General features: G+C 44.3%; 3 protein-coding genes across 3 annotated transcripts; all 3 read right to left on the bottom strand.

The window, feature by feature from the left end:
- Positions 1 to 15,918: 15,918 nt before the first annotated feature.
- On the bottom strand, positions 15,919 to 31,857 carry LOC146199158 (endochitinase-like). Its single transcript, XM_084592728.1, has 8 exons — positions 31,567 to 31,857; positions 28,322 to 28,543; positions 22,369 to 22,631; positions 21,277 to 21,380; positions 20,475 to 20,598; positions 19,294 to 19,485; positions 18,654 to 18,776; positions 15,919 to 16,206 (listed from the first exon to the last, which is right to left on the bottom strand). Exons 1-8 carry the CDS (start codon positions 31,700 to 31,702, stop codon positions 16,018 to 16,020), a joined length of 1,353 nt encoding a protein of 450 aa, XP_084448854.1. The 5' UTR covers positions 31,703 to 31,857; the 3' UTR covers positions 15,919 to 16,017.
- A 4,506-nt stretch (positions 31,858 to 36,363) lies between these two features.
- On the bottom strand, positions 36,364 to 58,675 carry LOC146199157 (endochitinase-like). The gene is made up of 8 exons (XM_084592725.1): positions 58,539 to 58,675; positions 57,555 to 57,776; positions 52,868 to 53,130; positions 51,611 to 51,714; positions 44,870 to 44,993; positions 38,536 to 38,727; positions 37,300 to 37,422; positions 36,364 to 36,570 (listed from the first exon to the last, which is right to left on the bottom strand). Exons 1-8 carry the CDS (start codon positions 58,609 to 58,611, stop codon positions 36,394 to 36,396), a joined length of 1,278 nt encoding a protein of 425 aa, XP_084448851.1. The 5' UTR covers positions 58,612 to 58,675; the 3' UTR covers positions 36,364 to 36,393.
- A 4,663-nt stretch (positions 58,676 to 63,338) lies between these two features.
- On the bottom strand, positions 63,339 to 77,414 carry LOC146199156 (endochitinase-like). The gene is made up of 9 exons (XM_084592724.1): positions 77,118 to 77,414; positions 75,972 to 76,069; positions 75,001 to 75,243; positions 73,878 to 74,140; positions 73,050 to 73,153; positions 72,735 to 72,858; positions 70,895 to 71,089; positions 70,563 to 70,685; positions 63,339 to 64,077 (listed from the first exon to the last, which is right to left on the bottom strand). Exons 2-9 carry the CDS (start codon positions 76,039 to 76,041, stop codon positions 63,583 to 63,585), a joined length of 1,617 nt encoding a protein of 538 aa, XP_084448850.1. The 5' UTR covers positions 76,042 to 76,069; positions 77,118 to 77,414; the 3' UTR covers positions 63,339 to 63,582.
- Positions 77,415 to 129,009: the final 51,595 nt, after the last annotated feature.

Raw genomic sequence — 129,009 nt, 5'->3', positions numbered from 1 at the left:
TGCACTACCAGCGCAACCACGAGAGCAGGCATCACTGGCTCTTTGTTTCACAGATTGGCTGGCGGAATATTATAATTGCATATTTATTAATTTCTGAAATAATAAAAAAAAATCGCGCAAAGAATTGCAGGCTCATTCAAAGAAATGTGGTACTCAACTGCACACTAGTATACTTCAATACAAATATCTTGCCAGGAAGCAGAAATCTGTACAACGACAGGCACAAACGACAGTCTTGTGCAGAGTGGAGGTGCGGGCTAGTGCTGTGCGTTGTGAGGCTAGTTGGTTCATACACAGAGTTCTTAACGCAAAAGAAGAACGACATAGAAAGAGACAAGACAGACAAAGAGGTCGTCCTTTTTTTTTTTTGTAACCAGTTGGTGTACAACTACGCTGAGAGTTAACGCTAATGTACACTATAGGGGGGCGCAGGGCAGGCCATGACACTCAGCTTTCGAATGAAGTGCTTCGTTTCGGATACAACGTAGCCTCTCTTCCGGATGTGCCATGCAAAACGAGCAATAACGCCATCAATTCTGTTGCAGACGGAACAGTGAGGGCGACTACGTGTACTTTGACACCTTGTCCGAATGAGTTCAAGGTACGAGTGGGAGACGTGGCCTTCCAAATGCGGTTATCATGCGCTTGATAGCGAACGGAACATGCACCGAAGTGTTCACCTCACGAGCTTGCTTTGGATAGGGCGTAAAGAAACAATATATGCGAATCGTTATGCTCAGACCTCCCCTGATGGGGCTGGTACAGGTGGGTCACCGCCGCTTGCGGCGGGGGCTAGCCTGGCGCCGAATTTTTATCTGTTCTAGGCCGTCATTGCAGACGCCACCGCTGGTGGTGGACGACGGCTGTTGTTGCGGCGCGCGTCTTTCTTTCCCTCTTCTTTTTTTCTTCTGTATATTTTCTCTTCTGTCTGCACGAGGCAGCAGAGGTGGCTCAGCTACAGAGCCAGTAGCAGGCCCGTGCATTTTCTTTTCCTTCTTCCTACAGCCACAACAACAACAACAACTACCAACAATATCCGACGCTGGCCAAAGATGTTCACTTCCGCCTAGAAGTATTCTTGAATTCCACTGCTTGAAAACTCTCACATTGACGTCTGTTGAGCCTTCATGCATATACCTATATATGCCCTCCTTCTTGTAAGTTTAACGGTGTTCGCTTTTTAAGGAAAGCCGCATATGCTTGAGCCTACGTCTCATTGTAAGTCAGAGTGCACCCACAGTGCTTCCCCGTAACCAAACTTCAGGGGCATTGTGAGCAATCTTTAGTATTTTTCTCTTTCTATATTAAGTTCCTGGTCCCTTTGGCCGCATAACGCCTACAGATTTCGGCTTCTCCACATGATTTACCATTCTTATTTTTTATTATGCATTGTGTCACGTACGTGCTTCATTAAATATGCTTCATTTATTTGCTTATATATTTTTTCGCGGGCTGCCCTCTAAGAGCAATAACACGGTACGTGTTGCAGTCATATAGATCGAATGCAGCATTTAAGGGCCCCTGAAACCGTATTTGACGGAATATTCTTACACAAGAAATCCAATAGAGGTAGCCTTTATGAGAATTCGAGCCAAATTCGAACGCTTTGTGTGGCGCCAATAATTTACAAGTAATTGCTAGAAAAATGGTCCTGGCGACCGCTTGCAACCGACTAGAGCGACACATCGCCGAGCGCAAACCTGCTGATGACGTCAGCGGGACTTTGCTGGGTGCTCCCATTCATTGTAAACTCCCCAAGTGACACCGTAGGGAAGGGGCGTGGTGGGCGGGCGCCGTCACGACTTGTTCTCTTTATTTTTTCTTGCGCGCCGGCCTTCGCTGAGTTGAAGGGGAGAGGAGGAGCATCATTTCAGATTGTCGATATGATCAGTGCTAGTGAAGCTAGCTCAATTTGTTTTTTTGTTGCGGAGGGAACTGATGTTGAATACCTGTTACTCGTGCGCATTTTCTAGTTTTAGTAAACAGCTTAATTTTCATGGGTCTCTTAAGGAAAAAATAACCTAGGAGCGATTAACGCGGTGTAGGCGATGGCAGTGACAGTGAACGGTGAAAACAGCAGTCAAAGGATGTTAGCCTCACCTTGAGTTTGGCATCTTTCGCCTGAAAGAGTTAAAATCCTGATGGAATATGTGAGAACCGCAAGGTGCGGTGATGGCCTTGTCGCACGCACCGTCCGGGCACCCGCAACTTGGTAAAAATGATAGGCGCATCCAGGCAATGTAACCACTTCAAGAGCCAGGCAAGGGCACGTGACCCCGTCTAGCCTTTAGGTCGGTTAGTCCCAGAGTGCGCAGGGTTGCCCTGTAATCTCCTCGGCAAGCAGGCAAGGAGAACGTATTGTCGCGATGCAGTAGAGGGAAGCCGACGTTCAGCCCAGCTGCAGGTTATTGTTGTGCCCTCAGGGGTCCGATAGAGAGTGTGTCCTCTTCTTTTTAAAACATCGTCGTCTTCGGGCGCCACTTAATTACACCTGGTGGCATTAGCTCTCTCCCCCCTCCCCTTTCAGAAAAGAAAGAGAATTAAGCACTGCATGGTTGAGAGTCAAGCCTGCTGGTGCGGGTAAGAGATGGAACAAATCTCGGAAAATAAATGGCAGACACCCGCTCCAAAGAAAAAAAGCAACTAAAAATGCAAGCACCGGCCGTCACTGCGTGAAGTAGGCCTTCATGTGGAGCAAGTGCACTACCTCAGGGTGAGACCGACAGCAAGGACTGTGTACAGTGCCGTCGGGGAGAATTTCATAAGTCACATCAGAGACGGCGAAGCACATTGTAGGGCCCAAAGTAGCCACTTAGCAACTTCTCCCACAACCTTGGGCGACGGGCAGGGGTCCACACCCACACTTAGCCATCAGCTTGGTACTCGACATATCGGTGGCGTTGGTTATAGCGACGTGCATCGGTCGCCTGTTGTCGCTTGATGTAGTACATACGGGCAAGTTAGCGGGTATCCTCTGCATACTGATATGATCGGAGGACCGGGAGCTATAGGACTTCACCGAAAAGCTATAGGACTTCACCGCAAGGCATTGAGGAAGGCAGAAGACGACAGGAGTTGTTAGGAGAAGAGCAAACTGAAGATTTATTTTACATATTTACAAATCAAAACGTGCAAGCACGTGAAAGGAGCGAAGTAGCTCTTAATCAACTGAGAGCACAGGCGAGATACACTAAAGCAGCCCTCGTAGGCTGCTTAAATCACTTCCCAATCCAACTGTTGAACCCGCAGCTTTCGAAACGTCCAATGGGCGCTGAGCCGTTTCTTTTGGCGCTACCCATGGCTTCTTTGCCTCCGCCCAATTGTTCCATCAGCACCTCACGCACAAACGCGCACACATACACACACACACCTCCTCTCACTTGTACAGGAGAAGCTGTATACCACTGCACAACAGCCAGGCTGTCCCCGTTGTTCTCTCTGTAGGCAGTAGTTTTTCGATGGCACTTGTGACTCATCTGGAACACCTCGTTCAGGAGCTGCGCTGTGAAGGCCGGGCCTCAATCTGTGATGACGTAGCGCAGTGCCGTAAAATAATCTGGTGCATAAGAAACTGTGCGATTTCAGACGACGTTCCTCGCGGTACAGCCTTTGTTTCCGCAAAGCGCGTTAAATAGTCTGTCGTTACTACAATCTACCTATTACCAGGCGACGATAGTGGGAACGGGCTGAGAAGATCCATACCGACTTGGTCAAATGGGTTCTGCGGCGGCACAAGTGGCTGGAGCAGACCTGCGGACTTTACTATAGGAGACTTGCGGCGCTGGCACTCGCGGTAACCTCTGACATAGCGGTGTACAGTGGCTGAATGTTTGGGCCAATAATAGGATTGACTCATCCTTGCTAGAGTGCGAGCAAACCCCTAGTGGAAAGATGTGGCCTCATCGTGACAGGCAACAAGGATATCGTCTCGAAGGTCTGACGGCCCATGACCCATGACATTCTTTGCAAGCCGTTTCTGTAGACTTTCTATCTGCTGAAAAGATCTACACCAGGCCGAATTCCACCCAACGGAAGCACACTGAAGCTCCAGATGGACGTCTTTGATAGCAGACAACATTGCATCAGATAAGACATTGAATCTCGCTTACACGAGTTACAAGCCAAGCACGCGCAGACTTATGCTTCGGACTTGCAGAATGTGAAGCGAAAAGTAACTTAGCATACAAGTGGGCGCTTAATTTAAAAATAACAGACATTTTCGTCATGGTTCGACTGTTGAGACCGTCAGACCTTCGAGACGATATCCTTGTTGCCTGTCACGATGAGGCCACATCTTTCCACTTGGGGTTTGCGCGCACTCTAGCAAGGATGAGTCAATTATTGGCCCAAACATTCAGCCACTGTACACCGCTATGTCAGAGGTTGCCGCGAGTGCCAGCGCCGCAAGTCTCCTATAGTAAAGTCTGCAGGTCTGCTCCAACCACTTGTGCCGCCGCGGAACCCATTTGACCAAGTCGGTATGGATCTTCTCAGCCCGTTCCCACTATCGTCGCCTGGATGTTGAAACGAAAAGCGCTCTCATCAATGGCTTCCAAACAGCTGTGCCTTTTTCAAGAGCGGATACGACGTGTCTTCTAAAGAGTTATATGAATTTGCTACAGCAGCTTACTGGGCTCAACCAGACGCCCGACACATCCGTCTAAGAAGGCTCGATCGAACATTTAAATTTAATGTTCCGCGTGATATTCCGCGTCATCAGACATGGTTGATACATCGACTTCGTTTAAACGTGGCTTTCACGCGCAAGTACTTACATTTAATTGGACAGATGGACTCACCGGAATGTTCAACTTGTGGCATCCCAGAGACTGTGCACCGTGTATTATTGGTGTGCCCAGAGTATGCGAACGAAAGAAATGTGCTAGCTGCTTCCTTGAAGCGTTTAGACAAGAGGCCTCTGTCGGAGGAACTGCTGCTGGGCGCTTGGCAGGACAAGGGGAAGGGCGTCCAGGCAGTGCGCGCTCTTTGCCGTTATTTGAGCGCCAGCGGACTTGATTCACATTTGTAAAGCAAGCTGCTGCATCTGTATATATATTTCATATGCCTTCTCCCGCATCGTCACCCATCATGACCTTCTTTCTTCTCTCCTTCCCCTTCCCCAGTGCAGAGTAGCAGGCCAGATTTGAATTATTCGGGCCAACCTCTCTGCCTTTTCCTTTCAATAAATCCATCTATCTGTCTCAGTTTAGTAGATTTTGCACGTAATTCAAGTTCATTTTTTTCAGAACACACTTCCTTCGCACAGAGTTCGTATCCGCTTGGATTTGACTACCGACATGAGGGGAGAGGTTATGTACTAGGCCGTCAGCATATTAAAAAAGCTGAGAGCGAGAAAAGACTGTGTATGGTCATTGATAAAGATAATGAATAGCAGAGGCCCAGGGCCGGATCCTCAAGGAATCACATATGTCATTCTAAAGGAACGCCAGCTTTGTCCCGTAGTTTACGCCGGACTGTCAACCTTCTAGGTGAGGTGAAACCAGCGGCAGGAGGGCTTACAAAGGCCGTATTTTGAGAGCTTTCAAAGAAGGAGGCTGTGGTGTATTACACCGAATAACCTGTTCGAAAAGAATGCTGATAATAATATCGGCGGTTTTTGAAAACAAATGGTAGCCATGACTTGTGAGCAGATGGCTATCGCGGGCACTTTAGCAAATGAAGGCAGAAGGGAGGTAGGCCTGCAGTCTTAAGGAACAAGCACGTCAGCCTTAAAAACCGTCAACGAGAGCTTCTTTCCAAGCGGGAGAGTAAGTTGATGTGTTAGGAGAAGCCCTTAGTATATTTGCAGTAAAATGTGTCGCACGTTTCTGAAGGCCTAGACGAACCACAGACCAGAGCCTATAGAAAAGCCGTAGAAAAAAACCAAAACTGCTCAGCCTATGTTTGCCGATTCTTTTGTGTGTGTGTAGTTTATACGAAAGCGCAGGCTTGTGAAACATATTTTGTTTAAAGCTCAGAAACCAAGCTTTTGCGGAATTATATAGATGATATACGATAGCATTCTTCGGGGCATGATAAAAGCTTTACCAGTGGTCCCAGCCGTCGCTGGCCGCGCGTATGTCATCTGAAAAAAAGAAAAAAAAAACAAACAAACAAAAGAACTTGTCCTCATACAAAACAATTGTTCGCGAAGTAGGACCGTTGACAGAAGAGAAAATCCACCAGAGAATCTTTGAATGCAGCTCCATACCAGGAAGGGCTGGGCTGCCGCCGTGAACTATGGTATAAGTTTGCTTGAGTGGAGCAGATTGAGACGGAGGAGGAGGAAAGTTGCACAGAGCTGTGAGAGCAGAGAGCATTCTTAAAAAAAAAAAAAAAAAAAGAGGTCAAGGTCCTGTCTAGAAAACCCTCGTACCGGAAAATAGCAAACATCCCGCGAAGTTTTCGCTTTGCTAAACTTTTTTTCTCAGGTGTTAATAGCGACGTCATACTCGGTGCACTACGATAGTTGCTGACACGTGCCCGAAGAGCAAGCGGCAGAGGTCACCGCCTTTTATATTGAGCAAGAAACTGCTCGGAAACACTACTGGATCCACACCCTCAAAGGGCGCATGCTCCGGCAGGCGAGACGACACGGCGGCGATTGCAGACTGTTTGTTGAGTGCATCGCTCTGCTTCTCTGGATCTACTTCGAGCTCGTTTTCATTACTATCACATCTTGCGACGGGTCACGGTTTCAAAAGCTCTTTTCAGTCGAGTTTGAAACAAGTCAGTGCTTTAGCGTTCGCTGCTGGCACTGCGGCTTGTTGACATACTGGACCGGAGCGACAGAAACTTATAAACTGTGTAACGCAATGCAATTCTTTCAAATAAGACAATTACGGCCAAATACTCTGACAATAACACGTCAAAAGTATCACTGAGGAACGTTGATCCAGTTACAAAACTCTGCGAGGCTGTTCAATGCGCGTATGCTTTACACGGCCGACATGGCACGGAGCCCCTGTTCGCTCGCTGCCTTTTGTTTTCGTCGAAGATAAAGCTCGCAGCAAAGGGTAATTAGTGTCCTTGAAATGCTAGACGAAACATGTACGCATATATATATATATATATATATATATATATATATATATATATATATATATATATATATATATATATCTGTTTCCACGTCAGCGCGTTTCAATGTGGTTCCTTGCAACCTTCATGAAGTCAACTGAAGCGCTTACTTTTGCTCAGCTATAGCTTAAGGCGCTTAGTGTCTGAGCCAAAATCTGCCAGCAGCTGAAGGTGAACGGCTCCGTTATACGTTCGCGGGCGGCCATGTAGCGTGTTTTTCACTGCGAACGGAGTAGCATGTAGTTAGCGACAATGTATTTCTTGCGTCGCTGCATTGGTCGTTACTTTCTGAGGCATCGGGCAATATGCAAATTCACTGGGCGTCCAGGCGGTGCTGAAGTGAGTTTGAATTACAGTATTCTTTGTAGGATGTCTATTATTTACTATTTTTTTTTTTTAAGTTCCACGCACCCTAGTAGCCCTCGCGGCCTTTATGCATCTTTCGCACCAGTCTGATCGTGCTAGTCCCCATCAGACATGATGCTAGTAGGCGCTGCTGTTTTAGCCCTCGTCAACTACCTGAAAGCACGTTAGTATTTCCATAGAATCAAAGGTGTGTCTCTTAACGAGTACTTATAACTGGTCCCGTTGGTGCATGTTTAAGAAGGCATAGGAGTGCAAAATAAAGGGTACGGAAATGTAAAAAGGGAGCGGGACGAACACTACCCTGTTTCGTTTTCTTTGCGAGGCGTCTCCCGTGAAACCTGTGGTCGGGTGTGGTGTAGTGACGTTGATATTCTCATCATTTTCACCCAACCACAGAGAATTGCATTGACTTACAATGACTTCCAGTGTAGAAGTAGCTCCTAATTGCGAGTTATGCTTATTCACTGTCTTGTCGTTTTCCCTTTCTGCTTTCATACTCACAATATTTTATGCTTCCTTGTTTCTCCATTTAGTGCAATCGCCTCGTTTATGTTAAATGTTAAGTGAAGTTATTTTCAGCAGAGTTACATAAAGAGAAATACCTGCTCTGATGCGCACCTCCCCCAGGTCGACTGCCGGATGTGGATGCCTGCCCTCATCGCCGGCCCTTACTTGCTTTTCTGAGTTCTGATGTTTGTGAGCTTTTGAGCCTGGCCTGTGCCAGTATTAAGCGATAGGCTATACAGCTTGTTAGCTGAAGCGCCGTCGGCGTCGTAGTAGTAGTTGTCGGCACGTTGTTTTGGAAAAAATCGGGGCTGCGTAATAAACATAGTGTCATAATAATATGCGTTTCTAGTGATTGATGACTGATTGGTGTGTGATATGCAATATCTAGTTAATGAGATCATTGTAACTAATCGATTAATTAAACGAATAAAATAATTGGGAAAGGGTGTTCAAAGATGTGAAAACGCTATGAACGAAAAGGCAATGCTTGATAATGCCAAATAAAAAATGTACAGCGTGTAATTTATGAGTTGATTAATTGAAATAGCAAAAAAATGAAAATTTCTAAAAAGAGGGCTTCAAAGGTGTCAAATTGTTGACAATGGAAAGCCAATGCATGCTGACGCTGATTAAGAAAATGTAGTGTGTGTAGTTATTTTTTTTTATTAGAGAAGTTTGCCATCAGGTATAATCAATAGGGAGCGGGGAGTAAGAGGAAGCTAGAAGAAGGAGTGTAAACAAGTCTCCCTTAAATAATCACATTGGTTGCCCATAAACTAATTGTTTAGCGTCCACTTCCTGTAATCACAGTCAAGGTCCCATCGCAGGCATACTTTCAGTAGGTAGCACTGTCTCACGGATGCCGTAGCTGGGCAGGTCCACAATAGATGCTTCACATCGCACAGTTCCGGTGAAGCACCACAATGCGGGCACTTTTCGGTCACTTGAAAGCCTTCGTCACGCCACCGATGACGCACAGAAGGGGTCAGAGCCGCTCCTGCCGGAATCCGGCCCACAGATACCTCCTCCTCCCAAGTGAGATTACGAGGGAGAGGGTACGGACACGAAGGAATTAGAGCGCGTGTACGCTGGCGCAAAGATTTTTTCTCGGAAACATGGGACATGAGCGGATTTGGGGAAAGAGGGGAAGGTGGCGGGATGTCTTTTATGTCAAGGTGTGCCATTTTATCCACAGGGATATTATGTAGATCATGAGCATGGCCGCGAATCTTGTGCATACGCACAAGACAAGGGGTACTTTTTTGCATAGCTGGTGAATGGATTGTGTAATTTTAAACGTGCGCCGAACAGTCTTAAGCTGCTTAAGAGCGGCTGGGGAGTCAATGTAAATATGAAAAGTATGAAATGTGGGTTCGAGAGGGAGGGAACTAATTGCGTTGTGTATCGTCTGAAGCTCCAATGCAAGGGGGGTGCATGTATCCATGCCATACGTTGCGCGAGAGTTAAGAGGAGGATGGGAGAGACTGTACACAGCGGTAACTCCCTGCAGAGCTGTGAGTGATGCATCGGTGTATATTATGCATCCTGGCAGGAAATGTGCGGTTGATATTGGCTGCGAAGCAGTGGAGCGACTGTCTGTGAGTTGACAGTGCGATCAAGGAGGACGAGTGTGTAAGCGGTGCAGCTGAAGTAACATTTTTAGTGCTCTGCTTATCTCGCTCTGGTCGATGAGTTCAGCTAATGTATTAAGTTGAGCATACTCCTACAGAACGGGTATGGGTGTAAGACGACGGAGATAGGCTATGGCGAGCATAGCCGTGCGATTGATAGCTTCAAGGGAGTCCCATTGATGAAGAGTGAGGCGCTGAAATTGTGCCTGGTACATTATCCGCCGCTAAAGGATGGAGCGCACGAGCCGACGAACAGTATCAGAACGCGCTTCGCCTGAGCACGTAGCTATGCGATGTATCAGACCAAGTGTAGCGTGAGCCGATTTACGGGTAGCGTTTAGCCAAGGTGTTTGGTTTGGTTTGGTTTCTGGGGTTTAATGTCTCAAAGCGACTCAAGCTATGACAGACGCCGTAGTGGAGGACTCCGGAAATTTCGACCACCTGGGGTTCTTTAGCGTGCACTGACATCGCACAGCACACGGGCACTTTGCCTTTCACCTTCACCGAAAAGCGGCCGCCGAGGCCGGGATTCGATCCCGCAACCTTGGGAACAGTAGTCGAGCGCCGTAACCACTGCGCCACCCCGGCGGGGCCCTAAGGTGTTCCAGTTCCAGATGTCTTGGCCCAGATGTATGAAGAAGAAGACCTAGAACACGAACACTTTCCACTTAATGAATTTGAGAATTATCTACCGTAAAAGTAAAAGGGGCTGCTTTCCGTAAGCCAGAATTGTTTCCGATGAGAGTGAAACATAATTATTACAGCAGAGTGACAGACCCAAAGCGGAGAGTCGAGATGTTAAAACATCCAGCGCGTGGAGCGCCGACTGTTGTACAGACGCATCTGGATGACCGGACCACAAAGTTACGTCATCGGCCTACGCAAGAACACATACAGAAGTGATGTTTTTTTAGGGCTCGGAAAAGAGGAATACAAACCAGGTTAAATAATGTGGGGGCGAGGACGGAGCCCTAGGGTACTCCACGGTTGGAGGTAAAGTGACCAAAAGGCTTCCCATGCACACGAATACTAAAAGTTCTGTTTGTTAAAAAGCACTAAATTGAGAGAAGAAAGGGATTAGGGAGACTGAGATTCAGAAGAGTGCCAAGAATTGCAGAGTGAAGGACGTTGTCATATGTCTTTGCAATGTTTGTAGCTATCACAGTACGAACCAAATGACTCCGTCTTCTGTTCCAATCTGAGGACGGAACCCGATTTGAGATTCTGGATAACAAGCATTTGAACCACCATAACAAGCGAGCTGCTAGAATGTGTTCGTAAAGCTTGCAGATAGTAGGTGTAAGAGAAATAGGGCGGAGGGCCGTTAGGGAAACTGGCGTTTGACCTCATTTTGGTATTAGCACAACAACAGAATGTTTCTACTTTCCCGGACTTACTCCAGAATTCCACACTTAATTGAATGTATCAAGCAGAGACTGTAAAGCCGACCCTCCCAAATATCGAAACAAGGAATTAGGTATGCCACCGTGTCCGGGGGCAGTGTTTGTCTTGAGGCGGTCTATAGAGGCCAGCAATTCTGCCATAGTGAAGTCTGTAGTAATGTCATCAGGGGGCTCAGCCATTGATAACACCGGAGGAGGAGTAGGAATACCATCATGGCTTGAGGAAAAAGTGGTGGGCTGCTTGTTGTGCAAATGAAGCTTCATCCCACATTCAAGACCAGGCGAATGGTTTCGGTCTAGTCAGCTACTTGAGAAGGGAGTTCCATGGCGTGAAATACCCGCCAAGATGCTGATTGCCCTGTGTAGAGGAGAGGCGTTCACACCATGCAGCCTAGCATTCTCTGCTATTGAGTAGCGCCGCTCGCGTGCAGTAGCCAGATGAAGAGCGGGAATAGCTGAAGGGTCATCGACGTTACGAGAAGCGCAACGATCTCCCTGGCGGCGAAGAGCCCAAATATTTAAAAGTTGCATATCCGGATTCGGATCATCCTCATTTACAGTAGAGGAGAATGTGCGAGCTATCAAAACAGCCGAAAGTGTAGTTGATGAAAGTGTGTGTAGTTGATCAGAAAAAAAGAATTGAAAACTGAAAAATGGAAAAACAGGGAAACAAAGGTGTGGAAATGGTCAAAATGAAACACAGTGCTTGACAATGCCGATTAAGGAAACTTAAAATGTGTAATTGATCAATCAATTCCAATAATTAGAAAATGAAATATTTAAACAATTCGGCAGAAAGGCGTCAAAATTCTCAGAATGATAATGATTTTTGATAATTGGTAAACAGGAAGGGAAAGGCGGGCTATCTGTCGCACTTAATTCTGTGTACACATTGCACGTCCTAAGGAAAGGAAGGAAGGTGCAAGTGAAAGCGGAAAGAGAGAAAGGAGAGCCGTAGCGTACGGCTACGGAGTAATTTCGACCACCTGGGGATCTTTAGCGTACGCAGACATTGCACAGCAAACTGACGCCTTTTCGGTTCGCTTCCATAGAAACGCAGCCGCCGACGTTCGGGGTGAATGCCGATGTTTGCCGACGCTAAGTATTGATGTATAAAAAATTAAATCACAAGAAAGTAGAAAAAAAAAAGACAGTGTCCCTGTGTGTGAAACCCTATTGCTTCGTACCCTTTACAGTGCAGTTCCCCGGTATGTGGGTTCAATCGAACCAACGCAGTAGTCACACTTTTACCTTGCTCAAAACAACAACGCTACAAGTGACACGCATGATCACCCGCATCACCAACAGGCATCATGGCATGCGCGAAGAGGACACACTAAAACTAGTTAGAAACCTGATAGTGAGCCGAATTATGTACAGCCTGCCCTACCAGTGCCTCAACAAGAGTGAAATACAACAAGCGGATGCCCTGCTACGCAAAGCGTATAAGACGGCGCTCCGATTACCGCGCAACACGTCTACAGAAAAGCTCATGGCGCATAGATTGCAAAACACATTCGAAGAACTACGCGAGGCGCAGTTTGAGTCGCAAAAACTCAGGCTGCTGCAGACAACGACTGGAAGAGCGCCCTTACAGAGACTCGGATAATATGAGCAGATGCGAGAAATAGCGAGGACGGTAACGATCCCCGACGAACTTCGCAAGTCCCTCAAGGTAGCTTCAATCCCGAGAAACATGGACCCTAACCTCCACCAAGGTAGAAGAGAAGCAAGGGCCGATTTTATTAAAAAAACATACGCTCCTCAAGACACGACCGTGTATGCAGACGCGTCCTCGAGAGGAGGACACAACAAAATTGCAGTGGCCACGGTGGTCGATTCGTCTCTACGCGAAGTGACCAGCGCCTCTATCCGACACTGCACAGTAGCAGAGGCCGAGGAAGTAGCCGTTGCTCTAGCGGTGGCGGAGGGCCATAGAGCTGGGCGGTCGCTAACAATACTCACGGACTCTCAAACAGCCTGTCGAAATTTCATGAATGGTAGGATTGGTCGTCACGCGCTCCGTATACTCCTCGAAACGAGCGACAGAATTAAAAACCACGAAGAAAACAAGACCAGACACAAAATTATGTGGGTACCGGGGCACATAGGGGTGGCAGGGAACCAAGAGGCTGACAGGATAGCTCGAGCATACACTACTTTCCGAGCATCCGACGGGTCCGCGGAACTTTTGCCAGCACCCAAGGCATACTCGGCCATACTAGAAAACTATAGAGGAAGGAGAATGCGATATCCCCCACCGCACAGTTCTCTCACCAGAGAGGAAGCTGTCATGTGGAAACAATTACAGACGGGTTCATACCCAAACCTACACATACTAAACAAAATGCACCCTACCATATACGCTGACAGATGTCCGTGGTGCGATGAAAAACCAACACTATATCACATCACATGGGCCTGTCAAAACTTAGATGCGGTCCCCAAAATTCGAAACACGAGTACGGAGCAATGGGAGACTGCTGTCCAGCGACCGCTGCGAAAACCAGCAAGGTCTGGTACAGCGAGCCCAACGGGCTGCAGTAGCCAGCGGAGCCCTGGACTGAGGGCAACCGACCATTGTGCAAAAGTGGACGAAGTCGACGGAGAAGACTCTTGTGGATTCAACAAGAAGACATCTCTGAAGACGTCCCAAAAACCGCCAAGTAATATAGGGCTAAATAAAGTTTTTCCTCCTCCTCCTCCTCCTCCTCCTCCTCCTCCTCCTCCTCCTCCTCCTCCTCCTCCTCCTCGGTGTTGTATGGAACGCAAACAACGCGTTCCGCTAACGAAGAAGCGGTGCGTCCGAGCTTGCCGGGGACGTCATCACCCAGTCGGTATACAAGCGAAAAAATATAAAATAAAAAAAAAATAGAAAAGTAAAAGAACTGAAAAAGCATTGTCCGTAAGCGCTAATTGCTATCTCGTCGTATCCTTAACGGCAAAGTCTATGCGCCCCTTATTTTTATTTTGCAGATAACATAGATAAATGCTTTATGATATCGCAAGAAGTAATAAAGCTCCAAAACGGTGGGCGGCAATTTATCTGGCTTGGTGCTGCCTTTCCCCTCCTTCCCATGAGTTTAATGGTGTTGTTAGGAGGGAGTTTGCTTTAATCTCTGACTTCCGCTTTGTAATTGGTATGGCTTTCCTTGGTCACAAGTTAGCTGCGTCTTCAGACCATGATGAGAACCATTTTAGCGTTCTCTCTTGCTCTTGAGATGAAGATCGTGTGCTGCGAGACCTTGAGGCAAGACCTTGTAAGATAGCCTCGTGTGCCTGCGTTCGTGTCTTTCCAGTGTGAGCGATTAGTGTGGGCGGTGCTCTGTACACGTTTTGCGGGTTTGTTCTAAGCTCGCGGCTAGCCAAATATTTCTGATTTGCACCATGGGGCGGGGGGGGGGGGGGGGGGGGGAGGGTTCTTTCGTTTTTGAAGTGCATGTGTGTGGCGTCTTACCTATTGGCGAAGAGGCGGCACATCTGGCCCTGAGATGGCTGAGTAAATATTTTTAGGGCTTATAGCCTGGTAACAGCCCTAATCGGCTGTCGCTTAGCTGATGCCGTCTTAACGGAGATAAGAAAATGGAATGCTCATATTAAAGGTATTAGATGCAGGTACATTTATTATTTTTTTTCAATTACATGTTTTTATGACGTAATACATCAATACAACGAGCATGGCGAATTTTGAAGGTTGAACGATTGGACATGGCAAAGTGCGCTTGCACTTTCTCCTGAAGCATTGCCTACACAGTGTGGCCAGGCTTTATAGCATAGTCTTTCCCCTCTAATTTAATAGCCTCTGCAGTCACATTATCCTCGCCAGCTCGTCACAGCGATGTGTTCTGTGTCTCCCCCATCCTAAAGTCTGAGCTGGCACCCAGGACAGGAATCATACGAACTAGAAGAACGCCATTTTGTTTTCCCCCTTTTCATTAGGCTTTCTTTTTTTTTTTCTGCTTTTTCTTGGCGGGACCTCAAATTGTTCCATATAGTTCTTCCTCTGACAATTACGTTCTGACTACATGAGCCTACTGTATAGGCCTTTGTAGAACTCCGCAGCTACTTTGACATTGCAAACTTTGTCTCTCGGCGCATAGACCGGATTCCATTTCGATAGCAGAATGTCAAAACGGAAATACGTCATTAGCTTTCTCGGTCGCTCAACACCATTGGAACACAAAGCACCGCGTCACAGAAGCAGGAATTGTGTGCCAATTGTCGCCGCCTTACCTGACTTTATTACGCTGATCAAGCTGACAATTGGGAGTTAATATCTATAGGAACATGCGTGTATTAAGAAAAGCTAACCAAAATAAATCGTGTAGGAATACGGCTGACTCTAACTGTCCATTATTAACATATGCCCTCTTACTGCAGTTTCTAAGAGTTCATTATTCGAAGGTAGTTAGGTTCCTGAAGGGGACAATTCGCACCTCTCTATGTACACCTGGCGCATAAATTATGTGCAGAAGTGGATTTCACGAGCTAAAAAGCCCCTAATTTTAGCAATTCTGTGAAACATTATTTTGACTATCTATTAATACCAGCGCAACGCAGAAAAAGACCCGACTAGCACACGAGGACACACAAGCACTGGTATTAATTGATAATGAAATACCAACTGGGACGAACTCCTACTTAATTTTGATTGCCCTGCATATGCGTTTTCTACTGTGCGTTGTTTCTCAGAAAAATTCTAGTTGTTGACCCCAGTGCTTTTCTGGCCCCCCCACAACTAATTCTTACTTATATTTGTTGTCTGATATTTGCTTATTTTTGCTGCCTGACATGAACAATGTGTTGCAAATGGTCTCGCCATGTGGATTGTTTCTTTTTGCCATGACTTGCACGCCGAGTAGTGATGTTGCGTTAGCTTCACTCCCGGCATCGATTGTGGTACACTTTCATAAGGTGATTAAGAAAGTCACTTTGTTTTAGTTGGTAATTTATTCATAATAATCGTGAATTTGACACCAGTTGCACTGGCAGGAGTTCTACACATGTCTCGAAATATAAATATTGCTTTCTCAACGACGGATTAAGGCAGGCGATGATTGCGATTGATTTGCCGTAAGCTCTCTCAGTGCTTTCTCGCCGACCTTGTTGAATATGACGGTCATCAGAGGGTTCTTTGGTCCGCAAAAGCCTCGGAAGTCGTCCAGGTCATTGTTGAACACCATGACGCCGCGGTAGCCTTCACGCATGACGAAATCCATCTGGAGTGATGCAATAAAGGGAGAAATCAGAAAACATAATTTATACCTTCAGTTTTTATTATTGTCAAACCTACTAATTAATGAGGTGTTTCGTTTTGTTAGATAAAGCTCCCTAATAGGTTTCAACTTGTACTTTTTCCCATGTTTACACAGAAGAAAACATTAAGCTTGGTTGGTTAAACCGACATTATTCAGCTCATTTAGACATCTGGACAGGCAGAATATGACCAGGCTGAGGACCCCGCGTTCGCCTTTTGTTGACGGCATGAGGAGAAACAAATGTGAGGTGCAGTTTCGTTTCAACCAAAAATGAATTCAGGAAATGCAAAAAACCCCTGACCTTCATGGGGGGCTACTTAGTGGAAATTAGTTGAATATACGCGGAGTACTATTGCAATACTCGGTATTATGCTATTGCTGCGATTGCGTTTTTAGATAAGAACTGTATATATTTTTGACGTCTCGCAGCGCGCAGGCATCCACTCTCCGCACGACAGCTGATCATTATGCTCGCACTGATTACTGGATAACTACTGAAAATTCTGGCACGGACACGCAGATGGCGTTCGAGAGGCATTTCGATGTGTTTCATTTCGGCATTTCGAAGACCGCCCACCCTTCTGCAGCGCCTTCTGCGAGGCGCTGCAGAAGGGTGAGCGGTCTCGTGATCCGTCATGGCCACGTCGGCGCTCTGGTAGCTTATCCCGTCAGCTCTTTTTTTTTTTTTTTTGTCTAAAATATTTCTACGAGTTTGAGGCTGCATTACAACTCTCTATGTTCATGCGCTAGTGGGACAAAGGTTTCCAGGACGCATCATAAGGAATCAAAGTCAATAGCTTTCTTTTGCCGGTGTTCAGAGACGACTTGACGGTCTGAAAGTCGGCCCCTGATGTTGGGACATGAGCTAGTGAAATCAAGAGATTGCAAAAGACTGTGCCGTTTGTGCGCCATATTTGCTTTTCTCGTGTTCTGAAAACTTTAGCCCCAGTGGTACGATGAATGCCCATTCTCGAGGCTTAACTTTTTTGCGCACACACTGAGCACTTTTCGTTAGGAAATCAGGCATGAGATGGCAATAATTTAAGATCTATATTCGCCGCGTAAACGTGGCGTGCAGAATTTTTATAGCGGCTTGAAAAAAAATTGTGATATTAATCATACGCATTCAGCAATACAGCTTTGCAGCTTGAGAGGCCTATTTTAACTGTGTATGTAATGAGTAAATAGAACAGGTTAGAAATCGGTTGACGCAGATTGTAATAATATGCATGGAGCATATTTTACGCGATAGCATAAGGGCCCCATGCCGCAGAAAAGCGGCGTTGTTTTTGTCGTTTTACCGTTGTAACGCAAAAGTCCGCAATGAATGAAATAAATAAAATTACATAAAAGTACTCCGAACATGCCGATATTCGATCTCCTGGCCTTCTGATTGCAAGACGAGCGCGCAACCAATACACAAAAGTTCCACACTGTTTCGTTAGAGTAAAGCGGTGTTTTGTGTAAGCTTTGCCGTAAGCTGTGTCATTAGAAAGGAGCTATTACGGAATTAAAAGAAATTGAGAGACTAACAGTACATTTCCGTAAATTTCGCGATTTGCTAACATGCAATTTGGTGGCGATATCATGCCATCGGCAACCAGAACTCGACCTAGCACGACTTAGGGTAGATGACGCCACCAGGTTACTCGTGAACCGCGCTTCACGATCTTCTTGCACTGCGGCGTCACCAGCTATCTCACACTGTCAGCCGTCGACCGCAACTGCGCGCGCTGTCAGCTGGCTGTGCAAATTTTAATGAACGCGGAGTAATGACTGCTGAGGGAGTAATTACAAGGGAGTAATAACTGTTAATTTGCGTCGCTACATGAACGCACTACTGTAACCTGACCTTATAGACCTTTAGGCTTAGCTACGCCTGTTAGGCTTAACTAAACCTGATACGCTTAATTAGGCTTAGGAACGTCCAATGACTCCAATTTGTATTCATACAGCTTCAACTTCATATGCTTCCTTGTGCTTCACACAGGTTTAATTAGTGTTAACTAGGCGCAATTAGATATGACCATGACTTTGGTCATAGTTATGTTACTCATGGGAGTCAGGGTCACGCATAGCAGGACGTAGTATAGCCGTGTATAGCAAGCTAGGCTTGGTTGTTGTATCAATACCCGGTTAAGCAGGCGGAAACCGGGATCCGTAAATCGGCGAAATCCATCGTGCAAGGTTAAAGTGCGTTCGAACTAAAATAGGGAGTACTGTCACTATATAGATCCGGAAGCTGTTGCCGGTGATACAACTGAAAGAAGAAAATATTATTAGTAGGCGTTAGAAGAAGTCCTAAAGTCGAAGAATTTTGTGTTGCTTTTTTAGTCGTAATGCTCATTTTATGTTTATAGCCCAAATGATGTGGTCTACGTGTCTTTTATTTATTTTGTTTACTTCACCTTGTGAGCGACGCTTTCTTCATCTTCATATCCCACCCATTGGTTCTTTCGATAGGCATATGGACACTTTGCTTCCGTATCAAACACCCGTGTCCAGTTGCCTGACTTCAAGTCCACGCATATCTGCCAGCAGGACAACAAAAGAAGAAAGTTATGCCTGTCAGAGAAAGTTCATCAAAAATGGCACATTTCCTGCAGCTCTTCATTCTAGCTCAGTTTAATGTTGCACGTGATCTTCATGTAAGCTTCAGCAATGGTTGATTAAATCAGCTAGGTTTGTCACAATGTTTAAGACTGAGAATAAGAAGTAAGCAACTTTCACGAGAGCTTTCCTTTTGTTTTACTTTTTTGCGACTTCTTTGTTGAGTTAAATACAACTTCTATGCAGTGTATGCAAGTCCTTGGAAAAGTGCATCAAACTCATATCAGGCGTGTAATGACCCCTCCAAATTAGAGTAAAGGGTCGGGTGCCACTAGTCTTCTTTGATTGGCAATTTAGTGGTGTAACAAAGGAAATAATTGAAAACCTTAAGAAATAAAGATAATCTAGCTTGAATAAATGTACCTTTTTTGTTAAAGTATACACTACGTTGTTGTTCTGAGTGCCGAAAATGCAGAGAAACAAATCGCCGAAATCTACCTCATAGTAACTTTTTAGTTCGGTCGACCTCACGAAAGGCCCTGCTTCGGCTTCCTCTTCAGCATCTATGCGGGCCTTGACTCCGTGGTCTCTGGCGTCTCTGAGCACGTACGAGCGGCCGTAGAAGGCGATGCCCAGCATCAGCTTTTGCTTTGGGGCGCCCATACGGACCAGCCTCTTCATTCCTTCGGCCTGGAAGGTTGTACAATGTGCGGATAGAGCGCGTATGCAAAGCGGGAGATATACCAGTAATTCGGACCGCATAGCTTGGTATAACATCTACATAAAACAGAAAAGCGCTCACTATATGCACTTACTATATTATTGTAGTGTTAGGTGTATACAATGAAAGTTATCGATCTTGATCAATCGGCTATTTATCATTGCTAGCACAGGCATGCAGTTTAGAAAATGTGGGATTCTGTGAAAACAATCTGTAGAGGTTGCCGCAGCATCCCTGAAGAGATGTTCACATTGCAAAGTATTTGTGTCTAGTTCCTGCGTGATGGCGATATGTTCTTATGATTCTTTAATGAACGCAACGAAATTGTAAAGTACATAGAACTTACAATTATTATTTGCACTATTTTACCCGAAGAAATGTGGCAGCTGGCTCAGCAGAACGTTTTTCAGTTATTTTTGGTGCTTTCTGTAAATGTGCCCTTGCGTCTTTGACATACAGTTATAGTGAGACTCCTGCACTTCATAAAATTAGTCGACCTTTTCCCGTCTATTTAATACTTTCATCATTTTTCATCTTACACCCCACTGATGCCCTGAGGCAATAAATGTCGTTACAAAATAACAACAACGAACAAATCGACCTTCTTAACCATCATTTTATTTCTTAATTATGTAAACATTGTTGGAAATGCCCTAATATTATTATGTCTAGTAAACTCTTGTTTTTAAAGCTTGTTCTGCTCTTTAACCGAGCAGCTGAAACTGCCATATAGTATGAACGTAATCCTCTTTACACAAGAGCATAAAAGTTCGAGTATCTCGAGAGAATCTGCGGATATATTGATTGTTATAATATAATCTTATTAGATGCGGAGAATTTGTATATAAATAATTTCTCTTTAAAAAATGCGCTTGCTCAAAATTTATTGGTGTGCATATTGTTACGTGGAAACAATATCTAGAGCTGTTAGATTACAATGATCACAATGGTTACTCACAATGGTCAGACTTTGGAAGTAAGGAGGATCCGACGATCTCTTGTAAAGAATGCTGTGCATGTCAGTGAAGCGATTCCAAGGCCCCCGAAGGTCATACGCAAGCACGTTGAACCAATCCACATAGCTGCAACAGCCGACATGATGCTTATCAATGATGTTGCCTTTTATTCGCGATTCTATGCGAGATTTTAGCAATACTCGAATCGTGGGCTTGCGATGAGTATCTATGAAGAAAACTAGTAAGCCTCCTTATTGTATAAACTCAGAATGGAAGGTTTCCCATCGGGCGACATTTCACATATGTGTTTATTTTGCTGGCAGGGCGAGAAACAAAAACAAAATACTTTCATTAGTAAATGTGTCCAAACTAATCCTATGACAAAAACATTTTAAACCGAGATCAGAGAAAATTTAAACCCGCGAGTGCACAGGGTAAATAAATATCGGGAGCTCCAACTTAGTGATGCTACAGCATCCACATAAGAAATTGACGGCTGGACAAAACATTGCATAAAGCGAATATTAAAGTATGCCTGGGGTATGCGTCTGGTTGAGTTACTCTTTTCTCGGAATAGTGCGAGCTGTTTAATGGCTACTTATTTACGAAGGAAAAAACAAACAGTTTAATTGGTTTACCGTGCTTAACAGGCCCTCCGGCAACTTTGCGAGTGCCATTGGGCAAGAAGAGAGAGAGAAACTGAAGAAGAAACTATATTGCGATAGAGCGTAAAATAGTTCGAATATCCGTGCCAGCTTCTTTCGCTAGTGTCACTACCATGAGAACGAATCAAATCCAGCTCACTTTTGCATGGCACGAATGTCATATCCACCGCTGAGGTAGTTCTGGTCCAAAGGAACCGCAGCCGTCAGGTACAGCGGCCGTCGGGCGAAGGCTGCTTTCAGTTCCTAGATAGACAATAGCAGCACGAAAGAACACAACAACAGGATGCCAATAAAGAAAGCACAGACAGAGAGATCGGTTAACCTTACTGCTCGAGGTAAGTCATTCGGAATTCTCCTGGTCATTCTGACTTACCTCTAGGGGTAATGACTTTGCAATGAAATGAGAGTGACCAAAAGGGAGAGCTTTAGCTCTCTATGATCTTGTAAATAGCCTTGTAAATATGATCTTGTAAGCATTTTGTGAATCCAAATGCAGATAATTACTCGCAGATTAAAGCGCAGTGACAATATTTTCTTAACTATTAAAAGCCAACGTGTCAAAAAAAAAAACGTCCGATAATGAATGGTTTGATGCGTTTAAATAGAGTGATGCATACCTTCTGCGCCGACTTAATGAGCGCGATAAGGCGCGTTCTCAATTACGTACGGTCACAGATTTTACTAGTCAATATTTATTGCAGCACATGGGAATTTAGTACAATGCGGTAGGCGGCACTTGCAATTTAGCTTACGATGTATGTTAACTCGAACAGTGTGAACTGTTTTTTGCTTTGCATAGTTTATATTTACTGTCCCACTTTTGCCTTTCCAATCCTTTCATTAAATATAATGTTTATAGTTATTAATGTTATTCAAATTACATGCTGATATTTTTATTGCAGCATTGCTATTCAGACTTCGTATGTCTCCACAAAAGTTTTGAAGCTCTGCTTTCCAGAGAAAAAAAAAAATATTTGGGCATGTTATGAACTGCATACAAACGGATGGGCTGCCAGGGTTGTCGAAGCATAAGGAACACACTGCAATCGAATTGTTTAGTTAAAGTGTGCAGTGCGTTTTTTTTTGTTTTTTGGGGGGGATTGGCGCGGCTGGCTTGTAAACCAAACATCTCTTTTTATTTTTGCGATGTTTTAAACAAGACTTGTAAGTTATTCGCTGACTGGAACCATGCATTTCTCTTGTGTGACACCATGTCCCAGCACAGATTCACCTTGAGCAGAAGCACGAAGTTTCGCTTGTCCTGAGGCGTGCCACCACGTTTTTGGTATCCCGGATACTTCCACATGATCTCCAGGCCGTCGAAGTCGTGGTCATGCATCCACCGAAGGACGCTATCGATGAATTCAGCCCTGTTCTCAGGAGTGCTTGTCATGTTGGAGAACACTTCACCTCCATGGTCCCAGCCCCCGACAGCCAGCATTGTTTTCAGGTAAAGATGCTTGTTCTTGAGATCGGTGAAATCGAGGTATTTTCCTGAAGTGTGCACAGTATGACATGTGTCCACAACGCTTGGAATGGGGTCACGAAGCTATCCCCATAAAACCAGAAATTATATACTGTCTAAAATTATGATGCCACTATTATCTGTGACAGAGTCGAAAGAGGATTCAAGCTCAGTGCGGTTAAAGTGAAAATAAACAAATGTAAATCAAAGGTCAATGCAGAAACATGTTTAAATTTTACAGCAGTTCACAGAAAATTGTTCGCAAAACTGTGGTGATATTGGATTCGCGGCTAAATCTATCAAGTCTGATTATTTCCCAAGCGCACAGAAATTATAATTTTATAAAATTACAAACTTTCGAGGCCGCTTAGGCGTTATTAAAATGTTGTACATAATACACAAAACATTTATGCTTTCAGAACCTCCAGGCAGAAATAGAAAAAGCTGATAATGTTACTTTAAATAAACGTGAATTGGTGTTTTCGTTTTTTTTAAATGCTTATATGCTAAACGGACAATCGCAAGAGCCTTGACCAACCAGTTCTAAACTAGGATAACATCAATAAAGAAGAAATCCTTTCTCTTGTTTCACATTTTCTTGGTTTGTCCCGCAAAAGCGAACATGACATAAGTTTCGTATTTAAAAAAAAATAATAAAAATAATATATATATATATATATATATATATATATATATATATATATATATATATATATATATATATATATATATATATATATATATATATATATATATATATATGTTTCATAAAAGTCTTCCAGGATCCAGAAATATGTATAAGATGAGGTAGGGGCGCACAAACGAAAACAAAGGTTTATTTCCGACGTCTCGGCCGGGGCCCGGCCTTCCTTGACGAAGGCCGGGCCCCGGCCGAAACGTCGGAAATAAACCTTTGTTTTCGTTTGTGCGCCCCTACCTCATCTTATATATATATATATATATATATATATATATATATATATATATATATATATATATATATATATATATATATATATATATATATAATTGTCCATCTTTAGTATTATGAAATTTGTGGTAATACTGTCTTGTAAACATTCCTGAGTAATAAATAAAAACACACTTGTCAAAGTACGCTGCACTGTTATCTTGCGCGGCCGCAAAGTAACTCGCTGAATTCAGTGTCAACTGCAGCGTTTTTTCTCGTTTTTGTGTTCTCTGTTTTAATGACTCTGTCCAAAGACACTGTTTTGCTTTGGAAGTGTTTCGCTCTATGAAGGTGCGTCCTTGGTTACCGATATTCAGGTCTGTTTTTGAGCCGTGTTGTTGTGCATTTACAGCACACTCGAAGTTTCATATCTGCGGTTCGGAACTCGGAACTCAGAGCTCAGAACTCTTTATGCTTCAGTGGTTCCGCAAGTACCAGATTGCAACAGGCAAAAACAAACCTTATTGAATAGATAATTGTGACTAATGCTAAGTGAAAGCTAAGTAAGCAACGGTGGCATGGATGGCAGAACATCCTTTTCTCGTGCAAGAGGACCGTGGTTCAAATGTCAGTGCCGCGCGATTCTGCATCGGATTAAAAACATCCTCAAATCGATTGTATTGCAAACCAGGTTTTGAGTGTGACAACAGCATTTGACCATTGGTTTGTAGTACCTGGCCACGACTTCGTAAATGAATACTCCAATAAACCCAGGGCCCTAAGTCCCCAGCGGCTGCTGAGTAACTGACTACGGTGGCGGTCAGACCTGTGAAGCAGCGGAGTGTGCTAAGAACCTCTGACTCCGAACAAGCCGCCATTGGATACTGCCACTGGTAATATTTAATACTAGAGCCCTATATACTGAGACTAGTCTAGCGGGGTTCTTCGTGGAGTCAGAAGGCATTCAATGGGATATTATGGGGCTTAGTGAGGGTAGGAGGACAGATGAAGCATATACTGTACTAAAGGGTGGGCACATATTTTGCTACGAAGGCTCAGCGGAGAGAAGAGAACTAGGAGTTTGGTTTCTTCTCAATAAGTATATAAATGGTAACATAGAGGAGTTCTGTGGCAATAATGAGAGGGTTTCAGACGTTATAATCAAGCTCAATAGTCGGTATAAATAGAAACTTCTGCAAACCTACGCGCTTACATCCGGTCGTGAGGACCAGGTTGTCGAAAGCTATATATGAGGACATGGAATCGGCTATCAAGAAAGTAGAAACGCAGTATACTGTACTGGCGGGCGACGTCACGTCCAAGGTAGGCGAGAAGCCGGCTGGAGGCAAGGCAATGGGTTAATATTGCGTTGGCTCTAGATATAGCAAGCGAGGATTTATCGGTTGAGCTCGCAGATCAAAGTAATTACCAGTTACGAATGCCTTCTCCAACAGATGGAAGAATCGGCAATGATCATGAAGAAGCAAGAATAGGGAGTAAGTTAGTAATAACTTTATTTGCTGTGCTGCACGGTTTAATGCGAAAGGGGTCTATGTCTCTGAATAAAAAAACAAAACAAAAACAAATTGACCTAACCCTGCATTGTGCAAGACGTAGGCGTATTCGGAAAGGTGCGATGCGATTATATGGTAAGGTCTCGAATTATTGTAGATTAGCAGATGGAAAGAAATAAACTAGTACGGAAGGAGCGGACCAATGAATAACTAGTGAGAGGGAAGTAGAGGAACTGAGGATCTCGCTACAGAACAGATGTTCAGCTTTAACCGAGGACGACGACCGTAGTGTAGAAACGACGAATGATAATTTTTGAGATATCATAACTCAGTGCGCATTAGAAGCAGGTGGTAATATAGTTAGACATGATACTGGCAAATTATCTAAGGAGAGTAAGGATCTAATTAAGAAACAACCATGAACGCCTCTGACCCAACAGACAGGATAGAACTGGCAGAGCTATCAATGCTAATCAACCAGCGTAAATTTCTCAACGTAAGAAAATATAACATGGAAAAAATCGAGCGCGCAATAATGAACGGAGGTAGCCTCAAAATAGTCAAGAGGAAACTAGGTATCGGCGAAAATCGAATATATGCGCTGAGAGAAAAGGCGGCCAATATCATTTCTAATATGAATGAGACAGTAAAAGTAGCCGAGGAGTTCCATACGGACCTATACAGTATCCGAAGTAGTCAGGAGAATAATTAGATTGGCGGTAGTGATGAGCAGTCAGACGTTCCGCCAGTGACGAAGGACGAGGCTAAGAAAAGTTTAGAAGATATAAGAAAGGCTATTGCCCAGCAGTGGGTTAGTCAGGCCGGTGATGATTATGTTGAAGAAGCGAAATCTCAATTTGAGGCCACTCAAAGAAGGAGCACGAAGTGCTTTTGCTCCACCTTTTGACTAATATGCAAGTGAAAATGACCCCTCACATAATATTTTTATAGTAGTGCGTTCAAAATTGTTGTAACTCCACTGGAGTTATTTTACAAAATAACTCCAGTGATTCTAAGCCGCATACAACAATAACTGAAATTACTTCGATACACCGGTTACACTGCGAACTTTTATGTCCACTGTAAAATAAAGGACGGTGATTAGTCGAATACAGAATATTATTTTTTTTTATTAGTTAGACCTAAATAAGAAAAGTGCTAATGTCAATATTTCTTTTAAGTACGCACCCGCAGTGGAAGCTCTCTCAACAGCACTGTCGTCGCAGTATAAATTTCAATGATAATCGTGCGTACATCGTGATCGGTTTGTGTAGGCTTGAGCGGCTGTTTAGCTATTTTTTGTGTCATATTGTACCATTTTTTGCATCTGTAACCATGCTGCAAAGGTAATGTATGACTACTTCGACTGAGCTAGTTTACTGACTGCGTTCTGGAAAGCTGGAGCTTCTTTTCGAAAGTCGGAGGCGCTGCCATCGCACTTTTCCTTTCTTTGTTCTTAATCAGCGAAGGAACGGCTTCAAAACGCACATTAGTGAGCCATTACGGTGAAACAACGAGACCGTTCTGCTTGACGAGTGAAGAAATTAAGCTTGCCATTTTTTTCATTCAAAGTGAATTGGCAAACTTTCCTCCTATATCCGACATCAAAACATACGTGAGAGCAGCAGAGAAATCAGACAAGTTTCACAAGTGTACTACTTTGTCTCCAGGAGCCACTGACACATGCCAGGGAGGCGCCCCTTCGTGCTCGTACCTAGCATTCCTCCCAGAATAAGATGCCGGATGTAGTAAAGCCTGCGCTTCCACTGTGAACGGTCTAGCTGAGAGCACCTTACTTGCTGACTGTCCATGCCTGATGCATCTTGGAACTCCATTGCTCATTCATCATTCTAATCTACAGCAGATTACACTGTATTGCTGAAATATCCTTCTAGTGAAGCTTGCACTGCGGTACCACTTTTCGGCTCGCTTAATAGTCAGCAGGGGACATTTTTTCTACTCAATGTTCTTTCCTAAGCTTTCAAACAAAACCTAAAGCGGTCGAAGGGCACAAAAGATTAAAAATATATGTACATATTCAGTTCTATATAGCTAAGGATGCTGCTCTCAAGACGTCAATTATAGTGAGAGGGTTCTGATTGGTACCTATATGGTGTAGCTAACTACAAGTTTGTACTGTAGCCTTGCCTTGGAATGATGTCAAAATATTTTAGTATAGATTAACTTTTTTTTAGTTACGTTCTTTTCACGTTATTAACAAAAAATCAACCATTTATTCACTTTGAAAGCCTTAACAACCTGCAATATAAGTTGTGCCATTTTTAGGCAACCCAGAAAAATACAAAACAAAGATGAGTGCGAAAATTACTTATTGAAAGGAAAGCAACCTTTCACACATATTATGCAGTAGCCGAAGCAGTTGAATTTGTACCGAGTTGTGATGTGGGGGGCGGGGGGGGGGAGAGGAAACGTCGTGGCTAACCGGTGCTTAATCATACCGTATCTCAATATTGCACGCTTTCAGCAACCACCGCACGCATTGTACGCCCGCACCACCGTGGAGCAGTGAAATAATGATGCAGCGGTGCTCGACTTCTGTGCCCAAGGATGCGGGACCGTATCCAGCGGCGGCCGCTTTTCGATGGGGGCGAAAAGAAAGACGGGCGTGTGCTGTTTGATGTCAGTCAGCGCACGTTAAAGAACCCCAGATGGTCGAAATTTCCGGAGTCCCCCCCAACGGCGTCTCATAGCCTGAGTCGCTTTGGGACGTTAAACCCTATAAACTAAACTAAACCTTACAAAACAAATCTAAACATTGCATGCCCGGAGTCAAAGGCTTGTATATATTAATACGGTACCAATTCTAATTTCATATGGTCAATGAACTCAGCCTGTAATCATTATATGCTGCGGATTCCGGGATGTCTCAACTGCTCAATGCCGATTTAAGGTGAAAGCAGTGTGGATTGAATGAAAAGGAATTACATTATTTCACCTGAATATACTTTCTCTAAACGTTAAGCAACGGGTCTATATAGTTTGGTTGGTAATGTTCAAAAGTGATTAAGGCAAGCGGGGAGACTGTGAAAAAGTTTGACCACCTGGCGTTGTTTAACATAAATGAAATGAACATTCACTGGCATAACTGAGTACACGGGTGCCTTGTTAGCGGCCTCCATCCTAAAAAAGCCGAGAACGAACCCGCGTCCTTGGGGCCAGCAGTTGAGCGCCCTGACCGCTGAGCCACCGCGGCAGAACAAAGCGGATGTACTCTTGATGAAATACCTATGTTGTCTCAAGTACAAGAAACAGGAAGAGAAGTGAAAACTCATACGTTCGTCCTCCACGTACTCCGGGATCACACTCTTGAGCTCGAAAGTCTGCTCGTCGATTCCAACGAAGGCCAGCACGACGTAGGTGCACATGTCGAGAGGCACGTCTTCTACAAGGTAGTTAGCCGGGCTCGGACGTTGACTGGCCCAACCATAGTAGTAACACACCACGGGTACTTCGAATTTGTTGCGAGGTATTGTAATGCCCTGGACGGCATCGCGTCCTGCCACGGGAGTAAAGAGAGTTGGAGGGAGCAATGGAATTGAGGGCACTGTAAAAATATGTAGATGTAATTCTATGCATCTAAAAAGATTTTGTTCCGGCTTTTTTCTATGTACTTCAAAGATAAGAAGTGGTCATTTCTTGGCACGCAAAGAAAGTAGCAGGACGTGTTAGTCACAACTATCTTGTAGACTAACAGATTGCTCTTCAAAACCAGCTAAATGTGGCCGTAGCTGAGGCTTACTGCAGTTTCGCTTCACGCCTTATTTTTTTTTTTTTCAGGTGAGAAAAAGAAGCGCTATTTGATTGATATTTTACTCTGGTGGGGCAGCTTTTAAAATGATGATACCATTCATTTATGCTAACTGAAGTCAGAAGGTGCCTCATTCTGCGGTATTGAGGCACTGTTGACTAAAGACATCAATGTAAGTATCACTCGATGTAAAAAAAAATGAAAAAGAAACATCGTACTGGCAAAAAAACAACAAAGAGCGCGTTAATGATACCCCCTATCTAGATCGTTGATGTTTGTGGGCTAAGCAAATTTCTTAATATTTTTGGAATGCATTTAGCTCTCGCTGTGCAGACTTGATCTCTAACTTTGCTCCTACAATGTGTATCTACTGCTTTCACCAAAAATAGTTAGCGTTTTCATTACCTGCCATTTGTAAATGCTGCCCTTTATGTGCTTCAGTGACTTCCGAAATTTATGAAGGTGTTCAGTATGCGGTGAAATGGTGGATATGTGAAATATAAAACTTCTTGTGTCAGTGAAATGCTAATTGAACCTGTTTAATATTTAAACTACAGGACTTGATACGGTTGCCGTCATTGTTAGATCCAGCAAGGGGTCTTTATCATTCAGTGTTTATTTCGCGTCTTGTATTGAAAAAGTCTTCGTGACATTTTTACCTGCGTTGATGCATTTTTCGGACACTGGTTCAAACAGTGGTAAGAGTTGCTTATTATTTGTATTCAGCTAGATGTTGTAGCATGCGTTATTAGGAAGTATCCTAAATAAAAAAAAAGGCTGCAGGGACATGTTTAAAATTTTTTAGCTACGAATCACTTTCGGAAGAAAAGGAGGTATTGGAAAATGGCTAGCATTGTCCATTCTTTTCAGGCTGGGAATTTTTCATTTTGTGCATACTTGCATTTTGTTTGATCCACAATCGCCTTGAATTGTATTATGTGAGAATCCTTGCTTTAAAGAACAGCAGTATTTTAGAGCGCGGAATGAGTGTGGTTGTGTCCGCTTCGAGTATGGCGTACACATCGCTGCCACATATGAGAATGCATATGAGAATGCCAGTTACGAATGTAGCTAAGTTCCGGCGGTGTTCTGTGTGCTATAAGCAACCTATTATCTATGCCAAATTGCTTTGCAGAAGCAAGGAGGTATATATTAGTTCTGAACTGCTATCAATTTATTTAGTTGGAGCTAGAATTCCGAAACTGGCCTTGAGCTTTTACATGCGATAGCCCACGACTCGGGACAGAAATATTGTCCTTTGTCGTCTGTGGTATAAATGGTTATACGGATGGAGCAAGAAGCGTAGAGCTGCCAGTTTGTTTCCATCTCCTGCATTGTATTAGGCTATGTGTTGGCCAGATGCAGCTGCATCAGGCAGATGAGGCATCAGTCTCTTACTTAACTAGTGGCATCATGCAGCACGTGTCCCTGTGATGCCAAGACGATGTATCATTTCGCTTTTTGTTATGCTTCTCGAGCCTACAATTCTACAAAACCTTGCCTTTATAGTTACGTACTGCTATAACAAAGTGCGCTTTAAATTGGCTGCACTGTTTATTGGGGCCAAGTGAACGCACATGTTTGTCTCTCTCTTCATTTACTGTCAGCCATGATTACTTTTCTAGAGCGAAAACGCCACTTGACGCGATATGACTCAACCAAGAATCTTGTGGCTTGCACAATTTTAAGGTTGGCATGAGGCAAGCGTGCATAACCTCTGCCGGGCTCGGGGGAAAAAATCTTCGAATCGGAACGGATTCGAATCAACTAATTTCTCGTGAAAAGCAAGTACAGAACCTGGTAGCTATCGCCGCAGCAGATCACCCCATGTGTTTTACTGTCCCTCTCTCGTGCTGTGCATTGCATGCCATTCTCATCATCAACTTCCCTCCGTACACATTGGATCCAAGCACATCGCTGCCGCCTTGCCCTCTTAAGCATCGTTATGAGGTCCCAATTTCTCATGGAAAGCAAGTACACAACCTGGTAGCTATCGCCGCAGAAGATCACCCCACGCGTTTTTCTTCCCCTCACTCGCGCTGTGCATTGCATGTCGTTGTCATCAACTTCCATACATATACATTGGATCCAAGCACACCGCTATCGCTTTGCCCTCTTAAGGTGCGTTAAGCGGTCCCAAGATTTTATAGCGCGGTACCCCTATAGAGTCCTCAGGGACTGATTTCAATGGCCTTTGTCTTATGCCTTACCTTGGAACTCTAGCCTCGAGCTAAAAGCAGAAATGAAGCGTTTCGCTCATACTTCGCACTGGCCAACGTAGTTAACTTGGCTGAAATTTCTGAATTTCAAATGTTTAAAAGAGCGTGACTGACAGCTGTGCACCAAGTGGAGCCTTGGACGAAGGCGTATACACATGTCGAATGGAACAGACATTGACACTGCCCTCAGCAAGACGACTTTGACGTTTGGTTAACGTGATGACAAGAACGGGCTGAAAATAAAATGTGAATTACAACGCAGGGATGGATTGTCATAACGACAAGGAAATATATTTCACATTTGTTTTATGATGAATGCACAGTAAGGTATGGTTCATAGCTGAAAAAAAAATCTGGTTAATCTCAAAGATAGTGACGCGCTAGGACAGACAATCAGCATTATAACATTAGCTTTTCAGGCAATTAAAAAAAAAATTCACAAATAGCATACTTCGAATGTATTTTCAGAGAGAGTAGCATGGTAATTAATACATGTTTCTAGGAGGTACAACATTTCGAAAAATCTTGCGTGGCGTATACAAGTAGCTTTACCTGCTGTTACCGCCGACGCTGGCCGAAGATCTGTCAGCAGAAGGAACAACACTTGCACCAAGAGCCAACCACATTTTTCGAAGCTCCAACGCTGGCAGGAGCAAGAATACCGGAAACTTTGTGATGCCTGTTTCATAGCAGGAAGTGGTGACTGGACCCCGAACACTACGCGCAGAATTTTTCACTGACCAAGTGCAGAGTTACCCTCAACTTAATTCAGGACTGTATATTGAAACCTAGTCCTTGAAAAAGGCCAGTCGTTGCAAAAAAATACCCTTGTAAGAGTCGTAAACAGCCCGCGCCGTTCCGCGCCGTTTGTGAGACTTTTCCCCTAGACGCCCGTGACATCATACTTTCCCCGCACGCAGGCGGTTGCTGTCGCTTGAAACAGAAGGAGCAGCGAAGATTACCGCGTGTTATGTTTCACAACCGGCTCTGGAACATGGCTCGCTCAGCGGTCCCCAAGGGCGCATGCGTCGGCGGCACCGTACTATGACGGCAAGCGAAACGACGCAGAGATGACTGCGGGCTACTCTCCGCTCTAAGCGTCGTTTTTCTCTCTTAGAAGACGTCGTTCTCGTTCTCGTGTTGCTATTGCAAGTGGGTATAACGTCGGCTCGCCGCTTGTGGGATGTTGTAGGAAGTAGTGTTACACAATTACGGATTGAAAAAAAAAAGCAAATTTCGAGCAGTAATAATTGGATCTACGCCGTTAAGAAATGCATTTAGATGCCCAAATGCCATGCTCTGTTTTTCACGACCACCAGTGAGAAACCTGTATGTTCACTGGACCATTTTGGAGCCTTTAAGGAAGTTTTCATAATGTGTGTCCACTAGCCACACCATAAGCTTACCTTTAAAGGCTGTCGGGCAGTGATCTTCGTCAAATCGGTAGCTCGCGCTTGTACACTTCTGGACCTTACAGTATTCACTTGTCGATATACGCAAGAAGCGTTTTTTTTTTTTTTTTTTTTTTTTGGGGGGGGGGGGGGGGGGGGGGGAGGCTCGTCCACGTCACCCGTATGGCTTCTATTACCCCGCTGCGCAATCTTGGAGCAACATAGCTTCAGGATATTCGCTTTCACCAAGATATGATTGGAAGCGTCCAGAGCTTACGGAAAAAAATAGTATCAGCAGGTTTGAAGGTGAATGACTTTGCGGTGTGCGTAGTAAATACGTATATAGTGTAGCGACTAGTCGACAACATCAATCGCCTGCGTACAGGGAGCTTGTGGATGGCACGCGCCGTTGAGAGTTGAGCTTTAGTAATCACGATGTGTAGACCTTATACAAAATTGCTGCCATCTAGCGACAAGCGCGCGCCTTTCCGTCATGTTTGAGGTAGTTAAACCAAGGAGAGGGAAATGCAAGTATAGAGCAGACATTGCAGTAATAGATTTAGAGTAATAATATTATGGTAATTTATTTATTTTTCAGTAATTTGCAATGTAATGAATTACTTTTAGGTCTGTAATTAGGTAATGTAACGAATTACTATTTGGCAGCAATTTTGCAGCAAAAGTAATTGATTCCATTAGCAAATAATTACTTTTCAATTACTTACTCAATCAATTACTTTTGCACCACTGCTCTTTCAATAGACAATACTGAGAGAGTGCTGCAAAGCAAGAACGATGTGCGGCTAGCCTGGGCCAGCGTAACGGATCAGCCAAAGGAGTCAAAATTGAGAAATCTATGTCTGAGACCTCCTGCGTCCTGTTTAGCCGGACTTATAATAATAATAATAATAATAATAATAATAATAATAATAATAATAATAATAATAATAATAATAATAATAATAATAATAATAATAATAATAATAATAATAATAATAATAATAATAATAATAATTTATTTTCCTTTAGTACAAGGAAAGGAAAGGAGCAGCCGCTAAAAAGCTGCTTCGAAGAGCAGCTTGACGGGGCGGCTGCCCCTGCATATGGCGGCATTTCACAGCAGAGAAAGTCACGCCCACACAGTGAGTAAACAACCAATGAAGAAATAATTAGACTACAAAAAAACACTAGGTAGGCTTATAGTGCGGCTATCCTATGGGTAGTTGCAACCATTCCCCAAACAGCAGGATGTCAGCCTTCAGGGGTTGCGTGGCCGCTGGGTTAATGGTCGTTGTCGCCGATAATACGATAATACCGACATATATCGCCCCGCCGTGGTGGCGCAGTGGTTACAGTGCGGGATCGGAGGGTGCGGGATCGAATCCCTTCGAAGAACTTCACAATGCATGACTTAATGTTTTGAAAATAACCGCAGATCACTGCGAGGAGACGTTGTCATCACTGAGTCGGGAAGAGGGGCGGGTTCGTCACAACATGACACTATCAACAACCGAGGCCAACGAGCTTGAGGTCTTCCAGTGCAGGAGAACTACAGAACTTTGGACTAAGAAGTGTAAACAATTTCTAAGAGATTCTCTTTTCGTATAAACCTCGAGCATGGCGCCACACAACAACCGAGTCATTGTATAAATCCATCTAATCATAAAGCAAAGGATTCAAGAACCTACCTAAACCTTTCTAACCAAACACCGGAGAGACCACACTTTCAGCAGAACGTTATTATCTTCTCAAACGCAAGACTTACCCCGGAAGAAAAAGCACTCCTATCCCGTGGATTGAAAGTCTGTCCAAATATGGGACGATATGACGAATAGAAATTACTTAAGGATCTAGACAATTTTTCGCGAACCGTAAGACTACAGGAATATTTTTTCAAAAAACCTAGCAGGAATTCTGTCTCACTTCCCCGGTCTCAGGAAAAGGGGACTCCTAGATCTGGTAGGGAAAAGCATCTGGACCTGTACATAAAAGCTGTACAGCGGGACATCCTTCGCGCTTTCGAGACCTACTAAACCGGACCCTCTAAAATTTCGAAGAAAGAACGTAACGTCTTAGTATCACTTAGCCAGCGAACGGACATCATCATCAAACCTGCCGATAAAGGAGGTAGTATAGTAATTTTAAACAAAGACGAGTACATTAACGATTGATATTGTCAACTCAACAACTCAAATTTCTATAAAATACTCCCATCAGATCCCACGCCCGAACACCAGGAAATTAAAACACAGACTCTAAAGCAGCTCACCGAAATAGGGGAAATACCACCGCGAGTAAGTCAGGCACTAAAGGCAATAGATCCGTCCCCAGGGCGTTTCTACATGCTTCCGAAAGTGCACAAAGAAAATCATCCCGGTCGACCAATCGTGTCCAGCATTGGCACGCTCACAGGACCAATATCTAACTACATCGATTCCCTCATCAAACATATCCCTCCCAAACATACATCGTACATCCGCGACACTAATCACTTTCTGAAAGAGTTATCTAAATTTACTGTCCTCAAAGGTGCCCTTTTAGTGAACCTTGACGTGGTGTCCTTTTACACGAACATTCCTCACGAGAAGGGGATCCAAGCTCTGATCACATCGTATGAAAAACACAAAGCCCCAAACTCTCCTAGCCAAACCGCCATCGTGTCACTCGCTAATCTTGTTGGACCTAGATGAACCTTATGTATGCTTTGTCTTATGACTGCCAGCTAGGGCTTAGGTGCTTCATTAGAAAGAAACTAATTAAGGAAGTAAAAGTTAAGCAAGTAGCAAGGAACGCTTCCATTTCGCTTACCTACGATGCGGAGCTCACTGGAAATTTCCTTCAGTCGCACGGTGCTGCCGCAACAGATGGCGCGAGCCGCCGCCCGATTCAAAGCCATATACCTCCTTCCATTGTCTCCAAAGCATTTGGGTTTAAACGCTATCGCGTTGAACTGTTAAACGCGAAGCTTAAGCGTCCTTCAATGTTTTTTCTCTGGTGTAAACTCATCAAGCTGCTCGAATCAATGAGTTATTAAAAACGTCACTCATCTGGACGTCAACGAAGCATGGCTAGTTTCTTCTTAGGCATCGCTAATCATTGAAAAAAGGCTACACTGGTCGTAATGGGGCGACTTGGTTCACGTTTTTATTAACGATTGAATACAAAGAAAGCAAGTGCTGAGCGCAGAGTGTAGAGCATACCTTGAGGATTGAAGTGGTGTGTCGGGGAACGAATAAATTAAAATCCAAGAGCAGATGCTCTACTTGGAACGACATCAGTAGCAATGGCTTGATGCCAATTGTGTATCTATGCGCCTACTACAGAGTGCAAAAATCGACAGTGGTGCCAAGTAGTGTGCTGTAACAAGCCTTGTGGTGTTCATGCATTCCTTATACATTTTTTCATACATTTCTTATGGAACATAGCTGTCTTTCTCCTTTGGAAGCCTTATTGCCTTCTTAAGGGAATTAGAACCGTCCAAAAAAGATGCAGGTTTTCACTATATGTTCTGATATATCGTTTATGAGCTGTAACTATAAGTTTGTCACGATTAGGAAGTATTGAATGAAAAAGAAAAAAATACCAAGACGGACAGAAACGACGTACCAAGTTGACTCATTGCGAGTTATACTCTTTTCCACCCCGGTCCTGTCCGTCTTCGTCGCCCCTTCACGCTAGTTTCTATCATGAACGGGAACGATTTCACCCAACTATTGTCATTGCTTGACAAATGTTTGTCCAGAAGCTTTGAATCTATTTGTAAAACTGGCACCATGCGTCGCTGCCACAAACCACTGTGTTGCTCCTGGAGTTCTGCCGTTGGTTTTTGAGAACTCCGAAAACTAGCCGTGATACCGAGTCTTGTGACGAGGAAACAAAAAGGCATGCTTTTTAACGGTCATTTATTTCAACTCATGAAGGTGGTGCAAATTGCACTGGCAGGTGTGGCGCGTGAGTTAAGCATAAATATTACTCGTTGACAACTAGGTCAGCCGGTTGAGGTCTGCGACTGGTTTGCTCTGATCTCTCGCAGTGCCTTCTCGCCGACCTTGTTGAATATGACGGTCATGAGCGGGTTCTTTGGTCCGCAGACTCCGCGGAAATCGTCCAGATCATTGTTGAATACCATGACTCCACGGTAGCCTTCACGAAGGATGAAGTCCATCTGAGGCGATACAGAGAATGCAAAAATGAGAAAAGCATTGCCTATACTGTCTTGGCAGCATGAAAAAAACCTGTCTAAACAAGGCACCTTCCTGACAGCCGCATTTAGGAGGTAAAACGAACAAGTTAATAAGTAAAACTGGTTCTTACTTCTTCGAGAAAGTACAACCATGAATCTAGTTTGCAAAACGTGTAAACTTCGGCATAGAGCCGTCCATCTAATTAACTGAAAATGCGGATGCAGGTGTTGTGACGTCATTGCGTTGTGAACAGTTTCCGAATACACCACCACTGCCCATATTCACGTAACAAACTAGGACCGTTCTATCACATTATTGACACCAGCGCAAATGTTGGAAAAAAGTAGTCTGGTTTGTTTTAAATTTAACCAGGAGCGAGATATAAAGCAGGTTCGATGATATCCCGAGAGCACATATCCCACGTGCGTCCAACAGGGTTGGACGCACGAGGAATGAAAGCGTACGCAGGAATATGATGTGCTCTGCAGTGTGGCAAAGTGATTTACGCTTAAATGTAGTTAATACTAAAAGAGGACTAAGAGTACATAGCTGGTTTTGATAGTGCTAACCATGACAGCAGATTAAATTATTCATTCGGATATAACAAGGTGCCGACGTAATAGAAGGAATACTCTTACAAATAGTATACGTACTGCTGATGAAGCAATCTACAACGTTTTCTAGGTTTGGATTCAGTTTTTTTCTCTCACCTTGTGACCAACGCTTTCTGCATCTTCGTAACCAACCCATTGGTCTCCGCGGTAGGCGTAAGGGCACTTCGCTTCGTCGTCAAACACTCGAGTCCAGCCATTTGATTGGATGTCCTTACATATCTACAAAAGAGATGCAAAGTAAAAAATGGCGTTTGAAATGCTGTGTAAGGATTGCACAGTTTGAGCAACACAGTTGAAAGAACGTTGCATTGGAAAGCCTACTTGGTACAGTGTTAGGAATATTGTTGAGGAAGTTTGCTTGAGTTTGATTCAACACCTTGATAATAATTTTTAGGGGTGGTTATTTTCGTTTGAGAGCTTCTGAAGCTCGTCAGATTTGTTTCACTCAAAAGTAAAGAAAAGCAAAACCGCGAGAGATTTATGTTAGCCGTTAATTTTCGAACAAGCATGGGTGTCTAGAATCAAAACGCAGTAAAAATAGAGCAGAGTTCGCGAAGTACTAGCTTGACGCCAGCAAAATTACTCGCTTAAAAACACGAGGGAGAAGTTTGCAGAGAAGGAAGCACCGGAATACGAGCCTTGTTTCGTTGCTTAACGTTATAAGACACCTCGTATTAAACTGCGGTGGTGACCCACCACCTGTGCGCTTCGTGCTGTCAATGATTATCAATTCATCGTGTCATAAGGTAATTGAGTGCGGAAATACATAACCGAATATATTTTAAAGCCGCTAAGAAGATCAAACAGCTCAGGCCCTCTGCTGTGCTTGCTTCAGTGAACTAGCCCCACATCGCACTCTATTAGGTTTCAGTGAACCGCTTCTAGAACACAGATTAACCCCAGCACGTTTCATGCAAAACGCGCGTCCGCACACACACACACACACACACACACACACACACACACACACACACACACACACACACACACACACACACACACACACACACACACACACACACATACACACACACACACACACACACACACACACACACACACACACACACACACACACACACACACACACACACACACACACACACACACACACACACACGCACACGCACACGTGCACACACACACACACACGCACGCACGCACGCGCACACACACACACACACACACACACACACACACACACACACACACACACACACACACACACACACACACACACACACACACACACACACACGCACGCACACAAGCAGAAAATAGTGGAACGAACCGGGTATGGTAGATTTTATATAAGTGAAATGATACGCATACCTCGTAGTAGCCTTTCAACTCATCTGATCCAACAAAGGGACCGGCCTCCGCTCGTCCACCGAATATTATGCGCGCCTTGACTCCATTCTTCGCCGGGTTCCGCAGCACGTAGCTACGGCCGTAGTATGCGATGCCCAACATCAACTTCTTCTTCGGGGCGCCCATGCGGACAAGCCTCTTCATTCCTTCGGCCTGAAAAAACAAAGTGATAAAAAAAACGCCGGCAAAAATTTGGGTCACGTTCTGAAGCTGTGAAGTTTTATTTGGCCAGCATTGCACGAGAGTAGTGTGCGATTGTCGCTTTTTTTTTTATTGTCTGCCTTCATACCATAGTATTTAATCAAAACGATATCAACAAACAGCAGACAAAATGCTAATTAAATACAATACCGTCGGGGTCAGCTAGCATGGTTCTGGAGTCATCGCATTAAAATTCACATATACACAACAAAGGCTCTCTTCTTGAGAGCCACTCGGGAGGTTCCGCAGTATCTTTCTGTATTGCCAAAAAAACCAGTTACGCTTTCCCGAAAATAACTTCGGGCAGGCCGTGCCTCTTTATCACAATGGTAACCAGCCATTCATCCATGCAGTGGCGAACGGCGGCAGCGACGGCTACGCGTTTCGGCGTAGGCGTGCGGAGAAATGGCGCCAAGAGCGCCGCGCAGCTAGAGCAGCGCGCTGCCCCAGCTGCGTATTGCCAAACCATATCCCGTAGGAGCACTCGAGCAGACGACGCTCTGGCGCGTGATTCCTCTGAGCAGCTAGCAGCTTCACCTTGCGACAAATAGTGCTAATATTGTCAAAACGAATAAGAGCGCATTTAAAGGCCGTTGGTCTCGTCGTTTATGTGACTCAATGGATTCGCACTATTCGTCTTAACACTGATGCGATTGAAATATTTGTTCGATTCTTGTATAGCGATTTTTTTTTTTCAAATTTTTTTAATTCACAACGTTAAAATAAGTTAACAAAAACTTTCCTGGAGTGTGCTCTGCTTTAGGTTGCATTAAGGGATGCTTTTGACTCTAAATAGCAGAAAAACCAGCCGTGAACAGAGCCACAAGGTGACGGTACGACAACGGTTATACAAAGAAATTACCTTCACCGTAATCATTTCCTGCCTTCAGCGAGTGCATGTTACCTTCAGTTTGCGTTCAGAGACACCTTTTAGCAACAATCGGTATTACAACGGTTACACTTTACCTACACAGTAAGCATTTCCCATCTTCAATGTGTGTATGTTACCTTTAGGTTGCGTTCACATACACCTTTCAACAAGAATCGCCGTTTTCAGCGAGTGTACTGTTAGGTTGCGTTCAAACACACCTTTCAGCAACTATCGCAGTTTAACTCGCTGAGAACGTCGTCTGTTCGAGTGCTCCTACGGGATATGGTTTGACAATGCGCGCTCCGAGCGGGCTGCAGAGCTGGTTACAAGAGACAACGGCGACACCGACGGCGACGACGCGAAATGCTGAAACGGGCGCCAAAGATCTGTGCTCTATAACGAGTCCTCAACGGTTTGAGTCAGAGGTGGTGCAGTGCAGCCTCTGAGATCCGTGACAAGCAGTGTCAAAACAAGTATTTCATTTGCGAAATGGATCGGCCTTGCAAACATCCATATACAGTTTTTTTTTCGACGTATGTAGCTAGTAGAAGCTCCGTTGACAATGAGAGTGGTCTCTTATTAGAACACGTTACCATATCGACACAAGCCAACTTCTTTTTATTCTCAGTGCTCAGTTTATAATTCACAAACAAACCAGCACCCAAAACACCTTTCTGGTATGTCTGAAGAAGCGCTTTTTTTTTTTTTTTTTCATGTTGACTGCCTGCTGAAAACGACCGCAGTGCCCTATAAATGAACACTGATATGAAATTAACAACAAATACGCAACACTGATAACCGAACCGAATTTCGGAAGCGTGAACAATGGTGTTTGAAATGGACACTTTTACTGGATTTGGATTTAGATAAAGAAATAAGAAAACATGCGCCCATAAACTTGCATTATCATGGTTCGCACTCAGTTTATCACCCTTTTCCTGCTACGTGCTGCCGATGCAAAAGGAAACTTGCTTAGGCACGTAGCGGTTCATCTATGTTTTTACCTCAAAGTTTTCTAGTTTTGCATCGCGGCATCTGAGCCGATAACTGCAGTGAAAACGCAGGCACGTAGCACCCAGGTTTGGTTAAAGTCATAAAAGAACTCCATGGGTTATACCGCCGACGTTTTACGGTTTAGAAGCACGTATATTTTTGCAGATAACCAAGAAACAAGATGGAGCCCAGGCACTGTTGGACCACGAGGTACGTTATCGGAATATAAAGATTTGTCAGCATAATAATTCGTAGAACGGAGTAATTTACGGACCAAGAATGCCCCCTTCCGCAAACGAGAGAATTGGAAACTGACTCGGAGGAGCATGAATGGCTGGGCTAAAAACTTTCGCGCATTTCAGAGTAATGCAGCAGATGGAGGTTCTCGGAGGTTTGAGATGTAGCGACAGCTGGACGGCGAATTACAAATTAGCCTGATTTGCACGAGGGAACGCAAGGAAAGAGTACGAAAGCAGTACAGCCTTTGTCAAAAGTGTAGAGCCCAGAGGGTCTGCTTCTGAGCCGTGTAGTGGAGCTGATGTAGCATTAATGGAAGTCCTTTCCAATGGAGAGGGTAGGCCAAAAACCTCCTTAACATTAAGAAATTTGGAACACTGGAAATGCATTACAAGCTGCACGAAGTGGCTCAGAAGCAGAACCCCTGGGCTCTGCACTTTTGACAAAGACTGTACATCTACGAGTTAGCGTTAAGAAGGAAAATAAGATAATTCTGGATTTCGCTGCGGAGCAGATATACAGAAGAGGACGACTATTTTTGTGTTTAAGCGATGAATGAGAGTCTGGCAAATATCGTTACGGAGCACGTACTAGAAGCGGAGGCTAGATTAGTTAGAATGCGAGATAGCTCTGATAGAAACCGAAATACCTGATTAAAGAACGCCAAAGCATCAAAGCTCGCAATGCCATTGAAAAAACGGGCATAACTCTCAGAATTGATCAATAACTAAAGGTAACCGACGTAAGGAAGTGTAATATGGACATAACCGAGTATGCGCATGTCCTAAGGAATGGCGGTATATTAGAAAGAGGAAGCTAGGTGTACGAAAAAGTCAGATTACGCTATAAGAGATAAAAACGAAGATCAAAGCCATTAGAAGTATGGATGAGATAGCTAAAGCATAAAAAAATTGAACACAGATATGAAAGAAGGGGACATCCCACCAGTAACGGAAGAAGAAATAAAGAAACTATTGCAAGCAATGCAGAGGGCGAAATCGGCTGATAAGGAGGGTTGAAATCTGGGTCAGTTGGTACATAGACAGAGAATAAAAACCAGCCAAGGGACGAGGACGAAGAAAGACGATGTACACACGGAAGCTGTACATCGTCTTTCTTCGTCCTCGTCCCTTGGCTGGTTTTTATTCTCCGGCTGGTAAGGTCGATTGAAATGCAAATCTCTTAAAATGGGGTGAATATTCTGCCCGAAAAGCATGTCACTGTCTACATGCAATGCGCGGATTATCCTCAGCGTATTGGAAGACCGCTAGTTAATACAGGTGAAAGAGGGCTTCAACGACTTGAACATTTTCTGATCGATCAGTTTACTGTACGCTGCCTTCAAAGTATTTAGTAAGGATATCGCTAATAGAATGACAGAAAACAAGGAACCATTTTCAGGCCATCTATCAAGAGGCCTATGGCTGTCCTGGTTTACGGGAAACATATAACTGAAACCCCTCCGGGGTGGCGCAGTGGTTACGGCGCTCGACTAACGCTCCCTAGGATGCGGAATCGAATCCCGTCCTCGGCGGCCGCTCTTCGATGGAGGCGAAAAGCAAGGCGGCCGTGTGCTGTGCAATATCAGTGCACTGTAAAGAAACACAGGTGGTCGAAACATCCGGAGTCCTCCACTACGGCGTCTCTCATAGCCTGAGTTGCTTTGGGTCGTTAAACTCCAGAAACCACAAACAAATCTTATAACGAGGTCGAAACCTCAGCAGTGAGGTGAGCATTATGTAAACAGGGTGCAGAAGAATGACCTCTCGATGGTATCTATAGCTACTTTACGGCGACCATAGCATTTCGGAGGAAAAGGGATGAAGCAGTGCCAGGAAGGGTGTCAGGGCTCGAACTGCAAATCATGATCGAAGGCGTATAGGCGGAGTAGAACGGTGGGGCTAAAATGTAGGGGCGTGTAAATATTTGCGTTTGCAATATCCTTGTATTTGATTATCAGAACGAAACAATCAGGGTACCTCGAAAATTATTTTAACAAAATCAAATATATTATGAACTTTTCAAATACGTTTGAAATGTTTGGCACGATGTAGAAATCTGGCCGACCGTAGTAGTATTTTCTTCGACGGGTCATCGAAATGGAGGGCCCTCACCGACGCTGCGTACCATCCTGGAGGGTTCAGTGTCATTACACATGCTCACTTGCATGGAAGCGTTCATAATGTTCGTGCATACCCTCTTACACGGCAAGGTTTAGGAAAATTTTGCAACCTTGTCTTGATGCCTGATCTCGGGAGCCGGGGCTCATAAGTTTTATCTCTCGTCTCATGTCTTGGGGTATGGCTCTAAGTTATTCTCTATCGTCATCAGTGAGAAAAGATAACTTTTTCTAAACATAACTTGACGTTCATATAGTTACCGTATTGTATTCGTTTTGGGACGCCTTAGTGGAGATTAGTGTTTAGTCTTCTAACAGCTTTATCTTTAACTCAGCAAGTTAACACCATACCGCAGCGCCCAATCCGTCGTTCCAATATTTCGAACTATTGTTCGTCCCACACGATTGCCAAAAACGTAGCTAGTATAAATACAAATATTTTATTCGTATTCAATTCGGAGCTACCACTATTCGATTCTTATTCGATTCGGCAGTGAACGCGCAATATGCTTATTAGATTCTCTCCGAAAAAATTACTACCCCCCCCCCCCCTCTGCTGAAACGCAATATACAGAAAACAAATTAAGTTGAGTGATCTCAGAAGAGAATAACAGTTTACGATAGGCAGTAAGAAGTTGGAATCGATAAAACGCTATATATTTGCGCAGGCTGTAACCTTAGATCCGAGACTACGCTTGTGACATCTATAGGTGAATAAGAATAGGATGGATGGAGTGCATTTGGCCGGGACACTTAGGTGATGCGCAGCAGCTTAGCAATACCTTCAAAGAGGAAATATGCTACAGCTGTATATCACCACTACTCACTTGTGGGGAAGATATGTGGAGGTGAACAGAAGGGTTTGAACATGGATTTAGGGCAACTCAGTGAGGTTTGTAAATTTAACTGGAATATGTCCCGTTAAAAGCAAGGAAAACAGCAGTTATAGATGATGGAAGAAACGTAAGTTGCTGACATCTTGGTTGAAATCAAAAAGAAGAAAATTAGCAGGGCTCTGTATGAGAAGGAGAAATAACTTAAGGTCTTCGTTGTAACATCCTGGTTTCTAACTGAAGGCAAGTATAGCAGGGAGAAGCAGAAAGAGGGCGTTAGCGGGGATTATATATGGATGCAGCTGGCACAGGACCGGGTTAACTGAAGGAATATAGGAGAGGACTTTGTCCTGCAGTGGGTGCAGTCCGATTGATGATGATGATAGTGAATTGTCCGGATTAGGTGATTTTTTGAAATATACAGCTTATTGGAGGAGCCACGCAAGTCACTTTTTCTTAAAAACGATCGCTTCTCAGTCATGCCACAGCATCAAGACACAATCTTCGTCTTACACGACTGTGCATTCTGCAGCTTTCTAGTCCAGAGAAAAAAAAAAACATGAATAGCTTTAATCATAGCAGCTACAGCGCTTACTTGCTATTCAGTTGTACGAGCGCGCATATGCACTGCAAGAGCTCAGCGTGCAGCGTGGCGATGACCCTCGGGTTACTTTCGAAGATGAGCAAAATAGGCACGTTTGATGAGAACTAGAGCTCATAGCCTGATAGTGTTCAGTGCAGGCTAGCCCAAAGGAGGGTGATAAGAAGGAACTGGTACACACCCACAGATAGGTCTTGCGCACATGATATGCGCACATAACATTTTAACACGATGCGTATATCTGCAGTGAGCCCATTTTTGAAGTAAAAGAAGCTGGGGTGGCCGTGCGCTTTGTGTTATCTAGTCTGTGATGAAAATAGTTAAACGAAAAATGTTTCTTCGCATCACTTTCTTCAGAAATTCAATGCCACAGAACACATTGCAGCAAAGCGCACAAAACGTTTCTTTAGAGTTATGCAGTCCTTGCTGTTTCCACTCACAATGGTCAGGTCCTGGAAGTAAGGAGAGTCTCCAGCTCTCTTGTAGAGGATGCTGTGCATGTCCGTGAACCGGTTCCAGGTGCCTCGGAGGTCATACGCAAGGACGTTGAACCAGTCGACATGTCTGCATAGAGGGGCAACAAGATATGCGTCGTTTTTATTTCCCATTTTAATTCGTCGTGTCCTTTCCTTTTTCTTCATCTCCTTTCGGCATTGCAGTCACTTCCCCTTCGCGATACCATCGCGATTTGCCCTCGTAGTGGCAGGAACCCTTCTATACAAACGGCCGCTTTGAGAACAAGCCGGTAAGATTATTTCTCCTCCGTGCCCTACGGTTAAAGACGTTCTCTGGCGTGGAAGTCGCATATGAAGGCATGCGACGAACTTAAACAGGAGTTTTGGCATGTGTAAACGAAAGTTTATAGGCCTCATCTGAAAGGTTGCAGGAAGCTGAGGAGGCAGATGAATAAACCAATCCTAAATTTTATCTCTGGTTTGCTTCATAATAATAATAATAATAATCATCATCATTATCATCATCATCATCATCATTAGCATGACTATACCAAATGCAGGGCGAAGGCCTCTGCCATATTTCTCCAATTAACCCGGTTCTGTGCTAGCTGCATCCACTTGACCCCTGCGAACTTCTTAATCTCATCCGCCCACCTAACTTTCTGCCGCCCCCTGCTACGCTTTCCTTCCCTCGGAATCCAATTTGTTACCCTAAGCGACCATAGGTTATCCTCTCTTCGCACTACATGTCCTGCCCATGCCCATTTCTTCTTCTTGATTTCCACTAGAATGTCAGTAAGTTGAGTTATTTCTCTGGTTTGCTTTCTGTTATTTCTGGTTTGCATAGCTCTGCTATATTCTCCCCCGCCGTCCTCCTTATCCTTTGACCTGCATTAACTGTTATGACATCGCATTCAATATTCGGCTATCAATATTTTCGTGATAAGAAAGAATTTGTCTTACCTAGCCGCTTGAGTGCGGAGCTTACACCCAAACACAATCAGTTTGTCCTCGTGGTTGTTTTTGCTCTAGCTTACCGAGGCTATATGTGTACCATAGGTGGAATCAAAGACTGTTTCGTCTTTCATACATTTAAAGTTCTTGTATTCCTTTCGGAAAAATTTCATGGCAGCATAATTAGGAACAGCTTAATACACGGGGGTTCCGGTGCTCTATCGCCATCTGTAAAGTCCCCAAGAACTGCTTTGTCAGAGGCTACTTCGAGTTTAAACTTGGAAACACGGCACTCTTGAAATAAGGAAAACTCGGTGTAGGCTCCATTTATCGGTTCTGAGTAGCGTACAAATAAACGCAAAATTTTTCTTGTGCGCTTTCTTGCGCACTGTATGAAAACCAGGACTCCGCCCATCGGATTTTTTTAAAGCCGTACTGCGTCAGACAATTTGAACAAGCAACTTGGTGACGATGAAATATTTAAAACAAAAGTGAGCAAAACTATTCGTAATAGCGACGGAAAGCAGTGGTGGTGAATATGAACCCCCCCCCCCCCCCCCCCCCCCCTCCCGACTAACTCAATCACCCACCCTACTTGACTCGTTAACAGGACTCTCTTTTGTCCGTCGTTATGGCAAAAGGCGGCGTGGTAGAGCCCCGCACAGGACATAAGGAGGCCTCGGGCTCGGATGACACCGGTGGCGCGTTTGTTTTTTATCTATTTCCTATTACAGGTCCAGAATTTGGCTTAATTTGGCTTTGACTTAACTGTGGGATATTATCAGAAACTCTTATGCACGTTTTCATGGCAATAGTCAGAGCTTCGCGTGCATGGTGTATATTTCCTTTTAAAGGTTAGCCTACGCATACACCGAATAGTTAAATCCACCATAAAAAGCTTATGGGCTGCGTTTCTGAGGATAATTATTTAGTGAATACGGAATATTGTAATGTACCTCTTATGCACATTCTGACATAAATTGTCTAAGCTTCTGACACGTAGCGAAAGTAGCTTGGTTTTTGCATTTGTCTTGCGCTTTGTCCATAAGTATCCTGCTCCGTTTTTAACTAATCGTGAGGTAACTATAGAAAATTGTAAAATACCTTTATGAACACACCGATAGAAATGGTCTAAGCTTCCAACGCGTACTAAAACTTCGAGGTTTGTCCTGCGGTCACAAAGAAGAATTCAGTTTGGCACTGAAAATCAATGGGGCTCGACTTTGAAAACATTAGCGAAGAACGAAAGCATGTCGGGGGGAAAATCTACGGTTTGGTTGACAGTTATCGTGATGCTGAAAAAATTGTGGAAACATTACGTTTAAAAATTTTTGCCAGGAAATGTCCAACACTTTTGGGTATGAATAAATTATGTGGCATGGAAATACTAGTTTCACTACGAGCTCCTCATAGATCAGCACTACACGCACGCAAAATATAATAATTTCCGAAGGTTTTCCCAAAGAAATTACGTAAAGTTGTCGCCCGCCAACCGCTAACTGCAGATCAAGCTGCTTATCTGTCTTACGGATGAAGAAATCGGTGACGCTGATGGGGACTTGCAACCTTCAAAGCGTTGTGTGGTACCCTGAAGTGACGAACTGTACGCGTAGCTTCCAGCAATCTTAAAAAAATGCTAGCAAGTGTCGTGCTCTAACTAACTTCATTCAGCACCACATCTGAGTGGAAAACTGCACACGCATTGCTTTTCAGGCGGCGTCCTATAGTGTTTATCACCACGTGTGTGTTGGAAAAATACGCCGTAAGTTCGCAGATTGCCCTTATGATTGACTCTGCTGCAGTAGTTGTGATTTCTATTTTAGTGTCTTGTTTCCCAACTGGTTTTATAAGCTCAAACTAATCATGGCATATATATGCATTCCAGAAATGGACGCATAATCTTGGCGGGCACGCATCAAATGACTACACTTTATTTTCGCAGCAGCCCACGTGTCGTTATTACCGGTTTAGATGCATATCTCATCTGTGTGCTGCAGCTTCGCAGGAGAGAACCATCATTCGAATTAAAGGCGTTAAAAAAATACGATCTTGCGAGCCGGTGCCTTTTGTAGTGCGTGCAAGACGACTAGTGCCGCAACATTTTCCCTTTAGTAGTAAGCCAAATTAGAAGTAATTTCTTATACACGCCGCATTTCTTATATAATGTTTCCTCATACCAGAAAACATAACCCTTTTTCCCTTCCGCATAAAACGGGAAGGCCATGCGCTCACATCGCTCTTCATACGTCGACCATGTGCGTGCGTGCGCGTATCGGCACGAGAGTGCACTAAAAAGCAAGAGGCGCATTTGAATTCTAAAACACCCTCTACTTGCACAAAGCAGCCGATTCAAGAACAACGTCGCTGCTGTCCTTTCAGCTGCCGCCTAGCAAGCACAAAAGAGTGTGAATGCTGTTGAGACCAATGTTCCCCCCAGAAATCACAGTTTGAGCATCTCCGCCCCTCTCGGAGATGCAGTACACAAATCTCGCTGTCGCTTGCGAGCGGTCCAATTCATGAATCAAAAGAGATCAGAGTACTCGGTCTCTTCATCCATCACCAAAGACGCCCTGACACAACACTAGCCAAGCTCTGCCAGGTGGGGGACCAGGTGGGCCGTATGGTCCGCCGGGTGTCTAACAAACGCGGGGGGTTGCGAAGTAAGGATGCCTTGCGGCTGGCAAACGCCTTCGTAACCAGTCGAATCCTGTATTCGACTCCTTACCTACACTTGCGGAAGCACGAGGAGGATACCCTTGAGGTGATCCTCCGAAAAATCATGAAACGTGCCCTCGACCTCCAAATCTCCACCTCCAACAGTCGGCTCATGGCCCTAGGGGTGGTGAACAGTTTCAGGGAGCTTCGGGAAGCACATTTGATGAACCAATATACCCGCCTCACACAGACAGTGTCGGGTCGCCGCCTTCTTGCCCGGCTGAACATTCAACATAAACAGTTCACAGAGGAGAGGCTCCGCATCCCAGAACTCTGGAGACGCGCCCTCAGAGTGCGGCCTCTCCCTGCCAACATGTCACGACAAGACCATAATGGGCGGCGCCAGGAGCGGGCGGAAGCCTTGGCCCGCCATTATGGCAACAAATCAGGTGTGTTCTACGTGGATGCCTCGGGCCCCCATCCGGGGGGCTGGTATACGGCCGCAGTCGTTCACAACGGGAACGCAGTCGATGGCCTTACATTCAAGGCCAAATCTATAACACGCTGAAGAGGTAGCCATTGCACTTGCCGCCTCAGACCACTCATCTAAATATATCATCACCGACTCACGAGGGGCTTGCCGGAACGTCGCCCAAGGGTGGACCACCCCCTTAGCCTATAGAATATTTCAAAATTGCTGTCGGGACACGGACCCCACGTGCCAATATCTCGTCTGGGCTCCTGGCCACCAAGGTCCTGCAGGGAACGAGGCAGCTGACGCAGCCGCCCGCGCGCTTTCTCTCCGGGCAGTTTCCTAGGGACTCGAATCGGCTGCGGACATTGATTCCAATCTGGTCTACACATTCACAGATATTGTAATTTTTTTATAAAAACTCGCATCGCAAATACCCTAACCCCTGCAAAGGGTTAGGAAAAGCGAACGAGAGGCTGCTCCTGCGCCTCTTCACTAACACAATGCTGTGCCCGGCAGTACTTAAACATTTTGACTCCCAATTCACTGGACAGTGCAGGTACTGTGGGGAGGTGGCTGACACTTACCACATGGTACGGGGCTGCCAACAAAACCCATCCCTTCCCCTCATCCCTAACCCTTCCCGGGAGGACTGGGAGGCGACCCGGCTCGGCTGCTGCGACCTACAGGCCCAAAGGGCCTTAACGCGGCGTGCGCGGGCGGCGGCAACCGCCAATGGGGTCCCTGACTAGGGTCTCCACCCAGTATTATAAGGCCGAAGTCCTTAAGGCTCCGCGTCAAACCTCCCAATATGAAATAAACGTTTTCACCACCACCATGCACCATAACGAACTTGCCGCGTGCAACAATGACATGTAGCCTTAATGCGTGGAGTGCGAGGTGAAGTATTGAACGCTCGTGTTTGCGTCTGGTTTCTCTCTTTTATAATTCGTTCGTTTTACGCTTTTGTAAGAGATGGTTGGTATTCTTGGCTACTCTGCGTTACGAATCACTGTCGCGCGCATCTGATAGTTCGGGAGTCTCTAACGCTTCGCTTGTACGCAATTTTCTGGCCCACACAAGGGTTGTTTCAAGTGAATAATTACCTATTTGCTACCGCGTAAGGCTGTATGTACAGAAAGCCTCGCTTTCTATGCATTCAGTCTCCCTGCAGCCTTTGGCTGCGTATTCTTGCTGCAGTCTTTCCTGACTCAGCATTCGTCTGTAATGCCCTTTGTTTCGTGGTACCAAAGTTTGCGACGCTATACCGTGCTCTGCTTTGTCATCATCATTGCAAAATATGTGTGTTCATTGCACAGAAAGCTTCGTGTATTCCCCTGCTGCCCAGCGGTTGAATTTTTGTAGTTATTTCAGTCGTCATATTTTGCGGGTTTTTAGTGGCATATATTTAGCGGTTTAACAAGGCATCTCTGATAGATATTTTCAGCCATAATGGCACCACAATTTTGAGCTTATTCAGGTGAATTTTTAACCATGAAATATTACTTGTATTTCTATTTTCTCACACCTGTAGTTCTGAGCATGTTTATAAGTGCAAATGACTGAAATATTGAATTTTCTCTTCTTTTCTCGCTGACCAAGAATTCTTACGTTTCGCATAGACACTGCTGGTGAACAAGCGACGTTTACAACTATCTCGCATACTAGAATACCCCCTCCTACGCCCTTCTGGTTCGAGGGATCGGAGACAGCAGATGAAAAAGGTCTTTAATCTGCCAAACTATGACAAGGCTGACATGCGTCACGCAGTAGCGAAGGGCGTATTAAGGCGACTGCGTTTAAGACCCATTTCTCCAGAAAATCCGGCTGGTCGTTGGAGAGAGAAAAATCACGGGCATGCCTTTCGCAGGTGGTAGTTGGCAGGTAAAATGGCCGCGAACTGATTGGCAGAAGAATTGCATGGCGTCACTTGATGATACGACTTAGTCGAATCGGCTGGATCTACCAACTTCTGGGATGGGAATTGAACACTTCGGTATCTACTCCATGCTACTAACACTCTACTCCCATGCCAAACAGGTGCGTTCGTATGACCTGTTTGCAGCGGGACTTTATATCGGCATCAAATGGCCTTTCACATAGTGTGCCTATTTACAAATGTATACTGCGAGAGAATATATGCGATAGAATAGAGGCATTAATAAGGGATTAGCGATTCAAGGAGTAACAATGTGCATGAACGCGATCGTAGATCCACGATGGGAGCCCCGCTGTCCGAAGCCATTAACCCGTTGCTCCACACCCTTGAAGGCACATCTGAGGAGCCCCACAATTTTGTTTTGAGAGCCCTATATCGTAAGTCACCTTGATGATGTTTTTGTTGTTACCTAGTTTTGGTTATGACGTAAGTACAAAAAGCACACGTTTACGGTCTAAGTGCAACAGCTTTTGCCATAATTGAAATAAGAAACACTGTATCCTTCCTACTACCATCACGGGAGATAATTAGCCGTGCTTGCATGCTATACCTCCAAATTTTGTTTAGGCAGCGTGTCCATGTCGTCACATGCCCGCAACGTGCTCCATTTACTTCATCCCACATTTTTGCATGTTAGGTGTGCATTTCGATTCGTTATAAATACACTTTCAGCACTCGGATATTTGAATCATAAATATGTTCTTACCGTTGCATAGTGGCAATATCATAGCCGTCATCCAGGTAATTCTCCTCTAACGGGACAGCGGCAGTCAAGTACAGTGGGTGTGCAGCGAAGGCTTCCTTCAGCTCCTAGTAAGCAGAAGCAGACGCGCGTTGCAGGTGCAGGTAAATTGCAGGCTCACGGACGTCCAGGTGCTCGATGCTTGCGAAAGAAGATGCTCTTGTGAGAACAATATTGCACCATCATGTACCAATTATACCTATGCAGTTGACTGTGCGAACAAATTAAAGGACTCAAGGCATCGGTGATGTGAGAATATCAAGATCAAGGACTATAAGGTACAATAAATTAAAGCTGTTTGATGTAAGGTCTATACTAATCTTTGAGAGAAATTTTGAGGAATGTCAGGTTATTTAATTATGTTAGGTCTTTAGCGAAAGCAAACCCATTAAACAGCATAGGTCCACAAATCTTAGGAAGGCGGTAATGTTAGAGCACATGCACAAATAATGAAACGACATCATCAAGCTGCTACGCAGAGTGAAAATAATAGCGCGCAATGAAAATACAATTTTGCGTTTTTAAATGAGGTTACATGCCACGGTCGCGGGCTCCTGTTTTCATACGTTGCGGATAAGTAGCTAACAACATTTAGTGAGGCAAACGTACTAAGTTCATGTTGCACTAAGCTGCTGGGATGAAAATCCTCAGTAATTTTTGGTGTATTCCGTTTGTATGGAGCAGCAGAGTACGAAAATGGATAAACACACAGTCTCACCATCCTGTCTTACTGACAGAAGAAAAAACCTAGTCTCAAGTTGCTTCATTTTTGCTTGGGGGTTGCATTCATTCCTCGTCACTATGACCGATAGCCTTGTCTGGGGCATCTTTGGCTATATTGAGACGACGAAGCACACCCCGTGTCAATGTCTTGTACTGCAGAAAACCACGCCCCGTATTGTAAGCTAACCACCTTCATACTCGCCCATAGTCTGTTATCCGAATCATGCTGGCAATAGTTGTAAGCACTATAGGCTTGACATGCACTATTGAGGACTACATGCTTGGGCGTCAGGTTGCGACAGCGAACACTTCTCACATCTCTCTTTGAGTATTTCATGGTTATTTATCCTTCTCCCCTTTTCGATTTATGTAACCTCTTCCTCTTTGCAATAGAGCGGTGAATCCGGGAATACTTTTCTTGTTAACCTTCCCGCCAATAGTTTAACCTTTCTTTATTTCTTTCTCTTCGCGTGGTTATGGCACTATTTCAGTAATTACCTTGAGAAGGAGTACGAAGTTCTCCTTGTCTTGTGGCTTGCCGCCTCGCTTCTCGTAGCCGGGATATTTCCAAATTATTTCGAGGCCGTCGAAGTTGTAGTCGAGCATCCATCGCAGCGCACTCCACACGAACGCGGCCCGGTTCTCCGGCTTACTGACCATCTTGGAGAAGACTTCTCCTCCTAGGTGCCACCCACCGACCGCCAGCATGGTCTTGAGGTACAGGTGCTGGGTCTTGAGATTGGTGAAATTACGGTACCTCTCTGAAACAAGTGTGGTTCGAAGAGAGCAATTTGAATGAGCTCAGTGACCTAGTTTGCGAAAAGCAATAATGTGCGGTCTTGGAATTTGATGCTCTCCATTCAACTAAATGTCCAGAGTATGAGTCGACCCTATAAAATTTCCATGCGATGCATTTACAATAAACCCCTCGGTAATTATACCCCAAATGAGGAAAGAGAAGAGCGAGAAGAAAATGTTGCCTGATGATGTTTTATTTATATTGGAAGAAAGCTACACCCTCTCTCAAAAATTAGAGAGCAGAGGCCGTTACTGCAGGACCAAGCTGTGTTGCACGCTTTTCATTCCAAGCATTCCTAATCTCTTGAAGGTGAGAGGAAATGTGGTCCTCTACCCTCTGCAACTTCGGTCTTCCAAGAACGCTACAAGAAGGAGACTAGATTGCTTCCAAAGAACTCCTCTGTTCTAATCTCGGCGGCAGAACAAACGACACCTAGGTTTTAAAAATACGGATTCCCAGGGCTTTATTGGGTCAGGATTCGTATAGTTTCACTTCATACCCTGTCATTGGTGACTGCACTTAGCAACGTAGTCTGCAGGGGGATAACGACATTATCGTAGCGACACCATGAAGCGGCACTACAAAGTCCATAATGCCACTTCCATAAATGGTTCGTAACCACAAGCTGTCCTCTCAGACAGACGGCAACTGTGATTGGCCATTTGTTTCCCCTACCTTCTTGATTAGTTTTCTCCGATTAACGTCCCGGCCAGGCGAAATCAAAAAGAAATGAGCATACATACGTAAAGTAATCGCTGTGTTCTGACTGTTATATCAGCCTGGGACGTTAACGGGCCTTTTTCAGGTACTGCATGCGCACGTACCAAGCTTCCTCGGCCGTCTTTTTGCCAGGCATTTCCAGTGAAAATGGCGGACAATATTCCTGCACGTGTACGTTTGCGAACAGTGCGTGTGCGACCAGCGAGGCGACGAACTACGACATACTAATTAAGTGCAGTGCTATCAATTTCTTGCCCGCACCCACACGAACCAACCTCCTGCGAGGAGACGCGGTCAGGTTTACCTACATCGTTCAGTCTGCAATTAAATGATTTAAGTATAGGCTGACAATTCAGAGCCTTGATATATATAAAAGGGAACATTTCGTCGCATGTTCCACGAAGACCACGCAGACTAGCGTGCTTTGTGATTGACTCCCCACTTGGAGTTTGCGGCTGTGGCCATTTAGAGCGCATGGCCACACTCATCTGCCTCGTTAATTGTTTATTGCTTATTTTGCTGAGCAACTTGACAGTCGCAGTCGCACAAATTCTGAGCGTGAAGTCACTCTCAGTGAGCGCTATGTTGCGCTGTCTGTAGAGAGCAAGAAGCTGTTCTGTTTTCACATTCATAAATCTCACGACTGTGGAAAGAGACAGGTGCGTCCACACTTCACTCTGCCTATCGACTCGGGGTGAAAGAAGCCGGCACCACATTTAACTACTGCCAAAGAAAGCCTACCCTACCATTTTAAAGAAGTTTCGCAAAGAATATAGTAGTTAGCGAAGCAGGCCTGGTCCGCATGCTCAGTTCTAATGCTTACCACCAGAGTGATGGGAAAATAAAGGAAACAGTAACAAGTGCGATGAAAACGTTATTTTTAATTTCTTTTTGTGGTAATCTCGCTTCAGAACGCCTAAAGTAGCCTCTTAAAGCATAAGCTGCACAGATTTTCTGACGCACATTTTTTCTAAGGCGGCAGCATTTAATGCCCTGTTCTCCATACAATCTGACGGCAGCATTGTGAGCGAAAAATTTCCTGCCAACTATCAAGTGCCAGAGGCACGTCCTCTGTGAAGTGATAGTTAAGAGGTGGCATAATTGGCCACGCAGTTATGGGGTTGTGTGATGTCATGAGACCACATGACACGGCCGGATGGGCGGGGTTGGCCGGCTTGGGTAGCTTCTTTGGTATAAGAATCTCGGAACCCTTGGATCCCGGCAGACACTATCCGCCCCAGTGAAAGAAATAGTCAGATTGTTGCTATTTCAGAACTTTTCCCTTTTCATGCTGCTAATTATTTTGGTGCTACGAAATACAAAGCCCTTTTCTGACCCTACGCTATCGTAGGAAATTTTCATATGTACATTGTCGCCCCCATTTAGTAAGAACACGTAAGCAGGTGGTAGCTGTCTTTAAAATGCCGCTGCGTTTGACTCGACCGCGCATTGTAGCGAAGTGACAGGCCATGTAAAACACCACCTCCAGGTCCCTCTGGGCCTTTGCATCGACATGCGGTCGCGTCGGAGGCAATGACGCTTTAAGAGACCTATCCCCGGCTCCCGTTTGGACGACCCTCCCCATGACGGCCTTTGAAAGTCTCAACATAGGGATTTGACACTATTAACAGTGCTTAAATTTTATAATTTAGGTGGTTATCAAAATTTTTACATACATTTTATGTTGCAACGAAAGATCAGTTTGGTTCGAGATGAAAATATTCCACAGAAATGGCTTTACCGAAGCGAAAATAAATAATTACTGCCAACATTGAACACAGGAAGCTTACCCTGCGAGTTTTGTCGACGTTTCTAAGGCTTTCGACAGAATTAACCCTGTTAACCTTACTAACCAGCTATCAGTATAAGAAATTCCATGAAAGTCACTTGATGTTGTAAAAAGCTACTTACAAAACCGTATTCAGTGTGTTCTAATTGTTAAACATAAACCGAAATGTAAATCCGTCCGTCACGGAGTACCCTTGGATACAGCATACTGGGACCTCCTGTATTCAAAATGTCTATTATTTATCTACTCGAAATTGATAGGGATGCCGTGTATATAGTATATGCTGACGGCAAAAGTAAATGTGTATCAAGAATTGATGATAATGAACTTATACGAAAGGGTAACGAGATTTTAGCCAAACTACATAAATGCTGAATGAGGAACGTGTTACTAATAAGCCCCAATAAAACAAAGGCGGCACGCTTAACATTTTAGAGCAAATAATTTTAAATATTCCGGGTGCATTCCTCAAACCCTTGACAATAACATAACAGAGGTTACCAGACAGTAAAGACACTAGGCACGTACTTTATAGAACATATGCTCTGGGGCTCTCACATAGTACACCTACAGATCAAATTTGCCCGTGTGGTAGGTATTGTTCGAAGATTTCAACTAACATTGTCGACAAAAACTAAAGTTGCAATATATTTTGCCTTGTGCAACCCAAAATTCTCTGTACCGCAACCTAGTATTGAGAGATGCTACTCTGACCAATATTAACAGCTTATAGCTCCAGAAAAATGCATTAGGAGCCATAGCAAAAATTATATATTGACCGTCCTCAGCACCGCTACTTTCTCGATACTGTGTTCAAAAATTTAGTAGGCTGTAATAAAACAAGTTAGTTAATGCTCATAAGACTCAAATTTGTCCTAACGTTAGTTTACTTACCAGAATATATAACTTCACAGGAGACCCAGCACCTTCCTTGGTATACTACTATCACGAAAGAACCTTCAAGCTCTGTGATATGCACCGCCCTCTTCTTTGAACGAGTTTAGTACCACCAAGAAAATATCATCAATATCCCTCAAGAGAATACCTGAAATGCTTCTGCAGTGTCTTAGTCATATTTGTGTTTGTTAACCTTTGTTTTAGTCTCTTTTTATGTATGTCAGTGTTTTGTCAGCCTTTCAGTAATACACAAAACAATCCAAATCGCAGCTGTTTTTCCATTCTTGAAACTGTTAAATTGCCCTCGCGTTTTTTAAATCCATGTTATTATTTTTATCGCTAATATTGGGTTTCCTAAGATTTAATTTCTTTGCTGAGCCCCGCAATCACGAACACACCCCAAGTGATGACAAGCATCAAGTCGCTATTACGCGGCTTTTCCTCCCTTCGCCTCAAAAATGTACTTGGTACGTTGTTTGGAATAAACCTCTATTGTACTGCAGTGCGTTAGAGACACGCATTGTGATTAATATAATTGTTGTTGAAAGTTCAAAAAACAAATTGTACTTTTAAGCAGCTCTGTGGCATAGCTTGTAGCTGCGTTCTAGTTCATAACCTTTACCGCCAACCACTATTCAACATCTCAAAGCAGCTCACGATACTTTCACGATATTTATCCTTTTATATAAAATCTGAAAGATCAAGCATTGAGGCATGAGGTCCCATATGCGCGTCATGGCCGGTTTGTTGAAATGTTATTGCTGCTCGGCATTAAAGAAAATAAAATGAGAGAATTAAATAAATATTAATTTTCTTACTACATTTTCATCCCAGTAAACGATGATACATTTCAAGTTATACTTTTGCCTTATCATTTGCTTTAGTGTTTGAAATGCCGGAGCCCTGTCGTCGATCTTTGCCTGGCTTACCACTAAACATGATAGCACCTCTGAATTAGTTGGTGGCAGCGAGGAACTCACGTTCATCTGCCTGGTATTCTGGAATCATGCTCTTCAATTCGAAGGTCTGGTCGTCGATACCGGCGAAGGCGAGCACTACGAAGGTGCACATGTCTAATGGCACGTCTTCTACCTGGTAGTTCATTGGAGCGGAACGCGCGCTTGCCCATCCATAGTAGTAGCACACCACCGGAACCTCGAACTTGTTGCGAGGTATTGTGATACCGTGGATGGCGTCACTTCCTGTAACGAAGAGAGGGTATTTGTGTCTGTATATTTCTAATGCATGCATGGGGCATATCTAATTTTATCTCGAGACGCATTTATTGAAAGTAAATAATGATCTGGTAAGCCACCACAATATTTAGTACGAATGTTGCAACAGGTAAATGAGAAAACGTCAGCGTGAACAAATCGTGACGAAAACCGAAAAGCAGTGAATCAATAACATCACATGTTGAGTACTTTACCTTTAAATCGTCAATTTTGTTAAGGATATTCGATGAAATCGGCAACTACTTTCAAAATAGTCAGGAAACACTTGGTATCGGAGGACGCCGTAAGGTTAAATGTGAACACAAAACACTTTTGCTGCCAGTTATTTTAGCCAACGATTCGGTATGAACTTATTTTGCACTTATTGCAACATTAAAACTTGTAGCCTTGTAACGACAAATAATTGCTGAGTATGTTAATAAAATGAGGTAAAAAAGAAGCTCAGTTACATTTTCACTCACCGTATTATTATTTTACAATGGAATACTGAACGCTCTCTCTGTTGACCCTAATTGAACAAAGGAACAAAGAACTGCACCCCCCCCCCCCCTTTCTTTTTGGGACCACTTTTCTTACATATTTACTTCATACCTCAATGACAGATAATACATGACATTACATGTACGCGATAGCAGGCGTTATTACAGAAACCAAATAGTAAACACACGAAGCCATTTGCTAAAATGAAGCACTCTACTAAATATACATATCAAGAACTCGTGAGGGTACCTTTGGTCACCGCTGAGGTTGGTTGCAGGAAAAGTGTTGTCAGGTACACTAACACTGGAACCAAGAACGACATCGTGCCTGTCTTGCTGCCGGACTAAGAGGGACTGCAGGATCACGCGTCTCACGCCTTCCGTTGCACGCGCACCAGTGAATCTTGGGTTGCTTAGAATGACGACCTTTTTTCTCCGGGATTGCACAACGCGGCTACAGCGTTGCATCCAGTTGCACCCAGGCACACGAGGAAGTATTTCTTATCTAATGCAGAACTGTCCAATGGATTCGCAAGCAACCTAGCTCAGTAGTGCAGCTGGTGTGACCAGTGCGAGTGAAGCCCTCGGTGGGAGGCGTGCGAAGACGACACAACTCATGCCGCCCTAGTGGACGACGTTCTATCGCTTCGCATCCCTGTTGGACGTCCCAGCTTCCTTATCTTAACTCTCACTGCTGGAAGCCGGCTGACCAGCGTAAGCAGCGGATGTGACAGCGGCAGTAGGCATGGGTGGCAGAGACAACCGGCTTTTCGCTGCGTTTGCTCCGACCGAAGACTCTCCGCCTGTATGTTTTCAGGCTCCCATATACTGCCTCCTCCTCCCGGAGCCCTTCTCTCCCCTTGTTCGCGAGTGCCCTTCACGTGCAGCACATCTCGTGACGTGTTTCCCGCCCCAACTTCTCTCGTTCTGTTTTGCTGTTTTCAGTTTCTCTTAATGTTGGTGCTCGCTACCTGAAGGTCATACGTACCCACGGACAGCGCAATTTTGTTGTTGGCCAGATCTCTTCTGCACGTGTGCCTCTTGGAATCTCGCTTCTTCTCCGTCGGGAGTTTTTTGACGTGCCTCCGGAGTGCGAGCGCAAAACACTAAGCGTCGTCCGCGCATTTTGGTGAGCACTCTCAAAGAGAAGGCGCATAAGCTCAAGCTATAGCTTCGCTTACACAAGGCTGCACGCCAAGTATTTTCTCCTTCCCGACTTGCAGATAGCGCCATGCAATTTTGTTTTTGCCCTTTCTGCTTTCGTGGTAACAGTGCTCACCGATAACGCCTGAGACGGGCTTATCAACATCGCTCTCATTCCTATATTTAGTCTCACTGCCCCTAAGTTTTATTTACATACTTACACTCTTTCTGTTAATTTTTTCAGTTCTGCTCAAGCGAAATATTTGAGTACTTGTTGTCCATGGGTGCTATCTGCATTAAAAACACAAGTAGCTCTAATATACTAATGTGACCCTTATTATTCTGGGAGTGTTGCTATTCGGTCCTGGCTATATTGTTTCGCAATATCATTCAGTGCACAGATATATTGACAATGGTGCCTTTCGTAAAGGTACGCTGCTTGTATAGCATCGCGATTATGCCTTGACCAAGAAAATAGTTGTTGCTGCTTTTCTCGTGAAGTAACCACTTGGCCCCATGAGATAGCCAGTCCTCGACTGCGCTATAAACTAAGGAATCAGAGTAATTTCTTGCAACCTGCAATCTTCTGTACTTGTAATAATTACGCCTAATTCAGCAGCGCACATTTCTTGGATGTCTAATTTGCTCGCTCACTATTTAATATTGTCTTGTTTAGCTTTGTTTTATAGGGCGTTACGTTCTGAAGCGGAGGACTCCAGAAATTTCGACCACGCGGGTTCTTTTGACGTGCACTAACATCGCACAGTACATCTGTTAAGTGCGCGTTTGAAGCGCCCTGGTCGCGGGCAGATAACTCTTGAAAAGACTGCCATATGTGTGTATTTTCGCCGGCGTTTGCGTGTGTTTGTAAGCCAACGGAGCGGCCGTGGCAGACGCCTCCTCCCTCTGTACGGTCCCAACTTGTGAGGCGGCCTGCGAGCTGGCGCCGCACGGACGACCAGCAGAAGAGCATCGCTCGCGAAGACATCCGATCTGCCTGCAACCATCCCCGCCGAGCCAGCGAGTCGGCTTCTGAGAATTCGACGGGCGCTGGCGGTCAACATTTGTAACGGGGGTGGAAGGCGTCTTCACCAGCATACATGGCAAAATTACTTTTGAAAAGGAATTAAATTACATTACTAATTACTTAGCTGAAAATCGCAGAAGGTAATTAAATTACATTACTTATTACTGCTCCCCAAAAGTAACGAAATTACATTGCAATTACTTCTACTGAGTAATTCAATTACTTTGAAATTACTTTCTAGTTTCCATAAATGCAAAAACTAAGTAAAGCTATTAAAACAAAACAACAACTTGTTCTCCAGAGTATTCTAGTTGACTGTCTCCTGTCTGTCTCCTTTTGCCAATCCTTTACACTGGCTTCGGATTGCAGCACGTCGTTCCTGCTTTCGCGCACTCTACTTTGTTGTCTATTGAAGGAGTAGTGGCGCACTTTAGTAAAAGTAATTTCTAGAGGAATTAATTAGTTTGCTTCGAAATTACTACTAAAAAGTAATTCACTACATTACTAAATTACCACACTGAAAAAGTAATTCATTACATAACAAATTACCAAAAAACGTATTTAAATTACAGTAATTTCATTACAGTAATTACAGTAATTTCGGGTGCCGTGACGAGAGGCCGCACCCTGGCTGAAGTGAAGTTGTGCCGCAATGGTGTATATAGTGTAAATAAATTCTGTATTCTGCAATTAGAGTGATTGGTCCATGTAATCGGGAGAGGAGTGAAATTTCAAGAATATAACAAGAAGAAAAGAACCTGATATTTAACTACATCCCTCCGAGATCAATATTTAATCTCGTGCCCTCAGGGTCAGCAGTCTAACTTCCCTTAACCTTAACCCTTACCACTCAACCACAGCGCCTGGGTATTGTCATGTATTCTTTACAACAGTCTAAGGTCTTATGCAAACCGGTGACAGAAGAAGAAAAAAGACCTAAATGACATTCTTGTTGTGAAACCCACTTTTATTCACAAGTGCCACAGAGGTATTGAAGCACATTGTATTGTTTAGCGTCGAGCCTGTAGGCAACTCGATATCGGATGCTGCGTAGTAGACGAAAAAAGAATATCTGAAGCTGACAAATACCGGTCTTCGAAAGTAGGCATCAAAATGATCTTGGTTGTGACAGAACGCGGCTTATTCAAATGTGCAGGGATATCTTTTGATTTAAGTATAAGACAGAACATGCAAGAAGTAAGTACTACTATGCTACTTGTTTGGCTATTATGTAGGATTCGCGTGTGTAGTGTTTGAACTTAAATTATAAGCGTTGAATTCTAAACTTTTTAATTTTCCAGCATCGCTGAGCGTTAGGTGCTGCTTCACTACTGCCGTATTGAAGCTTGATAACTAATGGAGTCTTTGGTTAACCGAATAAACACGCAAATTAAGCCTGTGCCCACAGAAACCACAACTACAACAGAATATTTTAAATTATAGTTTTCTCCTGTATACCCTTTCAAAATATTCATTCATGGTTTGACTGCGCTCAATGCGTTGACTCCGAAATATGGTGCACTGAAACTAGATGTTAGAATTATTTCAAAAACAACACAAACAGGGACATCAGAAAACCATAATTAGCAACAAAAATAAGTATCAGCCTTTACTTATTTTTCAAATTAAGTGGTGGAGAACACACTCTTTGCTAAAGGCTGTGAGAAGTTGAATAGAGCAGGAATGTTTGCTATGACAAGATCAGGCTCAGAAAATAGAAATGATAGCAAGCATAGCACGCCACTCAGCGTTTAAGACATGAACGGTGGGATAACACCTTTGGGACGGCTCAAGCAGACCAAGCCACGAGAAAGACGTTCAAGTCAGTGGCAGTTGAACCGACGCACACGAATTAGTTTCCGTTTCCTCGCTCTCTATAAATACAAACACCCCGGAAGTGAAAATGCTCTGTAACATGAAGTTGACAAAATGGCGTAATGTAGAGCACAATTATTCTCGCCGAAACGTGACATATGAATAACAATTAAAGGGCCGCCCCGGTGACGAACAAGCTCGCTTTCAAGAAGCCCGCTGGAAGCGGAGACTGCCGTCAAACGGAAGTTGATGCAGTAGTACCCTATCGAAAAGAGCACTAGGTGCGGAAAACATGGATAACATTGTTATAGCTGCCGAGACAAGTGTTGGAAGCAAGCCCGCATCCTGACGGCCTTCACGACTGCCCATTGCATTACACGTATTTCTTTGGAGGCAGGAACAAGGTTTTCGCTTTCAAGAACGTAACCCTTGCTTTATCTGAAACATTATCTTCTTCAGAGAAATCTGTTACTAAAATGGCCCGAAATGGTGTGTACAGCGCTGCAATAAAAATATGGGATACACTTAAGCTCTGTCTTTAAGGAGGTTACGAAATAACGTTAACGGCTTCCCTTGTGTTACACGTATTCCCTGCTCGCGTAATTACCAGTCCCTAAATTTTCGCCCCTAATATTTCACAAATTCTGACGTAGTCCGAAGCTACCACATTGTCCAGCTACCGGTCGTAAGCGACCATCTGACATATCTCGATATCAACACAAGCCGTCAGCACGTGCCTGCGTGGATAGGAGAATGCGCCTGACACCCAAGAACATCGAAAGGTTCAGTTCTGCACCACCCTGCTACCTCAAATGAGTGACCCGGGTCGACAGCTTACCCCAACTTTGTGGTGTTTGGTCGCGTTCTGTCACACAACCCATCGAAGAATCAATGACCGGCCATGTCAGCTGCTAAGCTCACAATGCCGACTTCGCTGACAACGCGGTATTCCGGAACGAGGCCTTAAGCGCTATCTCGTTAATACGCTTCAGTGGGACTGATCTGCCGTAAATTTTCTGTAATACTCTAGTTTCGTAACGGCGTTGTGTCAGTGTAAAACAGTGGGCAAACAACTTGAAGACTAAAACGTGAAGAATTGAACATATGCAATAGAACACCATACGGGACTCACGCTCCTCTTGCGCATCTGCTGAGGCCATTAGCAACACCCATGCAATTGTTTTCGACTACTCGTACACCACTTTTCCGCTGTTAGATATGACTGCATCAGCTTCCGTTTAAAAATCGGCAAGCCACCTGCTTTACCTTTCATTTCGTTTCACTTCGGCAGTGATTCTATCGGACAAAGCTACACGTTCTCCTCTTCGAACTCCTTGTGTGGCCGCTTGGGCTTGCGTGTGATGTGCTTGCATTCGGGCCTGTCCACCCGCTCGGCCCAGTCGCAATTGCCGTTGTCCTGGTTCCACACAGTGCCTCCCTCGCAGAACATGACCATGGGCGTGCCATACACGCACCAGTAGTACTTGGTGCAGTCGTTCTCATGAGGGATAAATGAAATCGTAGGGCTGTCGCAGTCCCGCGGGTAACTCTTGGTCACACTTGGCGGTGTCGGGCTTAGCGTCGTGTTCGGATCCGGCGTAGTGGTCGACTTCCATTGACCGTCGTCGAAAGTGGAGCGAGGCAGCGGCGTAGTGGGCTCCGGCTGCGGCACTTCGTAGTCGGCCAGCTTCTCATAGATGACGTTGATCAGCGCGTTCTTTCGGCCGCAGACTCCTTGGAAGTCGTCCATGTCGATGGCCCAGATCATCGCGCCGCCGAAGCCTTGGCCCATGATGTAGTCCATCTAGGCAGCAATAAATAGAGCCGGTAAACACTTCAGGGCGACGAACCTCACTGACATGGAGCAAATAAGAAAGCGTACGCCTTTTAGACTTCGCTTATGTTAGTATAGAGTTGTATACTTACGACTTTCTTATATCAGAGCATTTTTAACGAAGTCTTTTGTCTCTCCCACCTCTCTCCTACGATAGAAAAGAAGCAGATTGGCCCCTCTCCACTTTGCTAGCTTTCGGTTGGGGCATGTGGCTCTTAAGTGTACCAACCGCGGTAAGTACCAGGTGCCTCTTCCCACCTGCTCCGTGGCAGTTGGGAGGGGCTTCATGCCCAAGGTGAGAGTTTTCGCCTTATGAGAATCGAAAATGCTCTCACATCCAGACTAGATTCAAACGCGTATTCGGCTAAGCCTTAGACCTTAGCTACCTCACCTCTTGCAGCTTGTGCATTACAAAATGTCTTAAACAGAAATGCAGACGGCTCTTGCTTTTTCAGACATAGTGCTGTTTGAAAGGCCGCTGTCCGCCCTCCGATCAAAAATATTTTCTTCCCTAGTTACTGTGCGGATTCTCCGCCGGGATGTAAAGCTGCAACATTTTTTTGAAAAGAGTAATAGTAGTGCTGTTGCAGCTACCGCAGTCAACCGATTCTGCCGTGTTTCTCTCCTCCTGTTCCCTCGCAGAAGGAACCTGACCCTCTAGCCTCCTCCATGCCTCCGCAAGCCAAATTACTCTTCCTTCCTTCTTCACGTTTGGCGGGAGGCATGGTGTATAGGAAGGCTTTAGGAACGTCCCAGCGCACAGAATGGTCCGCACAGAATGGTCCGCACCGCACCGCGTGCGCGACAACGAACCTGGCGACAGATTCTTTGCCCACCATTCACCGGTCAGTCAGAGAGACGGACCAGTGGATGCCGTCTTTGGTATGACGGCACTATCCAGGATTGGCGGCCAGAGTAGAAAGCAGGGAAGCTGGCTTTGAAAGAGCTTTTATTTGCATTTTGGCTGCTTTCCGGCGCACGCATCGCTGCAGTACTTTGCAGAGGCTACCTTCGATATCTGATGGAATTTTTGTGCTTATTTGTTTTAAATGCCATATTCTGATCGTGCTCCTTTCAGCACGTAGTAGTAAAGAGCAGAATGGTTGCTTCTGAATCACAACTAGATTAAATAACAGTAGAAGGCTTTTGCTGGTGCACCTGAACTATCTACTCGTGGCATGTAAATGGCTCTTTGTAAGGATGCTTATAAGTTTTTTTGTCTTTTGAAGGGACAATTATAACAGATCATTGGTAACTTTGGAAGAGGAAAATTATGCCGACAATTTTATAGCGCTAATGATCAGTGACAAGTTCAAAAAATTTCGTGACTTATTTGCTAACAGTATAAATCATTTCCATGATTCAAAAAACACTGGCTGTTTAGATGTTGTTTTTGTTGCTTGCAAATTTCTTTCAAATTTTGTCTGAAATATTGTTTGCATAATCTGAAGATTGGCACATATAAGTACCCAACAGCAACCCACTCTGCAACTGTATGGCAACATGAACCCTACTTTCGGCGCTCGGTGGGGAAGTCTGCAATATTTTGTACTGCCAGTGCCTGTAATTACGTGTTAACAAAATTATTATTGCAATGGCCACCCTAAAATTCGCGAAGCGCATGATTTAGCATTTAAATTTAACCTACTGGTTATTTGGGCTGCCTTTATGAAACATCCTCCTCATCATCTTCATCTTCATCATTAGTTATTTTGCCCTTTGAGGCCTCCATTGAGGCATTACATAAGGGGAGGGGGGGGGGGGGGGGCAAAGTATTACAGTGGAAATCGGTAGAATACAATGTTAATAAAACTAAGCATAATATAATACACTCTAATGGGAAGCGATACAGTCATAATGCAATGTTGGTTAATGCAGATAGGCTAAAAGGCTATAAGAGGCGGTAACAAGAAACAAAAAAGGCGTAACTGCTTGAAGAAGTGGGTTGATGACAAATGTGTAGTATTTTTTTTTATTCGGGGCAATGATGACTAATGTCTGTAGAAATTTAGTTGGACTGTGTTCGTTTACATTGTAGTCAGCTAGCTGGTTCCAGTTTTCTATTGCATTTGTCAGGAAATATATATTAAAGGCTAATATTGATCCGCGTACACGTTGAATGCTGAGGGAGATGAACAGGCGGCGCGATTTTCTGATGAGAGACAGCAATAATGTATCACGAAGGTCAAGACACTGCTAAAGAAAAGCCTATATCATATTTATAGAAACACTGCGTGCCGAAAGTGTCCTCATAAGCGGGTGTGTTCATTTTAGAGCGTAGCTCTTTGACACCTGTTCCTGGCTTGAGCGGCGTCTGTGTCGCTGTCGGCAAAACAGTTTGACAGCTGTAAGGTGCGCCAGGGGGCCATCCTGTCACAGCTGGTAATGACAATTAACAGTACGGTGCAAGATTAGCCTCAGCATCCCACAACCTGCTATGGTCTTCCGGAACAAAGACGTCTTGGAGAGTCTGCTGAATGGTAGCGTCGGGATCCTGGGGACCTCTTAACACTTTCCTGTATTTTACTTAGGGCCGAGCTTAAAGCACCAGGGATAGCGTGCCCCTGGTGGCTACTATAATGCAAGTGGCCAAGGCGGACATGGGGCACAAGACTCTGTGCGGTCTCGGGCAACTTTCTATGGTTGTACGAAACACTGTCTTGGTTCGGTGAACGGCAGCGTAGGGCTCGTGGGAACCATTTTCCACAATTGTGTCCCGCCCTTAAAAGCGAAATTCAAGCCCCCCCCCCCCCGCCCCGCCCCCCCCCCCCCCCCCTTTCCCTTCCTTTGTCCAAACCACAACCGCAACAACAACAATAAAAAATAAATATTGCACGTTCAGAAAAATATCTTACAGATTAGCGCAAAAAGAGAGAAAGAAAAAAAGTTACAAGTGGATTGATTTTACTGCTTTTCGCGTTAAAAAACAAAGCGCTAACACATCATGCCACAAAACCACCGAGGAGTAGCGCTTTAATGCACTCTCATTCGTTTTCATAACATTTTCCCCACCTGCCGCTAGCTGTGGCTGTTCAACCGAGAGGTGTGGGGATCGCGCTATAATTCTTCATGAAATGTCTCCGATTGGCCGCTAGGTGAGGCTGGTCAACCGGAAGGCTCGGTAATGAAGCACAGAGCATTATGGGCAAATAACAGATATAAAGTACTAAAACGGACTTAGAAATCAATAATGGCGACAGGGCTTGCCTTCGGTAACGCGGTTTTGTGCCTAATGGCAAAAGGCCTGTCGCGGTTAGAAATAAATGAGTGATCTGTGGGAAGATTAGCACTTGTCGCTCAGGACAAAACTAAGCACGAATGAAGCAGTGCAGGGAGACTAGGCTAGGCGCCTTTTGATGCACGAGAAGCTGAGAGCAAATTATTGTACCAAGTACGCCTCTGGAAAATAGACCATAATAGGTGGGCAGCTAAAGTATTTAAATATATATACCGAAATTGCGTTGTGACTCACAGTAAAAAGGAAGATAAAATTAAGCCTAAGTATATTTAGGAAGACAGGATGGAGAAATAAAGAACACGTTACGACAGGTAAAGAACGCAGATGTTAAAAACTGGAATATTTCAATGAAAAAGCAGCCGACTCTAGACCTATATTAAAAATCGTAAAAGCAGATTAAGAAGGAAAAGTTCTATGAAGACTCCAGAGGCAGTGGCCTCCTCTTTGAAGCTAGATCAGGATGTCTTAAAATGCAAAACTTCAAAAGGAAGTTTAATCAACAAGATGAAATTTTCGCTATTTTGGTTGATGCGCAGAAATAATTAAACTCAATATACTGGAATGTGGCAGTATTCATACAGATGTCAATGCGGACATAGTCACTATCGCTGAGGTCCTAGGGTTTAGAGACAACGAAGGAAACGTGAATGCATCTGCGATGGAGGTTAGCAATAGGCATTTGGAAGTTTGCTGGCTAAATAGCAGGGCGGTGACACAATGTTGCTAAATCAAAATACAGAAGGGTATTTAAAAGTATACCGAGTCTAAGACTAAAGTGGTTAAAAATGAAGGATTGCCTAAATGTAAAAAAGAAGCATAAAAAGAAAGGTTGAGCATGGTGACGACTGTCACCACTCCGTTTGAAAGGGCGCGCTCCTAACTTTCATCTGTCCATCCTCTGTAGGATGTGGATTAACGCTACTAACTACAAAGACGCCAGGTTCTCTGAAACGTACAAAGCTGCCATCAAATTTCACATTACTGAGTATCCTAATTGTCGGCGTCTTCCTTTTTACACCATTCCTCTGAAAATCCGCTTTCTTTGTGACGAGCGAAAAATAACGTGTGTGACACTGGCAGGTGGTGCAAGAAGCTGCCACCATGTTAGCAGAAGCTGCCTACTTGGACTTCTGCTTTGGCATAGGAGGGTGAGGAAAATCGAGCCCTTCGGGGTCCTTGAATCCCTAGTAAGACAATCTACCTCTAGCCCACGCAGGCGCGTCCGTATACGGCTTGGTATCGCGTTTTGTAGACATGTACAGAAGGGAGGGCCAATTCCATGTCGCGCCATTTGAAGCGACAGACAGGCAATTAAGAGACCCATAAGCATGGGAGGTTTGTATACAAGCTTTGATTTTAATGCCTTCGAGACTAATCTTGCATATGTCGCCTTTTTACGAAATGCGGCAATGTCAATAATAAACTTACCAAAATAAAACTCACTAAAATGTAAAACGCAGGAAGAAAAACAGCCTATGTGCAGGCATATAAGGCGCGTCTGCTGTTGAAACACTTTGGAGACCGGCGGTAGCTGGACGAATGGTCTATCTGTGCCCTAGTCACGTGGAAGACGAGCCAAATGCTCCACTTACAAGATAAGTAAAGAACTTAAACTCTTCAAGGAAAAAGGTCGTCGGGCGCAGGAAAGGCTATCACTTCGCTCCAAGCTCATCGGCGACACGTGTCTTGGCAGTTCCTCGTTATCACTGCGGCCGAGGAAGGCTAACGGCGCATATTCAAACCGCCGCGCACCCCTTCAAGTCTTTGCAAATTAGACACATTTAGGTCATGAAATAATCTGAAATCAGCACCGCAAATCAAATGTCGGAAGGGATCCATTTACTTCCCGGCATTTTTAACTTCGTTTGCTTCTCGGCTGTATTTGTTACTTTCCTGACGCACCTAATAGATGCGCTCTTACGCCTTCACATCCAATCTTCATCTTCCTGTTATTTTTGTTCCAAAATTTTCAGTTCCAATTTATATTTTTTATTGTGGTTTTGAATACCAGTGTGCATTTCACTTTGGATTTTCGAAATGGTATCTTTTGAATAAGGCGCAAGTGATGGATTAAAAAATAGAACTATTGAAACACATAAGGAAGAGACTTCCGTGAGGCTTATTGCTAAAATATACTGGAATATTTAATGCCGGTGATTGAGCTAGGCGATGGGAAGAGGCTGTAAAGTGCACCACTCGAAGTGGAGAGATAAAGAGAGCGAGCGTATACACAAGGAGGCTATTGGTAACAGCCGGTACTCAAGTACAGTGCACTGTAATGAGTCTATAGGAAGGCACGCATGGCTTGTAAAACCAATACTCTGCTTGGTAAGAGGCCCCAAGAAAACTAGTTTTTATTGTTTTTTTTTTTGCCTACAACTATCCGTACCAGAAAGAAGAAGACGTTGTATGATGTATAGGTGTTGCAAAGCTTTCGGTGCCATTAGAAGGCCCTGAGAAAAGCGCCCTTATTTAGTCTTCGCCGCTTTGAAAGATCGCGTGGTTTATACAGATGCCGCGGCAGTCAATTTACCAATTTACTTATCAGTTATCGAAGGTATAGTGAAGTGTCGGGAAACGGTTTTAGCATTGTAACGATATTCATGAAAATCAAGGATGGAGGTCGAGCTATCAAGGTATACGGACGGGCTAGATAGAAAATCACAGTGTAAATAACGCTAAGAGACCAGGACTATAGCTGTCTTCTTTTTATTTGTCAGCATTCTTTCTCGGGGTTACACCGGGCAAACTAAAAAAAAACTTTCTTTGCTTTGCGTTTTTTTCTTCGGCACGCACAGAAATAATTTACCGCATTCCGCAATTCACCGTTTGGTTCCTCTGATCCAGAGGATGGACAGAAATCAAAGCATGCCTTTCAACGAATTCAGATATCGCATGATGGAAGTTATTGGCTTTGAAGATGATACATTTGCATTGAAAGTAAATATCGTGGCCCTCCATAAAAAATTAGTTCTTCAACCTAACAACAGATTCTGGTCTAACAGAGAAATTTCAAGCTTCCGATATTTATCGAAACACGCTGATGTGAGTGTTGCTCCCGTTCATTCCAAACAAAACTTGAACCTATTTCTCTATTTGTCTATAGTGGCCCATTTCGTCTCATTGTCAACTGATACCTATGTACCCGTTGCAATAATATCTTCGTTGTCACCTTGTATACGGAATTACATTCGTGAGCACTAAGAGGGTATGTTACCTTTATGGAAATGCTTTCGGGATCCTCATAGCCGATCCACTGGTTGTCGTAGTAGGCATAGGGGCATTTTCCGACGTCGTCGAACTTTTTCGTCCAAGTTCCAGAGTTGACATGTGGGCATATCTAGCAAATGAGAAGTTGCATATAGTAACGCAAAACTAGGGCAAATAAAGTTTTGTCACTGAAGCTTAAGCTTTTGCATTGTTGGTATTTATTGTATTATATATATTGTTGGCGTGTACATCGAATTTGTTAGCGAATCGAATATTCGCAATTAAGTGGGCATTGAATGCCACTACAACATCGATCTGGGGATAACCTGCGCTACTAACCTCATAGTAAGCGAGGAAGCCTGTGGCATTCGTGTATGGTCCGGGAATGCCTCCCATTTTTTCCTTGTTTATATAGGCTCTCAGCCCGGTGTTGGACTTGTCACTTAGCGTGTACGTTCTTCCGTAAAAAGGAACGCCAACGACTAGTTTTTCCCTCGGCGCTCCTAGGCTCATCCACAGCTGCAGTCCGTCATGCTGTAATAAAAATGCTCGGGTCGTCAAGTTATGCACGTGAGTATCACTTGCAAAAGGGAAAAAATTACTTGAGATATATTTACTAATTGCTTCGTCGGACCGACACAATGCACAAACGCGCTTACGCTGTACGCAGCCACAGTGTCTTTAGGGCCTACTAAAAGCCTCAACACTCAAGAGCCAATTTATTTGAATATGAAAAGATTTTGGCACATCATCAACTCACAAATCGACGATTTGTTTAGTTTCACAGGCGTATCAGAGACCCTATATTAGTAACCTATGTGTTTTTTCTTTTATGTTGAGGCGAGGATTAAATTTGTTAAAAAGGCCAATTGCTATGTTTCGATCTCAACCTTATGGTGAAATAATCTTTTATTTTCAAAACCAATCTGTTTCAGTTATATGGCCAATTCACAACATAAAAAAATGCTTGATCTTCTTTTTTTTTTCTGTGACATTGGTGTCAGATGGGTAAGTATACAGAGGCATTATGCGTTATTTGAGATTTTCTTGTTTTGTAAAAGTGAATTTTGATTTTCGCTTCCTGCTGATCGAGAATTTCTTTAGATTGAAAAAAATATATATATACTTCGCTTGAGTATTAGCGTCATTGGGACATTGGTAATTGAGAAGGATGGTGCATTGCCTGCAGTCACCTATTGCAATCGTGACGCACATATGGGGAACGTGCTCAAGCTAGCACCCGCGAAACCCCCTGCAGCGGACTATCTGTTAAATTGTTCTATTCCTCACCGCGTTTCATTGTGCCCTTCTCCCCTTTTCTCGTCGTTTTTTCTGATGCTTGCCTGACTCGAAAGTCCACCATACAAGCAGCGTGCCTTAAACAGCAGCCCTGAAAAACATTGACGACTAATAAATTCAAGCGTTCCATGTGTAATCAAGTTTGTACAGTTCGCGCTTTGGGCCTCTTCATATTTGCGTCTGCGTGCTTTTGAAGTGTTCGCAAGTTTATATATATATAAAAAAAAAACACCGAGATTTTGGGAGTTGGTGGCACATTTGATGCATGATATTAGTACGAAAACCACACCCAGGTTCGTTACTTGTTTTCAGCACTGTTCCATTTATAAATTACGAGGCTCAAGATCATGTATAAAAGTTACAGTTGGTTTATTTGCACTATGGAAAACAGTAGCCATTGGTCGTCGTGCCTTCTCAGTCGTGCTGTAAGGGCGCAGAAATGAATGAGTATGCAAGAAGTACAGAAATATGCGGTACTATTACTTAAAAAGTTGCACGAGGCCGCTTAATCGCTGCCTTAATTGCCCTTTCACTTTCGCTGCATATTAGAGACGCTTCTGCTCTTCGAAATCGTTTCCCATCTTTCGCCCACTTGCCTCGTCCTTCGTGTTAATTCTCCCGTTCCTGTGATTGCAGTGATAATTTAACAGCAGTACCGTGCTATATTAATATATGTATAAATATATCATATACAGACGTGAATGATGCTTAGGGCTCTGACATTTTGCTTTTATTCAAGACAGCTTTTATCAATATGCGAAAACAAACATTTTACAAAGCGACCAGACGTGTGTTACGAAAGATCTGCGCATGCATCAGCAGAACTATCTTGTATGAGGTGCATCGAGAACAATAAATATTTTAGCTGTAAAGTACTTACAACGTTGAGTTTCTCGTAGGCCCATTCGTCAAACGATCTTCTAAACAGTGGGCTGTGGACATCCGTAAACCCAGCCCAGTTTCCACGCAAATCGTACGTCATGACATTTATCCAGTCAAGCAGCCTGCAAGAAGAAAACAAAAGAGTTTGCACATTAGGTTGCTTGCTGGCAATATGTTCCCCTGTACGTTTTCACACAAGCATGCTTATTGTGACAGCGTAGTGTTTGGAAACTGGCAACAATGACATGTATACTCATATCATTATGCATCACGGTTATCTAAGCTGTTGAAAGAGCAGTAGAAGTACACTTACTCTCCCAACTCGGCAACTTCGTAGCCTTCTTGTAGACGAAACTTTGCTACTGGAACAGCAGCTGTGAGCAGCAGCTTGTATTGGTTGAAAACTGACCTCAGCTCCTGAAAGCCAGGAACAGAGACTTTTAAGTGAGAAATAAACAGTAAGCCACACTCTTCTAACAGCAAAAAAAAAAAAAAGAAATTGTTCTGAGAATGATGACAAACAAAATAACCTCAGACATTGCAAGCCTCATGGAGGAAAAACATAAAGCGGCGGTGCGTTTCAGTGCCTACTTTTGACTTTTTTTTTCCTTACTAGAAGAGAGTGGTTTGCTCAGTAACTTGTCAAAACTAGCCCTGCTTGCAGTACATTTTCTTTATTTGCAATGTTCCTACAGTCCATAGATTTTCACGTGTGCTGACGCAAGCTAAGCAGATGGCATTCGCTGTAAGTCAACGAAGCCCTCTTCTAGTTCTGGCAAATTGAGCCTATATGTGCTCTGTGCAAGGATGTAAAATAAGCTGTAGCACAATAAGGTGTTTAAGAGATTGACAGACAAAAAAATGCTTTTTGGTATACAGCAAAAGGAAGACTGGCAGTATAGCTTGGACTCACACTACTTTCCAGAGCTATTCAGACCACACCAGAATTCTAGCTCAGCTGCTCATGGGGGTCGTGTGATACCGCCAGATCTTAAATAATTTTTGAAATTGAGAAGGTTTGTTTCTAGCGTCTAATACCTCTAAATTTCATCGCATATAGTAGAAGCTCCAGGGCACCTCTCTGGAAAACAGCATTTTGCCTTGTCTAGTAGCCCAGGGCGCAGGGGAATCGGTCGCTTACCTTGACAAGCAGAAGGAAGTTTGCCTTGTCAGAATACGCCCCTCCGCGATCGTAAGCTCCGGGGTATTCCCAGTCCAGGTCGAAACCGTCGAAACCGTACGTCTGGACCCACTTCAGGGCGCTATTGATGAAAGTGTGCCGGCGACCAGTGGTGCTGACCATTTCCGAATACTTCTTGCCGCCCTCAGCCCAGCCGCCCACGGCCAGGAGAGTCTTCATCTGGGGGTTCTTTTTGCGCAATGCTGTGAATCGCCTGTAGCCGCCTGGTTGTCGAGAAAAATAGATACGATTGAGGCATAAAACACCACTAACACCGGTATATGCGCCAAGAGGCCCGCACACACTCCTAGTGATCGCCCGCAATATGTTCGCATGAGCTCTGCAGCCGGTCGAGTTGTGGAAGCGAGGATTTATTCGGAAAACAACATTACTGTCAGCCTAATGATATTGCTCTTATGCAAAACAGTGCTGAAGCCATTATAGATATGCTGCGATGAGGAGGGTTTTCAGCAGTTGGCTTTTGTTCGACTGCAGAAGGTGCGCGTCAGACCATGGAACCCCTGAGATTTGCTTAGAAGTGGAGGACTGTTTCACACGGAGGCAAGAACTAACAACGAGCAAGTTGTACGTTCTCAAAATTGATACAAGAATTTAAGAGGCCTATTTTTTACCTGAAAAGCGGATTCTCTTTGGACTTATTAGTCGTTTATTTCTGTTGTCTTATTTTAACGCTCGCAAATACTGCCACCATTCAGAAACAAATTGCAATAAATGCATCCTTGCTTCATTGTAATCGTGTGACGAAGTGGCTTTGCTCTCTGTTAAATATTGTTCTATATAAATCTGGCTTGATTTTAGCAGAAACAGTGAATGACAGAAATCAGCATATTGATGAAATCTGCGAAACCCTGAACACTAATTAAAGTGCGATATACTTAAGGTTAAGTGCCTTCGAAAAGCGTCAGTTTCGTTATCCGAACTAACATTTGTGCAGTCAGACTGATAATGCTCTTTAGATCTAATAGAGGGTGCGACTGCTTCACACGGAAGCTACGCGGGGTTTTGCATACTCGAAATATTGTCATTTGCTGCGGACATTTACACTCCTTCCTTTACGACTGACCTTTGTTGAAGTCGTACTCCGGGTCAATGCTGAAGAGTTCCCAGGTCTGGTTGCTGAGGCCCACGAAAGAATAGATGAGGTGCGTGCACTTGTCTATAGGAATGTCTTCGATGTCGTAGTTCATAGGTTCGGGACGGTAGAGTGCCCAAGCGCTGTAGTAGCACACAATACGCCCAGGATGCATTCTGCTGGCGCTGCCGTCGTTTTGTCGTTGCTTCCGTAGTTTGGCGTCATCGTGCGTCGCTGCGAAAACTCGAACGTTACGACTTTCAAAATATCTGAACAGGACAACAATTAAAAGAAGAAATATACATTTAAATGACCTGTGCCTTCCCTACATACAATGCCTATATTATTAGCATTCAATATGTAGGAGATTTCCTGAAATAACCAAAAACGCTTCGCCCCGCCGGAGTGGCGCAGTGGTCACGGCGCTCGACTACTGTTCCCAAGGATGCGGGATCGAATCCCGGCCTCGGCGGCCGCTTTTCGATGCAGGCGAAAGGCAAGGCGCCCGTGTGCTGTGCGATGTCAGCGCACGTTAAAGAACCCCAGGTAGTCGAAAATTCCTGGAGTCCTCCACTACGGTGTCTCTCATAGCCTGAGTCGCTTTGGGACGTAAAATCCCACAAACCAAACCAAACCAAAAATGCTTCGGTTGCTCTTCAGCCCTAAAATCATTGCGTTCAACGCCACCAAAACCGTCGGTATCATGGTTGACTGCTGCGCTCGTATTGTCTATTCGTTATAACTGCAAAGTAACATACTTTAGTTTGATACAAAGGCTATTTCGTCTCCTTCGAGAGCAGCAAGATGAATATCTCTCTCTCTCTCTTTTTTTTTTTTTAAATCTCCGAGTGGGGTATTTTTGTTACCAAAACTGTATCCTGCTCTTGACGGCAGTCTCGATCGATATCCCGAAATGTTAATATTGCGACGTTCACAGTCTGTTTTGCGCGCTCATGACTTACTTTCTTCTCCAATCGTAATGCCCAGAAGAAGTGACCAGGAGAGGAGGAGGTGCAACAGTCTGGTCTTCATGATTTGTGCTCAGAATTCAGAGAGCCTCCTAAAGACAAAAAGTAACACATACGACGAATATATTTATAAACATTCTACAAAAGCTACTTTTCCTCCCCGTTGTCGCTAGAGAGGGAAAATGGGGATATAGCCATAAGGTATGTGTCCATAGAGTAAAACACAGTTTTTTCTACAATTATTGCACTATTAATTTTCATTAGGAGCTTTAAGGCTGCCGCTAATAACGAAGTAATGAGCAAAATGATAAAGGCGTTGTTGTGTGATTAATCAGTTCGGCGGATCTTCTGAAAATGCTATAATCACGAACTGTAGCCCTCTAGGACGCCAAATAACCTGGCGCGAGAACGAGCAGAAGGAAATGTTTATACGTCGACCGGAAGACATTGACCTTGGGCTTCGGCTACGCTGCCGTAACCCCATTCATCGAACCTACGCACGCCGTGACCTTCGCTTTTCTCTGTCTTTCATTAGCGTGTTTTCTAAAGAGTGCAAGAGCGCAATCACTTGAGTTGTTTATATGTTCACAGTATGCAAGAAGGTAGCAATATAATGCAGGTCAAAAGAGGTATTCCATACATAAGTATTATTACTGCCAATGGGTATCAGCTCTGAGACCCTGCTACGCCTGCGGTGGAAACGCGCCCATAAACGACGGAGGCATTTTGAGGACGTTCATGATCAGATTTCAGAAGGTACTTGTATCTGGCGCTTCCTTTCCAGCTGGTTAAGCATTGATACCTCCAAAATATTTGCATATAAACTTCCGACTTGTGTTGCAGAAGCAAGAAAAATGCAGCTTGTAGATTGCTTAAAATTTTAAGCTAGTCACTTCCGGATAGAGAGAAACATAAACGAGATTTCTCGGTGCTGTCTTAGGGTCGCATTCGTGAGGCCATGAAAGTTACCATCAGAGGCCTAAAAGAGCATGCTAGGACAGAGGTCAGTGTAAGAGCGTCGCACGTCATCTGACCTTGTCACACGAAGAAGAAAAGGGCAGCCAGCCTAGGGTGCAGACCTCAAGGTCAGTGCAGGTGTGAAGCTAATCAGGGTGTAGGGAGGAAAGAAAAAACACTCACCCGAAGACGCGACCTACGCAGAGTCACCGCCTGCTTCTGGTGGCCGACCCTGTCGGGGGTGGCGCGCAGTGGAGCGCTCGGGACCCCCGCGCCGACGCAAGTCGGCCCATCCGGTATTCGGCGTTGCACAGCCGCTAAGGTCGTCGACCGGCAGGGAAAGGTAGAGAAGACTCCTCCTCTGGCAAAGCATCCGGAGTATCGGCGGTGTTGCGTCGCCCAACGATTGGGGGCTCTGCCGGTGGAGGTCTTCCTGGCGGCAGCCGGACGCCCGGCCCGAGCTAAACCGGCTTGGCCACGCCGTAGCCGCCGCCGCCGCCGCCGCCGCGGGTACCCCGCAGCACGCACACAGTCAGTCGGTGCCGCAGTGCCCGCAACCCGCCGACGCACCGTCCTCCTGCTGCTTGCTGTTGCTATTCCATGTAGAGCCCTCATGCTGGCGCGTTTTTTTACCCAAGACCTTGTTCTTGCCTAAGGGCTTTTCCGCTGTCTCCGTGCATGCGTGAGTGACGGTGAACACTGTCACGAATGCGGCGGAACCTGTCTTATTTGCTTTTTCTCCTCTCCGGTAGTTTAGAGTGCGATAACATGTTGCAGCATTCCAGCCACAGCATGCAGTCGTCCCGAGTATGTCCGAGCGTGCCCTGCACAAACACTCGATGAGTGGTGCTCTGGGTATGCAAGCTCCTTCTTAAGGGCCATTTTATGCACCCAAGCAGGCAGCGTGGCGAGATGATTTTGTAACTTTGTGACTGCTGTCCGGCTACATGGGATGTACCATCCGGAAGCTATTCAAGGTAGAAGCGCCAAAGCACTGTCTGCTGCCTTTCGTAAAGCCAGCGTGGTAGCATTTATTTTTTTGTTTTTTTTTTAGAAGAATTGTAATGGTAGCTGTTCTAGAGATCCTTCTTTTTGAACCTCTACTTGAATTTTAGGCCTTCAAGAGAACACACCGAACATTATGGTCTCATTGCAGAGAACAGTTTCCTATGTACAGCTGTGGACAGAGTTTATTAGACCGCTGTTGTTGTTTTCGCTATTAGCAAAAATATTTCGTGGTGTAAAAGATATTGTAAATGTTTGAACAAAGAAGCACAGAAAACATACTCGCACAGCGTGCTCCCTACTTGTTGTATCTTCCCTACATCTAGGCCGAGAACGCCCAAAACAGGTGCGGAAATAATCTTACAGAAGAGGGTAAATACGGGCTGGTTGGTACATGCTTAAGAATGTGTCTGTCGCATGTGTCTGTCGTTGACGTATTTCGTCTCCCCTAGCACTGTTTTACTCAAATAATCTTACGTTAGCATCTCTGAAAACAGCTGTACAGACATCTTTTGTTACAAGATCTTAGCTTTAGAAAACCAGTTTGCCCGTAAACTTCAGACATAGCCTTTTGTAAAACAAAAATAAATAAAAAAAGGCAGACTAAGCTGAAGCATGATTTAGGGTATAATCACAGACCTTTAGAACAATACGCATAATTTATTTTCCGAGAAGGACGATACACGTATTCATAACTACGCTTTGTTTTTCTTCACTGGTATAGTACAGTATTTTCCTTTACTTCTTCTGGCATCATATCTTTGTTGGAGTCCTATTACGTCAGCGTAGCGTAGCCAAGTTACTCACTGGACGAGGTCCACTTAATTTTGCGTTATTTGAGGATTAGCGAAAAATATAAATGATTATGTAGCAGCAGGTAAACCAACATGACACTACTGAATTTTCGTGTTGCATCGAGCTGTTTCGCTTTGGTACTTGGTGATGGTGCAGCTAGAGTCCCCAGTTGCATTGTATCAGATGGCAATGCATCACAAGTGCCAAGGTTTCCGCATTATCAAGTACCAGTGGCTAGCTGAAACAATATAAATGAATTTTTGCTATTTTTGACGCACGAAATTAAAAAAGAAAGCACTGTTTTAGAGTAGCTATGGCAACTTTTACGAAGTTCTGTACTTGCTTCTCACTATAGAGTCCTGCGATCAAACAAGCTGTGAATGTATTTTTTTTTTTCTCTTTTTGCGCGAGCTCGGCAGATGTAAGCCACAATATTCTTAGTTGCGTTTGATCATGTGAAGTACTGTGGTTACACAATTTTACCGACAGCTTTTTTTCTTCTTTTTTTTTTTTTTAAACGACACTGTTGAGAACGCACTTCGCGTTATATTCGAAACAGAGGTATGCACATAAAGCGGTTTTTTTTTTCTACTTGTCAACATAGCTCTACCATCAGGCTGGCAAACTGCGAGAAGAAACCAACTTTTTAACAACCTCGAGGCTGTAAAATGAGGCTAGCTAAAAAAAAAAAAAGAAAATGAAATTCAAGTAGTGGAAGGTGGCACTCTGAAGCAACTGAGGATAAGAGACGATGGCACGATAGCGTGATAGCGGCAGCAGGTTTCACAGCTATAACGGCTTCGGACGTGTCCTACGTGATGCTTCGCGTTCTGTCAGATCATATCAGTGCACGGTTAAAATTACGATTTCGCGTTACAGTCGGGAGCTCGCGTCATTATCGTAATTATCTTCTTTTCCTCCTCCCCTCCCCCTCTCCCCTTCGCATTGTGTTCGCTGCCACGCAATTTAAGTGTAAATACGGCAGGGCTTTCACACGAAAAAAAAAAAATGCTGGATATGTATGACTGAATGAGAACACGTTGGTTGTTGGCTTTGTCCTATATGCTATATGGGAAAGCATAGTAGGCTAGAAGAGAAGCGTTGAAAGAAGGGAGGGCAGCATGCATTTTATGAGCTTTATCTATTGGTGAGTTCCAATCGCAAAACCACAGCGGTTCGCACGATCCGCGACAGAGCACCTGAATCCGGCAGAGAGGATGCGCTCCGATTCTACGTCTGGAACACTCGTGCTCCGGCCGGAGCAAGAAGGTGGCGCTCGCAAACTGACAGGGGAAAAAAATTAGCCGGGGTTCAGCTTTAGTTAAACGCGGTAGGTTGCGTAAGCAAAGCCGACGTATAGCTTCTTTTTCTTCATGTTGTTGCGGTTGTTGTTTTGTTGTTTTTGTTGTTATTCTTCTTCTGCGGCGCGGCGTGGCTACCGACCGGGTTTACCCGCCAGCTTGAAGAGGGGCCCCATCTGCGGTCGCTCTAAGGGTCAAACGTGGCTACCGGGCGGGTTAACGCGATGGGCTGAAACCTGGCGTGGTATTGCTTACGCAATAAAAGCCCGTCATGCCTCGCGCTTGCCTAGCTGCGCTTCATGGGCACGGGTCGTCTGTTTTCAAACCTGTAACGGATCAACGTTGCTCCCGCTGTGTCTTGAAATGTCATCAACAATTTATACGCAATCATTTCGTTCATGTTCACACAACGGAACGCGGGTGCACACGGTGAGAGCTCTTTGGAACTTTTTCTCATAAACAATGTCGCGGTGCAAAGTAGAGCACAGCAGAGCATTAGTTGAATGACATCAAGTTTACGAAATACAAGCTCGTAAAGATTTTTCGTGAATGGTTTTACAATCGTTCTCCGAGCTGAGGCTGCTCATTAGCTCGCTATCTCCAAGGGAGAGCGCCATTTCACTACGGGAATCTGCATCCATTGCGGCGCCAAGTACTGATCGTTTGCTAGAGAGCGCAGAGGGCGTAGCTGGCACAGCGACGGCGACAAGCTGCCGGAAATGGAGAGAGCCGCTGGAGAAATACGTGGCACAAACTTCCGGCCGGAATAGTCTTGACTGTTCTAGGGAGAGACCTTGAATCGGCAGTTGCTCTCCATCTGCCTTTGAAAGATGCGATATGCGTTTCGGATCAGCGTTTGGAAAACAGTTGCTCCGAAAAGAGCAGAAACCGTTGCTCTGGAAGTACTGCAGCTCTGCTTTTGGAATTCGCTATATGTTTATCACTACGTCCTGGTTGAAGAACTGAGTCGTCAACAAGAAAAGACAGCTTGCCGAGTCCGACGTTGTCAACGCGCAAACCTAGAAAGAAATAGCAGATAACTTGTCCTCACTTTCAAGCGTCTCTATGCTGGCTTTGCTCGTTAGGAGCTCTGAACCATTCCTAATGGATGAATGGCACCACAGCAGCTGCTTGCGACCTGTTGTATGCAAGAATAGCAGCAGGGTGAAGTTACTTGATTGGCCGATTTTATTTCAGACGTTAACTCCAAGGCAATATTTATAGCAACATCTGGATTTTTAGCTAAAACCTAATTGGGAACCATACAAGAAATGTCTTTTATGAAAAGTTATGAACAATGTATGAAAAAGGCATAAAAGTATTTACATAAACATATTTACATGAGGCTTGTGCATTAAAATACGCATTTTAAATATCTCCTCTGTCAATGGCAATCCAATGTAGTTTGCAAAAATTAACACACAGAAATAAAAATAATGAACAACCTTCTGGCTTCGTTTCTTCAACAACGCAGAAAAAGTACTATTTTACTTTATTGGATTAGGCAAGTTCCAAAGCTTGGCCCCTAAGATATAGCCCTTTCTCCGTAGACGTTCTGTTTTCTTCGGGAGATGGAAATTTGCGTGCATCTTGCTACGAGTATTTCTTATAGGCGTAATTAATATAGATGAATGCAGTTAGTAATTGTTTCTGAGGCGTCTATATATTGTCAGTGGAGCCCTGCACTGAAATAAAGTGGCATTATATTTATCTATTCAAAAACAAAGGCAGTGCGCTCGTTGTAGGCCGCCTGTGATGCCCTAAATTGCTCTGGCCACGACCGGTCGATGTGACCCCAGGATTCAATGCGGGCTGGCAACCGACTGAAGATTTCAGAAATAAATAGTTCAAAGTGTGGCACCAAAGGGCTGACGACATTTATACAGCCCAAAACAGGCTCCCTCCAATTTTTTTACCTGCCTTAGTTAGGGCTTCAAGTTCAAATTATAATTCCCAATTTCTCTTAGATGTGTAACGTGAGCTTGATATCCAAAATGTTTACGAAGTCATCTCACTGCAAACCGACTTGCTGGTATTATTTTTCTGCAGCTCCTAAATATAATGCATTTTGTCTTATTAACACTCACAATAAATCTGCGGGAGGAAAACCATCCACTCAATGTTACTAATTCCAGGTTGGCAATACTTATCAGATCATCTGTAAACTCATGATTGTATGAAAAGGCAGCGCCATCAGCGTACATGAAAGCAGAACCGTGATTGATGAAGTGCAGAAAACTGAGCGCACTAGGAGAACAAATCCAAACCTAAGGCCTGAGCCCTGAGTTAATTTTGTCGGTAGCTGCTGACCAGAAGAGGTCTATCTGCGCCTCCGACCTCATCACCTCAGAGATTGATTTAAAGATTTAGTGAATGCCAGGAACCACCACAATTTATGAGCCTGTCTTTCATCATAGCTGGTCTTTCATCACTTTTGGAAGCTGCAAGAAAGGTTTCTAGCTGTCGACGGCAGCGTTTGGGTTCAAGTTCGGCGTGAAATATATCTGGAAAGAAAAACATAAATCTGACTCAGTAACTGACGATTATATCGAAAATGTCAGTGTCTTCATATAGCCTCCTCTAGCATCTGCATGCTCTTCATGGACAGCAGGGATATATGCTTGCTTACAGCTAGATTTTTTTTTTTTTGATTGCGAAAGAAATACTATGATAGCCAAAGCGAGACCTCTGGTGGCCGCAGATACGCCATGAAGAGGGGCCGTGAAGAGGCGTTCAGAGGCGTAGCAACGGTCTCCTCATAAAACATTCAGCCTGCCATGACATTTGAATTCACGTTACCCCTATGCCACGGGCAGGAGCTGCCAACTCGGGTCGTTCCTTTCATATGGGAGGGTGATATCAGAATCAGCCTGACAGAACCGTTTGCATTCTAGTTGCCCCTACGACACGTAGGCGCTTCTATACAGTTTGGTTGCAGCGTGACTTTATATTTGGATTGTTAGCTTACGCTCTAGCGTCATGCCCTAAAGGATGAGCTTACGTGTCCCCAGTAATGTAGCACGTCTTACAGCGATAGGGCGTGATAGGGGAATAATATAGCAGGCGAAAGAAGCTTCCACCGTTGCTTTCGCAATTCAACTAGAGTTAACCAGAGCTAAACCACAACTAATTTTTTTTTATTACAGTGAGTACTATAGCGGTGTGTCCGGTAATGTTATGCGGAGGCAAACCAAAAAGCTGGACTTGAGTGTATATGTCAACGATGCAGTTTAATGGGTGATGTCGTCGCGGTCTCGCTCTTGGCCGTGCCACTGCACCATTTTTAAAGAAGCCTATGAGTCCGCCAAAAACGCGGGGCCACCAGGCGATCAGAACGATCGCTGTAGAAATGTCCTGCAGATGAAACACAGGAGATAACAATGAACGTGACGAATGATAGAACAGAGAACGAAAGCTTGAGAGATTGTCGCCATATGGTGAATAAGTCTATCGGCTCATAAGCATTCAAGTGGTGAACGCTCCACGAAAACTTCAGAGCTACCAGTCACTATGCAGAAGCAAACGGCGTAGGCCCGTGTATGCACCCGGTGGCATGGGTCCTGGCGCACATATGGGTCGTTGTTGGGTCTCGAGCTAGGTGGAGGGGGTGTGGGAATGACGGGGCCATAGTCTTCATGTCTTCGTGCTTTTGGTCGAAGGGGGGAACAGAGCGGAGCAGTGGGCTGAGCTCGGATCAGGTCTGGTATGTTTGGCACATTGGGGCAGCGCCGTTGGGTACGAACCACGAGCAGTCCGCCAAAGACAATAGAGGATATTTGCTCTGAGGCTTCGGGACCAGGGCCATGAGGACCTATTGTGCACCTGCACCATTTGTCACTTGACGGCAAGCCGAACAATTAGACGTGTTTAAAGATGATGATGTGATTTTTGTAGTAACAGCTTTGCGTGAGCGCTTCTAAGCCCGCCAACTGCACAATTAGCCGTTTTATAGTCAATTGCTCTATAAATCAAGATGAAAAGTTCATCCTTCTAGTAGCTTTTTATTCGTCAATGCTAGAGTCCACGTTGAACTCGTGTGAATGTATTATTGGAACAGAAACATCTATAGGAACACTGAATGCTTAACCCTTTTGGGAGCCGCTCTCATTTGCGAAAAAGAAAAAATAGACATTTTCTCTATAAACATAGTCTGGTGTACGTCGTAATGCTTTTACAATACTGCATATAGTTGGGTGGCTTGACGACACAACATTTTGAGTGAAAATCTTCATGTTCTGCACTGTTTTCGTTTGATAATAGCAGTAAAAACAACCATTGAATTCATTCTACAACGCGAATAATTCCTTGTTTATTTTCTGCCCGTGTGGCCATATGCCTGTGTCGACGGTTAGTACTTTATGAAACTGCTGTTCATTCTATTCTAGTGTGTTATAAACATCTTCACGAATTGGCTCACTTTGTAATTACGAAGACATAGTAGTCCTTCTTATTGATGAAAGTTAACGGAATAATCAGGAAAAAATACAAGGGTTCAACGCTGCTGAACCAAATATTGAACGAAAGCATTATCTGCGGGTGACCGAGCTTTCTTCTTCTCTTTTTCTTCTTCCTCAGCCCACATATAAAGCCCCGTTTTAACCAAGCCGTATGAACGTACCTTAGTATCTTATAGGGGTAACGTGAATGCCAGGTTCATAGTAGGCTGATTCTGACATAACCAACGTCCCATGTGAAACGAGAGACCCAAGTTGGCAGCTACTGCCAGCCCACATCGCCTAGTGTCACGTGGGGTGTGACGTCACAGCGTCACGTGGGTAAGACGTGGCTACCGGCCGCGCTACGATGAAGGCTCGAAACCTAGAGTAGCATTGCTTTCACAATAAAACATTCTTTACTCCTTTCAAGGATTTCATGAAGTTAGGGCAGACAGATTAATATTTCATGCAAAGTAATCCCTTCATGCGAAGAGATCGAACTGCCTTCATATTGAATCGTTGGAAAAAATGGATTGCTCCAAGAGTTCTCGACGAGCTTGGTGGGTACAGCCCCTGCGACAGCTGCGGCAATGTAGACCGTATCGACTATTTGGAGTTTCCGGCCAACAGTTCTTGATTTCTTAGCCCAATTAGCGCGAACCCGTAACACGCGTGGCTGCTGCTCTCGACGGAAATGTACACAACCCGAAGTTTCTCTTTAATCCGCGTTACCTCCCTCTCCGATGTGGTGGCATTGTCCTAAAATGAAACTTTGCCCTCAGCGTCATGGCTGACGCATCCTACAGCGAATTTACGTTTCCCTCCGCGTGTTTGCTCCCGCAAATTCGGCATGTTCTTTGTCAGAGTTCCTGCGCCGTGACTGCTCCTTATCCGGACTCAGGGCTCCGTGTAAGCGGGCTGCGAAGCAACGTAGAGGGTAAAGCATTTTTAAATCGAACTGTTTGAGCCGAAAGCTGTTACGCAGGCTCTTTTTAAATGTGATTTGAACTCTACAGTCAGTCATATTTTCCTTTCCGTTGAAAATCTATTTTGAGGTCATGTGGCAAGACCATTCTTGACGACGTTTCTTGACAATTTCATTTAATGACGCAATAAAAGGGCACTTAAGCGTAATAATTGTCGTGCGCCGTGGATTATTTGCTTTTGTCTTGATCGATGGTTTTCGTTCTGGCCTAAAATGTTGGCGGGACTAATAAAGCGAGAGCCTTACATCGATCACTGGCAAAAAAGGAAATCCGGCGTTGGGGGTACAAACAATGAGGTACCAAAACCAATGATCACGACCTCGTGACGCTTCAGCAAGGCATAAGGTAGTTAACTGTGTATTAAGACTTGAGGTGAAGACTGACAGGCCAACACATTCTTTTTGACGTCAGGTTTGTCAGAAAACTGCCTGTTGTGAAAGGAAACTATATTAGCTGGAACGGAAGTTAATTAGTTAGTACAAGTTAGAGCTGAAGCTTAGCTCGGATAGGGGGAAAATCTGATAGACGGCCTTCGAACTTCGCGTCGCTTGCGCACTACAACCACAGACCACAAAGCTGGTTGGTCCAAGTTGAATAACGAAAAAAAACTTGTTGAAATCATGATGCCGTTAGCAGTTGTGGTGGACACTGGTAATAGGAAAGATAAAAGAGGAACCAAAACAAAGAGCAAGAAGAAAAGAAGCAGAAACCATTATATGTCATTCATGCTTTGCCTCTACAGCACGCAAGCAGTTTTAAGTGCTCCCCGGAACTTTTTTCTGCCGTACCATAAAGATTTATCTGTCACTTAACAACAACGTGGCTAAGGGCATGTTCCACACAGGAACATTGAGGACTATATCTCATGCACAGTTGCATTGCTGAGCGAACGCAGACGCGCCACTGGTGCGGAGTGAGGATAGAGTTCGGTTCCTGGGTGCAGGAATTGTCGTAGCAAAAGTTTACAACTCACTGGTAATATCCGAGATTTTTCGAATAGACAGTGCCAAAGTATAACAATTATGCAATTGAGTGAAAGTTTTCTTTTCTAAGCAGCAATTACCAGCACAAACCTAAACTAAAATAATTTCGTCAGCCTTCGTGGCAATGCTGAATTTGGTAATGCTAAGTTGACACTTATTGAGTAATATTAGTTGCTGATTTTGCAGAACAAGGCAAAACACACTGAGATAATTAAAAAGCGGATATTTGTAAATTCGGAAACCAGAAAATCAGAGGCACCACAACGCATTGCGATGGCCATGCATGGGGTCGTTAGTAAATTACAGGTGATCGCACTGTGAATGAAATTTATCTCAAGAAATTACCTGTGAAACGTCTGGGGGATTCATTTGGCTTTCGAGTTCTCCAATGCCTTCTTTATTATGTCTGTGTTGCATGAATGTTCAGTTTTTCATGAGCTCGGCGTCTTCTTTCCTGGCCATGAGGTGGTAAGGCTTTTCAGTATCAAAGTCTCTATTCCCGACTCGTTCGCCGGGCGCCATCCACTGAATTGAGGGCGTTTTCATAAGATATTTTTAAAGATTTTTGTAACGTCTTGATGCTGCGGTGAGCGCCACCTCATAGCCATTCACTTAGGGCGAAGCACTGTCTCTGTCAGTACTTTCTATATAACTACAGGACTTTGCATTCGTCCTGTTCTATCAAGAACATTTTCCGGGGAACCATACCATGTCCTGAATTTAGACCGTAAAGCTCAAGAAGACAGGAATGCCACGCCTTGGTAGCCATTACGTCTTTAGCCTTAAGGTCAAAATTTCGAGGGATGGTAGATATTCTTTTCTATTAAGCAGTTACCGAAGTTGAAAACCAATACATGAAATGCGTGTACATGCGAGGAGGACGACCTCGATCGTGCAGGATGTCTGGTGGAAACGCCGCCCACTGGTGAGGACCAGCCGAGTCCAGACTCTCGTTATCAGGCATCCCATACAGTAGCATTCCAGTTGTTACTTGTGGTGCAATACAATACCTCTCTGTGCGTTACAACTGGAGCTGGAGTTAAATTCTCCAAATTTTACTTTTTGACTTAATGTTTTTTTCTGGGTGTGTTTTACATCTTATGTAAGGTGTTCCAAAGCGGAAGGCTTACGACATCTTTTGGGAGGCACTTGGATGGAACTTCCTTGTACTGATTTCTTAGGTGTTCTTCACACAGCTCATCTACTAAGTTTGGATCCAATCTCAAAACTAGCAAAATTATGGTCTGTTTTCTGCACAGTGCCTCTTTTAGGCCATCCTCTAAGATGCTCATATGTCAATATTCACAACCAGTGGGGTGTAAGATCACGCAAATTAACAAGTAAGCAAATACGGAGGCAAAGCGTAGAGGTTTGTTAAAGATACGCTTATGTTTATTGTTCGATATATGTTTTAAGTAGTACAACTGAAGGAAAAACTCCGTATTCATTTTAGGTTTCACGCCTATAAAACGTGGATTACCCTGATTAACGGTGTTTGACGGCTGTTTGCAATCTACAGCATGTATTCATGGTCTCCCTGCACAGCTCACTCCGAGGCGACATGCGCGCCATCAGCGGCCTCTTCGGCGTCCACTGCGGGAATACACCCTATAAGAATACATGTACACAGCGCCTTTAAACGCATTTTTATGATTTCACAGTGCATGTATGATGTTGCCTCTTCATGAAGAAAAGCCGAGAACACCCTAAAACGTATTTCAAACTTATGAGGCGAAAAGTAAGGCGCCCGTGTGCTGTGCTATGTCAGTGCACGTTAAAGAACCCCAGGTGGTCGAAATTTCCGGAGTCCTCCACTACGGCGTCTCTTATAGCCTGAGTCGCTTTGGAACGTTAAACCCCACAAACCAAACCAATAATACACGTAGGCAGTCGTTCGTTTGTAATTGGGTTGTGCTTTTAGGTGCACTGTGACAAGATATGTGCTGACATTTAGAAGCTATATATTTAAAACGGCATGATAAGTGTGCGCTGTAAAGCCAGACATACGCTTGACAGGTGCTATTAGAGCTGGTGTTTCTCCGAATTGCAAAAGCTTCCCCAGGAGTCCAACGTGGTGTTACTTGCGCTCCATTGATTCAGAGTACGGTCGTTAAAACTGGGCAGCCTAAGTGCTCTACGCGAAAAGCAGATCTCAAACGGTATGCATTACAAACGAACGAAAACAAACTGCGCATCCTTGCAGACGACGGTGCTGAGGTTGCTCGCCCAGTCTGCGGAATCGGCCAGGGTGCCGTCTGCGCCCTAGTCTGCAACCGTCAACGTTCTTATCTAAGAAGGCTGGCAATAGTGCGCAGTTTGTTGGACTACAGGAGAAGATTGTGCTGTTAGAAAACACCAGCTCACAAAGCAAATGTTAAGGGTACGTCTGGCTTTACAGCACACATTTCCCGTTCCGTTTTAAAAAAAAATATAGCACCTAAAAGTCAGCGCATATTTTGTCACATGCTCTTCAAAGCACGCGCCAACTCTAAACGAATGGCGGCCGGTATGGACGAGTACAGGTTGAAACGCAAAAATTGTTAGGAAAATTTTGTTTGAATGATCATCTCTATGCATTGCGCTCCCATCCTGCGCCTGCCGCCGGGTGACTATCACGTGCACGTATCGCGCTGTTTGAAAAGTACAACACCTTTGAAAGGATGTTTGATAATTTTTCAATCTGTTTTAGGAGGTACGGGCCTTTTCTCTATAAAGGACCGGCATCGTACCTGCCCAATGAAATAAGAAAAATGCTTTTAAGGTTTTTATGGGACGCTTTACTACTCGGGATGTAGAAGGGGCCACCATTGACGCTGAACGCAGAGCCGACCGTTGCGCGCCTGGCGGCAAGCACGGAGCCTACATGACTACTCGATGTTTGTGTCTTCAAAGGGCCCGTATCACTAATATAAGCTGATTTCTTCGAGTTCAAAGAGCTTGGTTTCAGAATCGAGCAGAACTGACAGAAAAGCGAAGATCACAGTATACAGAGATGATGTATTTTCCACATTTATTTATTTGTTCCTCAAAGGTCTCCTGTGCGACATCACATGAGGGAGTGGGCGTTACAGGAGAAACAAGTGTAACAAAAATCACAATGAAACGTTTTCGATAATCCGCTTGTATACTTTAGAGTCAATGATTGTGGAGACTTCGGTGGATAGGCCATTCCAGTCCTGCGCTTTACGCAGGAAAAGTGACTGCTGAAAAGTAGTCGTATGTGCCTGTGGAGAATACACTGCATCATCGTGTCTGGAGCGGGCTCTTCCTATGTCCGGGTTATAAGAGGGCGAAAAATAGAAAAAAAATACGAAAAAGGTTAAGACGCGCTATTCTATGCCGTAAGGCTATATAGAGTAAGTTTATTTGTGGTTTTAGTGCTGAAATGATCGAATAACAGTAATAATTTAACAAAATGAATCGCGTTGCTCGGTTCTGAACTGATTCGAGGGCTCTAGTAAGGTGATTTTGGTATGGGTTAAACATGGCGTTAGCATACTGTAGTTTAGGGCGCACAACGTTTGGAAACCAAGTTGTTTAATAGGTGGAGACGCGATGGAAAGGTTACGTCGTGTATAACCTACAGCACTGTTAACAGAATTTCTTATCTGGTTAACAGGCTGTATTCATATTAGGTAACGTGAAATATGTACACCGAGGTATTTCACCGTTTCAATTTTAGCAATCTAGATGTCAGTAATGCTGTAATCGGGAGAAAGGTAGTTGCGATGGCAGTAAACGGGCAAGTGGACAGGTTTAGAGACATTCAAAGACATGAGCCAAGTGGTACACCAGTCCAGTATGCGAAAAAGGTCTCTTTGTAACGCGAGAGAGTCAGTAGTGTTTCTTATTGCTCGGTAAACGACACAGTCGTCAGTGAAGAGGCGGATATGGGGAAAAATATTATTTGGCCGGTCATTAATGTATATTTATGTCCCACAGTGTATATAATATATAACGTACCTTTGAAATGTGCAGACAGTATTTTAAAGAGGGGATAAAAACTTGAGCATTTTATGCCATCCATTCGTTGTAATAAATAAATATCAGTTTTATTTCCCCTTCTTTCACGAAAGTATGATCAGTGTTTTCAGTTAAAAGGAAACAAAATAACAAATTCGCACTGATCATTCGTTTGCCTGAAATTTGGCCCACAAAAAGTGAGCATTGTCCTTTTCAACGTCTTTCCGCCCTAGACGGCAACAATTTAGATGTCTGTGCTGGCTATCAATGTCGCAAAGAAACACTTCTACACAAGGCTGCGTGCTTCCTCTGTGGGCTCTAAAGGGGGAACAATTCCTCTTGCAGCGCTCCAACTGGAGATGCGTGAAGGCGGTTTTTGCTTTTCAACCTTTTCACCTGCTTCTTTAACTTACAGTGCCACATTCCTGTCATGCAAAACGAATTCGTGACTTGGCACATTCTGCGAAAACAGTTGTCTGCTGGATATGTGCAAGTGCGGCGGACGCTAGATTATTTTAGGTTGCAGTCGAAGCACAGCCACTTGAAGTCTTAATCTCGCCACAGAGCGCATAGCCCAGGAGCAGCGATGCGTCCAAGAATCGTGCTCAGGAAGGTGAGTCTTTCCTAAATTTCCCTCTTCTGCACGCACTACGAACGCGCGTCGGCGCGGCGCCACCTTTTGTTAGCTGAGTGTGCGGGTACGGGCGTCCGCGCGAATAAAACCTGCTGCATTTTCGGGCCTCGCGTCGTTATGTCACGGGCAGCGTCCGTCTTTTCAGTGGGCGTCGCTTGAAACTGCTCTCTGACTTTTGCCGCCGTGCGTAGCACGTTATTTTGCTGCGTTTTCACCTAGAAAGCGTACGAATTTCGACGCGTTCGTATAACGTTTAGATTGCACTAAAGTGTTTAATATAAACAGTTTCCTCGGTGATCTCCTCACTGTTTCGGCAATAATGTTTAGCGCATCGATAGGTTTGTTTTCCTTTAGTAGGATTCACATTTTACACCCTGTGTTGTTCTTTTTCTTCTGTGTTGTATTCAGGCAAAACCAATAGGAGTTATATTTGTCGTCCTCGCAATTCTCATAGCTGTAATAAGTCAGAGGTTACCACAGAATGAACAAGAGCTGGTGTTAAGCTTTCCTTTCAAATATTTGTTTCGGTCTCCTTCAAACAAGTTTCATAGGGTTGCAGCCATGCGTACCACTTCAGGTTTGATAAAGTGTTTTTTTCGCATCCACGATTTACGTGATGATTTCTGGCCACCATGCACGACAAAAAGTACGGAGACAGCCCGCCAGTTCTTCTCATATGCATCTAAGTAATCATGACAGGCGCCGTCTCTATAATCGTACATTTCAATTGGCGAGAAATTGGAGTTATGTACACGAAGATAGCAGACTGCACTATCAGAGTGGTCTTCACAGAATGTGGTGAATATGCTGACGAATATGTCGGCCGGCCACTGAGGTGGCTCAGAGGAGCTTGACCGCTGAGCCGGGCGACCCAGCGGTCGCGTTTCGATAGAGATGAAACGCAAAGTATCCTTGAAGTCTGCGATGCCAGTTGCACATGGAAGAACTCTTGGCGGCCGAAATTATCCGCGCACTCCACTACGGCATCCATTATAGCCTGACTAGTTTTGGGACTTTAAGCCACAAAATACCAAAAGCGGAGAAAGCTGGGGAGTATGTGCAAGATAATAGAGGCAGAAAGTAAGGGATTACTGATCAAGAGAGCAGCAAAGTGCGTGCACGTTGATTCGAGAGGGGACTGCAGACAGGAGCTATTAGTAACTTTTTTTTTGCGTGACACTCTTTAACGCGGTGCTTAAGTGTCCTCTAATTTGAGATGAATATATCTGCCCTGCATGGTCCCCGATATGCAGTGCCCCAGCAAACCTATGAGGCCTGCATTAATCACCCAATAAAACTGGCGTGATCCGGTCAATGCTAACCGCTCATAGCTGTCTAAGTGCAAAAAAAAAAAAAAAAAAAAGAAATTTGAGGTCCTTGATTTATTTCGTTTCCCACATGATAAAGGTCTAAAATAAAAAAAAATTGTAAATTTTGGGGGAAATAGAATCGAATGGTGAAGCTTCCTATGCTATTATTTTTGCAAAAGAACAGTCGCACGTCCCTCTGGTAAAGCTGCTTTTGTGGTTTTCTGTGCAGCTTGTCTTGTCGCCTTTCACACTGAACTCACATCCAGCCATCTTGGTGGCGTCAACGTTAGCGATGTGTTGCGGGCAGGCGCGAGGCGGAGCCCGCCGGTGTATCTGTCGAACGCCGACATCACTGCCGTGTCGTGTCACTGCGCACCTGCGTTGTGTATGCTCGTTGTAATTCCTTCTATAGGAAACTGCGTAATTATTACGCAGCTGAAGCAGACACCGGGTCTTCTACCATCGTTGTCGGCACGGCGATAATTTCCTATGTCACTCGCTCCATCTCCAGCTATATCGGTTTTTATTTGGGCTTGCCAATGTTCTGCTTTGTTCCTAAGTCCCTATTTTTTCATCTCTTCTCATCGCACGTACCCATATACTTCACGTATCTTCTCCGATGTCGTCTTCAGCACTCGTTTACGCAGTAAGTTTTCTTCTGAGCAGCAATCTACTAACCTCTTCGCGTGGGCTTGCCTTTCAACCTGCCAAAAAACCGCACCCCACTGGGAGGCCGTGGTGAAAATGAAAACGTTTTATTGAAAGGAAAAAGGGAAGGGGATTTATGGGAAGTTTGGTTGGATCCTTAGTCCTCAATCCGTTTGCTGAGACCGCCGCTTTCGCTCTTTCCATTAGGGATCGCTAGTTCTCGAGGTCCGAGCCGGACAGGACTACCTCCCATCCTTGAACTACGCTGTCTGTTATAGTGACTAAAGCTTGGCTGTCCAGGCATACCCATGCCATATGGTACTAACTAGCCAGCCCACTGATGGACCGGGTCGGCAGTGCGGCAACGGTCGCGGAACCCGTGTAGTGAGGGAGCCATCGGGAAAGGGGAAAGCGCCCAACGTCGTCGAAACCTAATAAAAGTTAACTCCCCCTCCTTCCGCCGAGCGTGATGCACTCTCGGCGTCTTCTGCCGCCTGCCGTATGCTTTTTAATTTTTTTTTTCCTTCCCGTGGCTGCGTGTTTGCATCATATTTACGCGCAGTAGGCCATATTATGCTCGCAATTAAAAAGCTACCACGTTTTTTCCGACTGAAGTTTCATGCATTCCCGGCAGCGGCCTCATATGCGATTTCCAGGGGTGTCGTGATATTAATGCAGTGGGTGCACATATAAAACAAGGCACTTACAATTAAAAATGTGCTCCAGGCAGCTAGCACAGGGATGCCGATCGAATAATTTATTTTGCTTTGCGAAGAAAACGGCCAAAAAACGAACCAAAGGATTCAAACATGACGTGAGGTTGGCAGTAACTATTGGTGTGTACTGCATGGAATTGCGGTGGCTACTTTTTCAGACGCGTTTAAAGTTCAGTGAGAAGCTACAGGCTTTACGAGAGCCGAAAAAACTCTGAAGATGTCATAGCCTTTAACCTTTTCCGCCGTACAATATATTGCAGTAGTCCATTAGTCTAGGGCTTCGGTGGCTACTGCCGTTAATGGGCGTAATGATATTTGAAGGCAGCAGTCATTTTTACCCATCGGTGTTGCAAATATAAACGGTACACAAGGATGAAAACTCCTGCTTGAGGAGCTGTGTTCTACACGCGTTCTTTTCTCAGTAATCTTTCCTTTACACTTACTGAACCCGTGGTTGAGGTAGTCATATATACTTATTACCGCAAATACTTTGAGTGATCCGGCCCAACTACTTAGGAAATAATGCTGCTTCATGCTGTGTGATGCCCAAAGAGAAATTGACTGAATCGGAATAAAAAAACATCAAAACATTTCGAAATGTGGCTGCACATATTCCCGAACCCTTAGAAGGGTGAACAACAGGTTCTCCTATTTCCCACGTCTTTGTGCTTGTGCATAAATACTATGTTTTCGTTGAGTTTGCCAACGTGACGTAAAGCAGAGCGATTTGGAAATAACAACGGAAATATACTTACCAGGAATAATAAGACGTTACCATCCCGAAGCCAGGAATGAGTCGTTTTGTCAACCATCTTACACTGGGTGCCTTTTGATCAACTAAATTAATCAATATACACATGTCACCGAGACAGCGGGAGGAGGAACCGCAGGGAAAGTAAACGCAAGAACACTAATCGGAAACGCTCATGACATATATAGCTCGTCATGATTTGTAGCCGCGGCGCGCATTAAGATATCTTGTCAAATACAGCTTAAAATACTGAAGAAATGGCTTGAAAATGAAACTACGGAAAATATGCAGGAACAACGGAGGAGACCTAAACCAACCGGAGGAGAAAGCATATATGACGATCGACGAAGCTTGAACAAACATGTCGTCGAAGGTAGGAAAATGGTTATAGTAAAGTGGCAATGTTCAAGTCAACGCAATTCCAGTCAAATAAAAAAAAAAAACATATTCTCCCCTATCTGCATGCACCTCGTTTCAACGAAATCGGGCTCCTCTGGCACCGATATTTACCACTCCAACTCTCCTTGACGTCTCCGTGCGGCACAAGAACTTCACGCAGTATATACCTTTTCTTTTCAACTTCGGCTTGATTTTGTGGGGTTTAACGTCCCAAAGCGTTTTTCACCTTTAGCTTGATTTTGGTGTAACGTGTTTCAAGATACTCTTTGCCACTATAGTTATTGACTTTCTTGTTCATATTTTTTTCTTTCGTGGCAGCACCGCAGAAATTTCTGAAATAATGTATGAGAAAAAGAAACGCGTACACTGTCGAATCTACCTCGAAATACTGCCTCACTGCGCAGGAAAGCTTAACACAATCCTTATCGTAGTTACTAGTGGAAAGAAACGCCGCTAGTGACAAGTGCAGCCTTTGCCAAAAGTGTGGAGCCCAGGGGGGTCTACTTCCGAGCTGTGTACTGACGCTGCTTTAGCATTAGTGCAGGTCTTCTTACCATCAAGTGATTCGGAACACTGGAAATGCATTACAAGCCACACGAAGTGGTTCAAAAGCACTCGCCCTGGGCTTTACACTTTCGACAAAGAATGTACATCGCGTGTTCACGGAAGCAGCAGGCATGAGGTCCCCTCGAATGTCAGCTCGCACTTGTGCTTCACTGCGTTCACCGCATCGCTCCGCACAAACTCAGTACGACACCGTCTTTTATACCACAAATAGCCTCTCATTTTATGGTATTTTTTTCCGATGGGAGTCGCACGTGCGATTTCTTGACCCGGTGAAACTCGATAACTTGAGGTCTCGGAATATGCAGATTCCGGACGGTAATGCTCCGAGAGCACGGCCATAAAAACTGTTTTTGGAGGCGCAAATGCACGTCGTAAATATTTCGCTTTTATTCACTTCCCTTTGCGCTGAAATGCCAGAGGACAGGTGGTAGGAAGTGCAAAAGGAAGCTGACCGCGAGCCTAAAGGGTCGCACCACTGCCATCTCTCGCTCCAGCTCACCATTGCCTTCTACTCTAGGACCACGAGGGGTGATAAAACGGAGAGAGCTGAGCAAATCGAGAAGAGGGACGGCTATCATATCTGAGGAGTGACCTGCTCGATGCCTGTTTGTCATTCCACAGGAACGTGTTTGTCAGGTTTTGCGAAATCACTGTCTCCGGTTCCTCAGCGTTGCATCATGCTCGGGAGTTCGAAAGGCTTAGCCGACCATAGCTAGGTGTCCCCCGCTTGCATCTTTTTATCTTTTCTCCAGGAAAGAGATGCTTGTGACTCAGGAACCCGAGGTCAAGAAACTGAAGACGACCACTACTTGTGCCTGCACGTGTGTCATCGCACGGCTCCTCGTTTGAACGTGGGAAGCCACGCGAGTGATAAAAAGCCATTGCGACCCCACCCGTCGATCATGCCTTCTGCCGTAGAAAACGCTCTCTCGGCTTTGGCGGCAGGACTGCATTTTATTTCACCGGCTGTTTCTCCTTTGGAGAATCAACATGCAATCCGATACGGAATGCTTCTCACACAGAATTCTAATAGCTAGCCCTTTAGAGACGGCGCCGGCCGCGCTGTTCTCGTGGAAAGAGGACATCCGCAGCGCTCTGCGTTTGCGTCCTCGTTGAGAAGATGAGCGGGTCGAAGCGACAGGTCGGCAAACCGTGAGATAATGACGAAGTGCTTCAGCCTCGGATGATTCGTTTTTGGCGTTGGAGGATTCTCTCAGTTGAGGAGGAACGAGCGAGCGTACTGGGATTGTGTGCTGGACAGCCATTGGATGAGGGGGGTTTTAGCGATGCCCGGTGATAGCAGGCCACGATTTAGGTCACCGACTTTATTGAGAAGATTTGGGTATGCATGCCCGTCAATGGCACGTGGAGATCTGGAAAGCAAAATGTTTCGTTGGTGTAAGAATTGGAAGTCTGCCCGTCATTAATGCGGGACGCGTGCAGGCTAGTGCCTATATAGGATCTTCACAAAAAATAATGTGATTTGTGAAAGTCCAATTATCATTTTTGCGCATGCTCGTGCTTGGCGCTGAGAGGTTTGTTTACTAAACAAGTTCGGTTTGTGCGATTTATTTTTAAGCTATGACTTTGAAGTCTAGCAGTTGTCTGTAGGTGGAACATTTAGGAAACGAGGAACCAGGCGTTATTTTCTGCAGTTTTAAATTTACCAAGTGTCTCATTCTGTCCACTTCTAGAAAGGTTTTACGCTTCTTGCAACAGCGATTGAAAAAAGTGTTATGTTATTTCTGCCTTTCTGGACGTTATCCGTGAGGCAGTAATGATAACTCTTAGCCGAAAAATACTAAACTAAACAAGGTTTCTTTTTGTAATAATTTTGCTGTTGCATCAATTTCCTGCGGTATTCCTTGGAATATTTAATGTCATAAAACCAGGAATATGCCGATAATACTTTTAATTACGGCTGCAACTTGAAAAACTCTTTTTCTAGCCTTTCGGACTATCATAGCGCAGAAAAGGGCAACTATTAGCTTATTTGCCATTCCAGGGAACAGTGTTTATCTTTGATGATATAGTTTTACGCATCCTTGACTATGTTCCCATATATCCATTCTTGACGGTCACGGGATTGCGGTACATCGGGTACTAGACATTGCAAGGGGCTCTTGAAAAACAGCTTCCTTTTCTTTTTATTTTTGATGCTGATGACTGTCGCTCTCGAAAACGGGAAAACATTACTCATCGCTCTCAGTCAGTAGCTGTAGATTCAGTTGCCTTTAAGTACTACTCTTCAGAAAACATTGACGTAGTACGTCGCTGGCGACTCGAAGTTCGTCTACAACTCCGTTATACACCCAGTTCTATAAATATCACACTAGGCAAAGTTGAAGCTGTATCGAGCTACAGATTTAAAGTAAGCTGTAGAGTGCAATAAAAATAAGTAAGTTTACTAGTACTAGCTGAAGAGCTTGACTAACATTTGTGCTTATGTGGGCGGCTACAGCATTTCATCGCTATTATTGCAGTCGACCGCATCTAATCTTAGTTACGGTTGCAGGTGACTGATAGCATCTTTCTTTCATTCGACAATCCATTCCAATTATGGTTGGTGTTGTTATTGGCCCAGTGAAGTAATCTATTTGAATTTCCTTTCTCCTTTCTCTCAGAAGCGGAGGGGGGGTAGAGAAATTTGTGCTCCCAATGCCGGAATGTTTTAATGCCAAAGCATTACTTCGCATTGTTCACAGATTTCTGTCTGCAGACCGCGTCCGCAGCCCGCGTCAGCAAAGCCGTGTCCGCAGCAGTTCTGAGTAATTGAGAAGTGGTAGAGGTTAATAAGTGGTGTCAATCGATAGAGGGTGACGTAATGTTGTGTCTGAAAAATAGTTAGGCAAATGCGTTAATTAGGTAAATAATTAAAGGCAAAAACACAAAATCGTGTCCGCAGCAGTTGTGAGTAATTGAGAAGTGGTAGGGGTTAATGAATGGTGTCAATTGAGGGGATGGAATGTTGTGTCCGAAAGAATAGTTAGGCCAATAAGTTAATTAGGTTATTAACTAGATGCAAAAAATGTAAAATAAAGGCGAAAATTATCCAATGGCTTGACGCCGCAATTAAATGTATCAAATACTAAAATAGTTAATTAAATCAGTCAATTAACGTGACGTCAAGGATGTGGAGTCCGGCAACCTGAAGTTGAGCCAAAAAAGGGCGTAGGAAGTGATCGGCGCGCAATTTTAAAGTACCAAAGACTGAATTAGGTAATTAAGGCAGTCAATTAGGGTGACATCAAGGATGTGATGTAACGTAACCGGAAGTAGAGTCGGAAAAAGGCATGGGAATTTGAAAGCACGAAGACTAAAATTGGTAAACAAGAAGTGAATTAAGCAACCAGAAGCAACCAGAAGCAATCAAGAGCAGCATCCGTGCTTTCGAAGTACTCCAATGCAGATTCTGCAGTGCTCTTTAATTTTTCGCCTTCATCAAAGTTGTCATGCTGAAGTAATAAAATTAAAAACTCTATAAGAAATGAAAGCAAGTCCTTCGCACCAAAATATCACCGTGATATGCGCTGCTACTGCAGGTACTATGCACACGCAAATGTAAAGTATTCTTAATTTCTTTTGGCGGAGGGAAGACTGAGCAATTGACCTGCCCTGTACGAACTGAAAGCTATATTGAATATCCTACCAGGTAAGAGTAAACCACTTGTCGTACGTACGTTTCAGCGCATGGCTTCTGCAGATGTTGCAATCTCGAACATGCCGTCTTAATCCTGTTGTCTTTAAGAAGTGTGAGCGATACAGTGCCCGAGAACTCGAGCCGATGGCCTACCTGACGTACGCCACTTCATTGCTCTGAGGAGCGTTCCTGCCGAACATGGCACACAGGGAACACTTGGCATTGTGTACACGAACATCGCCAAGAACCGATAAGGGTCGCAAAGAGGCGAAGAGCAAATAGGAAGTGGACGTTTAAGCCCCGTCCCCTTATGTGGAGTCACAACCAGGTCACTCACGCCTGCTGCGCGGCTCTTTGAGTCCATCTCCGGCGCCATACAGCTGCACATCGAGAACGCTGGCGAAGTCGAGCGTCGAATGCACGCCGCTTGTACTGATATATCATATATGCTACTCTTGACTTCCTATATTCGCAGAGGTCGTTTATTATTGAGATGTTCGCATAAAAATACTCGAAAAACTAGAATGTTCTCACTTCCGGAGAGTCGGAAAAGATATGAGCCGTAGAGGAACGGTTTAGCTGCAACGAGTAGTCAGCGTACGGGAATTGTGAGATAAGTAAAAGCCTATAATCGATCAAATTTGTAGGAGAGCACAAAAACAAGAAAAGAGAGACACGTGTGGCGACTCTTAGCTGGCTCATTTGCACGCACTCGGCATGAGCAATGAAATTGAGAGCACCGAAACCGGTATGATGTTACTCTAACCAGTGTGCTCGACTTTGAGAATATTTGTTGGCACTGCCGCAGCTTTGTATGTGTATCCTTAGAGTCCTTAGAGATTTTCAGTTCGAGCTGTATAGCAAAAGCAACGAAGCTTGGCTGCCAGTACGGTTAGTATTCGTGAACGACAAAGATAATTTTGTGTAAAACCTATTTTAGACAACGTCTTACAGACATATTTAGGACGATTCTATGTATTTGCAGCCACACGGGAAAATATCAGCGATGAATAGCCAGATATGCTTTTTGTGCCTTATTGCAGAGAAATAAATTTACATATTTGTGATTTTCTAGATCACTGTTTTTAGGCTCCCGTTTCTGGCTTAAATTACGTTACTGTTGGCGTCGCTTCGGGCTTCGATGTCAATGCCATCGTCACCGTCAGCGTTACCGGTGGGCAGCTGTATGGTCGTCCAGCGGGCCGCCTTATACAAGTCCATACAAGGCGCGAGAGCGGACTGGATGAACAAAGATTGGACATGAACACGACGCTTTGCAACTGAAGTTTATTGTACGAACTCGACTTTTATAGCAAGGTGCAAGGATGGGAGATGAGAACACAAACAAAATAGTTTGCATGGCTCTGTGACTATAACCCTGAGTAATAAATGAGCAAGCTCGATCAAGTGCACAAAGGGGTGCTGACACAAACTTCGTCTGATTTTTTATTTGAAATACTTAATTGTTTCCTTAAAACGTGAGTCGGGCGGAAAGCTTGGGAGCACGATCTTTGCACCCTCTCCAATGCGCATCAAGGGGCCCTTTTATGGCAACTCTCTACATCGGTATGATACTCAAGTAACCATTCAATAAAACACCTTACGTTAGCCCGATGTATTCTTTGCTATAAAATAGTGGAATTCTGTAAACAACTCCTACCTCACACGACACGAAAGGTATAGTCAAGACCATGACAAATAAAACTTATTCTATTTCATAAGTGATGCCCCTCTCAGTGAAATCGTCTCTGAATTTACCTTCGCACACAGTCTACCGAGCTTTACAGCTGCAGAGACAAGAACTTTAAGCCAATCCTGCTTGTAGTCTTTTTCAGGTTGTGGCTAACACTATGCATGTAAGGACGACGGTCTTCTTAATATTCTTCTCTTACTGATCGGGTCAACTATCAGGACACTTCTTTAACATGCAGCAGGCCGCATAGGACGGCAACTGTTCGTATCCAGCAGCTAAAAGGTATGAGACTTGGTTGTCAAAACTGTGGGTTTCAAGTTGATGGCATGACTTCTGAATGTCGTTTCTAAAACACAGGCTGCCGATACCCCATTTTACTACATTGGAATGAGCAGAGGCATTGAGCTTGAGGCGCTTATTGGCACTGCGGTTATAGCACCATCAATCATGATACGATGGGAAACGAAGGGTGATGTCCAGATAACGCATGCTGTATATGTCGCTTTATATGTCGAAACTAGAGGTTGGAGGCTCTCTCTAAGCGCATAAATAACAGTAAGATTGGAAACAGAACAGTCATTGTGTGAATCCAGTAATGCCAGGCAATCCTTGACGTACATAAAAATTCTTGAGACGCCTATTCCTGCTGGGCTGTAGAAAGTTTCAGGTTGCAAGAAGAAAATTCTTGTCCAGAATTGGTGCTGGGCACGAGCCATTGCACACACCTCTTTTTTTATTATTAAATTGAGCCGCTCTCCTCTGTGTACGTGGACGACAGATATACGCGATAGCAATTTTAGAGAACTTTTGAACCGCAATACAAGTTTTGTTCTCAAAGCCTACAATGCCATAGTTTTCAGTGGAGATATCTGAGGAGGTTAGTAGTCCTTTTTGCAGGAGATAGCAATGCAGGTTCTTAATGTTCAGTGAGAAGCCGCGGAAGCCTTTCTTAGAGTTGTCATTTAAAAATGTGACCATTTGGTTAGAGAATAAAACCTTTAGCTTCGACTTTAGGAACAATTCCAACAATTTCTGCCAGCAACCGTTTTTTGAAATGACGATTCGAAAGGGTCAGCCTGATGCGTTTCTATGAAAACGAACATGTTCAAACTAAGCTTTCTACAGCAGTCAATACTGCGGCACGGGGCGTTCACCTATATATTTTAGCACAGGCTTAGCACCTTCTTTATAACCTGAGGTGAGGTAAGCAAATAAGCTTCCCGCAGAAGGTGTACTTTATGGCACCCAGTGCTTTGGAATTACAGTCTCTCCGTCGTAAAACTGAGAAAACCCCTTCTCTATCAGTAGGGACTAATGACAGCGACATTATTTCGTAGGCGAACTACAGAGTCCTTCAACGCTTTGTGGTAAGCGCGAGATGAAGCTCGTTTTAGACGTCCACACCTTCTGACACGCACCTGGCACCATCGCTGTCCGGGCTGCACTGGGCGATCTTTCTCATTAAAGCGAGAGGTAAAGGCGCAGACTTCTTACGTGCAGCACGAACTTTGGTCCATGGCGGAGGACGAAAACAGCGTGTCCGTGTTCATTCTTTGTTCGTCTTGTCCACTCCCGCACCTTCTATCTACTATTCATGCACCAACTAGCGAAACAGCCGATTCTTTTGAACCGCTTATCGCAATTTACACTGGCCAACTTCGGACGTGAGATTCTGCTCGGCTTTCCGCCTTGGTCCTCCACAACCCAGACGTCTCGAATAGTCTGCTCGATTGCAGGGTTGGGGATCCTGAGATTTCCTCCTGTCAACTCGCGATTGATAGAAAACTTTCAATCACTACTGTGGGGTGCGAATGCACTTGTCACGGAATGTTTTAAACAGGAAACGCTTTTGGCTCCCGTTGTCGGTGACCTCGAAGTGGCATAGAGCGAAAAACGTCCCGTAATTTGTCATTTCCCGTCATCCGGGAGTCAAAACGGGATCATCCTGGAGCTGGACGCTATTTAACGAGACGAGAAGTAAGGTGCTCATGGGGTTTAGGTGCTGTACGTAACAGCGGCTTGCAGACCGTCTCCAAGGATGACGCCACTGTCCCACACACGCTCGTAGACACCGACAGTCCAGGTGGCAGTAGTTTGAAGCGCGTTCGGGCATTTGGAATCAAGTCTGTCACTCTGCTGTGGCGTCAGCTCATGGCGTTCCCTCCTTTGCGAGGCGGATTTATAAGTTACACACTCGGGAAGTACTTGAACGCGCCACTTTTCCAACATTCTCACACCTGAGTCGCATCGTGGCTGCGTACGCTACTGCCTCATTCGACATTTACATGTTCCCAGCGTCACAGCTGCTTAAGGCTAGCAATAGACCGTGATCAGAGGAAAAGTAGGGAGCGTCTTCCGAAGACCGATCGCTTTGCGACTTGCACGCCATAGCACTAGAGGGCTCAAGTGGCCCTGTCGACAATGCCATGACTATGCGGTCGCTCCCGAAGATGGCAAAGCCGCCACGGTGCCAGTAAACATTTCATGCTCACATGCTTACGTGCTTACTCTCGATAACGGGAGAGGTTACGTTTTCTTTCTGGCGTGCTTTCTTTGGAGCTGGCCGAAAATAACACATATGAGGCTTTTTTTATCGCAAATAATAGAAGGAGGCTTTCAGAAGGCGCTCTCCCCTATTACAAATCGTCTTTATTGTGTTAAACAAACTATGTGATTATTTATGTGAATTCTCGTAAATAAATATCCAATTAGGGAAGAAATTAAAGAAAATACTTGATGTGCTTAATGTATACCTGCAGATGATACGTAATAGGTTTCGATCACATATTGTTAATGCTATATTTTGTTAGCACTTGGTTCAAATTAGCGGGGACAACCAGCACTTAAGTTTTATTTGTCATGCTCTTGACCCCACTATACGCTTGACTGACTTTATTAGTATCTTAATGGCAGCTAGAAACGTACTTTGATCAATGGTTGCCATTTGGATTGCATCAATGTATCATGTTCCGCAAGGCACAGGTATCAGACTTCTTCGCTTACTGATTTACGTCAATCACATTGTTTTACATGTTACCTGAAAAGTAGGGCTCCGTGCTGAGGATTGTGGGCTCTACCATATGCCAATGAAAATTCCCCTGATGCACTGAGCCATCAGCACTGCTCATATTGTATTCGGGACTTATGCTCTAAGAGGCGAATATTCTTGAACATTCCAAAATGCCAATTTGTCTTTTCACTAGAAAGCAAGCTCCAGTTCGAACTCGCTATTCATTTACTATCCCTTCTGCGCAAACGACGACTGAATATAAATGTGTATCTTATCGTTTACGCAGTCGACACACAATGAGTATATGTATATTCCATGAAAAACTTGCAGAACTGTTAGTCTCCACAATTGTTTTCATTAAAGCGCACACCTAACGCCGACGCATTTTTGTATGTCACTCTCGCCTATGACATATAATTGAATATGGCTGTCTAATATGGGACCACCAATTTGGCTGTCTGATACGGCTCAGTGTGTTCAAAAATATCAGATTTGTTTCTGCCGATTGCAAATTTTTAACTAGTGTCTGGCTGAGTCCTGATTAGAGAGCTAATTGCAGAAAGCCTCTCACAATAAAAGTTGTATTCCTGACATCTCTTATAAAAATGAACAGGCATACAGGCGAAAACAGACAGGTTCTCGTCCAGACTTGTTGACCGTTAATGTAAAACCCACGAGGTTAAATGTGGAACACATATTTAAAAAATGATAGATGAATTAGTATGGAAAGGACAAATGTAGGTTAGGTGCACTGACACTCAATTTTGACTTCAGTATCTTGTCGTTGTTCCGTTTCCAAAGTCAAGCACGCTTCAGAAAAAAGCCTCGCAAAGCACAGCGTCAGAAAAAGGCAGTTAAAATCATAGGATGCTTGGATGCGGCAATCGCGTAGTAGTACGTCTAGTGCAGCGGCCAGCGAAGCGAAACTGTCCGCGCAGCCGCGAGTACAAAACTCACTCGCGTCAATACAGTGCTTTGATTTAGTTTATTTTAGCCTGAACTACTGTCTGCCAGCTACCGCCTGCAAGAGGCGAAGGTCAAGCCAAACATCAGTGAAATCAGCGAATGAGGGTTTTAACTGTGCTAACTACCACCAGCAATTACAGGACAAACTTGACGAAATCGTTGAATGCGGGCTCTAGTCCTCGCATGATAAAAACAAATTTTTATCGCTGACAATCAATGACTGGAGCAGGTTACTTTCTAATGTAATTGAATGATAACAGAAAACGGCTTCTCTTCTCTGTAAGTGTCTTTTGTATTGAAAAGCTACACTGCGGTAGGTTTTCAAGACCTCGGGTGGCCGCAAATATACGTCGTGAAGAGGTGCAGCTACTGTCTCCTCATTAAAAAATCAGCCTGCCATGACATTTGAATTCAGGTTACCCCTGTGCTACGAGCATCAGCCTGCCAGAACCGTTTGCATTCTCGTTGCCCCTATGACACGCAGGCACGTCCATACGGCTTTTTTGAAGCGTCACTTTATATGTGGGCTGATAGCTTACGCTCTCACGTCATACTCATAAAGAATGAGCTTAAGTTTCCTCAGGAATGTAGCACCTTACACTGATAATGCGTGATAGGGAAATAACGTAGAAGGCAAAAGAAGCTTCCGCCATTGCTTTCGCAATTCAACTAGGGTTACCCAGAGCTAAATCACAACTAATTTTTGTATGTTTTTTTTTATCTTGCAGCATATACATTTCCGTAAGTTTCCCTTTCGCCCCTCCGTGGTGGTGCAGTGGTTAGGACTCGATGGCCAAGGATGCGGGATCGGCCGCTTTTTGTCAGAAGTGAAAAGCAAGGTGCCCGTGTGCAATGCGATGTGACTGTGCATCAAAGAACTACAGATGGCCCGAATTTCTGCAGCCCTCCACTACGACGTCTTTCATAGCCTGAGTCGCTTTGGGACGTTAAACTCCATAAACCTGAACCAAATGTTTCTTTTAGTTTATTCGAGCACTGCAGAATTGTGTGATAAATTAATTCAACAAATATTTTGAACCATAAAGGGGAATGAGTTTGGCGAAAGAATAAAATCACTTGTTAGGAACTTTACACATGTAAGTGTGCCATAGTGTACATATCGCCTGAGCGGTTAAACATCGAACGAAATCTTGCATAATATCGGGGAGTAATCCACCAACTTGCCAACATTCCTCAAATTTTTTCGTACAGTGCAGTCTCGCTTGCAGAAAATTGTGAGCCTCGTGCAGGCTGCAGCAATGTGACGCCAAAACAAAGCTTCTGTCGCAGATGTTACGCGCTTTTATTAAGGTGTCGTGTGGTAGACTAGCCGGCCATGGTCATCCTGCCTTCACTCGGATCAGTTTAAAATTTTAAGTGCACAGAAAGGAGTTTGGGCCGCTGCCTTCAAGACAGTGGATAATGTGAAAATGAAACCACTGGAAAATCTCGAACCCGAATGTTAAATTCTAATAATTAAACCATCATTGTTTATAGATGGGAGGAATGTCGCACTTAGTGAATTCCAAACAATTTCTTTTTTTCTGTGTTTTGGTAGAAAATTGACCCGCAGAGAAGAGATAGAGATGTTAGCATTTCTTCCTTCTGGGAGGTAAGGAAGAACAGCTTAACCGATGAATTGCCCCCCCCCCCCCCCCCTCGCCCCAACGGGAAAAAATATCGTCGCAACGCCTTTTGTACTGCTTCTTGCGTAGTAGTCGCATTCACCATCCAAGTTTCTGAATTCAAGGCCAAACTTCTTGTTAGATCATTATAAATTTTGGATTATGCTGCATAAACGCCATCAACGTCAACCCGAGCATGATGTCTAGAGCAGAACAATGGCCTCTTCCATCGCCCTCGAATTGTATTTATTCTTTTCCAGCTGCAGCAACGTTACCCCCAAAAAGTTCCTATTTTCATCCGAATGCACCTTACTCTCTGCCGTCTCTTAGGCATGTCTTCTCTTGGAAACCCCTTTTCTAACTATAGTAAAGGTAAACATAATAATGAGGCTATTATACCTCTGTGATTGTCCCAAGACGTACTTACCATTCACATAATTTAGTTCACCAGCTTTTTTTCATTTGGGAGGTGGCATTCTTTATTTTTGTTTTGCAATCGTGGCACTGAAACCGCGTCCATAACTTTACCGCGGGCATTCAAATCTTCTCCTAGGGGGGCAAGCTTATCGTCCCAAGAATCCAAGCGCGGAGGGCACGACCTGAACGTTGCAGGAGCTTCAGTGAGACCTCCTGCTGCTCCAAAGCATCTTCACCGGTCATCAACAGGGCTGTTGACTTCCACTTTGAAAATCAAGGTCAGACGACTCTGGGGCATTCCAGCTGCTAGCACTCACCCTTCGAAACCAAATTCTAAAGCAATGCGTCGCCTCAAAGCAAGCCGACGGTAATATGTTAAAGAATGGTTGCCGTGGCGGCTGCCTCCATGCCTGCGGATGCAACAGGAATGAGAAGTTTAAAGAAGCAAAATATGTTAGACTTGTTTTCTAACCCAGCACATGACATAATCCTGGAGGCCAGCGTAAACCATCGAAAAACATAGTTCGAGTGGGGCAGGAGAAAAGAGAACAAGGTGCCGACCCTGCGAGGCATTCTTGTGGTTTCTCACTGGCTTACGCTTTTCAAAATGGCCATGGCGAAGCTGGAATGAGTTGCAACGTCACGCGAGTGGTTACCTATGCAGATGACGTGCTCAGGAGGTGACGTCCCACCTAGGTTTGAACAGTAACCTTTAAGGGTGCCGCCCTCTCTTTTAGTAAAATTGACTTAATCCACTGATGCTGCTACCACAAGAATGACAAAAAATACGACACTTAAGACTGCTTGCATGTCGTGAAGGTGTGAGCATGAACGCCTTACCGCCGCGGTGACGCAGTGGTTTGGATGTTCGAATGCTGAGCCAAAGAGACCAGTTCCGAACCTGCCAGCGACGGCAGCGTTTCGATTGGAGCGAAATGCGAAATACAACAGTGTGTTGTACTATGTCAGTGCCTGTTAAAACCCGTTTCCATGTTAAAACCAGTGCCCACATCGGTGCCCGTTAAAAAGGATGGTCGAAGTTATTTCGCAGCTCTCCACGGTGGCCCCCCTTTCCCTCTTTGTTATTCCATTCTATCTTCTTCTCTTCTGTCCGCACGAAGGAGCGGAGGTGGCTCAGCTACGGAACCAGTAGCAGGCCCATGCATTTTCTTTTCCTCCGTCCTTCAGTCGCAACATTTTCCTCACGGTGAGGCTCAGGTGTTCAGCGAGAAGTGAGACGGATATTTTTGTTAGTCAGTTTAAAAGTTGTTGGTTGGAATCTGTGTCGCGGACTAGCCTACAGCTCAGGTAGAAAATGTAGGTGCGATGCAAATACATGTCGCGTAACGTCACCTTTTGGTAGTAGGCAAGCGGTCGAGTCAAAATTTTGGCACCAAAGAGCGGGAAACTGGCTTTACACGGAGGTCCACTATTTATGTCATTCGAGCGAATAAAAACGCGGACGATATTGGAGAATGTGGGTTCTCCTGGCCATTCTGGTCTGGGAACACAATGACCCTGTCTGGTTGAGGCAGGGCCCCATACGTAAAGAAAAATACGAAAGGCATTTTCCTCTCATTCGTATTGCTCGACGTGCAGTACATCGTCATTTCATAGTCGCACTCCTGTGTGTCTCTTATATTTGTTCAGTTCTGAGCACTATTTTCAATATGCTAGACGGCGGCTCTCACAACGCTATTTTTTAGGACAATTGGTCGGCCTCACTGACAGCGGAATTGATACTAACAGGACTATCAAAGTTTAATTTCGCCTTAATGCAACTTGCTGAAGGTTATGATTTGGTTTGATTTGTAGGATTTAACATCCCAAAGTAACATCGGCTATAAGAGGCGCTGTAGCAAAGAACTCGGGAAATTGCCACTACCTGAAGTCATTCAATATGTATTGAATAAATAGTACAACGTGTCCTACGTTTCACCTCCGTCGAAAATTGACCACCGCTGCCGGGTTGCAAACCGCTTTCTCCAGATAAGCAGCCGACCACCCTAATTACTATGCCACCGTGGTGAGGCAATGCATGTTATCAATCTTTATAAAGAATTGGTTGTCTGAAGATAGAGGCTGTCGAAATGGAGCATCGGTTCTTTCGCATTTTGGCATTAAGACGGGACTTGTGTAGTTCTTTCTCATTGGACAGGTCGCGCGCATTAAAGGCGGCGATACGTTATAGGCGCGCAGATATCTGTAGCTGCCACGTTGACAAGATGAGTGTACATGAGAGTTTAGATGTGGTACCAATCTTGCGATGCAGACTAATGCGTTGTTTAGGCTTCACTTGGCACTGTACCCAACAGTCACCGAAATTAGGGCAAAACTCGTGGGTTTATGGCCTTTGCTACGGGGAGATCCAAGGTGTTATTCGAGTGATCCCTGAGTGTCCATCTGACAACGTAAGCCTGATTCACATGCAAATGATAAGCTCATCACGCTGATGTGCACTTGCTAACACAGGATATCTCCACTCCTCTCTTTAGCACTGAAACCCTTGGTGTCGGCAAATGGATGCGGACACGTAGTGGCGCCCATCATGTTTATGTGGCAGATGGGTAGAAAGAACTAAATGTTTTACTGCTGAAATATTCAAGTTATCGCTTGCATCGTGACACCCATGCAGCCGCACATTCGAGCACCGCGATAAAAATAGACATGAAGATCATAAAGCAGAAGTGACTTCAGAAGTGAGGTACTCTATGGGGAAAATTCTGTGCTCGATCACAATGAACAAAGCCACAGCTGCAGCAGAAGAGGTGGAGGGGAACCTACAAACCTATAAAAACAGCATTACATATTCCCGGTTGGTCGAATTCTCTGGAGCCCTTCACTACGGCGTTCCTCATATAGTTGTTCTGGGACGTTAAACCCCATAAACCAAATCAAGTATATATCTCTTATTTCGCCGCACATGTAAGGCACCTTGAAGCCGCAAAAACTAAGCTTTCTCGTGTCACCTAATGAGCGTACCCGTAAGAGCAGATCGGCACTTTGCGATATCTTAGTAGCGGTTATTGGATTAGGGAGGCTGTAGTTAGTTACTCAAAACCTAACATTTTTTGTAAGGTAGGGCACTAATTTCAAAGATATAGTTTGGATAAGAACCAGTAAATAACATCAAGTTATCGCGAGAAGTTTAGATAATCTGCATCATACAAACAACCAATCCCGCTAGGCATATTTGAGTCACAAAACATGTGTTATCGATGGAGCACAGGTGAATGTTTAGGTGGTGTTTAAGCTTGGATTTTATCAAAACTACATTTCTTGAATGGGTGCAGTGCTAGGTTAGGATTTGGCGTGGTTTTGTTGGTGAACTTTAACGTCCAAGAGAGACTCAGGCTTATGAGACGCCGTAGTGAATAACCCTGGAAATTTCAACCACCTGGGGTTCCTTAACATGCACTGACATCGCACAGCACACGGGCGCTTTGCTTTTCGCTTCCATCGAAAAGCGGTCACCGCGGCCGGGATTCGATGCTGCTGTAATTAAAGTTGCAACGGTTGCCATTGTGTTGAAGCTGCACTTCGACGGTGAGCACATTGAACCTTAAAGCCTGCTATTGTGTATTTTTGAACCGTAAACTGTGCAGATCACCAGCGTCCTGGGTCGTCTGAATGCTTTATGAATGATGAATTTTGTTTCAAGCACACTAGGATGCTATCCACAAAGTAATAAACACACCGGGCGACAGTGTAAAATCTTTCCTAGACAAATTTTATACCAGTAAACTGCAGTGCGCCGGCTTCCCGTAGCGGCTAAAACGTTTTAATCGATGAGCTTCGCTTTAGAACACCTCATAAATCTAGCCTAAAGGACAGGAAACAGCAGAGGGGAAGTAGTAGATTTATTTATTATGGGCAATGGCTGCTCTTTGAAAAAGTGCAAATTATTTCACAAGTGCAGGCGGCAGTTGGATTCGATCTGCTCTCATACGCTGTGAACCATATTATAGGAGACACTTGGGTACCAGTCATGATATGGTTTGTGGGGTTTAAAGTCCGAAAGCGCCAGTAGTCATGATCGGACGCGAGAGCATGCGTTTTTTCCTGCACGTTTGTAGATGGTTAGCTTAGTTCCAGGTTATAGCAACGTCGACCTTTCCCGGAACGAGCTGTATACGCTGTCAAAAATTAAAAAAAAAAAAAAAAAACAGCCGGTGCTCAACTCCGCTTAAACATGTTCAAGAGCGAAAACAGTGTTCGTTATGATCTTGTTTAACGGTTTGGCATTGAGAGAGTGGAACAGAGCTTGGGGGTAGTGTTAATCGTTTTTAGTCGGTTTCATGTTTTGGGGAAAGGAAAGGCGCAATCTGTTCCTCGCTTCTCAGTGGACACAAACACTCGCCATTAAAAGCATAAAATAGGAGATACAGACGTCGTCTGTTCTTATCCCTATTGCAACTAGCCTCCACCTTAACTAAAAGGAGGATACTAAATGGGAAACAAAACCGCATGACAGTATTATAGGCACTGCACAAAGGATGGTTGCGTCACGCTTCTGATACGATATCACGCATGTATTTTTACGAGGCGTTTTTCTCCATTCTGGGCTGCGGCGACGGCGACGCCTTTTCATCGAACAATTTCTATAAACTATCATGTAAAACAGAGCTCTAGCCGACTACTCCACATCATTATCGACGTTCAATGCTTTTAACAATGTTATTGCTCATTCTCAGATATCCTTTTTGTTACGGTAAGCGGCGCATTTAACGTTCTATGTTGTACAGAATACAGTTTGAGATATAAACCATCGTGCGTTTTTCTGGTGGTGATAGTTAGATTGATAACGTAGCCCAAAAAGCTTCGAGGGCTGAATTTTTACATTTCCGACGCTCTGTCTCTAGCTGCCGAAGACGCTGAATATTGTCTGTTGGCGACCGCTGACCTTATGGTCATGCTGAAGAAGTGCTCTCATAGCGAAGAGGCGCTTCCTGTGGGACCTCTGCTCAGAGCGGCAGGAAAGACGAAATGGACGCGCGGAAAGCTTAGCCACGTGATCTTGCTCAAACATCGCTGCGAGGACAATGCTGAACTTGCAAACAAATTATTAACAGCCCAGCCCTGCCCTGCACAGACAACCGCAATCAACAGCAAAGAAGACGACGCGGCCTCGTGCACGTGAGGAACAGGGTTGCCCGTGAGGCTGCCGCTGAGGCGGATCATTCAAGGCCTGGTTGGCCCCTCCCCTTGGCTGAGCCCCTGCCCCGAGGTCCATGTCGGTGTAAATAACGTCTTCTCACTCACAACAGCTTTTAAGAGCCTTGGCTCTTACTTCTCACTATTGGCGATTCCGCGTCGGTTTGTCCGACTCTGTCACGTTACCACCAAGGGCTTGAGTTAGAATTTCCCTGAGTCCAAAGCAGTGCTCACCGTGGTGGGTTGCCAACTTAGTTAGTCAAGATGACGGCCACACTAAGGCCCACTCCAGATCACGTGATGCCTCCCAAGATGGCGGCCACCGCAGGTCACGTGGTGTCACCAAGAGGGCGGCCACCCTGATACCCGCCCTAGGTCACGTGGTGCCACTCAAGATTTCGGCCACCCTAAGGCCCACCCTAGATCACATGATGCCACCCGTTATTGCGGCCACTCTAAGCCCACCCTAAGCAAATGCCTCCTCCCACAAGAAAGGGGTGTATTATGGGCCGTTACAATATATATGTACTCAGTATCGGTTCCGCTATATATAATCCCTGCCGACAAAAGCCACATCTGGTACCGTTTGTATACGTCATTCAGTTAAACTTGTGGTCTTGCAGGTGAGTAAGAAAAACCGGAGTGGTGTGTGACGATTAGCTGGGTTCGTACGCCTAAACTTACTTGAAACTATACTCTCGTTATGATGTGGTGATCGCACCTTCCAGCTTTAAGGATTCAATATGGTCACAATTCACATGGGGGGGGGGGGGGGGGGGGTATCTTGGGAACCAGTGGTCGTTGACACACCCGGAAGATACTAAACTATTCGCCTCGGCGAGATCTATCTAAATGAGGTTGCCATGAACGATATCTCCAATAGATTAGGGAATGGCGAAACCCTGGTTTTTCCGATGCCCCATCGATGTGCTTTACTCAATGCCGTGTGTTGGAAGTGATTATTGCAGTGTTTGAAGAAAATGATGCCATCGTGTACTTAAGACTTGACGCCAAAAAGATGAATGAAGAAATGTTAAATTTACACACAGTCATGGTTCAATTCATGCTGTAATCTCAAAAGCTCTATTCACTCAAAAACCCATAAGCTAACGCTCTCTCACTTCACCGTCTATCAAACGGTGGCGGCAATTTTTTAGTGCAAAAAGAGTCAGGCTCAGGATCTGTATTGCCCAGGCTTGCAAGCATCGTATCTTGCAGCGGTGTTTGTACATTTCTTACCACGGATACCTGGACAGACATCTACTTCCGAGCTGTAAATCATGCACTGCACAAATAAATCGACATCATATTTTTAGTCTTTTCAAAGGCTTCGATTCCGGCATCACAATAACAATTTATTCATAAACATTAAGTAATAGCGATATTGTCAGCTAGATAAAAATCTTTTTGAGTAACTGTTCACAATTTTTTGTGATTAACAAAGAGATTTCTTCGCGAGTGCACGTAATATCTGGAGTATCCCAGGGGTATGTTATTGATATCATATCTCTCATCTTCATCAATGGCCTGGCTTCTAACCTTGGCTTAGGCATTTGGCTTATTTTTATCAATGATTGTATATTATATCGTCAAATTAATTACTTTGAAAACCATTTACCACTGAATAGCTACGTGCAGACCTTATCCAAAAGGTGCAATGAATGACAAATGTTATTCAACAAGAAAGAACCAAAGAATCAGCTGTACAGACAATAACCTAGAAACGAGAAAATTTAGACTTTTAGTACACTATGACTAACACGCTACTCACCGCATTCCACGAACATAAATAACAAGTGATACTAAATCAAGATAAGGTGGTTCTCTCATATTAAACGTACCACATCAAAAGCTCGAAAACGGCAGTTTTCTTTAAAGACGCCTTCGATTAGATCCATCTGACGCAAAACTACTAGCCTACAATACGTTCATCAGATCAATCCTCGAAAATGCTAAGATTACTGGGTTTCGTTTTACTAAAGAGCATGTATACAAACTAGAGAGGGTACAAAAGAAGACACTAAGATCCATTTTAATAAATACGAATGAACAGGCTCCCCTAGTCAGCGACACAAGAACGCCAACGTTCTTGCTTTCGGAAGCAGAGCCGAACTAGCACGTTCAAAGTCCATATTGGAGCAACCTTACAAGCAGATGAACATATAGACACCCCGCGGTGCATCAGCTATTACGTAACTAGGACAACAAGGTACAAGCGCTCTCTGAGCTTACGGAACCGCCCTTTCATGATGACTGCTTCAAGTTTTCATTTTTCCTGCGATCCATAAGATGATGAAAAGCCTGGATCCTGCAATTCCTAATAGCCTTATACAGCTGACAGCTTTGTATTCCTGCGTACAAATTACAGCAAACATAATTTCGAAGTGCCAATGCTATTCCTTTTCTTTCTTCTAAAAGATTAATTACTATCTTTTTTTTTTTGAGAATGTGTTAAGAATAGGATCATGTGCCTTTGTAAACTAATTTCTTTTTTCGCCTTTTTAAGTTCCAACGGTTCGTTATCCAGTCCGGGCAACTTGTTAACCGTGCCAACGTGTTGTGAGAACTGTTTCAGTTTGTTTAGTGTGCTTGCCAAAATGATCTAAGTGCTCTTCTGCTTTAATCCCGAATGTGATTGACAGTATCTGTAAATAAATAAATAAATAAATAAATAAATAAATAAATAAATAAATAAATAAATAAATAAATAAATAAATAAATAAATAAATAAATATTAGGGTGACTTAGAACGCCCAACTACAAAAACAAATTTAACAAAGAAGATTATGCATGCGAAGTGTAAGGTAAGTCCGCGGAAACAGTTAAATATCTTATACTCGAATGAGATGGTATCCATATGGTTTTCGATGAAGGCACAGTCACAGCCCCGGAGTCCCTATGGGATAAGAGATAACAATAACACAATATTGCTCAACTTCAGAATGATGCGAACACCTATTTAAAATCGTTGTCAGTACGGCTGAAAGCGAACAGACTGCAGCTAAATGTGGGAAAGACGAAATATATTGTTTTCCGCCCAATTAAAAAACCAACAGGCCCTGATATGCACCTCATGTACAATAATGACCCTATAAGCCAAGTAAGGGAACAACAGTTCTTAGGGGTATGGTTCAATGAACACCTGAATTAGAACACTGACGTTACTTATCTTACGGCGGAGCTGTCAAAAACTGTGGGGGTTTTCTATAGAATAATGCATCTAATACCATTGTGGTTAAAGAAGGAGCTCTATTACGCACTTTTTTACAATAAACGTACTTATGCTGCTTTAGTATGGGGAACAACGACAAATAATAATTACAGGAAACTGGCCCACTTACAGAAGAAAGTTCTCCGCATTTTCTCAAATTTTCATGGCCCTAATGTGAGCTTGCGTACAGCTCCACTTTTCAGTCAGTACGACATACTTAGAGGGGACCAATTATATTATTTGAAATTGCTGTGTTCCTTACAAGACAACAGTATAGTGGAAAAAATAAAACACTTCCCTCTAAGCCACTGCCTCAGGCCAAAAGCAATATGTACGCCCAGGGTACGAACCAATTACGGAAAACAAACATTTCAGTTCCAGGCAATACAAATAATGAATCAAGTGGAAGAATTAGTAGATTTCAACTGCTCAAAACGCAAATTTAAAAAGCAGATCAAGGAAATGTTAATACGGCAAAATCTGTATTTCGGAACTGAATAACTGCTCAGATTTCACATTTCTTATGTAATCTATCTTATGTGCGCTTTCGGGCAATGCAGAACGTGGCCTTCAGAATACAATCCGCATATCTTGCTGTCTTTAGCACTTTTTTTTCTTAGTGTGTGCAGCCATCTCAATAGGTTGTTTTTCATAAGTTTTTCATAAGTTCATGGGTATTCATATCAGTTTTAATTTCTTAAATTGTTCCATGTAGATGAAAATGTTTTGTGCGAAATGTATGATTTTGAGATGAAAACTTTTGTATAGCCGTCTTAGTAGGTTGTTTTCCATAAGTTGTAGACACTGTTCATGTGTATTCATATCAGCTTTATTTTCCTAAATTGTTCCATATAGATGAAAATGTTTTTGTGCGAAATGTATGATTTTGAAATAAAAATTTTTCTTGTGTAATTTGTATATGGTAGAAGTAGTTGTAACTATTTTTTGCTGGCGGTATTATGTGCGTTTTTATCCTAACAGCATGTGAAATGACAAACTGCTACTATGTTTTTCATTTTTAATGCCAGAATCTGTGTGTGTGTGTGGAGGGGGGGGGGGGGGGGGCAGGGAACTCTGTCAGGCTTTCACATAGCCTTTAGTCCCTGCCTCCTCTCGCTTGTACAGGGAATCAATAAACCAATTCCAATAGTCATGTGAATGAGTGTGCAGTGGAAAATAGCAGAAAGCGACTGAAAGATTGGTGGCTCAAAAGCAGACACCTGGCAAAACGTTAAAGTGTAGGATTAAAAACACATGCAAAGAAAATGCCAAATATTTAACGACCAATTTATGACTCACTAAAGATATAAAGAAAACTGAGCATGGTGGCAACTGCCGCCACCCCGTTTCAAAAGGGACGCTCCTATATTTCATCCCTCCATCGACTGTAACACTGACAGTTTGGAATTGCGTCGTGCATACGGTATGAAGGTTCGAAAATATACATATATGCTTATTACTAACGACAGGCTACAAACCTCTAATTAGAACCAGATGCATAACTGTACCAGTTAAACGTTGAGTATTATAAATCAGTTTTAGGAGGTTACGAGTTAACGTTATTTCCTTATTTTGTTGATGACTGCCGACAGCAATTCAATTGTGCCGCAGGGGTCTTCTTCATATGTCAAAAACCATACTTTTAATGATTAACGAGAAGGAGGAGGAGGACGAGGAGGAGGAGGAGGAGGAAAGGCAGGGAGGTTAACCCGTACTTCCTTGAAACACCTTCTATAAGCCAGATAGCGGGAAACGCACATACCAGGAGTACCTGTAGCGCCTATTTCCCTGCTTTATTTCTCTCGTATCATCAACGAAGCATCCCAGAAACAAATTCCTCTGCAGCTATGCTTACAATAAACGTTTGATGCCTTGCTCAATACAAGAAGTAATGACGGACTTGTCACAGCATAAGAAAACTTTTGGCATAGATCGCAGCGATTCGCGGGCTCCCAAAACGTACATGACGTATAAAAGGTTATCAGGCCACACAGTCTGTTTTTCATGTATTTATTCTGGCACTCGCCAGCCTACGAAGCTGGCAAGGGTACCATGGTTGAAAATTATGATCCTTCTACATCTTACAGAAATTTGGAATTTCGACGACGTCGAAATTACCTCCCTATACGACTCCAAAGCAGGTTTTCTGGACTAAAAACTTTTGATGCACGTTACGCAGGCGGGTGGATTGAAGCTTCTTGAAGGGCAGAATTCGGTGAGCGGATGTGTGGTGGCGGGCGGAAATTCTGAGAGGGGTGTGTGTAGGGTTATTTGTCAGTGAAGGCGAGGCTCGTATGGTGCAGATGCGTTCACCTGATGCCCACAAGGTAAGGTGGAGGCTTCACGCAAGCACACGCACACATCAGAAAATGAATTCCGAAAAAATTATGATTACAAAGCAACATTATTGTTTATAGTGAAACACACTGAATGTCAGTATATGCCCATAAAAAGGGGTAATGATCATATCATGCAATACTGCAATGAGCTTCCCCGCAATAATGCCGGTATGAGACATTTGCTCAAAAGGCTGAAGAAAGGTGCGTCGTTAGAATTATGCATTAAATTTCTCGCAAAACTAAATATATGTTTAAGGTTACCTTACGACTAGTTTTTGTTTAAGTAAGACGTTGAGGTGAGACTCATCCGGGAGACAATTGTTAATTGCTTCGAAAGGCAGTCTCACCTGTCCCATGTGCAATATATCCGTGTTTCAATAAAATACCTCCATCTTTCTTTTGCTTCTTCACCTCAAAATACAATCGAATTCGAATCAATCAACGGAGATAAAGCTGTACAGATAAAACCGACATGCTTATTTCAGATAGTCTTCAGCTCGGCCACACTTATTCGCACGCGTCGCTTTGTTACAAAGCGCCGTGCTGCAGCCATCCTGTCGCATACATTACAAAGAGCGCCGCTGGTCTGAACCAACAATATTTATCTCTCTTGCTCCCGTGACCTGTCGCCCCTCTTAATATGTTGTCTCCTACTGGGAAAATAAAAACTTCGAAGCTTCTGGGCTGAGGCGCCAACCCGTTGTTGCCTATCACAACACTTCTAACCTTCCTGACCACGCAGACAGTATCAAACGACACTAGTTTACAAGGTTTTCATATCACTTGTATTAAATCTCTCCCTATTTGTTATTCACCGTACGACTCACACGAAACCTAGGAGTCACCGTACACACTTCCATCTTTCCAAAGCAAGCAACCTACAAAAACAACTTAGCCTGATGAGACATACAGATGCCACACCTTCTGTCACATGAAGTAGAAATCACGTTGCGCAGACAGGGGCAAATGACGACGTCTACTCGTTTCCACGACAGCTTAGACGGCGCTGAATGCTGTCCACTCTATATCTTATGCCCCGAGACGGAGACATCGAACTTGAAGATTGGGCTCCTCATTAAAGAAAAAAAGGGGGGCGAAAGAACAGGGCAGAGCGATAACGCGAGACCTCCAGGGCGTCTTCCATTGCCGGTACCAGGAGTCCCATGACAACCTGCCATCGAACGCAAGCTCGCATAATATTTACGACTAAGGGCGTCGCTGCCTCTTTGAGCACTGTTTTTTCTTGCCAGCCTGCACTGAGACAGAGAAAGAGAGAGAGAACCCGCCAACTCGCCACGTGCTCCCTGCTCGTTTTCGTTCCCTCATTTGCAGCGAAGAAAGGGTGAACGAGAAGGAGGCCCCAAGTTCACGAGGTCGATCTGCCTGACAAGGTGAAGGAACGGTCGCAAGGTCGTCACCGAACTTTGGTCCTTTCTGGTTACTTGTCCAGCGCTGCTTCTCTGAGTCCGTACTTTCCACCAGGGAGGATGATGGTGATGCGCTCTCAAGCGTGCATAGATGTGGCGTCTAGATCTGTCGATGCTCTTGCTGTTATTGCCTCTTCCTTTCCGCGCATCTCTTCTTTCTGGCTATCGTTTCTCTTTATTTCGTCCGCGCCGGCGCGTGGACACCCTGCACTCTTTCCCTTCCCAGAAGCGACCCGCGTCCGTCTGGCTTCGGAGCAGGGAGGGGACGTAAACTAGGGCATCCAGCCCCTCTCCGTATAAAAAGTGCCGTGGTCGGCGAGAAAGTGAAAGAAATATCAGTGCCGTAACCGGGAAGAGAGCATCCTCCGCAGCTTCTCCGCCGGCGCAGCGCGAACCCGCCTCCAGAGTTGCCGCCGCGTCCCATCGACAGCCGGTCCTTCGTCTACTCTTCACCTGCTCTTGCCTGCCTTTCGGCGCCGGTCGGCCTTTTCTTCCTGTGGAGATTAACTCGGTCGCCTGGCACGCTTGACGATCGACACATCATGATTGTTCAGGTGGGTGCGACGGTGTTAAGTAGAGATTTTGTGCCCGGCATTGTGGGGATGTGAGACGAATCTTGTCAGGGTGTGCTTGGTTGACAACCTTGCCTCCTAGTAGGTGGGAAACTGCACAGCTCCTCTCACGCGGACGTCGTCATTTTATAGCCGAACAGTTTTATTGCGATAATGCTTACGGGATGGGTATTATGGACTTTAGGCGGGTACAGTTGCCATTGAAAAGGTCCCACTGCCATTGATTAAATGCAACGATTGAGAATGGATGCTGTTTTCTTTAGAAACACGAGCTCAACTAATGTGAATGATATTAGGCAACTAGGCATGAAATTACAGGAAACGAAAATGAAAGCAATAACTGTTGGGACTTGACGCTTGTAACGTCCAAGTTAGCGAAGAGGCTTAGATTGGGTAACTGGCGACAAAGTGAAACTGTGCCGTACTTCATTCTTCTCGCAGAAGTTTTGGGCAGATCTGCGTTACAGGAGCTGGAGATGCAAAAGATAAGGTATGCTGCGAAAGATACGATATGTCTTTGAGGAGCAGTGTTTGTGAAATGTCGCATGGAGCGCGCGCTCGGGTAGGGAAGAAATATCCCGGTAACAGAAAAAGCAGAGCTAGGCTGGCAATGGCTTTAAACAAGCTTTTATATAATGACCGAGTGTAAAGCTACTAGACAGAAGATAAGAAAACAGTGACCTTTTCCTTGAGTGGTGATGTTTAGTTTTTTTTTAGAGATTACTCTGATTTTGGTTAGTTACCGTACATACTGGAATACCAAAATGAAGATAAATGTCGATGGTATTTCATCCTACATTTATTGTTTTCATTCATTTTTGTAGCGCAAGGTAAGTATGACTCAATCTAGTATCACTGAAAATGGTTCGATCAGAGAGCTTTAAATTTGCTGCAGCATCTCTATGCTTATTTAGTAGAATTCGAGTTCAGTTGAGTTGTATGTTTAGCTGGGCTGTTAATTGTACACGTTAAAAAAGTTGATTTGATTAAATTGCTGCCATGATTAAAATTTTAGTGGTGTCGGCGTTTTTTAACCCATGTGGACCAGGAACCAGGTGGAGCCAATTTGAGCCATTTCCGCGTCTCTTTCCTGAAATTAATGGGTTTGTCCTTCAACGGGTAAAGTCAAGTGCGTAGGAAGCCACATAAATAAAACAATCCTGACGCCACTCTTTTTCATTTCTGCCCCTTTCGGAAAGCGGGCCTTTCTGAGTGTTCCGGGATAAACGAACCATTAAACCTGCATTGCTATTGCTCCATTGGCGATCCAGCGTTCCCTCCAGACGTGGCTGTCTGCGGATAGCTCGCCATTACCGAAGCGGAAAGCAAAATAAAAAAAAAGCTCAAGTTCCTCCGTTGGCTCGATGATCCTTAGCGTTTCCTTTGGCTAAAAGCGCGAGGCGCATTTTGTTCCTGCTTCTGGTCTCTACAGGCCACGAAACGGAGCACGGCCCAAGGGGAAGGTAAACTTTTTTTCTTCACTCCTGCCTTCGAGGTTACCACGAGGCTTCCTGGATTCTCCGCGGCGAAGGCGTGCCGTACGCCAGGTGTTTCTAGCACCAGATGTGTGAGAGGAACGTGCCGATGATAATAACGATCCCTCTATATGGTCCCACGTCTTCGGCGTTGCGCTAGCCCTCTCTTCCTACAGTCGCTTGCGCGCATCCAGGGAAAGCGTCGCCTCCGCTTGCTTTCTGAACGAACCATTGGGTACCTTTCGGCACCGTCCTGCATATATTTCCCTGAGGCACTCGACTCCACATTTGTGCCCGGACAGGAAGCCGGTTATAGTCAGAGAATGAGGCTGGTATATTTATATTTTTCGCGTCAGCGCTGTTGGGACCAAATACGCGTAGTCTTGCGCTGCAAACTTCTAGGTCACCTGTTTGATTTTGTCAGGATGCTTCTTGAAGCGATTTTCTGAGTGGGAGTTTGACATTATAATGCACATCCTTCACTGTGATATTTTTATGCGATACATTTTTTTTCTTCTTCTTTTTTTTTTTTTTTTTACATATGCGCGCGCGTTCTTGAAACGGCGCGATGGTAACAGGTGGCGGAGAAAAATCAACGTGGCAACAATGACGCGTCCCGTATTAGCGATGAGGCATATCGTCGTAATTTAATCCTCAGATGTGCGCCCAACCTGCAATAACTGCGTGTTTGAACCCGTTGGTTGAAAATCACAACTGTCAAAGTAGTATTGGCACTGATGTTGTGACCCCGACCTAACAGCAAGGTTTACCTCTACCTCTGATATCTCACAGTAGAGTAAGTAATCTGATAATCAAGTGAATAATTCCTTTCCACTAACATCCCCAACAGTAATCGTGTCTGCACATTAACTCTAGCTCTTGCATCATTTACAAGGTAGCATGCGGAAATAATATTCAAATATATGTTCCTTCATCGGCGTGCGTCTAATATTTGCGACACGAGTCCTCGCTTCTCTTTATGGCCCAGAATATGACCGATTAACTTAAACCTCGGAGTCTTACGTACGGTATTCAGTAGCGGTGGGTTCCCAGTGGTTTGTAGAGCCCAATACGAATGCTCTACTGAATGGTGAAGAAACCTAATTGGGTGAGGAAATTGCGGAAATATTCGTACAAAACGAATGTTTATGCCAAGCGCCATCGACGAAGTTTTAAGTCATGAAATTAAAGCTGCCACTATCGATAGATGTAATACTGATCTTGAGCAAGAGACACTACTTAAAGTCAGTGCATTAATAAGTTGATTGTAATGCCATGCGCACAGAAAAATTGCCTTTGCTACTGCTAACGATGGAGATCTCATTAGCATCAAATTTCAGGTGATGAGGATGGGAGTTGGAACTACGGCATCTGATTGCAAACCTGATGGTCATGGTTTACCGAACCTGGTTGTACTTGAACGCGTCGGCCGAATTTGAAGTTCACGTGCATTGCCAGAATGAACGCCACCATACGATCAAACCTCGTCGCAGTGCCTTCATCTCGGACAGAGCGATCATGGCAGGATGCAGGGCATCATCGGAGTGAGCCTTGTGATTAGAACAGCCACTAAATAAATTGCGGTGCTCCTAATGGGGACATGCAACCATTTATTTGATAACTCCTCGTAAACTTCAAAACTAATTCGGTTTCCTCCAACTAATTATGAACGCGTGCCATTTTATTCGTTCGGTGGGCTGCAAAAGAAGGATAGTTGAGTAACCGCGCTTAAAAAAAGTGTGTCGAGGATGGGGTTATTTCTACATCCTTATATTTTTCAGTGCTACACTTCGTGAAGTGAGTTCTACAGGGTGTGTATTTTGTATATATTGCATCTAATTTCCGCGCTAACAGGCCCTAACTGAAATCCACAAACACCAGGTTAGGAGCAGTTGCTTAAAAAGTAACCATCGTGGTTTTCATCAAGCATGACCTTATCAAAGCGGTAACTTGTAGTTTGTATGTAATGTGTTCTTTAGTCTGAAGTTCGAAGTTTATGTATTTAGCTCACAGTACTCAGCAATGTTTACATGAGATGGCGTGCAAAGGTGAGAAAAAAGCCCCATATGAGTAGCTTGACTAGCCGCACTACCCAATAAGTAGAAGCGGACGCTTTGATGTAATGCTGCGAGCGGTTCATTCTGTGAAACGCCATGTTGAGAACGCACCTACATAATTAACGCGCCCCTTTTCTGTATTTGATCATCGCTATGACACGGGTCGTACACCATTTCCGCATGTTTCAGCATATGAGGGGCGTAAATTATCGGTGTCCTTCCCTACTGATAATACAAAAGAAGGTGAAATGATTCGGTTTGGTTAGCTTTAAGTGAAAAAAAAAAAATATCTGCACGCTCCGATATTTAGTCAAATTTCTTTTCTTTCTACATGACTGGACGAAAGTTAGGCTCGAATAACCGTTGGTTGCTACATTTGTTACTTTGCTTTCGGCATCGCCTCCACCACTTGTTTGAAGACAAGAAGGTCACTATAGAAGACTGCATTTGGAAGCTTAGAGCTTGTTTATAGGCTTTGTGAGGTCTGCGACGTGTGCTACTGCAAAGAATGGCGAATATTGGTCGACGCAGCCAGAAATCCACATAAATCATATTTGAACAATGAAGGTGGCGCGTGTTATTCGCTGAACTGAACTTAATCTGGGAAAAATTAAGCAAGAGCTATTAGTGTCAAAGAAAGGAATGAAGCTAAACATCACAATTCCCGAGCCAAAAGCATTCCATTAAGTCTTTTAAATGATCCTATATTACAATCTTCTGAAGAGCAAATATATACTTTTATAATTCATTTCATCCATGAACTAGGTTTTCACGCTGTTAGGAGAATCGCAGCGCAAAAGGCAGAGTTTTTAACTATATTCGTTGTTCTTTTTGTGCTATAGAGCAGGTTTGTTATCAAGCGCTCAACAGCACAAATCTGTTACGTGCTTTCCAACACCTTGCATCTCGAAATCGAAGCTAAGTCAATGCACTGATATCGCCACTTCCGTGCCTTCTATTCCTGCCTCTAAATAGACCTGTGCAACGGTGGGTAGGACAGGAAATGCCGGATTGTACCAAAATTAAAACGTGCTCTTTCTGAACTCTTAACAAACTTCTTTCTACTATTTTCATGATATTTATTGTTAGGTTGTTACGTCTACCCCTTCGTGTTATGCTTCTTGCTGAACCAATAGTTAGGCCGGCATCTTATCTAGAACTACGTAATGTCGTTTTTTCTCCTTCTAAAACAGGGCCGACGCCGGGAACTAATGCGAGCGCCTTGAATAAACATGAGCTATATCTGGCGAACTCCCGATGGTCGTTGAACCGCGTAGTATCTGTAGCTGGGCCCTGCGCTCGCAGTTCACATCGCGCGTTCCGGCGTAGCTGCCCAAAAAGTAAAAGTGTGGTCAACCGTGAATGCAAAAACGAGCCGGCTGAATTATCGTCTCCACAAAGGGCGGCACGCCAAAGTGCGTCCATGACGCATCGCGGCGGCCGTATCGTGTGCACGGCTACCGGAACCTGTGCGAACCGGTCGAGTAGCGCCCGTGAATTTCGCCAGGAAGGCCACGTTCAGGTTCACTGACTGCGGCGGTCGTGTCGGTCGGCCGAAAATCAGCGTTGTGATAGCGACGAGAAATCTATCTCACGCCGATTGTTTGTGGAATTTCTCTAGTTTTATTTGTTTATTTCGTTCAAGATATATTAATGTATAGCTCATCGCTTCAGAAGGCAGTTAGGCTTTCCTTTTTCGTCTCGGCCATGGGGCAGTGTGAATGATGCTGAGAACTTCCGACCAACTACTTTTTCAAAACGATTTTTATCACTTGGTTTTACTGATCGGAATATGCTTAATGTATAAGCTTTGGCAGTGGCCCTGTTTTAGGAGTGTTTGTATATGGGAAATATTAAGGAACACTTTATTTGGCCTCAGCGACTGGATGTATTAATAGCTGAATCTAGATCATTTCTTTTCATTTGCAAGCATGCAATACAGTGGCGGCTAGACAAGGCGTAGCTTGTTTTTAAGAAGAATTATTATCTAGAGGCCAATATTGAAACGAAATTCAAACTCAGCTCTGCTCTAAATTGAAAGGTACAGTCAATATCCAATGAATGTAAAAAGGAGAATTATTTTGCCTTGTACAGGGTTGTTCAAAAGTTTCCGGGCAGCAAGCTGTTTCTTTTACAGCGGTATACACTGGCAGTAAAGATGATAATAAAGCTCTCAAGACGTTTTATGATGAAAATGATTGAAACTTCCCCTACCATTTAAAGACATTCTGCGCTTCGCTGCGTATTGTAACTACCCGACTGTATCGTTCAAAAAGATAACCCCTGGCCTTGGCATTTTTGACCCACCCTTTACGTAATACTTACACCTGATTGCCGTTAAAAGCATTGTAATAAAATGGCCAATGCAATAAAGTGGATGTTAGATGCACATAAATAGCTCTGATGGCTGCCGCTATCTAGACCAATTTAAGCAGCGGCTAGGCAGTGTCGAAGCATGGGCCGGCCTCGCTGGACGAAGGGAACGATGACCAGGGCTATGCTACCTATGCTACACATGCCCTTACATATATGCTTTTTGTATTTTAGCTTGTGTTAATATATACCAGGTTTAATTTCTTTAAGAGGGATATGGTAGGCTTTGAGGCAACGTAGTGAAAGTCTGATGTTTCGCGGTGGTGAATACAGTTCCTCGTAAAACGGCACTGTGCACTGACGTTCCAACCGTAAAATATTCTATCAAAAGTTTTCAAGGCAAAATTAAAATAAGCGAGGTTGCCCTTGACGCACTTTGTGTTGTTTTAAAGTGATATATGAGAATAAATTACTTATTTCAAATAATGGCTTGGAAACGCTGTCCGCACTTTGTTCTATATTGGGAATGAAATCCGAAGTCACATTCTTTCGCCACATGCAGATTCACTATGCCATTTAACCCTGCATAGATTTTTCTCAAAAGTATTTATTTGCGCACACCATGCAGGCTTCCATAAAGATGTTGCGTGAATATATCGCAAATATTTCGACTAGCACTGGTCACATAATGACAACGTACTACATGTATGTACAAATAAAGCGTATGACAGCATATAAAGTAATTGAATCAATAAAAAAACAATTTAGCCCCTACTTTACAAAATAACCATAGAAAAGTACTAGGCAAACAAATGCAGTATAAAAATTTAATTAGATTCAGTCAGTGGCGCGAAAATATGGTTCAGACGCATACGGGTGTTGCTTTCTCATTCCGTCATTAAAGAAACAAAAAACGAAGCGGTGTGAGCAGCGCGGATATAAATATATCCGCAGGATCTCTAGATAGAAAATTAACGTGGCAGACACTGTTGTCAACAAATCGCTTGATAATACTATTGTGGCTTTCGTGATGGTTGCACTGCAAGATGCGCTATCACCAGAAGTTTACTAAACTGAACTTACTGATTGTGACAGCGCCTAAGATAACCGCCTGGCCTCCGAAACGATATAATTTTCAAATATTCGAAGAACATTGCCTACTATACACGGCCCAATCCACGTGAACCTTTCAGCGCGAAAGCTCAAAGAGGATATTGTACACGTTGATCAGCATGTTAAACCAACTCTCCAAAACGCGGTCGTTGAACTATATCGTACAAAGAAATCGTCTCGTGTCAGGGTGGTGAAATGTTGGCTTTATAGCTACTCTGGCTTTGATTATCTGATTCCTAGGTCATATAGTTGTCATCAGGTTTCGCTATGTGCCGTATGAAAAAGCTGCATCAAAAACTGAAAATCGCGCACAGAACAGGCCAAAAGAAAGAGTCGACACGAGTGTTACTAACCGACGTTCTATTGCACGCAGGACAATATAAAAGTAAAAAGAAGCACATCAGCTAAGCACATAAGCCTACTTAAACACCACCAGGCAGAAAATACGGCAGGTGCAGATGAACTACGACAGAGGAGATTCTATTCCTCCAGATATTGTATTGCTCCCCGTGCAATAGGACGTAAGTTGTTGTTGTTGTTGGCCTCTTGAAGAATGGCACGTACCCATCATGGGGGATTGGCCAAGGTGTGGTGTCGTCCACAAACTAATCGCAAGCACAAGCTTGTCGCAAAGCGAGATTGTAAATAATTGTGAGGATGCATGCAGCTATTGAAATTGTGAACGTAAAAAAAAAAAAACAAAAAAAAACAATCATTATAATTTTGATGAAAAAAAAACCTGAAGGAATTTCAAAAAGTGTCAGCAGGTTAACCTACCAGTTGCTGTAATATAGTCATATATGAATCCACAAATTGTGTCCAACGCAACTTCCTTGGCACTCGCACCGAATGACAGTAAAACGAGTAGGGACAAGGGGAGTCCTAACTTAGAGAGAAGGATCTCCAAGAATGTCTTTCTCTGAAGTGTGAACCGCCGGCACGAGAGGAAAAAATGTAAATTGTCAATGTAAAATGACAAAATAATAGTAATAAATTAATGTGAATGTAAATGTAAAATATAAATGTAAATGTAACGTAAGTTGTTAGTAGCGCTCATGTTGTGCTTCTTTCTTTTCTCATGTTCTATGCGCGATTATCAGTACTGCTAAATCAGCAACAACTAGCCCAACTTCATGCTTTGACTGCATCGGAAATCTGTGTAAGGGATAATCAGAAACCCGCGAAGCGAAAACTCGTTTCGCGCTGAGCACCTCTTCGGCCGGTGTCTGCGCCCACGTGTTCTGCGCAACCGTCTTCCGTCCTCGATACGAGCCGATGGAGTGCCGATACCAACCCCTACGTCGGGCGCCTACACATCCGTTCGGACAGCGCCGCACAGTATACCTAGAGACTGGGGGGGAGAGGACTCAACCGGTCGTTTGTGCCTGATAACTGCACAGAGTTTTAGGCCGTGCGAGGTCGGACAGGATTTTCTTATTTAATTTTTGAAATCAAGTTTGATGAGCGGCTGTTAATTTTGCCGCCGCCAGAGGCAACGAGAAGTGGTAATCTCAGATTGGAGTAGCCGATGTTTACGGAAGCGCGCAAGGAAGACGAAAACGCGCAGAGTATCGACAACTTTGAACTGTGGCATCTTATAAGACCTATAATCTTAGAACTCATGTAGCATCAAACACGCTAGTCTCATAACGCGCACAGTTAGGGGTTTTGGCTTCTATAGAAAATATAGGGGTGATTACACGGGCTTGCGGGGCTGGAATAAAAAAGAATTACAAACGAACCAGGAAACTTCAGTTGCCATTACACTTTGTCACTAACGCCTTAAATCTTTGCAGTCTTCATTTGTCAAAATATTTTCGGAAGAGCCATGAGTACAGAAGGGTACGAAGCAATTGTCAGGCCATGCTTGCTTATTCACACATTTACAAACCTGGCTGAACGATCCTTTCATTACCTCGAATGAGAGATGAAAGTGGGAAGCAGTGCAGTTACATTTTAGGGAATTTTCTTCCTTTCAGGGAACTTCAGGAGTTGTATTCCGAGTAAAGAAAAAATTCACAGAGATTTAGGGATGTTTAGGAACTGAAATTGTCTCATCGTTTCCACACTGACGGAGTCTTCATGCCGGTGCAGAAAGGAAGGGCTTCAAGTAGGCATCTTTTTTTTTTTTTTTGTACAGTTGAGGTAATTTTCGGTTAAGGCTTTGATCATGTCTGAGGGTAAGCACAATCTGTATTTTGAATGACAGTGTCGCTCATGCAAATATTAATTCCGCTTTTCATTCGAAAGTTACCTTGAGCACACGAAGCATGACCGACAGAATTATCCTCCATCTCTCGTCGCCGCTGTGAGAACAATTCTTTATGCATTGTCTCAAACACTGCAGGGATGTGGGAGTACCTGCCTCGGATGTGACGGAAACCTCTGGCCGAAACTGTGGAGAGTTGTAAATGAGGTTTAATTTCCCATTCGCATATATTAGCCTTCAGCCTTGAATTCCTCTCGGGTCGGCGAGGTAGGCAAAATGCTGTGTGCTGACGTCTGTCTGATTGACGGGCGCGGACGACGCACTGTTACGACCGGAACCAATTTGAATGGCTTGTTGACC

This window comes from Amblyomma maculatum, chromosome 2 (genome assembly GCF_055883805.1).
Source record: "Amblyomma maculatum isolate TAMU_Amacu chromosome 2, ASM5588380v1, whole genome shotgun sequence".
Classification (NCBI taxonomy): domain Eukaryota; kingdom Metazoa; phylum Arthropoda; class Arachnida; order Ixodida; family Ixodidae; genus Amblyomma; species Amblyomma maculatum.
The sequence above is the reverse complement of the archived record's forward strand: the minus strand, read 5'-3'. Positions and strand labels throughout refer to the sequence as shown.

Excerpts from the sequence above, each read along its gene's own strand:
- LOC146199158 (XM_084592728.1), bottom strand. The coding sequence starts at position 31,702 with ATGAAACAGGCATCACAAAGTTTCCGGTATTCTTGCTCCTGCCAGCGT. Across the intron at positions 28,544-31,566 it reads AGCGTCGGCGGTAACAGCAG|GACGCGATGCCGTCCAGGGC; the intron begins GTAAAGCTACTT and ends CTCCCGTGGCAG. Across the intron at positions 21,381-22,368 it reads ACTTCGTGCTTCTGCTCAAG|GAACTGAAAGCAGCCTTCGC; the intron begins GTGAATCTGTGC and ends TTGTCTATCTAG.
- LOC146199157 (XM_084592725.1), bottom strand. The coding sequence starts at position 58,611 with ATGTCGTTCTTGGTTCCAGTGTTAGTGTACCTGACAACACTTTTCCTG. Across the intron at positions 57,777-58,538 it reads AACCTCAGCGGTGACCAAAG|GAAGTGACGCCATCCACGGT; the intron begins GTACCCTCACGA and ends TCTTCGTTACAG. Across the intron at positions 37,423-38,535 it reads AGTTGAAAGGCTACTACGAG|ATATGTAAGGACATCCAATC; the intron begins GTATGCGTATCA and ends TCTCTTTTGTAG.
- LOC146199156 (XM_084592724.1), bottom strand. The coding sequence starts at position 76,041 with ATGAAGACCAGACTGTTGCACCTCCTCCTCTCCTGGTCACTTCTTCTG. Across the intron at positions 74,141-75,000 it reads GGAGTACGACTTCAACAAAG|GCGGCTACAGGCGATTCACA; the intron begins GTCAGTCGTAAA and ends CTCGACAACCAG. Across the intron at positions 72,859-73,049 it reads GAAGTTGCCGAGTTGGGAGA|GCTGCTTGACTGGATAAATG; the intron begins GTAAGTGTACTT and ends TTCTTCTTGCAG.